Source organism: Ornithorhynchus anatinus, chromosome 16 (genome assembly GCF_004115215.2).
Source record: "Ornithorhynchus anatinus isolate Pmale09 chromosome 16, mOrnAna1.pri.v4, whole genome shotgun sequence".
Classification (NCBI taxonomy): Eukaryota; Metazoa; Chordata; class Mammalia; order Monotremata; family Ornithorhynchidae; genus Ornithorhynchus; species Ornithorhynchus anatinus.
This window is the reverse complement of record NC_041743.1, coordinates 25,385,608-25,529,786: the sequence shown is the minus strand read 5'-3', so window position 1 is coordinate 25,529,786 and position 144,179 is coordinate 25,385,608. Positions and strand designations below refer to the sequence as shown.

Sequence of the window (144,179 nt, the reverse complement as noted above, 5' to 3'; positions counted from 1 at the left end):
TCTTGATGGCCATGTGTTGAGCACATTTTTGCCTTTCTCTTTCTGCCTCCTCTCTTTCTCTTCCTCCCTCTCTCCTTTTTTTCTCAGCCTTCCTTTCCTGCCTTCTGGTTTTCTCACCCACTTCCTGCTCTCTCAGATGGTGAGTCCCAGTCCAAAGAAGCCCTGCCATCTCAAAACCCTGTCTTTTGTCTTCACTCTGCGGACTAGAGGAAATCTGTCCCCATCAGTTACTGGGAATATACGGGATATCCATAAAGAGGGCGATTGCTATGATGGAGACTCTTTCAATCACATTTATTGGGCATTCAATAATAATTGTGGTATTTGCTAAGCACTATGTGCAAGGGATTGCACTAAGCCCTGGGGCGGATACAAGCAAATCGGGACGGACACAGACCCCGTCCCACATGACATCTCAATCCCTATTTTACAGATGAGAAAACTGAGGCCCAGAGAGGTCAAGTGATCTGCCCAAGATCACACAACAGACAAGGGGTGGCAGATCCAGGATAAAAACCCAAGAACATCTGACTCCCAGGGCCGTGCTCTAACCACTAAGCCACGTTGCTTCCCCTGTGTGCAAAGCACTGTACTAAGCACTTGGGAGAGTACAATACAAAAAGCAAACAGATAACATTTTCTGCCCACAGTGAGCTCACAGTCTAGAGGGGGAGACATAAATTAATAAACATTAAATAACAGATCTATACATATGAAATATACAGATATAAATATACGAGACGCTACATTTGATGAATTTCAATTAGTAAAGAAGGCATAGGAGACTTAAAAATATAAATACCATTAGAGGGGCCGATCTTTCCCAACATCCTTCTATGCTGTCTCTGGCAGTGGCAACAGGATGCTAGGGAGAAACTGGATAATGGTTACCGCTTGAACACCTATTTTAAATGTTTTCCTCCACATTCTGAGCTTTCCATTTAGTAAAAGCTCATCCATGCATTGATCAGTTCCATCAGTTCCCCTTCCACCTGTTGGTATTTTCTTCCAGAATTCATTCAGTCGCATTTATCGATCGCTTTAATGCACAACTTTATAGCGGTAGCAACTTTCATCTGCTTCTAATCCGCCGAGTGAAGAAATGACTTTTGTTTGTTTGGCTGGTTGGTTGTTTTGACCCTACCATTTTCAAGCTTCAGTGGGTGGTCCCTTTGAATTTAGGGGGATTTGGTGAGAAACTATTTTGCCTTTGCCCTTTCCTCACCCTTTACGATTTGGGAGACTTCAGTGATATCCAATATCAGCTTACATCTTTTTGAGTTGATCCTCGTGTAGAAGCTGAATGCAGCATGGCCTAATGGAAAGAGCATGGACCTGAGTTTCAGAGGACCTGGGTTCTAATCCCAGCTTTGCCACATGTCTCCTGTGTGACCTTAGGCCAGTCACCCAACTTCTCTGAGCCCCAGTTACCTCATCTGTAAAATGGGGATTAAATCCTATTCCATCCTACTTAGACCATGAGCCTCATGTAGGACAGGGACTATGTCCAACCTGATTAACTTGTATCTACTCCAGTGCTTTGAAAATTGCTTGGCACATAGCAAGTGCTTAATTAGTAATATTATCATTTTTTTTAATAATAGTAATCATCTTCAGGGCCCTGATCATTTTAGTTGCTCTTCTCTGAATTCCCTCACACTCTGTTCTGCAAAAGTGCTTAATAATTACCTGTTTATTAATTCATTGAGTGACTCTTCGGTCTACTTTCTCAGATGGAACAGAATTCCAGGTTCTCACTTACCCGGGCGTATCTAGGACAAAATTATTTCTTTCATTTAGTTTTGTTTCCCTTCCCTGTTAGCCTCCACCTCTTGGTTGGCCTTATCCAAACAGTGACCAAAGATTTAAAAGGATAGTAAGAAATCTCTGAAATCTCTTCCTAAGTCTTTTCATGGACATTACCTTATCCTTGCTCATCAACCAGTTTTCAGTTTTACACTGGGAGTCGGATGAGATCTACCTACCTGCAATGTGTCAATCGATCTATGGAATTTATTGAGCTCTTACTATGTGCAGAGCGCTGTACTAAACATTTGGGATTCCCTTCAGCCTAACATTTTACACCCAGAAAATCTGTAAACTTGGTAGGTTCCCTGCACACACCCTCTTTATTTTGTGGAATTTAAATGCTTATTATATGCCAGGCACTGTATATAGGGAGGTGTTTTTTTCCTGTTACCAAAAGTGATCTAACACCTGCTCTTTGCTCTTCTTCACCATATAATTCATTCATTCATTCAATATAAAGTAACCATTTACCCCTACTCATTGTTTCCTATCTCTAAAATATTTTATTTTACATAGCAAAACATTCCTTCCAATTCCTGAATTATTCTTTTTATTTTTTTCAAGCCTACGGTGTGGAACCTAGTCAAAGCCCTTTGAAAACTGTATCAACTGGTTCCCCTCTATTTGCTTGCTTATTGATGACCCGTAGATTAATGAGGCATCATTTCCGCTCGCAGAAACCATGCCGTCTTGTGTATTTCAAAGTACTCATTAATTTTAAGCTTAATTATAGGCTCTATTAATTTGATGGCTATAGAAGTGAAATTTACAATTCTAAAATTTCCGGGACCACCTCTGAAACCCCTTTTATGGATGAGAGCTACAATGGGATCCATCAGTGTCCATTTATAATGGTTAGGTTATACGCTCTTGTCAGGAATTTTGAAACCTTGCTGCCAAATCCCCGCAGGTATGCCGATCGATTTAAACCTAGTTTATCAATTTGGCATAAAACACCTTGCTTGGCCTGTACAGTTTTATTCAGCTCCTCTAATCACTGTGTTGGACTACTGACGATGTGTAATATACGCTACGGACCAAAGAAAGATGGAGGTGTTGGAGTATGAGCTGAAGAGATCAAAATAGAATATGTTCATTAAAAACTTTTTCCAAGGCAATTTTCTACTTTTCTTGATCTTATATTAATGCGCCTCTCCCATTTAGGCTGATTATACAGTGCTTATTATGAATTCAAAGTCTCCATTTTGAAGGAGAGATATTTCCCATATGGCTGACATGCTGTTCAGGAGGTTCATAGATCCTGAGGAGTTTTGATTAAAACTGACAGAAAACCTTTTGAAAACATGTGGATGTATATACATCATGTCATTTTGAATAATATGGCACATTCTTCTCCAATTTTTCCTAATGAGTCGGCCACATTAAGAAATATGATGATACTTGGTTGATTTTTCTTTATGGGGAGAAAAAATAATAAAAATAAATTTTTGCAAGAGATCATCCAAACAGCAAATGATGTGTGTGGAAATGAAAACCGTGATCTCTTGAGTAAACCTTTCTATGCAACCAATTAGCAATTATAGGCGCATTCCTTGATGCCCGAGCCTCAGCACCTGAATATTGTGGTTCTGATCTTAGAATCACTGATTAGATGAGTGTTTTATTCCATTTGGTTTCCAAATTATTCTCATTAACTTTATGCCCTCTAGGACCCATATGTTTTTCCTCTCCAGCTTTCTACAGTTGCAGACTGACAATTATCTTTGGAACGCTGCCTGTATATGCCATCAACTTGTCCCTATTTCTGACACTCACAACCATGTTAAATGTTTTGACACTGGGCAAACTAAAGTATATTATGGAATGCCAGAAGCCAAGTTTTGGCTTCTGTCATGACAGCAGGAGGAGATTTGCGAAAAGTTTTTCTCATAATAACTTTCTGTTTTCCATAATGCTGAACCGTCTTATATACTTGTAACACATTGCAATATCACTATTCAGTGTCTGATCTGTAGCAGCATGGAGTTGTGGACAGGGCACGGGTCTGGGGGGGGTCAGAAGGTCATGGGTTCTAATTCTGGCTCCTCCACTGTCTACTGTGTGGCCTTCACTTCGCTTCCCTGTGCTTCAGTTCCCTCATCTGTAAAATGGGGATTAAGGCTGTGATCTCGGTGTGGGTCAAGGAGTTTGTCCGACCTGATTAACTTGTATTCATTCATTCAATAGTATTTATTGAGCGCTTACTATGTGCAGAGCACTGTACTAAGCGCTTGGAATGGACAATTCGGCGACAGGTAGAGACAATCCTCGCCCAACAACGGGCTCACAGTCTAATCGGGGGAATGTTGGTATTTGTTAAGCGCTTACTATGTGCAGAGCACTGTTCTAAGCGCTGGGGTAGACACAGGGTCATCAGGTTGTCCCACGTGAGGCTCACAGTCTTCATCCCCATTTTCCAGATGAGGTAAGTGAAGCCCAGAGAAGTTAAGTGACTTGCCCACAGTCACACAGCTGGCAAGGGGCAGAGCCGGGATTCGAACCCATGACCTCTGACTCCCAATTCCGTGCTCTTTCCACTGAGCCACGCTGCTTCCCTTAATCTTGTATCTACCCCGGTGCTTAGCTTGGCACATAGTAAGTGCTTAACGAGGACCATAATTATCATTATTACTACCTTCAAAGTCTTACTAAAATCGCATCTTCTCCAAGAAGCTTTCCCTAACTAAGCCCTTATTTATCCTACCCTCCATCCCTTCTATTTCACCTCGGCACTTGATTCTGTACCCTGCAAACATGTGATAACCACACCACCTTCAGCCCCAGAGCACCTAGGAACATATCTGTAATTTATTTTGTATCTATCTCCTCTGCTAGACCATAAGCCCCTCGTGGGCAGGGAATAGGCCTATCAATTCTGTTGTACTGAACCTCCCCAAGTGCTTTTTACAGTGTTGTACACACAGTAACTGCTCAATAAATTCCACCGATGGTTGCATTTTTAGATGGGAAAAGCAGCATGGCTTGGAAGCAGCAGCATGGCCTGGGTGTCCAAAGGACCTGGGTTCTAATCTCAGCTCTGCCAATTCTTGCTGTGTGACCTCGGCCAAGTCGCTTAACTTCTCGGTGTCTCAGTCCTCCTGTTCTCCCTCCTACTTGGACTGTGAGCTCCATGCGGGACAAGGGCTGTGTCCAAGCTAATTAACCTGTATCTGTCCCAGCACTTAGAACAGCGTTTGACACATAGTGAGCACTTAACAGATACAATTGTTTCTCTCTACCGGAGAGAAGGAACCTATCTTCTGAAGGTCGGCAGCTCTCCGCACCCTCTACCTAGGTAGAAACGCCTCCCCAGAGCAAGTATGCATTCTTGTGAAGCTGCGATAATACACTGGATCATCTTGACTCAGTTTTCCAGTCTGGTTAGGGGGAAGAGCGTAAGCTCCCTCTAGACTTTAAGCTCATTATGTTCAGGGAACACACCTACCAACTCTGTTATATTGTTGCATTGTAATTCTCCCAATAGCTTAGTACAGTGCTCCTCACATGGTAAGTGCTCAAAAACGACTGATTGAAAAATTTGGAACTGGGACTCAGGACACCTGGGTTCTAGTCCCAGCTTTGCCAAGAGGTCTTGCCATTAAGCCCTTTTTTTTTCCTCTTCTCACTCTCCCTTCTGTGTTGTCTATGTACTTGAATTTATGACCTTTGGACATTTGCTATTCAACCCACCCCCAAGACCACAATGCTTATGTACATATCTTTAAATGATATAGTATAAATTATTTGTATTAAAGTTTGCCTCCCTCTCAAGACTGGAAGTTCTTTATGGGCAGGGAATGTGTCTGCTAATTCTGTCGTATTTTACTCTCCCAGGTGCTTAGTACAGTTCTAAAAAATACCACTGCATGATTGAATGGCAGGGGTTTGCTGTGGGATCTTGTCCAAGTCACATAGCCTCACTCAAGGCCTCAGTTTTCCCATCTGTATCTTGTCCTCATAACAAGAAACACAGGTATCACTAGTCCCATTTTTACAGATGAGAAAAATGGGACTAATGATACCTGCCTCTCTTGTTATGAGGACAAAATGACATCGATGATGAGAAATCATTTTTTCACAATATAAAATTAAACAAATTTAAGGAATTACTATTATAATCTGTTTTAAACTAGAATATTAACCCAAGCCCTCTTTTTCTCTGTGTTACTTCTCCTTATTTTAACCCTGCAAGTGTTTCCACAAAAAAAACCTCATAGCGCTTTGAGAGGCAATTTGTACATATGCAGAAAGTTGTATTTCCCCAGTCTATATGAAGAGCGGGGAAAAGGAGCTAATGCATTATTCATTTCTGTGAAATTTAGAAGGTAACTAGAATCCTGACAAATAAATTATCCAATGCCTATTCCCTGAAGGTGGTTTGATTTTTGAGCAACGTTATTTGGCATTTGCACATCATTTTAAACTAGAGCTAATAGAGCTTAACTTGCTCAATGGACTTGTTTCTGAAACCCTCAGAGGGAAGGAGAACCTCTGTCTTGTTTTTATTCCCGAGTCTTTAGGCAAAATATTGATCTACTCCCAGTAGTTGGGAGGAATGGAATAGGTCAAACCAGATCTCACCAGTAGGTGTTTCATAAGTTAAATAGTGATAAAGAATTAAGTCACGCAAAAAAGCAAGCTAGAATTGGAAATGGATATATATTTTCATCTGGCAATGCCTAACAGGATATAAATTACAGAAGAAGCAGGATATAGTAGGTATACCCCAGAGTTTTAGGTGAATTTTCACATACCTGAACTATGGTGTTTGAAGTACAAGTTAATAAAAATCCAGAAGTAAATTAGAAAAACTCTGCATTTCAAGAGATTAATCCAAGAGAATTTCCAAAGAAAATATCCTCCACTCTTAGCTCTTTGAATAATATAGAATGGTTACATATTCTTCCAATACACCATAAGGCCAGAACAATCAGTTCCTCTGAAAAATTCTCATGGATAAGTGGATGATGAATGGATGGTAGAGAGATGGAGTCTGCTTTGCTAAAAGATAAAACACCATCCGTGGGGCTCAAAGAACGGGGGTTTTCCCAATATGGCAGAGCTGTTTTGATCTCACTGGCCTTGCATAGGCAAAAAACACCACTGGAGTGACAATAATGACTCCCAGAACAAAGCCTCCCAGATTTCTACAAAGTAAACTCCATGCTATGTCAACAAGGTGAAATGAAAAGTTCTGAAAATGATCAGGTAGCTCAGGTAAAAATTCTATTAAGGAGAAAAATGGTTTTCTGGGCCTGAATCATTAATATTGACTGCATAATTGACACTTGAAATGATACCACCCCCCCCCTCACATGTTAACTTTGCCTCATAGCCACATAGACAAGTGATTAAAAGATCCAGGGAAGCGGAGTCTCAGACAGAGCTAAAGGACTCCCGAGAGGGCCTGTAACGGGGGCAACCATCAGAAAACCCTCTTCAAGCAAAGGCTTCACGAGAGATTGGCAGGAGAAAGCATGGAAAACAGACACAGGCCCGGCATGGAACAAACACATTAACAAGGCAAGGATCTGCTGCTACATGCAAATAATATAGGCTCACCATCGGTTTTCTCAGCCACACTTCTCATGGGTAGGATCTCCCCCACCTAGAATGAGCTTTGAAATCGGACAGCTGTTTCGAACTACATAATGAAGATGTTGAGGAAGCTGAAGTCCTGAAGATTTCTAGAGTTCTCAGGATTCAGAGGAAAACATAAGATCAAGGGCCGATCAGGGAAACGGTGAATCTTTTCCTAGCACACTTGATTTTGCTAGAAATCTCTCCATCCCTTTTGCAAAATTCTCTTCTTTCATTTCGAAGGAGCGGGTACCGATAAGGCGAGCCAACCTAAAGAGAAGCAAAAGCCAGCAGTGTCCAATAAGTTTATAGCTATTCTAAGGTAACATTATTAAAAAGAATATTTTAAAGAAGAAAACTAAAGAGCAGCTGTTTTCCATTCAGGCCAAAGGCATGCTTAGTTTGGCGTTTGAGAGTAAAAGTTGTTTTAGATTTACTCAGTCCCCTAAAAATAACCTGACACCAATCTGCTGTGTCATAAATACATTCCCTTTAATAAAGAAGGTACTCTCCCTCTCCTCATCACCCCACTCAGCTCTTACTTCAAAAAATAGTGACAAGTAATAATGTTGGTATTTGTTAAGCGCTTACTGTGTGCCAAGCACTGTTCTAAGAAGATTTCCTATTCCCCTGCCCGCCCCCCCCCCCACCCCCCAACCAAATTAAGGGTTTAAGTGGTTAAGATTTTACAGTATTTCGGAGCCAGGACCATTTGGGAAGAGTGACACTTTGTCTAGCTCGTAGGGAAGCAGCGTGGCTTAGTGGATAGAGCTTAGGTCTGGGAGTCACAAGGACATGGGTTCTAATCCTGACTCCATCACAAGCCTGCTATGTCACCTGGGGCAAGTGCTTTAACTTCTCTGGGCTTCAGCTACCTCATCTGTAAAATGGGGATTAAGAGTGTGAACACCATGGAGGACAGGGACTAATTAATTTATATCTACCCCAATGCTTAAAGTAGTTCTTAGCACTTAATAAGTGCTTAAGTACCATTTTTATTATTTCTATTAGATGGTTAAGTAGGGACAGAATCAAATCTTCTGCCTGTAGTGTAACTTCCTCTCCACCATCCCACTGACCCATTGGAAAAAAAAAACTAATAATAATAATAATGTTGGTGTTTTTTAAGCGTTTACTATGTGCAGAGCACTGTTCTAAGCACTGGGGGAGATACAGGGTAATTAGGTTGTCCCACGTGAGGCTCACAGCTAATCCCCATTTTACAGATGAGGTAACTGAGGCACAAAGAAGTTAAGTGACTTGCCCACAGTCACACAGCTGACAAGTGGCAGAGCCGGGATTCGAACCCATGACCTCTGACTCCCAAGCCCAGGCTCTTTCCACTGAGTCATGATGGGGAAACGAAAGTTGGATCTGGTATCTTGTGGAGGGTTTTTTAAAACCCACTTCAAATAAATCAGAATGTAACCAGTTCCTTATAAAGGAAAAACTTTCTTTCCTGTAGACCAGACAACCCAATGTACTGGCAGCAAAGACATCAGAGGCATGGACTTTTGCATCACTATTATTTCCAACACAATAAGCCTGCAGATAATGCCTAGACTGGGCATCGGATGGCTGATTCCTCAGAAATCAACCCATTTCTCGTAGTCTTTCTTCTACTCCCAGATTTGAAATGTGTCTCTCAACTGAATTTTCTTCACTCCATAGCTGGTTCTGTTCAGTGCATTCTGTTGGCTGTTGATGATAATCCTATTTATTAAGGACTTACTCCGTGTCAAGCGCTGTTCTAAGTGCTGCGGTAGATACAAGCTCATCAGGTTGGACTTAGTCCATGTTCCACATGATGCTCACAACATTAATTTCTATTTTACAGATGCGATAACAGAGGCACAGAGAGGTGAAGTGATTTGCCAAGGTCACACAGCCACGTGGCAGAGCTGGGATTAGAACCCACATTCTTCTGCCTCCCAGGCCCATGCTCTATCCACTAGGCCACACTCAACTTGTTGAATAACTCCAATCTTCATTTCAAGTACAACACATTCAAAAAAACCCCGTGTTTAGTTTTTCCTTTCACTGTCCTCTAATCTATCTTTCCTTTTAATCTCCTTAGCCTTTAAGGCCATCCTCACCTTAACAGGTAGCCTACCTTTGGCTCCCGAAAGTCACTAAAATTTAGACCACTTGTCCGCGGGTGAGTCGAGAACCCTTATATAGAATGTTCAGAATAGACCCACGCTGGAACTTCAGTTATTTTCAAGTGCCAGCTAATCTTCCATGATAAATATTTAAGTGGATGATATGGATTCAAATCGGAAAGATGCATCGGGGCATCATTCTTCCATGCCCAAGATGGGTCCCTAGAGAAAACGATTAAGCCATTCTTGCTAACCGAAGTGTGGTATTCGTTAAGTGCTTGCTATGTGACGAGTACTGTAAGAAGCCTGAGATATATGCAAGATAATCAGGTGAAAGATAGTCCCTGCCCCACACGGGACTCACAGAGGTAGACTTTCTGTCTCTGGGAAACTGTTCTCACAGAAGAGTAACTCATTCTCTTCCCCTCTTCAAAGCCCTACTTAGAGCTCACCTCCTCCAAGAGGCCTTCCCAGATTGAGCTTCCCCTTTTCCCTCTGCTCCCTCTCCTGCCCCTCTACCACTTCCCTCACCTCCCCCCAGCTCAGCCCTCTTTTCCCCCCTTTTCCCTCTGCTCCTCCCCCTCTCCCTTCCCCTCAGCACTGTGCTCGTCCGCTCATTTGTATATATTTTTTATTACCCTATATATTTTGCTAATGAGATGTGTACATCGCCTTGATCCTATTTATTGCTATCGTTTTAATGAGATGTACATCCCCTCGATTCTATTTATTGCTATTGTTTCTGTCTGTCCGTCTCCCCCGATTAGACTGTAAGCCCATCGATGGGCAGGGACTGTGTCTGTTGCTGATTTGTCCATTCCAAGCGCTTAGTACGGTGCTCTGCACATAGTAAGCGCTCAGTAAATACTATTAAATGAATAAATACGTGGGAGACTTCTTTGGGGCAAGCCTAAGATAGCTATTGCTTTCAACTACTCAATCGTTAGGCCCTTCTTGCTCACTATTTTCCAACACTCCGAATGACATTAGAGCTCATCGTTACCACTCTCAGGACCACCCATTCTAGGCAGAGCACTGTACTAAGCACTTGGGAGAGTAGGAAATATTTAGAACCATAATTAAATATGGAATTTGTTAAGCAGGCTTGTGAAGCAGAGCAGTGAACTGGGGCGGAGACGGGATGGTCAAGATGGACACAGTCCCGGACCTACATGAGGCTCCCGGTCTTAAGTGAAGTAGAATTTAGTCTGCATTTTACAGATGAGGAAACTGAGGCACAGAGAACTTAAGTGATTTGCCCAAGGTTATGAAGCAGACAGATGGTTGGGCCAGGATTAGAATCCAGGAACTCTGATTCCCAGGCCCCTGCTCTTTCGCTACACTGCAGCCCATGTTTTCAAGCACAATCGCTGCTTTCAAGGATCTTTCAATCCGGAAGTGTGGTAGACAAATACATCACAGATGGGGGGTTGTAATAGAGTATATATATTCTAGTACTCATAAGTACCATAGGGGTTATGGAAACCTGAGGTCTTAGAGTAGAAGAGCAAGGCTGAATACACGCCTTCCCTCTCGTTCTGTTGTACCAAAGCACTGGCATTCATTTATTCAATCATATTTGAGTGCTTACTGTGCGCAAAGCACTGTACTAAGCTTCTGGGAGGGAACGATATAACGACAGACAGACACACGCATGCCCACGACAAGCTCACGGTCCAGAGCGGGAGACAGACGTTAATATAAATAAATTACAGATATATACATATGTGCTGTGGGGTTGGAAGGAGGATGAAGGAAGGAACAAGTAAGAGCTGCCCAGAGGGGACTGGGAAAAGAGGAGAGGAGGGCTTAGTCAGGGAAGGCTTTTTGGAGGAGATGTGCTTTCTATACTGGCCTTCTATAGAGAAGCAGCGGGGCTCAGTGGAAAGGGCAAGGGCTTGGGAGTCAGAGGTCAGGGGTTCGAATCCTGGCTCTGCCACCTGTCAGCTGTGTGACTGTGGGCAAGTCACTTGACTTCTCTGGGCCTCAGTTCCCTCATCTGTAAAATGGGGATTAACTGGGAGCCTCACGTGGGGCAACCTGATTACCCTGTATCTACCCCGGCGCTTAGAACGGTGCTCTGCACATAGTAAGCGCTTAACAAATAGCAACCATATATGGCACGCTCAGCTCATTTTTTGGGTTATTAATTTCCCTTTCCCTACATAGAGACACCAAAGCCTTTTGAGAGAGGGCAAAGACCGTTTTCCAATAACTCTCCCGAAGAGGCATACACAGTTTGTGGCCTACAACGCCGCTCCACTCAGAAATCTGCCACTTGGTAATACCCCTTGTGAATGCCTACCATAAACTGCTTTTACTATGGAAGATCGCCCCGTCCCGCTGAATATACACCCTAACGGTGTTAATCCCCTGTAAATAGAAAACCGCTGAAATTCATAATAATTGTAAACATAGCTCCTTTTGTCAACTTTTTGATTTAGCGGGAGTTGTTGTGGAGCTAGGCTTTATTATATTTGCTTTCGATATGACAGTAATCTTTTCCGAGGCTTTCACTTTATTTTGTTACATTTATCTAGCATGCCAGATTCACACTCCCACTGTAACCATATGGGGAAAAGCCACAAAAGCTGTTAAGTACATTTAATTACTGTTTTGATGAGCTCATATTTTAATTATGTTTATTGATTCTGTGTATATTTAGCATTTCCAGAAAAAAATGGAATCAATATGCTGTAATTACTGAGCATTTCATGATTTTGTGGGTGAATTAAAACTTTCATAAAATGTTTTTTAAAACATTTTTTTCCCCTAATCCCGAGGCTGTGATTAACTGTCTTTCCTACTGAGCTAAGGTAAGCTTTGGCTTTCATTTCATGTGGATGCAAATGTGGTTCAGAGAAAAATATGTTTGTAGTCAAATATTTCTGCCTTATAAAGTCTTCTGGGAAAAACAGCAGAAAGCACATATTTTACTTTACGCAATTTACTAAAACACCTCTAACAATGGAAAAAAAAAAATCAAAAGACGAATGTCCTGTGAATTCTATGGGACCAGTTCAAAGCTTTCTACAGCTGTTTGCAGTAGCTGAATGATTGATTTTTTTTTTGGGGGGGGGGGGGGAGGTTCCCGTACCAGCTCTTCTTTATTACAAATAATAATGATAATAATCGTTAAGCATTTACTGTGCACCAAGTACTGTGGTAAGTCTGGAGTAGATGGAGGATAATGAGTTGGAACACAATCCCTATCCCACATGGGACTCAGTCTAAGGGAGAGAGAGAACGAGCATATAATCCCCACTTCATAAATATACATCTGCAAAGTTACACTCATTCAATCGTAAAGATATATCCCCAATTAACACACACAAATAGATGCCCACGACATACTTGTATATGCATACTACTTTCAGCACACCTCCATCTACACACTTGCACAGATGCATCCATGAAACTTCCCCTGCGTATGAATTTGTATACGAATATGTATGTACATATATATGTATACACACACACACGTACACACTTTGCAATCGGTCAGTCCTCTATCCGGTATGGATAGAGCTGGCTAGAAGTTCAATAGTTTCATCTGAAGCCCAAAGGCCCCCTTCGCATGAACCACTGCAGCTTGGAAGCATCGCTCGTGTTTACGGGGACTCGGAAAGGGCATATAGTGGATCTTTCATTCATTCAGTCAGATTTATTGAGTGCCCGTGTGCAGTGCGCTGTTCTGAGCACTTGGGAGAGTACATTGTAACAAGGAACAGACACAGTCCCTGCTCAAGGAGAGCTTACACTCTTGAGGGGGAGACAGACATTAGGCTCTGGACCAAAGAAAGGATCGGAGAGAAACACTGGATGCACATGAAGTCATTCTGGAGAGATGGTCTAGGTCTGGGTAGCTCCATTCATTCATATTTATTGAGCGCTTACTCTGCGCAGAACCCTGCACTAAGCGCTTGGAAAGTACAATTCAGCAACAAACAGAGACAATCCCTGCCCACAACGGACTCGCGGTCTAGAAGGGGGGAGACAGACATCAAAACGAGCGAACGGGCAATATATATCGAATTATAGATACGTACACATCATTAATATAAACGAATAGAATTGAGTCAGAGCCACAAAATGGCACAGATGCAATCATTATACTATGCCGTTGGCCATGTGTAAGACCTGAAATCATCCTGGTATATGTGAGGATGACATACAATAACGTTGGTATTTCAGCGCTTACTACGTGCAGAGCACTGTACTAAGCGCTGGGGTAGATGAAGGGGAATCAGGTGGTCCCCCGTGAGGCTCACAGTCTTAATCCCCATTTTACAGATGAGGTAACTGAGGCACAGAGAAGTTAAGTGACTTGCCCACAGCCACACAGCTGACGATATGATCACCTTGCCTCTCCTCTACTTGTATAGATTAGTTGAGGAAAGCGCCGTGGAGGAGGTGGCTTTTTAGGAGGGCTTTGAAGGCGGGGAGAGGAATGATTTAGGGAATTTTAGGGCAGGGGCTCTAAGATCCGGGGCGGCCTAGTGTATAGGGTACAGACCTGGGAGTCAGAAGGACCTGGGTTCCAATCTCCGCTCCGCTACTTGTCTGCCGTGTGGCCTTGGGCAAATCACTTATCTTCTCTGTGCCTCAGTTACCTCATCTCGTAAAATGGAGATGAAGACTGTGAGCTCTACGTGGGACAGGGATTGTGCCAAACCTGATTAGCTTGTATGTACTCGGGGGCTCAGAACAGCGCTTGACACATAGTGAGCACTTAATAAATATGATTATTGTGAATGTAATAATGCTATGTCACTTCTTTCCCCCATTCATTCATTCAATAGTATTTATTGAGCGCTTACTATGTGCAGAGCACTGTACTAAGCGCTTGGAATGTAAACTTCGGCAACAGATAGAGACAGTCCCTGCCCAATGACGGGCTCACAGTCGAAATATGTTCTAAAGGTGCATACTAGGCTCTGTTATTGGGGAGGTAGAGATAACCTGGATGTCAATTTTGTTCAGAGGGCTCCAGAACTTGACAAGGTTCAAGCAGCTTTGTGTTTCCAGGCGGGGTTTGATTTAAGCTCAACACTAGGGCTCACAACTACCTAACTTCAGTCAGCCAGTCAATCCTACTGAGTGCTTACTTTGTGCAGAGCACTGTACTGAGCGCTCGGGCCAGTACACTATAACAGACACATTCCCTGCCTACAACAAAGCTTTCATCCTCATCACATTTCCAGGTCCCGATTAAGTCCAATAATAATAATGGTCTTTATTAAGCACTTACTATGTGCCAAGCACTGTTCTAAGCACTGGGGTAGATATAAGGTCATCAGGTTGGACACAGTTCCTGTCCCTCTTGGGGCTCACAGTCTTAATCTCCATTTTACAGGGTAGGTAACTGAGGCGCAGAGAAGTTAAGTGATTTGCCGAAGGCCGAACAGCACACAAGTGGTGGAGTCAGGATTAGAACCCAGGTTGTCCTGACTCTCAGGCCTATGCTTCATCCACTAGATCATTCTGCTTCTCCATTAAGCACTATGTGTTAATAATAATAATGGCATTTGTTTAGCACTGACTAGGGGCCAGGTACTGTACTAAGCACTGGGTGAATACAAGCAAATCCAGCTGGACACAGTCCCTGTCCCATGTGGGGCTCACAGCCTCAATCCCCATTTTACAGAGGAGGGAACTGAGACACAGAGAAGTAAAATGACTTGCCCAAGGTCACCCAGCAGACAAGTGGCAGAGCCAGGTTTAGAATCCGCGACCTTCTGACTCTCAAGTCCCTGCTCTATCCACTACACCAGTGCCGCTTTCCACTATCAAGCACTGTGCCAGGCAAAAACTATATAATCGGGCCCGACGCAGTCCCCGTATCACATGGGGCTCGGAATCTAGTAGGGGGAAGAACAGGTATCGAATCCCTCTTTTACTGTTGAGAACACAGGCACAGAGAAGTGAAATGAATTGTCCAAGATCACACAGCATGCAATTAGTGGAACTAGGGTTAGAATGCAGGTCCTCTGGCTCTCAGGCCCACACCCTTTCCTCCACGCCACACTGCTTCTCATTCCAGGCATTCTCTGTTAGCTCTGTGATTCCTTTCCCTGGGTGAGATTTCCCTGAATCCAGGGCGAGCATCCTTTCCATGGAAGACATGAATAAAGGGGACTGAGGGCCAAGGGGAGAGATTTCAGGATCAGTAAAATGTGAGGAAGGAGATTGGGTTTCTTCTCCCCGCTCAATCCCTCCCTCCTGATTATTACCAAGAAAACATGCTCTGCTGACCTTGAAAAATCCATCAGAGGAGAGATGCTTTAAAGTATTGACTTCATCAGACTATCCTTCATTCTGCAAACCTTCCTTTCTCCGGCCAGGAACGTTGATGTCAACTGCTGGGCTTCTTTCCTTGCCTTGGATTTTCTGAAGGTTTGTGGGCAATAGGAAGTCATTTATTTCAGGTGCCTGGATCATTAGGCATGTGATCTCTCAATCAACTGCAACATGCTCAGGCTGGTTTTCCATCTGATTAATTAAGTTGCCACTTCTGCATCTAACTTTCTTCTGGGGCAGGGGTGCCATAGCTGTTTTTCTGAACCAGCCTTTGAAGGATTTGAAAAAGACGTTCATAGAGACCATCCAAAAGGAAAAATCCAGACCCGCATAGATGATTTTCCCAGATAGTCTTCTTTGGCTCACAGATTTTCTACATTCTAATGATGGGTGGGAGTCCTCTTACTCGTATCAGTCAACACATTTCTTACCAAGAACCGTCTGGGCCCGACCAGCCTGAAATGAATTCCACCACAGAACTATGGTTTTCTTCTTGGTGATTTGAGATCCCCGTCCACGGCCAAGCGCCTGGTCCTGAAAGGGCATCTCCCAGTGGAATAAATCCAACTTCATAATCGTGAGCTCAGGAGTCATCCTGTGGGATTTCCCGGGAAGACTGGCTCGGGAAGGTAAAATGGTTAAGTTGGCCGGGTGTACCCTGGTCATTTGAGTTTTAGGAAATCACTGTATTTTGGTAGTAGCTTCTTTTCTCATTCCAACCCTGAACAGGGTAAACCAAGGGCACCGACTCCAGGGTAAGAGGGACCACCGCCCCCGAGAGTGAAGGTTATGGGGTTCAGGCCACCGCTTTGCCCACTCCACCCCTCATTATAAGGAAGGGACAGACTACTGAAGGGCTTCTGGCTGCAGCTCTCTCCCATCCCTGGCCTCAACAGTCATTCATTCATTCATTCATTCACTTGTACTTACTGAGCGCTGTGTGAAGGCACCGTGGTGTAGTGGATCGAGCATGGGCCTGGGAGTCAGACGGTCGTGGGTTCTAATCCCCGTTCCACCATTTATCTGCTGTAGGACCTCGGGCAAGTCACGTCACCTTGCCTTAGTCACCTCATCTGGAAATTGGGGATTCAGAGCGTGAGCCCCGTGTGGGACAGAGACTGTGTCCAACCTGACTACCTTGTATTTACCCTGGAACTTAGGCCAGTGTTTGGCACACAGTAAGCACTTAAACACCATAATAATAATAATAGCTATTAGTACTATTATTATTATTAATAAACTGGACCGCTCCATACTGGCTTGGAGCTCACATGTGTGATGGAATGGGCTTGCCGTGCCCAAGGTCAAGGCCTGGGGCTTGGGTTACAGTATGTCTTGCAGTCCACTGACCACCAGCAGCACTGACCATTCCCCCACAGAACCTGACATGATTAAAGAGTGACAGACAAAGAGAGAGGGAGTGTGTGATTTTCGCTGTCACCCATGAGCTCTGGGAAATGCTTCTCTTCACTGGCAAAAAATCGGAAGACATTGACAATCGAAGTCAACCGATCGTATCGATCCAAGGCAGGAGCCAGTGTATCGCAAAGAGACATCTCCTGGGGACCACTGATCTAAGGGGTGAAGAATTCAGACACTAAGGTAGTAGGGTTGCCTTTTCAGAGATCTGTCCAGACCACGGGGTGAGCCCCGCTGGGATCTAAGCCCTCCTTGACCCTCCCCCCCACGACCTCCGTACCCCAGGCCGGTAAGAGGGTCGGGGGCGGTGGGAGGCAATCCGACCCGGTGGCCATAGGAGACTCTGAATTTAATCCCAGCCCTGCCGTGGGCCTACACAGGTCACTTAACCTTTCAGCGTCTCAGCTCCTTCAACCAAGCAGTGAAATGGGGATATTAGTTCTGACCTCCCCTCCCGCCGTATTATGGGGATTAACTAAATTAAGTCTCTGAAGGGGCTTTTCCAAATCAGAAAGCACTATTTCATGACCGTGGAAGAAAGCCTCCTGAAGGAGACAGGCAGGCATTCCTCAGGTGGTGGAGACGCCCGCTGAAAACTGGCAGAAGAGTGAATCTGCCGACAACGCTAACTACAGCTTGTTTTGCTTTCATCGGAAAGGGAGGCGTACTGAAGTGGCCCGAGTCAAAGCTTAGCTTCTTTTCATGGTTAGACTACCAGTTACAGAAACGCAGAGGGCTGAGGTTTATCATTCAGACTCCTATAGTTTCACCAGTTCCCTCCCTCGCTGAATCTCGATGCCTCCTTCTATGGCGCCAGGAATGACAAAAATATAGATAACTACTTCGTCCACCTCCATGCATTATGGATGCCCTCACAGGTCACTGACCCGCTCTACTCTCCCGCCAACGTTTAGGTGACGGCGGAGGAAGATGGCGAGATTCATTTCTCCGGGATAAGGTGTTCTCTGTGCCTTATCTTTAGCAAACTTAAAGCAGGGGAAAATGGCATTTTTTAGAAAAAGATGACAGGTCTCGCAAGGGAGCTCAGGCTTCCCTATCCCCAGCCCACGCACGTCCACAGGAAATAAAAATCAGGTGGCGAAGAGCGGTGACGAAGCAGTTAAATACCTTTGTCTTCGGTGAATACCCCGTTAACAGACATGAATAACCATTTATATTTCCCGGAGGTCATTTTCTCCCCAGAAGCTCAGAGAGGGTCATTTAGGGGAAGGGGAAATAAGAGTGTTCACGGTGATAGGGAGAAATCAGAGAGGGGACGGGTTTCACTCAGCTTTAGATTAGTCTAAATGAAATGGAGTGGGCCGGTGAGGGGGTCTCCGTTTGGAAGGCAACCTGATAGTCCGAGTTAGAATCGCGGTCTATCTATGTACTAAATTGACGGGAATGAAAATAATCCTCCCCAGACACAAAAGTACACTTGTTTTCAGATTAATGCATCCTGAATGTGAGCTTTTCAGCCCCTCCGCTGAACGAGCCAACGTGCGCTCGCTTGCCCCCGGCCAGACATCGGCTTCCAGGATCATTATTCGAAAACTTATTTGCCGTCAGAGCACCTCGGCCCCACGGCTCCCGGACATTTGGGAGGAGGGTTTTTTCCGCCAGCCCCCAGTGGGGAGATTTTTCTGACCTCTCTCGGCGTGAAATCATGGCGAGCCCAGGTTTAGACTCTTCGAAATCGATGGGGCTGAGGGATATTTCGTCAGAGTACCTCATCGGGATATTATACGCTCACATCTTAGCGAACTCTCAAGGAATCATGGCCCATTCTACAGAAGAGCTCTGTTACGTACCATTAACTAGCCCTGTCTTATCTTTGTGTAACTAATGCCTACTGCTCTTTTCCAAAATTACCCGACAGGAACTCGCTGTATTGTTGTGAATTTTAAAGGGTTATTCTGTTTCTCAATTTTGAAGGTTCCTAGGTTCCTAGGAGCCTCCATTGTGACTCTCTCCCCTCTGGTCCTGTGAAGAGACTGGAAGCCATCATCACAGATACCTTGGAAAAACCATTAAGGCGTCGGAGGAATCTGGATGTGTCTCGGATACCAGGTTTGGAACAAGAAACAAAGGAATCCCTCTTTTTGCCCGTTGAAATACATTTTCAGGCATATATGATGGGATAAAGGAAAGCCTGTGTGGGTCTTATTTGGACCTGCAAATGTATCACCCTTCCTCGGCATTTAAGACATCTCTCGGGTTCTTTATTAAGGCCTCACTTGGCCCGGGTCCAACTTTCCACACATTAAGATGAAGAGTTATAAATTGATCTTTAAAAGGCCCGTTTAGCCTTGTGAACGTTAACTGAGTCCAGATGTGGCCGGCGGTGAAACTCACCTGAGGTCTATTTCTAGTCCGAAGAGCAATTCTCCATGGGTCATTATATAGCCTGAGTGACCAGCTTCAGAGGAGAATTGATTCTGTAAATTAAGCAAACCACCTGCTTAGTGATGCTGATGGGAATCACATCACACCGATTTTTTCAAAATTTTTTGTAAATGGAGCTGGGGAAGATGTGACATCATTTTAGCACTCCCGCATGATTCTCCTTAGATGAGGAGTACCGTGGTCTAGTGGAAAGAGCACGAGCCTGGATTCTAATCCTGACTTGGCCAGTTGTCTGTTGCATGACCTTAGATAAGTGACCTTAGAAGCAGCGTGGCTCAGTGGAAAGAGCCCCGGCTTGGGAGTCAGAGATCATGGGTTCGAATCCCAGGTCTGCCACTTGTCAGCTGGGTGACTGTGGGCAAGTCACTTCACTTCTCTGGGCCTCAGTGACCTCATCTGGAAAATGGGGATTAACTGTGAGCCTCACGTGGGACAACCTGATTACCCTGTATCTACCCCAGCGCTGAGAACAGTGCTCTGCACATAGTAAGTGCTTAACAAATACCGACATTCTTATTATTATTATAAGTCATTTAACTTCTCTGGGGCTCAATTTCCTCATCTGTAAAATGGGGGTTGAATTAGCCTAGTCTCCCTCCTACGTAGACTATGAGCCCTTTGTGGGATAGGGACCGTGCCTGACCTGATTAACTTGTATCTACCCCAGTGCTTAGAACAGTGCTCCGCACTTTGTAAGTGCTTAACGAATACCATAATAACAGCAGTCTTTTAAACAAATATTATTCCCTATGCTAAGAAATCCACGCCACAAACATACTCTTCTGTTTACTCCACATGAGTTCTAATGAATAGAATAAAGTACTTCTTCGTTTGACCCGGTAGTCATTCTGTGGCGATAGAACAGTGTTGTGTGATGGGGATAATAATTGGGGTGGTGGGCGATGCTGTGGGTCATCAGAGAAGCAGCAGGGTATACTGGATAGAGCATGGGCCGGGGAATCGGAAGCTCACGGGTTCTAATCCTGGCTCTATCACTTGTCAGCTGTGTGACTTTGGGCAAGTCACTTAACTTCTCTGTGCCTCAGTTACCTCATCTGTAAAATGGGGATTAAGACTGTGAGCCCCACGTGGGACGACCTGATTCCCTTGTGTCTGCCCCAAGCGCTTAGAACAGTGCTCTGCACATAGCAAGCGCTTAACAAATACCAACATTATTACCTCTCTGTGCCCCAGTTACCTCATCTCTAAAATGGGGATTGAGTTTGGGAGCCCCATGTGGGGCCAGGACTGTGTCCAACCCCATTTGCTTGCATCCACCCCGGTGCTTAGTGCATTGCCCGGCACAGAGTAAACGCGCAGCAAATATCACAATTATTATCCTAATTTTCTATTTTGAAATCACAGCATACTCTAGGCAAATTGATCAATCATTCTGAGGACTCAGTTATCTAATCTATAAAAAGGCTAATTCGGTATTAGAAATATTGATTAAGTGAAGCCTGTAGAGTCTAGATGGTTAAGGATAATATTCATTTCAAATTACAGAGACTACATTTCCTTTACCTGGCTTCTAGGTTCTCTGCTACGCCATGCACAACATGAATTCCCAATAATGGTATTAACGTTCAGGTGATAATATCGTGTCCGTGGACTTTCTTGGCTCTTGGACCCCAAGCCTGAGATTCCAAATATGACACACTCAGATCTGATCCTTCCGCAAAAGGTTATTATAGCTGTCTCTGTCCCCCCCATGGATGCAAGAATTCAATCCGATGATGGAGCGCGGTATTATTCTGTCATGCTTCAAATTCAAAAGATAGAATGCATGGGTTCTGGAGAGACTTGGATGAATATGCTTCTATTTAGCAATTAATTAGACCTGATGTGCCCATTTCCAGAAGTTCAAATGTAAAAGAACACCAGAAGAGATCAAACTTGGGCAGTAACAGGTAGAATCTGGCTTTTGTTGACTTTAGAAATTGCACATTAAAGTGAACAAGGTGTTTTGTAGGTGGAATGGATGGTACTGGTTTGTAAAGAACGGGATGTTATCTGACCAATAAAGACATGTTCTTTGACTTCGGGTCGGCGGCCATCCGGCAATTCGTGGAGTATAAAATCATTGGTCAGCCCTTGCTAGATTCTAGAGGCAAAGGATACTAGGAGGACAACGTGGCAACTCGCTCAGTCATAAAGGAACTTGTGGACACAGGTAAATCTGGCTTTCTCGGTGTCTGCTGTCTGCACAGGCACAACTGCGAATGGCTAAACCACGGGGCAAAGGCGTGGGAAAGAATTTCCCTTTGTTATCACCTCGGTAAACAGCCTGCACCCATCACCGGGGACACTGGAACCAGCAAATAAAAGCAACAGAGACAATTTCCACAGTCCACCAGCAATGCTGCATGGAAATGAAGATGGGCACACACCCCTTTGCTATCCTCTACTCCTTTTCCTCCAAGTTTCTGACGTCCGGCCAGGGTTTTAAATCAGCAGCACGGGAAGAGAAGAAGCTTTTCTCCTCCTCTTCCTCCCTCTTCTTCCTCCCTCTTCCGCTCTCTCCGTCCCTCTTTCTCTCTTCTTTCCCTCTTTCTCTCCTTTTTAAAATACTTCCTAAGCGCTTACTATGTGCTAAGTAGTGGGATAGATCCAAGCTGATCAGGTCGGACCCAGTTCATGTCCCACATGGGACTTACAGTCTTAAGTCGCATTTTACAGATGAGGTAACTGAGGCACAGAGAAATTCTCTTGAGTGCCCAAGGCCACGTAACAGACAAGTGGAGGAGCCAGGATTAGAACCCAGGCCTTTCTGACTGCCAGGCCCGTGCTCTGTCTACTCAGCCACGCTGTTTCTCATCTCCCCTTCCCTCCTCTTCTTTGGCTCTGTTTTCGAAGCTCCCCCTCCCCGCCATAATGTCCCCAAATCCCCATTGCTCTGCCCCTTAGTTCAGCCCATACTCAAAATGGAAAGTGAGCATTCGTGCTGGCGGGGACGAGAGAGCACAAGTGACCATGTGCCAACGTCTAGCACTAAAATTGACTCCTCTGCACGTTTTCTCTGTCCCGTCAGTCAGTCAGTCACGTTTATTGAGCGCTTACTGTGTGCAAAGCGCTGAACAAAAAGTTTGGGAGAGCCCAATATAACAATAAATAGACACAGTCTTGCCCACAATGAGTTTACAGTGTTGAGGAGAAGACAGACATTAGTATAAATAAATTAGAGATACGGACATAAGTGTTGTGGGGCTGGGAGGGGGGTGTTATTCTTTTCATTAGGAAGTCTCAGAACCAAAATTCTATTATTTCTGATGGGAGAGTCCATACATTTCCCCATATCCCCTGTCTAGTCTTAGCCTCTCATTTTCTGCTTCTTTTCTCTCCCTTCTCCCCTTTTCAGTTTAACACCTATGCCCTCGATCTGAGGACATTGTATTAAGTGTCTTTTTGGAACAGGGAGTTGGGTTGGGAGCTTGCTCTGTCCCCTCCACGCGTCGGCCTGGTACTGCAGTGCTTCCATGACGGGTTTTTTCCCCCCTCCCCCCTTCACCTCCCCTCAGCTAAGCCCCCTTTCCCTCTCCTCCTCCCCCTCTCCCTTCCCCTCCCCTCAGCACTGTGCTCATTTGGATATATTTTTATTACCCTATTTATTTTGTTAATGAGGTGTACATCCCCCTTGATTCTATTTATCGTGATTACGTTGTCTTGTTTTTGTCCCTCTCTCTCCCCCGATTAGACGGTGAGCCCGTCATTGGGCAGGGATTGTCTCTATCTGTTGCCCAATTGTACATTCCAAGCGCTTAGTACAGTGCTCTGCACATAGTAAGCACTCAATAAATACTATTGAATGAATGCTCTCCACTTTTCCCTTTCTCTTTGTTTCATCCTCTTCTCTTGTCCTTTATTACCTCTCTTTCCCCCCTTTGGCTCCTTCTCTTTTTTGTCCTTGTCTTCTCTTTCCCCTCCTTTTCCCCTTTCCCTTCTCCCTCTCCCCGACCCCTCTCTCTCCGAGTTCCTATATGAACTACATTTCACTTCATCTCCTGTGGACTTTTCACTTTGGCTATTTCATAATGAAGAGGATTTTTGCGTAGATGAAGACATAGAGCTGCCATGAGGTGCATTAGAGAGTACAGGTTCCTTTTAAGTCATCTTTTCACTTGATGGCGTTTAAGCTTCAGAACGATGATCCTCTAAACTTAATCTTTTAGATGGGGTTATAATTTATAGGATTTTTAAAGATCTGGGCAAGTTTGATACAAATAACCACTTTATTCTCTAAGCTATTTTAAAATATGAAAAAGAAGAAGCATTTTTCAAGAATGAATATAATAAATCATCTTAATAGCTATTGGACCGTGCTACTATCCATATAGGTACTACATTTCAATACTTTGTTTAAAGTCTATTTTTAGAAGGGATTCCCTGATTAAAATATGTATATATTACATTATACCCACCAGAGATAGACTTCACATTCTAGGAATGAAACTTGAAAATTTGGGAGCCTTAAATTCATGTGTTTGCTTCAAAAAAAAGAAAATGCTGCCAAAATGTAATTTTTTTTGCATTGCTGACGATTTGTACGCGATGATATTTTCCCCTAGTTATCGCTTAGCTTCCTACTCTGCATCATTTGATCTTTGGAGTGGACATTCTGAAGAGCAGATATGGAACAATAAATCTTCCCAAGGACTGCCAGAGGCATGTGGAGTGGCGATCCCTGATTGCGTTTTCATTCCAGACAAACTAAAACGTGGGTATTTTCCTTTAAGACCATCATGGCCAAGCCTCTAATGCTGGGAATAATGGGCCATTATATTTTGATGAGACACACAATTGCCTTGAACTTGTCAGGAGTTCAGGTGTGGGGAGATCGGTACCTGGAGCCGTGACTGGAATGCGATGCTCAGCCCTCTCTAACCCGTGCATCTGCCTGATTCGGCCCTTGTAGGGACGGGCTCCATTTCACCCGAATAACTCCGCTATTCATGAACAATGAGGTTCAAATTGTACTTTTCCTTAACACAACATTAACTCTCAAAGAGCTGGAAATTCGGTATTCTGTTCTCTGAGCTTAGATTGCAAATCAGTTACTGAGAACATTATATGAGCAGTAATCCCATTAAATATATCATCTTGCAAATATCTAAATCCAGTTAATTAACTTGTATTGCACAGGAGCTCCAGATAGAGTTTTCAGGGAGTCACCATACACATTCAGGGCTCTAATTATCCTGAAAGTAAATTTCAGAGTCCTTTTCGGAAATGGTTTCAACTGGAAACCCTCCTCGGGACAACCGTGGGCCGAACGCAACTCCCCGCCTCGTATTTGAACAGAGAATCTCTTCAAACAGCTCCAAAATCAACTTGAAATTTAGAGAGATGAGACACCGAAGGCAATTCAATTTAATTAAAAGTAGCAGCAACGTAATGTAATTTTCACGAGGTCAGAAAAACCGATCAGACGATTGTTGTTGACTTTGATTTGCCGGAGGTAAGCATCTGACATCGCTCTTGCTACCAACTCTCTCCACTTGTTCCGTAGTCCAAAGTGAAAAATCGGGGCTAGCTTGTAAAACTAGGCCAATGACGACGAGCTGACAGAAAACTGTGACTATTCCAGTGGTATTTTAAATACATCTGCCGCTTTTCCAGCACGCCGAATGTTCCTCTCCAACTCGATCTCTGCCGCTATAATCGTTCCGCCCCGACCTGGTCCGAGCTCAGGTTTTCAGGACTGGTGTTCGGTTAATCCTGCCAGCCCAATCAATAATAATAATGTTGGTATTTGTTAAGCGCTTCCTAGGTTCTAAGCGCTGGGGGAGATACAGGGGAATCAGGTCGTCCCACGTGAGGCTCGCCGTTAATCGCCATTTTACAGATGAGGTAACTGAGGCACAGAGAAGCGAAGTGACTCGCCCTCAGTCACACAGCTGACAAGCGGCAGAGCCGGGAGTCGAACTCATGACCTCAGACTCCGAAGCCCAGGCTCTTTCCACTGAGCCACGCTGCGGAATCAATTGTGTCTATTGAGTGCTTACTGGGTGCAAAGCACTGTACTAAGCGCGTGGGAGAGCACGCTATAACAACACACGGACACATTCCCTGCCCACAGCGAGCTCACACGAACGCCTTAGACTGTAAGCATCTTGTGGGCGGGGATCGTGCCTAACTCTGTTGTAGTGGACTAGCCCAAGTGCTTAGTACAACGCTCTGCACACAGTAGGCACTCAATAGATAGCACCCATTCATTGATTGATTGATTTACGAGATGGGACAGTGGAGGAAGAGGCAGCCAGACCCCGGGAAAATGCAGAATATCGGCCCCGGGCTAGAAATACAGCACAGAGCTTCCTTCCTGACCGAGGAAACTCTCCCTTCTTTGAAAATCGATTTTCCTCCCTCAGCAGTAATTCCACGTGCCTGTCCACTCTCGCCAGCTCTTCTCATTCTCCCGTCCCGCCACTACCAGCAACCCGTCAACCAATCGATCGATCAGCAGTATTTTATTGAGCGCGTACTGTGCACAATAGTAATAAAAATAGTAATGTTGGTATTTGTTAAGCGCTTACTATGTGCAGAGCTCTGTTCTAAGCGCTGGGGTAGATACAGGGTCATCAGGTTGTCCCTCGGGAGGCTCACAGCCTCAATCCCCATTTTCCAGATGAGGTGAACGAGGCCCAGAGAAGTGAAGTGACTCGCCCACAGTCACACAGCTGACGAGCGGCAGAGCCGGGATTCGAACCCATGACCCCTGACTCCCAAGCCCGGGCTCTTTCCACTGAGCCGCGCTGCTTCTCGTCGTTTCTCCTTCTTAACTCCCCATCACTTCCCTGCTCTCTCTGCACTTAACCAATCTATCAGTGGTATCTTTCAAGCGCTTTGTCCTCTACTAAGCAGCGTGGCTCAGTGGAAAGAGCCCGGGCTTCGGAGTCAGAGGTCATGGGTTCGACTCCCGGCTCGGCCGCTTGTCGGCTGTGGGACTGTGGGCGAGTCACTTCACTTCTCTGGGCCTCAGTGACCTCATCTGGAAAATGGGGATTAAAACTGTGAGCCCCACGTGGGCCGATCTGATCACCCTGCATCCCCCCCAGCGCTTAGAACGGTGCTCTGCACGTAGTAAGCGCTTAACAAATACCACCATCATTATTATTACTAAGCGCCTGGGTGGGTACAACACAACAGAATCGGTAGGCACAATCCTTGCCCTCGAGGAGCTTCTAATCTAGTGGTGGGGAAAGGCAGTAAAATAAATTAATAATGTTGGTATTTGTTAAGCGCTTACTATGTGCCGAGCACTGTTCTAAGCGCTGGGGTAGACACAGGGGAATCGGGTTGTCCCACGTGGGGCTCACGGTCTTCATCCCCATTTTACAGATGAGGGAACTGAGGCACAGAGAAGTGAAGTGACTTGCCCACAGTCACACAGCTGACAAGTGGCAGAGCTGGGATTCGAACTCACGAGCCCCGACTCCAAAGCCCGTGCTCTTTCCACTGCGCCACGCTGCTTCTCTTACAGGTAGAGGAATTACAGGTAGAGGAAACAGAAAACTACGACGGACACCTACGCGTGCTGCTGGGCATAAAGCAACCGAGTGCCTTTAGGGTCTCCAAAAGACTCAACTCACCCTAGACCCCCTCTCCCCCCGCACCACCTCCATTAATCTCTCAGCCGCCTTTTTCTGATGTATGGGAAATCTCAGAAGCTGGCCACCTACCTCCTCAGCTCCTTCCTCCTTTACCTCACCGCCTTCTCTCCCCTTTTCCTTCTGGGCCCAGCTCCCGTCTTTCCCAAAGCCAACCCTCCTACCCATCAATCCGTCGACGGTCAGTCACACTCTGGAAGTCACCGGTGGGACAATCAAAGCACTTGGCAGAGGTCCAGAGGACGACAACTGAATCTATATCAGATGTATCATCATCATATGTAGCTTATGCCTACATACCCATAGAATATCTACGTAAGCGACTGAAAATAAAAAGCTCAAAGATAGTCTGCCTCAGAACAAAGGAACACGAGCTTTTCAAGTGTGTGAATTGGATTTGCTTTGCTCCCACTGAAAACTGTCATCATCAAATGATATTTTAAAGTCGTCGCACCCACCGGTCAGGAAAGCAATTATGTTGCCGGGGAAAAAACAAAACAAACCCTAGATCATCTTTAAAGATAAGTTAATTCCCACCGTCCAAACGTTTCCAACCTCAGACAATAAGCAGATCTTTATGACTACGCGGCGTCTGAGAAGGTGTTCCACCACAGGGCTTCTGTGAGCTCTGCATTGCTAGGTTTTCCCCGGACTCGACTTGGGAAATTGTGTGTGCCAAAACTCTGGGGCTCTGGATCAGAGAAATCCGGCAAAACTGAGGCCATACGGGTGCCCCCGGCAGGCACGACGCAATCCTTACTACCTGACGACTACCTAAGAAATCTAGAGTTGAGGGGCACACTCTTGTTTTTACTCATTCTTAGAGAAGAGTCCAAGAGATCTGAGATAATAACGTTAATAATAATGTTGGTATTTGTTAAGCGCTTACTATGTGCGTAGCACCGTTCTAAGCGCTGGGGTAGATACAGGTTCATCAGGTCGTCCCACGTGAGGCTCACAGTGAATCCCCATTTTACAGATGAGGAAACTGAGGCCCAGAGAAGTGAAGTGACTCGCCCAAAGTCACCCAGCTGACAAGCGGCAGAGCTGGGATTCGAACCCATGACCTCGGACTCCCAAGCTGGGGCTCTCGTTCCACCGAGCCACGAAGGGATCTGTAAAACAAAGACCTTGATACAAGGTCTAAGGAATCTGAGTCACAAGGTGTAAGGATGTGAGATCAATCCCTCAATCGATAATATTTACTAAGCACTTACTGGGTGCAGGGAACTGTACTAAGCGCTTGGGAAAATACACTGTACCAGAATTGGTAGAGCTAAAGCATCTCAGACCTAAGGATCCCCAAGACAAGATGTACGAAGCGATCTGAGATCCAAAGACGGAGGGATCTCAGATACAGGATCGAAGACATCCGAGGTACACAGTTTTTTATTGTGGTTTAGCTGTTTTTTTAAAGGCTATCTGTTAAGTGTTTCCGATGCGCTAAGCACCGTACTAAGCACTGGAGTAGTTACAAGCTCATCAGGTTGGACACAGTCCAGCGCCCGCCCCGCATGGAGCTCAAAGTCTTAATCTCCATTTTAGAGGGGAATTAATTGGGCCTAGTGGACAGAGCACGGGCCTGGAAGTCAGAAGGACCTGGGTTCCAATCCCAGCTCCGCCACTTGTCTGCTGTGTGACCTGGGCAAGTCGCTTCACTTCTCTGGGTTTCAGTTACCTCATTTGTAAAATGGGGGTTGAGACTGTGAGCCCTATGTGGGTCAGGGACTGTATCCCACTCCATTATCTTGTATCTATCCCAGCACTCAGTACAGTGCCTGGCGCAGAGTAAGTGCTTAACAAATACCACAATTATTATTAGAGAAGTTGCAGTCACAGTCACAGAGCAGACAAGCGGCAGAGCCGGGATTAGAACCTTCTGACTCCCAGGCCCGTGTTTATCCACTGAGTCGAGCTGCTTCTCCGTGTCTTCATAACACGGTCAAAGAAATCGGCGATACGAAGACCACGCACGCAAGATACAAGGTCTGATCGGTCATCGATCCATCGATGGATGATATTTATTGAGTACTTACCCCCTTTGCCCACAGGAAGTTTATAGTCCGGAGGGATTTGAATGACTGCTGGGTAGCTTCCCTCTGCCCAGGCTTTCCAGAAGAACCACAAATCCAACCCCCGATGGTGCCTGGAGACAGAAACCTCTCTTAGAACCGTTAGAATTTTGGGATACGGCCATAGTTTATCATCCATCTCTGCTTAAAGTCACCGATTCTTGAATTTTTAAATGTTCCCACCTTAACGCGTCGTCTACGATTTATCGCCGTATTCCCTACGGCCCTCGTATTGCTCTTTTCCGACCTGGAACGGGAGCCGCCCTCTGAAACAAGGACTGGGTCTCACCTGCTTATTACATATTCACCCAGTGCTTAGCACAGTGCAGAATACGTGGTCGATAATAACAGTAACAATTACGGCGTTTAAGTGCTTTGTGTGCCAAGCACTGTTCTGTGCACTGGGATAGATACGAGGTAATCAGGCTGGCCCACGTGGGGCTCACAGTCTTAATCCAGGGAAGCGTGGCTCAGTGGGAAGAGCCCGGGCCTGGGAGTCAGAGGTCCTGAGTTCGAATCCCCGCTCTGCCCCTTGTCAGCTGTGTGACTGTGGGCAAGTCACTTAACTTCTCTGGTTCCCTCATCTGTAAAACGGGGATTAACCGTGAGCCTCGCGTGGGACAACCCGATTACCCTGTATCTACCCCAGCGCTTAGAACAGTGCTCTGCACATAGTAAGCGCTTAACAAATACCAACATTATGGAGAAGCAGCGTGGCTCAGTGGAAAGAGCCCGGGCTTTGGAGTCAGAGGTCATGGGTTCGAATCCCGGCTCGGCCACTTGTCAGCTGTGTGACTGTGGGCGAGTCACTTCACTTCCCTGGGCCTCGGTTCCCTCATCTGTAAAATGGGGATTAAGACTGTGAGCCCCACGGGGGACGACCTGATTCCCCTGTGTCTACTCCAGCGCTTAGAACAGTGCTCTGCACATTATTATTTTTAATCCCCAGTTTACATATGAGGTAACTGAGGCACAGAGAATTTAAGCGGCTTGCCCAAGGTCACACAGCAGGCAAGGTCTGGGATTAGAACCCACGTCCTCTGACTCCCAAACCCTTGCTCCTTCCACTAAGCCACGCTGCTTCTCAACGAATGCTATAACTGCAAAAAAACTCTGAGGAGCTGAGTAATAAAAACACTGAACTCTGAATACTAAGTCAAAATAACCAAATACGTTAGCTTGGTTCGGGTCATCCATTCCACGTCATTTTATTACTGACCCATTTTACGTGCATTTCATTCACGCATTCAATCGTACTGCTTGAGTGCTTACCGTGTGCACGACACTATATTAAACGCTTGGGAGAGAAGCAGCGGAAAGAGCCTGGGCTGGAGAGTCAGAGGTCATGGGTTTGAATGCCGGCACCGCTGCTTGTCCGCTGCGTGACGCTGGGCAAGTCACTTCACTTCTCCGTGCCTCAGTTCCCTCATCTGGAAAATGGGGATTAAGACTGTGAGCCTCCTGTGGGACAAGCTGACCACCCGGTATCTCCCCCGGCGCTTAGAACGGTGCTCTGCGCATAGTAAGCGCTAACAAATACCAACATCATCATTATTATTATTGCAATATAACAACAAGCAGACGCATTCCCTCCCCCGGTGAGCTTCCGGTCTACAGCCGAGCTTCCGGTCTGGAGCGCATTTGAAAATAACCGACTTCAGAATGAGACCACGAAAGTAAAGGCCGGGATTCTTTTTCGACGACTAAAGATGCATTGCCCGGGGAAAGAGTTAAATGCCTCCCGCTGGTTGCAAGCCCTCCCCGGTTTGGGGATCATGTGATTTAAGAACAGAGCTCCATGGACCATAGCAAGCTGCAGCAATCTCCTAATGACGGTATAATTAGAAGTATCATTGTGGTAATGATTCTTTTCATCTGGAGAAAAGGCTTCAACGGCAACGGTCTCTCATTCAGCTAATTTCGCCGCCGTGTCCCAGTGCCCCCAATATCCCTCATTCTCTAGGTCAACATCACAGAGTCCGGCCCGAGGACTTGACAAGTCCTCAAACTTGGTGCTCGTCAAACTAATTAAAGAGAAAGCAACCGAATTCTAGTGAATTATTTTACTTTTTAAAAATCCGGCCCATTCATCTTGTTTAAAGATTGACCCGGCTCAGTGTGTTTGATTAATCAACGGCACAATGGAGCTTTTGTCGGAGCAGCCTACAGTCACTTGGTTCAAGTTCACTAGCCCGAGAGAGCCTCGGCCCCCTCTAAATTTGGTCTTTTTCCCTCTTCCTTGAAAACCCAAAGGGTTGAAAGTTTCTGATTTTATCGGTCCAACAAGGCAAGAGAGGAAAAGTAAGACACGTCCCCAGAAACTTCACACGGCCATTATAGTTTTGTGTGGATGAGATTCGGGGGAGACAGCTCTCCCGGGCACTGCAAGGTACGAGGTACGTCCTGAATTTCAGCATTTTCGTATCTTTCGACTTTGGAGACGGACACGAGGGGATGCAATTTTTACGGCATCCGTTCGGCGTTTACTACTTCGCCAGACACCGTACTAAGCGCTGGGATAGATTCAAGTTGATCAGGTCGGACACAGTCCCCGTCCCACAGGGGGCTCGCAGATTTAATCCCCGTCGTACAGATGAAGGAACTGAGGCACGGAAAAGTGAAGTGACTTATCCAAGGTGGCAGAGCCGGGATTAGAGTCCAGGTCCTCCTAACTTCCCGGCCTGTGGTGCATCCACTAAGCTGTGCTGCTTCTTTAAAATAGCTCCTTGGCAGCTTTAGCTATGCGTAAATACTTCCCGGTGAGACTTTAATACTCTCTCCTCTCCGCTTCGCTTTCCATCAGGTTTCCACAAACGTTAGCTTCCCCCCCCCAACTAGGCCTCACTCCTCTCAGGGCAGGAATCCTATCTCTCAACTCTATTGTCGCGTACCTCCTTGAGCAGCAGTGTGGCCTAGTGGAAAGGACGTGTCCTTGGGAGTCGGAGGACCTGGGTTCTACTCCTGCCCCCGCCACGTGCCCGCTGTGTGACGTCGGGCAAATCACTTCACTTCTCTGGGCCTCAGTTACCTCGTCAGTAAAAGGCCGTGAGCCCCACGTGGGACAGCGACTGTGGATGACCCGATTATCTTGTGTCTACCCCAGCACTTCATATAGTGCCTAGCGCATAGTACGTGCTTAACGATTACCACAATTATTATGACTATTAATAATTTCCCAGGTGTACAATACTCCGTGTGTGCTCTACACACGGCAAGCTCTCAGTAAATACCACTGATCGGCTGTGAGCCTGGGGGTAGCCTACGATATAAAATTCCTAAATTCCAAGTTCTTGGAAGCTCAATTATTCGCCCCAGCTTCAAAGTCTTACTGAAGGCACATTTCCTCCAAAGGGCCTTCCCTCCCTAAGCCTTCTTACCCTCTCCTCCCACTCCTCCTGCGTCACCCTGACTTGCTCCTTTTACTCAGACCGGAAGCCCGTCAAGGGGCAGGGACCGTCTCTGTTACCGATTTGTCCATTCCAAGCGCTTAGTACGGTGCTCTGCACATAGTAAGCGCTCAGTAAATACTATTGAATGAATGCATGAACTCACCACCCCCAACCCCAGTCCCACAGACTTGTGTATATATCTGTAATTTCTTTATTTATATTAACGTCAGTCTCCCCGTCTAAATGGTAGCCTCAGTTATACTGATATGTTCTACTCTCCCCAAGCATTTAGTACACAGTGCCCCGCACACGGTAAGCGCCCAAAAAATACGACGAATTGATTGAATATCTCTTTGCGAATAGCAGGCTGGGGAAATTTCTTCCAAAGCTCCTCTCTATTTTCTCTTAAGCTCTCCTAGATGTCGACTCTTGTGGTGTTGTCTTGACATTTCTTAAGCGCTAGTGGTTTAGGAATGGCAATCTGGTATATTCCTACGGGAACCCAAAATTGCTGCTTTTCTCACCATTGCACAGAAAATAAAATAACTTCATTCACTGTGGGAGTTAACAGAATTATATGACTTCTTCAGTCGAGGCAAATTTTTCATTCATGTGGATAATGAGGCATTCAGCATCCATGTTAGAATGTAGGACTCGTTTCTCTGCCCTGGGCAAGATACGCCTGGCTCAGTGGAAAGAGCCCGGGCTTTGGAGTCGGGGGTCATGGGTTCGAATCCCGGCTCGGCCGCTTGTCAGCTGGGTGACTTTGGGCAAGTCACTTCACTTCTCGGTGCCTCAGTTACCTCATCTGGAAAATGAGGATTAAGACCGTGAGCCCCACGTGGGACAACCTGATTCCCCTGTGACTACCCCGGCGCTTAGAACAGTGCTCGGCACATAGTAAGCGCTTAACAAATACCAACATTATTATTATTAAAATCGATTTACCAAAACATTTGAAGAAAACAAATGAAAATTTGGGTGCAATCCGAAGAAGAACACATCAGCTCTGCTCCCCTGCTCCACTTTATCAATAGTGATGGCATTTATTGATCACCTTCCCGGTGTAATGCACTGCATGCTCAAGTCTGGGAGAGAGGCAGCGTGGCTCAGTGGAAAGAGCCCGGGCTTGGGAGTCAGAGATCATGGGTTCGAATCCCGGCTCTGCCGCCTGCTAGCTGTGTGACTTTGGGCGAGTCACTTCACTTCTCTGGGCCTCAGTGACCTCATCTGCAAAATGGGGATTAAAACCGTGAGCCCCACGTGGGACAATCTGATCACCCTGTATCCCCCCAGCGCTTAGAACAGTGCTTTGCACATAGTAATCGCTTGACACCATTATTATTATAAGCCATTCGAGTGAAGACACACGATTTATCCTTAAATCGTTACGCGTTAAAATCCTAAGGTCACAGACCTCCTCTAATGGGATCCGAATTCCAAATCTAAAATGCGCTAATATGCTTAATACCCAGAATCTGTATCCTTGGGCTGGAAAACAAATATGCATTTCTCAACATTCTGAGTCATTCTATAGCAATATGAACATCACTGACACATTAGCAAACTCATTTCAAATTAATGTTTAAAAGAGAGACATTTTCTTTCAGCGAGTTAGCCTCAAAAATTTGAGCCATATTTTCTTTAACTTAAATTCATTCCCGATTAGACCTGTTTAACAAAAAACACATGCCCCCCCCCCCCCCCCGCCCCTCCTTTGTGAGGACAAAAGGCAAATCCGGCTCTGTTAATGCCATTCCGTAGGCATTTTCTAACATGGCTTAGGTTGCGGAAAGTGGCCGAAACACGTGAAACCGAAGGTCAGATGTTTGCCTAGGATCGCACTAGGGCTTCCTCTTCAGCTAAACCTCTCACGGAGCTGACCGTCGGGACAGGTTGGTTTTCGTTTTTAATGCTACTTGGAGTTTTTTTGGTATTTATGGCTCAGTGGAAAGAGCACGGGCTTTGGGGTCATGGGTTCGAATCCCGGCTCTGCCACGGGTCAGCTGTGTGACTTAACTTCTCTGTGCCTCGGTTACCTCGTCTGTAAAATGGGGATTAAGACTGTGAGTCCCACGTGGGACAACCTGATGCCGCTGTGTCTACCCCAGCGCTTAGAACAGTGCTCTGCACATAGTAAGCGCTTAACCAACACCAACATTATTATTCTTACTACGTGCCGGGCTGTGAAATGCACTGGTCTATGAAATGCGCTGATGTAATAATTGCCACAGAAATACAGATCGTCAACTCTGTGGTGTTTCCAGTGGCAATGTAGCGATCTGAAAGCTGGACAGTGAAAAGACGGGAGAGAAAGAACGTCGATCCTTTCTGAAATGTGGTGTTGGAGAAGGCTCCGGTGAATACCATCGTCTGCCCGAAAAAGAAACGGATGGATTTTGGAGCAGATGAAACCGAAGTGGTCTTTGGAAGGCCAAATGACTCGACTTAGATTAGCGTATTTCGGACACATCATCAGGAGGACTGATTCTCTGGAGAAGACACTAATGCTAGGAAAAGTCCCAGGAAAACACGGAATAGTCAGACTGGCAGCTAGATGGATAGACACCGTAACAACGATAACGGAAGAACCATTAGGTCGCGGATCGTGGCGGAGGACAGGACGTTCTGGAGAAAGTATATCTAAGGAGTCTCTATGACTAGGCACTTAATAATAATAATAATAATGTAAGCACCGGGGTATATCCAAAATAATCGGGTTAGATCCAGTCCCTGTCCCACGTGGGGCTCACAGTCTTAACCCCCATTTTACAGACGAGGGAACTGAGACACCGAGAAGTGAAGCGACTTGCTCGAGATCACACAGCGAAGCGGCGGAGCCGGAAATAGAATCCGTTAAAAGCCACACTGCTTCTCAAAAGCTCTTCCCCCAAACAGGGACAGGCCCCTCAGATTAAAAGTCTGGTGACCTCCTGACTGAGCTGTCCGACTCAGGAGGCTTTCCCTCGTTGTTTTTCCTCCTCCTCCTCTCACTCACCCCTCCTAGCATCTCTGCCTTTTTGCAACACCTGAGCATTTGGGGCACTTCCAACCTCTCGTTTCACTTTTGTATGTGGGGTGGGAGTGTGCCCTAGTGGGAAGAGCATGGAACTGAGAACAGGATTCTAGTCTCATCTTCCCTACTTGGTCGCTGTGTGACCTCGCACCAGTTACTTACCTTCTCTGTTCCTCCGTTTCCCCCCCCCACCCCACTGTAAAATGGAGATAAAACACCGCTCTCTCTTCCTCTTAAACCATGAGCCTTGTGTGAAACGGACTGTGTGTTCGGCTTGATTATCTTGCATCTACGCACAGAATTTAGCCCAGTGCTTGATAGGTGGCAAGCACTTAATGCACTCCATTATCATTTTTAGTATGATTTTTGTACTCTCCTACCTGAATACTTCTTCTTTTTAATTGTAAATTACTTTATATCCATCTCCCCCTTAGACTGTAAACTCCTTCTGGGGGTCTACCTCTATCGTACTTTTAAGCATCTATCATAGTGTTCTGCGCCCAATGAATGACCCAGGGAAGCTCATTGTGCACGGGGAATGTGTCTGTTTATTGTTATATTGTATTCTCCCAAGTGCCTAATAATAATTATATTATCAGTATTTTCATTATTATTGTATTTGTTAAGCACTTGCTGTGTGCCAGGCTCCGTACTGAGCGGCTGGGTGGGATATAAGCAAATCAGGTTGGACACGGTTCCTGTCCCACATGGGGCTCTCAGTCTTCATCCCCATTTTACAGACGAGGTAATAATAATGTTGGTATTTAAGCGCTTACTGTGTGCAGAGCACTGCTCTAAGCGCCGGGGGAGATACAGGTTAGTCAGGTTGTCCCACGTGAGGCTCCCAGTTAATCCCCATTTGACAGATGAGGTCGCTGAGGCCCAGAGAAGTGAAGCGACTTGCCCACAGTCACACAGCTGCCAAGTGGCGGAGCCGGGATTCGAACCCATGACCTCTGACTCCCAAGCCTGGGCTCTTTCCACTGAGCCGCGCTGCGCTTTGTACACGGTAAGGGCTCAATGAATACAACTGAATGAATGTACTCTTAAACACTCAGTACAGTATTCTGCACCCAGTAGGGAGAAGCAGCGTGGCTCAGGGGAAGGAGCCTGGGCTTCGGAGTCAGAGGTCATGGGTTCGACTCCCGGCTCTGCCGCTTGGCAGCTGTGTGACTGTGGGCGAGTCACTTCACTGGGCCTCAGTGACCTCATCTGTAAAATGGGGATTAACTGGGAGCCTCCCGTGGGACAACCTGATGACCCTGTACCTACCCCAGCGCTTAGAACAGTGCTCTGCACATAGTAAGCGCTTAACAAATACCAACAGTATCATCAATAAATACGATCAGGAGTGCGGAGAAGAGCAATGTGTGTCAAGCTCAACAGTCTCGTTCCTCCTCCCAGCCCACCCTAGGCACTCAGGTCTCTCGGCCCGTCCGACGCTCGGAAGGGAGGGGAAATCGGATGTGCAGCCATAGCCCAAAAGCCCAATACGACCAGCTCCGTCAACTAATCAGTCACTTGTATTTATTAAGCTCTTACCCTGTGCACAATACAACGGAATTAGTAGGCTTACAGTCTCTTCAGGAAGGGACTCGCTGGAAACCGAGAAACCATACTTCTTGGGATGACTGGCTTCTGGGGCTGGGATAAAGCAGCCTGCCGTAAGCACAGTTGTACAGTTCAGCAAGGAGAGTAACAAAACAGTCAGTAGTATTTATTGAGCGCTCACTATGTGCACAGCACTGTACTAAGCGCTTGGAATGGACAAATCGGGCACAGATAGAGACAGTCCCCGCCCTTTGACGGGCTCACGGTCTAATCGGGGGATTGAATAACACGCTCCGTAACCTGCCCCAGGACGATGCCGGCTGAGTCCATGTAGATGGCGGGAAGTCGCCCGCCTTCATAACCGTCAATCAAGTCACCCCCTGATTCAGACCAGACGAGAAGCAGCTTGGCCTGGAGGAAAGAGCACGGGCTTGGGAGTCAGAGCACCTGTGACTTTGGGCAAGTCATTTCCCTTCTCAGAGCCTCAGTTACCTCATCTGTAAAATGGGGATGGCCTGTCAGCCCTGTGTGGGACGGAGACTGCGTCCGACCCGATCATCTCATAACCACCTCGGCGTTTAGTACAGTGCATGGCACATAGTAAGCGCTTAACAAAATACCGTAATTGTCATCGGTTAGATGACGAGAGTACAGACTACGAAAGTCGTCTCCCTTCTCTATATACATGCAGGATAGAGCCCATCTGTCGGGTCATATTTCAGTCTGAATTTACGTTCCCATTCCAGAAAGGCATGGGTGAGGTTTGTCGACCGCAAATCCGGAAACCTCACGGTCTGCATCTCTTCAACAGTATCAACATACCTTGAATATACGAAGTCTATTTGTATAGACTTTGGGAAAGACTTTGGGCAAGTTGGGAAGCAGCGTGGCTCAGGGGAAAGAGCCTGGGCTTCGGAGTCAGAGGTCACGGGTTCGACTCCCGGCTCTGCCGCTTGTCAGCTGTGTGACTGTGGGCGAGTCACTTCACTTCTCTGTGCCTCAGTTCCCTCATCTGCAAAATGGGGATTAACTGTGAGCCTCACGTGGGACAACCCGATGACCCTGTATCATCAGAACAGTGCTCAGCACATAGTAAGCGCTTAACAGATACCAACATCATTATTAATATTATTTATTCTCTTTAAGAGAATGACAACGTTTCTGACATCTACAGCATGCAACACTTCCTCAGGAAGCTTTTAGTTTAATGAACCTTAGAAGAGCAGAGAAGCTGTGTGGCCTAGTGGAAAGAGCACGGGCCGGGGAGTTGGAAGAATCTGGGTTCTAACCCCGGCTCTGCCACTTGTCTGCTGTGTGGCCTTGGGCAAGTCGCTTCACTCCTCTGCGCCTCAGTTACCTCATCTGTAAAATGGGATCTAAGATTGTATGCCCAATGTGGAATGGGAACTGTGTCCAATCCAGCTTGCCTGTAGCCCCCAGCGCTTAGAACAGTGCCTGGCGTAGAGTAAGTGCTTGACAAATATCACGACTATCATTATTAAGATCCTAGGTCTGCATTTGTTAATCTGAAGATCTGTTTTTCCAAAAAAATGGCTCCGTTTAGTAACATATAGAGAAAACACTTGTACAAGGTGTTATTAAAAATGGAAAGTTGATTACCACTGTATTTTGAGATCATCCTTCAATCCCTGTATTCCCCTCTTCCTTCCTCTCCCCCTCCCCGCTTTCAACCCTTTCTCCTTCTCTTTCCTCCATTCCCCTTCACGTCTCTGCCTGGTTGGCCAGTGTCACACGAAACCAAAGTGCTGTATTTTCTTCCAACGAATATTAGTGGATGATGACAGAAAAAAACGAAATTTTTTTTGTAGGATTTCCAGGAGGGAACTTCAGACATTTTATCTGGTTCTTAATTTAACCCTATTGCCACCGTTCTCGGATCTTCAAAAAATGGCCTTGCCCAATTCCCGCCCCTTGAAATGGACTTCTCTTGCACAAAAAGGTAGGCAAGAAAGTAGAACTTAGAATAAACCAGGTCGCTGAATATGTTTCTCATTTCCGTTTTATATGACGGTCACGCTGAAAGAAGTGAAAATGGATAATTACTGACTTTCCCCTTGGAACGAGCAGCATGAAAAGGATTTCCTAATCATATTTTAACTAGATAGTTTCGATTGAAATCATGGTGAATTCTCCTTATTATATTTACTCTCCACAACAAGGAATTTGAGAAGTTCAGCACAGTGAAAAATCCTGTGTCCTTGTAGTCGTCTCCTTTTTAACTAAAGAAGCAGTGTTCTGCACACCATAGGTGCTTAATAAAGATTTCTTTAAAAGAGGTATTTGCCAAGCGCATTTATTAAGCACTTTCTATGTGCCGGGCACTGTACTCAGCGCTGGGGTAGATACAAGCTAATCAAGTGGGACAGACTACTACTGTGACTAAAGAAGAGAATTTCAGATTGCGTGTTTATATACATTCGCATTAGATTCTGGAAGGGTTTAAGTACTTCCAGAAAAATAAAGCAGACATTAAACTCGTTTTTTTATCTTACCTAGATTTAAGGTTATGTTCAAGCTGCATTAAAAACCCATCATATCTTCGGTGCTCGCTTGTGCCTGTATGGAAACACTTGATTTTTCCGTAGAGGATACTTTCACCACAAGGAGAGAAAACAGCCAAACTATGAATTCAAAATGACAGATTTTGTGGGTTTTTCCTTTCAAAGATGATGTCATTTGTGGGGAATTGTTGGACAAACCGAAGGCTCTTTGCAGAAACCTGCAATTACCTCTCTGAATAAAGACATCAATGTCACGTTTCAAGAAATAATGGCTAATGATATGTCTCCCAAAAGGAAGTGGCGTTATTAATTACCTCACTGGGAACACACCATTTATAGACAGCTCAAAGGGCTATTCGTCCAATTAACTATAATGACTAAAGCTTCAGTAAGCCCATCTGTACCGTCTTCTAGATTAACAAGCCTGCAGCTTTGGAAGATGTGTGAGCCCGGTTTCTGTCCGAGGGGGCGAATCCCTGACAAGTCTCCGTCTCTTTGTGTTCTTCCCTAAGGAGAAAGCTTACCTTTCAAGCTCGGATCCGATACCGACGATATTTCCCTTCGTAATTCCATCGACCGCTTTGGCAGATCGACACCTGCTGGGAGGGTGAACCGAAAAGACCAGTCAGAGGAACTGGGTTCTAATCCCGGCTCCGCCACTCGTCCGCTGGGTGAACGTGGGCAGGTCACTTAGCTTCTCTGCGCCTCAGTTACCTCAATTGTAAAATGGGGATTAAGACTGTGAGCCCCTTGTGGGACAGGGACCGTGTCCCACCTGATTATCTCGTCTCCCCCAAAGCTTATTACAGTGCCTGGCACATAGTGAGTGCTTAAGGAAGAACATTAAAAAAAAGTTTGAGGATGCTGTTCTTGGAATCAGGTAAATTTCAAAGTCTCTCTGTCGGGAGGAAAAATCCAGCTGAAAATCCTGGCCGTCGTGTTACTCTGGAGCTCGACTCTTCTCAGAAAATCCTCTTTCTCATTCTTGAGGATTTGCAGTAGACTTCACAACCTCTCAGCACCCCAACTCCGAGGGCTGTAAAACCAACTTCATCGTTCCATCTGCCTGTGAGGCATTTCGTTCACCCTAGAGATAATACCACCACCAGCCCACAGGACTTTGTTCAGGATTTAAAAAATGAATCTACATCGGGTCCCTGGAAACCCTTCGAAACCAAGAACGTCTACATCTGAAGGGCTACTATAACTGCTCCATAACCGCAAAAATGGCTCTTAAATACTGGCTTGCTGCTACTTTGATCCAACCCCAAACTGAAAAATCAGTCGATCGCTCGATTCGTCAACGGAATTGGTTGAGGGCTCAGTGTAGGCAGAGCGTTGAACTGAGGTATTTGGGAGAGTAAAATAGAGTTGGTAGACACGATCCCTGCACTCGAGGAGCTTATGATCTAGTGTGAGAGTCTCATGCTGCCATACTAAAGGAAGAGAATCCTGAGGCAGGATTAGGAGGTCGTGGCACCCGCTACATGCGTTGTCTATTTCTGTGGCCGGACAGTCTAACACTAAGGTACCTGTACGGATTAAGATGTAACCCCACTGCTGGCTAAATCAGGCACTTGATAAAAAAAGAAAAGGCGGTTTCATTTTAAAGACCAAGTCATATCCTAGTCTGGGCACAGTAGAAATTGCTTCCTTTTGCTCAATCCTAACAGAAAAAGTTTGTTGCTCCTCATCATCTAACTTCTAGCTATTTAAGCAAGAGTGAAAATGCATCTGTCCCTTCCCCCGCAAGAGTAAGCACTCATCTTTTTCATCACTCATATAATATATAAGAAATAATAATAAATGTAGCATTTGTTAAGCACTTACTTTGCTCCAAACCCTGTACTAAGCCCTGGGATAGATACTCAGTCCCTCTCCGGGCAGGTAATGGCAGGGCTAGCGGAGAGAGCTCAGGCCTGGGAGTCAGAAGGACCTGGGTTCTAATTCTGACTCTGCCACTTGTCTGCTGGGTGGCTTTGGGCAAGTCACTGAACTTCTCCGGGCCTCAGTTATATCATCTGCGAAATGGGGATCAAGACCGTGAGCCTTCTGTGCTGCAGGGACTGTGCCCGGCCCGATTATCTTGTATCTACCCCGGTGCTTAAAACAGCACCTGGCACACAGTAAGCACTTAACAAATACCATAAAAAAAGACTGTTCATTATAAAACCAGAAAAGTGGCCACCCTGAGTGATGCACTTAGTTTGCTTGCGGTGTACTCTAGTAATAATTAATAATCATTGCAGTGTTTGCTAAGCCACGCTGCTTCTCAGCTGGTCTTTAATACCAGATTACCTGGATTTACATCAGAGAATCTGGTTTTGTATAGGACAGTCTGGATTTCAGCTTGTCTCCTGCCCGGTACTGTGGAGTGCGGCAAACGGGTAGCCAATATTCTTTTTTATTATTATTACTTGACACGTAGAAAGCATTCCGAATATTCTCATTATTATTCTACTGTTTTAAGCATTGTTCTGAGCACTGGGGAAGATACAAAATAATCGGGTAAGACCTAGTATCTGTCCCACCCAAGGCTCAAAGTCTCAATAGGAGGGCGAACAAGAACCGAATCCCCATTTTAAAGATGAGGGAACTGAGCCATAGAAAAGTTAAGCGATTAGCCCAAGGTCTCGCAGCAGGGACGTGACGGAGCCGGAATTAGAACCCGGGTTCTCTGGCTCCCGGGCCTGTGCTCTTTCCACTGGGCTAAACTCCTCCTCCAGTATGACTAGTGGACCTTCTATTCTCACTCTAGACCTTGAACCAGTACGGTAATATATTGCATACTGGTTCCCGTCTCTCAGCCCCATAGAAATGGCTCTTTCTGTGGACTTCTCAACCTGCCAAGGAGAGACACTCCATCTTGAAGAGAGCCTAGATGATCTAGAGTAGCCTCTCAACACTCGTTAGGCTCGGTCGGACAGTGGCCCTGGACACAGAACGGTCCCCGAGGCCTGGTGGTCTTATGGGACAGCTGAGATTTCTCCGTAACGTTCCCCAGAGATGGGTTCCGTCAGGAGGAACGGGAGTGAAACGGTGTGGAATCACAACGGCTCCAACAATTCCCATCTGTGTCACCTCAGATCCCACTACTGAAGGTTGATTCCCAGACTCCCACGCCGATTACGTTGCGAACCCCTGCAGCCCAGAGGGCCCAAACGGATATCATTTAGGAAGCACCGATCAATCACTCCATTCTAATCGATCGAGAATCCCCGGGCATTTCAGAGAAGGGACTTGCTTTCCTTCTCCATTTCGGGCCGCTAGGAATACAGCTAGGCTATCGATTCCATTTAGGAGAAAGCCGCCGTGCACCTCGGCTTTGAAGCCGGAACTTTAGTCCCACTTGATTTCCCCTGGGGTTTCTATTGAGCTCAGCTTTTATTATATTCAATGAGTTTCCCTTCTGGCGGGGTCCACAGTAGGCTCCGCAGGTGAGCACAACCCCTCAAGGAGGATGATTTGCACTGCTTGAGATCAGGTATTAAGAAGGGCGAGTTCTCTCTAAGCAAAGTCACATACAGACTTTGCCCTAGGACTAGAGAAACAGTGTGGTCTAATGGATAGGGCACGGGCCTGGCTGTCAGAAGGACTGCGATCTAATCCCGGCTCTGCCACCTGTTCACTGTGGGATTTGGGGCAAGTCACTTCACTTCTCTGTGCCTCATTTCCCCTGTCTGTAAAATGGGGATTCAATTTGTGAGCTCCACGTGAGGCCAGGACCGAATCTACCCCGGTGCTTAGTACAGTGCCTGGCACTTAGTAAATACTTAACAAATTCCACTGTGCACCTGGATCTGTACCCTTTAGGCCCTTGCTATTCACCCCACCCTCAGCCTCCTAGCACTTATGTCCGTATTTAAAATTCATTGTAAGGTCAGTCTCCCCGTCCAACCTGTAAATTCACTGTGGGCAGGGAGTATGTCTTCTAACTCCGCTGTATTGTAATCTATTAAAAACTTAGTTCAGCGCTTTACAAACGGTAAGTGCTCAATGAATAAGACTGTGAGCCCCTTGTGGGACAGGGATTACATCCAACCTGATTAACTTGTATCCATCCCAGCACTTACAACAGCGCCTGCCACACAGTAAGCACTTAACAAATACTATTATTACTGTTATTGTGAATTATCGTGATGATTGCAGTGTGCCTTTTGTAGTTATTATTATTATTGTGATTACTGTTGTTATTATTGTTATTGTGAATTATTGCGAATAACAATAATAATAATAACTACAACAGGCACACTGCAATTATCCCCACCCACCACAGTGGAAATCTCCCAGTGGCAGCCATGGGTTGTCCAAGTAGCATTCATCAATCCATCATCACTTAATAGTTTTGATTGAACGCTTACTATGTGAAGAGCACTGGGCTGAGTGCTTGGGTGAGTATAATCTAATAGAGTAGGTAGACACAATTCTTTTCTTTACTTTCCTCTGCCTTCCTTTACCTCCCACCACCCAGGATCTCACTGGCCTCCGCCTTTCCCTTTCACCCTCCAAGACAGGCCAACTCCCTCCCCTTCCTGGCCATTCATTCATTCAATCGTATTTATGAAGCGCTTACCGTGTGCAGGGCGCTGTACTAAGCGCTTGGAAAGTACAATTTAGCAACAAATAGAGACGATCCCTACCCAACCACGGGCTCACACCACATCTTCCTTCTCTTAATTCCGCCACGCTTCCCGTTCCACATAGAGTGATGTCCATTTTCAATCAATCGTATTTATCGAGCGCTTACTATGTGCAGAGCACTGTACTGAGCACTTGGGAGAGTACAACAGTATTAGTAGACACGTTCCCTGCCTAACATGTGGGGATCTCAACCCCCATTTTACAGATGAGGTAAGTGAGGCCCAGAGAAATGAAATGACTTGCCCAAGGTCACAGAGCAGATATGTGATGGAGCTGGGATCAGAAACCAGGTCCTTCTGACTCCCAGGCCCTTGCTCTATCCACTAAACCGTACCATACTCTACGTCACATTGTTTCTCTTAGACGCTTTGCCCTCCGTTAGCCGTAACCTCTCCAAATCCTTGTTCTCAAAGCAAAAATCTGCATCCCATGGCCTAGAGAAGCAGCGTAGCTCAGTGGAAAGAGCCCAGGCTTGGGAATCAGAGGTCATGGGTTCGAATCCAGGGTCTGCCACTTGTCAGCTGGGCGACTGGGGGCAAGTCATTTAACTTCTCTGTGCCTCGGTTACCTCATCTGGAAAATGGGGGTTAAGACTGTGAGCCCCACATGGGACAACCTGATGACCCTGTATCTCCCCCAGCGCTTAGAACGGTGCTCTGCACATAGTAAGCGCTTAACCGATACCAACATAATCGGAAAGAGCAGGGGGCCGAGAATCAGAGGACCAGGGTTCTAATCCCGGCTCCGTCATTTGCCTGCTCTGTGAACTTAACTTCTTTGCGTCTGAGGACCTTCATCTGTAAAAATGGGAATTCACAACCCGTTCTTTCTCCTACTTAGACTGTGAGCCCCCAGGGAGACCTCATTATCTTGTAGCTACCCCAGTACTCGACAAGTAGTAGGTGCTTAAGAAATACCACCATTATTTTATTATTACCGTGACAAAGGGAAACTCTTCTCTAATGCTTCGATGAACTCTGGAGCTGTGAAGATCGGAGAAAGCCCACGGTCTATGGCGCGTTCTTCAGGTTGCACTAATGACTCCGTGCCTACTGTCTCATCGTCATTATTATTATCGTTACTATTAGTAGTAATAGTAACTCCTCTCGGGGTGGCACCTGGAGAGTTTCCAGTACCCTACCAGTCTCGGCTACCGGAGGGAGAGTTAAGCAGAGGCCTACCCGTTCCATTCCTTGTTTGGGCAGTGGTCAGCTAGAGTCAAAACTCCCCTGTGCCGGGCAGCAGCCGCACGGGAGAGAGTCGAGGGCGGAGACTCAAGTCTACCGCATGGAAGGAGGCGACGGTAAGCCACCTCCGTATTTGGCCCAAGAAAACTCTCTGGATCCACTACCAGAACGATTGCGGACGGAGAGCGGGGCGTTCTGGGAGAGACGTGTCAACGGTGTCGCTACGGGACAGAAACGACTCGGCGGCATAAGACAGGTAGTGATAATAATAGTAGTGGTGTTGGTAATGTTGGTATCTGTTAAGCGCTTACTATGTGCCGAGCACTGTTCTAAGCGCCGGGGTAGACACAGGGGAATCAGGATGTCCCACGTGGGGCTCACAGTCTTAATCCCCATTTTCCAGATGAGGGAACTGAGGCCCCGAGAAGTGAAGTGACTTGCCCACAGTCACACAGCTGACAAGTGGCAGAGCTGGGATTCGAACTCATGACCTCTGACTCCAAAGCCCGTGCTCTTTCCACTGAGCCACGCTGCTTCTAGCATTATTAAGGTCACACCTTCTCCCAGAGGCCTTCCCTGATTAAGCCCTCTTTTCCCTGGCTCGCTCTCCCTTCCACATCACCTCTGCACTTTGATCTGTAACCTTTGGACATTGGATATTTGCCCCACCTCCACCCTCATAGCATCCGCTATCGACCACAGCAGATACTAGAGCAATATATATTTAAATTATTTACTATACATTACTTATTTTTTTCTTAGACTGCAAGCTCACTATGGGCAGGGAACGTGAGGGCTACTTCTGCTGCACTGTACTCTCCCAAGTGCTTAGTACAGTGCTCTGCGTGTAGTAAGTGCTCAGTAAATAGGATCGACTGACTGTGGTAATTGCAGTAACATCGTCATCATCATGGTATTCATTAACTCTATGCTACGTGTCAAGCACCGGGCTGAGCACCGGCACGGATACCCGCTAATCAGATTATTTGGAGTGTTGGTTAGTTATCAGAAACCAATGCAGAGGGCAGCTTCCTTAAGGGACAGCAGGGGGATTCCCAGAGAGACCCCAGAAAGGCAGCCTGCCACATCTCCATGCTCAGATCTTTCCCTCTGAGCTTCCACTTCTGCCCGAGTTCCCCTGTACTGTCTCCACGCCCCCTTACCAGCGGATAGAGCACGGGCCTAGGGGTCCGAAAGACCCGAGTTCTAAGCCTGGCTCTGTCACTTGTCTCCTCGGTGGCCTTGAGCAAATCACTTCACTTCTCCGGGCCCCAGTTATCTCATCTGAAAAAACGGGGATTAAGACCGTGAGCCCCGTGTGGGACAGGGACTGGGGCCAACCTGAATAGCTTGTATCTACCCCAGCGCTTAAAACAGTGCCTGACACATAAGAATCACATAACAGATATCATAAAACAAAAACAGAAAGAACTACAGCCTTGACTCCTGTGACTACGATTCCCCTCCTCTCACTTTTAACCACAGGTTCTCTTTTGGCACGCCAAACCTTGATGGTTCAGACAGTGTGCGTGAACTATGAAGAGAATAACTCCAAAGGGCCAAGAGCGATTCTTTCATTCATTCAATCATATTTATGAAGCGCATACCGCGAGCAGAGCACTGTACTAAGCGATGGGAAAGTACAACTCAGCAATAGAGAGAGACAATCCCTGTGCACACCAGGCTTACAGTCTGGAAGACCTACACTTCCATATCACAGGGCACTTGGAGAGAGAGAGAGCAGAATACTCGTTTTTGTTCTAAACATTTCCCCTCTGGGATAAGACCAAGCATGGATTGCACGGCCAAACTAGTAATAGCAGTAGTCATCGTGATAGCACTGTGATAGCAGAACACCGTTCTGAACACTGGGAAAAAGTAATGACAAGAAGCAGCGTATTTGTTAAGCACGTACTTTATGCCAAGCACTGCATTCAGTCACTGGGGTAGATCATCGGGTCCCACCCGGGGTTCACAACCTCAGTAGAAGAGATACCGCATCCCCCTTTTGCAGACGGGTGAGCTGAGGCACAGAGAATTTACGTGACATGTCCGAGGTCACACAGGAGGGACGTGGAAGAGCTGCCATCAGAATCCAGATCCTTCGATTCATTCATTCACTCACTAATATTTATTGAGCGCTTACTACGTGCAGAGCACTGGACTACGCGCTTGGAATGGACAGGTCGGTAACAGATAGAGACGGTCCCTGCCCTTTGACGGGTTTACAGTCTAATCAGGGGAGACGGACAGACGAGAACAGTAGCAATAAATAGGATCGAGGGGACTGAACATCTCAATAGCGAATAAATAGAATTTATTTACAAGTATTTATAAATAAATGTATTTATAAATAGAATCCCCAAGCCCATGCTTTTTCTACTTGGCCACGCTCCTTCTAAAGGTACAGGTAGTCACAGTTCCTGCACCTTCAGGGGCTCACATTCTAAAAATAGGGAGAAGGAGGGTTTGATGGTGGACAAAGCAGGAAAGGGGAAATAATATGACTATAGAAACAACATTAAACCAGTCACTCAATCAATAGTCCTTATTGATTCCTTACCGAGTGCCAAGCACTGTACTAAACACTTGGGAATAGAGTTGGTAGACGGATTCACTACACACAAGGCGCTCCCAGTCTAAAGACAACATAAATAAATAGAGTCCAACCGGTCTGGGCTCTAAAATCTGGCCTTCTAAAATCTGTAACGGCTGCTCACTGAAGACAGGAGAAAAGGAGCAGGTAAACTTTACGTTCTCCACAGCAGATACTACTTGAAGAGCACCCCCAGGAGCATACCTTTCCACCATGTTTTCTAGAATTACTTTCAGAACACCGACGGCGCTGCAGCGGTGGATACGTCGGTTGAATCTTTAGGACTGAAACATTGTTAAAATTGAATCATCTGTAACTGCCACTGCTGGGATGACTTCAGCACTTCTGTTTTCTCACCAACGTGGAAATATAAAATGCAATTTAAGGTAAGGAGGAGTCTTGAGGGAGCCATTAACCACGACACATAAAGGAAAGATCACAGAGCCAAGTGGGAGTGTTAAGGACGATAAGAAAAGCAAAGGGTCAGACTAAGAAAAACTGCCCAGAAGGTTAAGCTAAACAGTAAATTTTCCAAAGCAGAGGGGAGGAGAGGTCAGTCGTGAGCTACTAAGAGAAGGGAAAGATAATTTACTGTCAAAGGAGGTGCATAGAGTGATCACAAAAAAGTCGATTTGCTTACTTGTTTATAAAGGGAGTTGGGAGCAGATGTCAGATGATGATGAATTTCTCGGGAGCCAATTTTCCAAGTGGAGCGCTGTCAAAAAAATGTCATTTGTGGTCAAAAAATTAAAACAAAGAAAACACATGGAATGTTTTTGATGGGTTTAAAAGCCATGGCAAAAGAGAGGATGTTGTTTAGGTGGTGATATCCTTAATCTTATGGTACTTAGAAGTGCTTTCTACTTGCCAGGCACCGTACTAATCACTGGGATAGATACAAGCTAATCAGATTGGACACAGGCCATGCCCCACAGTCTTAATCCCCATTTTTCGGATGAGGTATCTGAAGCCCAGATAAATTAAGTGACTTGTCCAAGGTCACACAGCAAACGACAGGGGAGCCGGGATTAGAACCCAGGTCCTTCTGACTCCCAGGCCCACGCTCTGTCCGCTTGCCATGCAGCTTCTCTTGCCCGTACAACGGTTTTTCAGTGTCTTTGCATCGGCGAATCGACTTGATCATTGGGTTATGGAGGTTAAAACAGTTTGGAGGTTAAAATAGTTTTTCCCCTCAAAAGATGACCTCTCTTAACCTAAAATCAATCCCAGAATGAGGGAGTAGCCACTCAGTCCGATTCCTTCAAATTGGCACGGGGACTCAGACATTTTTTTACTGTGAGCCCCATGAGGGTCAGGGACTGTATCCAACCTGATCATCTTGTATCTACTCCAGTGCTTAGTACAGTGCTTGGCACGCAGTAACAAATTCCATTATCATTATGATATTCAGAACTTCCTGAAAGCAGTTAAGCAGAATGAAGCTACTTGACTTTCATTGTGTTTGAGAGTATCGATCCATCAGTGGTATTTACTGAGCTCTTCCTCTGTGCCGAGCACTGTGCTAAGTTCTGGGGAGAGCACGGCATGATAGAGTTGGTGGTCATCAACATCAGTATCAAAGCTATTTATTGAGCACTTACCGTGTGCAGAGCACCGTACTAAGTGCTTGGCAGCGTTCAATACTACAGAGTTGGTGGACGTGTTCCTGGTCCACAGTGAGCTTATAGTCTAGAGGGGGAGACGGATATTAATATAAATCATTTATAATCTACATACAAGTGCTGTAGGTTTGACAGTTTGGCAGACACCAAATACCCAAATGTCGCAGGTCCAAGTGCAATGGCTGAATTAGGCATTTTTTTTTTCTTTTTAAGAAAATTCATCAATGCACGAATACTCACACGCTCACGCTTAAGCCGGGATATGGGAACAAGATATTAATCTTTGTTCATTCCAGCATTGTACAAGGGTAATAGTTGGAAACACAATTATATGAGGACTCCTTTATGTCCTTAGACTCTAGCTTTCTATATTATTTCAAATTCCGTTCACAGTTGCTAAAATGCGAAAGATTTGATGCCGCGACGAAGACGATCCTTGCCTTCATTTTTCTCTCTGGTTGTCTGCCCGAGCCTCTCCTGGAAGACCAGCTGGGGAAAAGAGCTTCTTCTCCCCTTCCCGACTGTCATCTTCATCTGACCTCCTTCCTGGGCCCAGTGACTGGAAGGGAAATGCAGGTTGGGCAATGCCCGGAGGGCTGTGGGAAGCGGGAGGCTTTCGGGGAGCGGGAAGAACAACGATTCTACAACCGCGGAGAGCGGGTGAAGAGCAAGTCAGATGAATACCTCCCTTAACCGGGAAGGCTTCCTGGAATAGATGGGCTTTCAAGATGACACTGCAGAAGAAGGGAGCGGCAAACGCGAGGCCTTTAAGAGAGAGGAAGTTAGAGCGGGGTGGAGAGATTCATTCAATCATTCAATCGTATTTAATGAGCACTTGCTGGGTTCAGAGCACTTACTAAGCGCTTGGGAGAGTACAGTAGAACAATAGGCAGACACACTCCCTCCCCTCAATGAGTTTACAGTCTAGAGGGAATAAAAAACCTGAGATAATCTCTACCAGAGTCTCCCCCTGCCTCCTATCACTGGCCATTCTGGGCTGGAGACCATTAATAGTAATAATAATGTTGGTATTTGCTAAGCGCTTACTATATGCAGACCACTGTTCTAAGCGTTGGGGGAGATACAGGGTCATCAGGTCGTCCCACGTGAGGCTCACGGTCTTAATCCCCATTTTACAGGTGAGGTAACTGAGGCACAGAGAAGTGAAGTGACTTGCCCACAGTCACACAGCCGACAAGTGGCAGAGCTGGGATGAGGCTAATTCAGGTTTAGGCACCTCAACCTAGGACCTCTGGACAGTTGATATTCTCCCCACTCCCCACCCCACAGCATTATGCACATATCTTCGAATTATATATTATAAATTACTTATTCATATTAATGTCTGTCCAGCCCTCTAGACTGTATGGGCCGGGAACGCGTCTGCTAATTCCACTGTACCCTCCCAAGCGATTAGTACAGTGCTCCGCACACAGCAAGCACTCAATAAATACGATTGATTAGTCTTGGGGTGATTTTACACTCTTCATATATTTAGACAGAAAGAGAGCTTTCGAGGTTATAGTTTCTTTCTCGCTTGTGCCTTCCTTCTGCTTTCCCACTTACCCTGCTTTTTGGCCCAGAAATAAAAGCACGCACTTTGATTATCATTACCGTTATTATCATCGTGATTATGATAGCACTCGGTGCTCTTTTCAACATATTATTGGGCAGAGAAGTAAAATGAGGTTTAGGATGCTAAAACGAGAGGAAATTAGACCAAGATTTACTGGGTTTTCCCCTCTGAGATGAATTGTACTATAAAGAAATTTTTTAAAGTTTTTCATATTGCGATCTTTTTTCTGGTCCAGTTACAGCTGGTCCGTGCTAGGCACTGGGTCAGATGAAGCATTAACATCAGTTGGAAAAGGAAGGATTGATTTCCACATCCAGAGAAGACCAGCCCATAACGTGTTAGACAGGACAAACGTGGAGTAGCACTCATATTATGTTCACTAAGTGTCATCCAACGGTGGTATTTATCGAGTGCTTACTCTGGGCAAAGTGTTGTTCTGAAGAGCTACAGCATCGAGGGGGGATTTTTTAAAATCATAAAAATAATCCTGGTTATGTTGAGCGCTTGCTATGTGCCAAGACTGATGCTCACACTGGGGCAGACACAAAGTGATCGGGCACAGTTTCCGCCCTATATGGGGCTCACAGCCTAAGAGAAATCAAATATTCAATCCCCATTCTGAAGAGGGGGATACCGAGGCACAGAGATGCTAAGTGACTTGCCCAAGTTCATACAGCAGGCAAGTCTGGGAGAAGCGGGCTCTAGTGGAAAGAGCACAGGCCTGGGAGTCCGAGGATCTTGTCTCTAACTCTGGCTCTGCGACTTGCCTGCGGGGTGACCTTAGGGAAGTCATTTAACTCCTCCAGGCCTCAGGCACCTCATCTATAAAATGGGATTCAATGCCTGTTCTCCCTAATAATAATTGTGGTATTTGTTATTAATAATAATAATAACAATGTTGGTATTTGTTAAGTGCTTCCTATGTGCAGAGCACTGTTCTAAGCGCTGGGGGAGATACAGGATAATCAGGTTGTCCCACGTGAGGCTCACAGTTAATCCCCACTTTCCAGATGAGGTAACTGAGGCCCAGGGAAGTGAAGTGACTTGCCCACAATCACACAGCTGACAAGTGGCAGAGCCGGGATTCGAACCCATGACCTCCGCCTCCCAAGCCCGGGCTCTTTCCACTGAGCCACGCTGCTTCTCACGCTAAGGGCTTACTATGTACCAGGCACTATACTAAGTACTGGCAAACTGGGTTGGACACAGTCCCTGGACCTCACAGTTTTAATCCCCATTTGGCAGATGAGGTAACTGAGGCCCAGAAAAGTGAAGTGACTTGCTCAAAGTTACACAGCAGACAAGTGGTAGAGCCAGAATTAGAACCCAGGTCCTTCTGACTTTCAGGATCTATCCACTATCCACACTGCCTCCTGGGAATCTTCGTCTCTGATCCCCATGTGGGGCGGGGACTGAGTCTGACCTGATCAAGTTGTATCTACTCTAATAATAATGATAATAATGTTGGTATTTGTTAAGCGCTTATTCTGTGCAGAGCACTGTTCTAAGCGCTGGGGGAGATACAAGGTAATGAGGTTGTCCCACGTGAGGCTCCCAGTTAATCCCCATTTTACAGATGAGGGAACTGAGGCCCAGAGAAGTGAAGTGACTCGCCCACAGTCACCCAGCTGACAAGTGGCGGAGCCGGCATTCGAACCCATGACCTCTGGCTCCTAGGCCCGGGCTCTTTCCACAGAGCCACGCTGCTTTCTCACGCTGCTTCACTGTAATCTAGCAGTTAGTACAGTAATAATGTTGGTATTTGTTAAGCGCTTACTATGTGCAGAGCACTGTTCTAAGCGCTGGGGGAGATATGAGGTCATCAGGTCGTCCCACGTGAGGCTCCCAGTTAATCCCCATTTCACAGATGAGGTAACTGGGGCACCGAGAAGTGAAGTGACTTGCCCACAGTCACCCAGCTGACAAGTGGCAGAGCCGGGATTTGAGCCTATGACCTCTGACTCCAAAGCCCGTGCCTTTTCCACTGAGCCGTGCTGCTTGGTACATAGTAAGCACTGAACAAATACCATAAAAAACGGGGTAGAGCTGGGCCCTGTGTTCTGTCCAAATTACCAGTAATATAATAATAATGTTGGTATTTGTTAAGCGCTTCCTATGTGCAGAGCACTGTTCTAAGCGCTGGGGGAGACACTGGGGAATCAGGTTGTCCCACGTGGGGCTCACAGTCTTCATCCTCATTTTACAGATGAGGTAACTGAGGCACAGAGAAGTGAAGTGACTATCGGGGTTGGGAGAGGATCAGGGGGAGTAACTAAGTGCTTGGTGGGTGAACGTGGTATTAGAGAACTAGCTTCGAGCAGAATCTAGATGAGGCGGAGCAGATATTCCTATTCCGGGTACCTGAAGGGAACGGTTGTGTCACTAACTAGAGTCATTCCAGCAAGCTACTGCTGTTGTAGAAAGCAAGTGGAAAACTAGCATTTTTGTACTGAAAAAAAAAAAAAAAGCACAAAAAACCAAGGGAATGAAACTAAGTTGAGGCCACAGAATGGCAAAAGTAACAAGAAAAAGGTGTACAGGACGATGTCAGCTGTTCTCGTCTCTCGTAGTCTCCTTAGTGAGGTTGTGCTCCAGACAATCGATCATATTTATTGGGTGCTCATTGTGTGTTGGTACAACACAACCACGTAACAGACCCATTCCCTGCCCGCAGTGAACTTACAGTCTAGAAGGGGACAGACATTAATATAATTAGATTATGAATATGTACATAAATGCTGAGGGTGGTGGAGAATAAAGGGAGCGAGTCAGGGTGACGGAGAAAGGGGTGGGAAAAGAGGGGCTCTCCTCCAAGATGTGTTTTCAATAAAACTTGGAAGCTCTCTGAGGTCCCGGATCCTATCTTTTGCGCTCTGCCGAGTGCTTAGCACAGGGCTTTTACACGCTGAGAAGTGAATAAATACTATTACTTGTCAGCTGTGTGACTGTGAGCAGGTCATTTAACTTCTCTGTGCCTCAGTTACCTCATCTGTAAAATGGGGAATAAGCCCGTGAGCCTCATGTGGGATAACCTGCTTACTCTGTATTTACCTCAGCGCTTAGAACAGTGCTCTGCGCATAGTAAGCACTTAACAAATACCAACATTATTACTGATGAAGACTATCACCTCCACTACTTCTTCAGCTTCAAAAGTAGTGGAAAGAGCCCATTTTTGGGGGTTCTCATCCCAGCTCTGGTTTCACCTGCTGTGTGACAGTTGACTAGTCATTTAACCTCTCTGGCCCTCAGTTTCTTCATCTGTAGTGGAAAGAGCACAGGCTTGGGAGTCAGAGGTCGTGGGTTCTAATCCTGTCTCTGCCGCTTGGCAGCCGTGTGACCTTGGGCGAGTCACTGTGCCTTCTCTGTGCCTCAGTTACCTCATCTTTAAAATGGGGATGAAGCCCGTGAGTCCCACGTGGGACAACCCGATAACCTTGTACCTCCCCCAGCGCTTAGAACGGTGCTTGGCAATAGTAGGCGCTTAACGAATACCATCCTTACCATCATTATTATTATCATTTGTGAGCGCTACGTGACAATCTTGTATCTATTCCAATGTATAGCACACAGTGAGCACCTAATGTATGCCTTTAAAAAAAGAACAGCCAAAAAAACCCCCAACAAAACAATTTTCCCCTAAAGCAACATGAGCGATCATGGTTTAACCCTCCATAGCCATTTCCGTCCCTTCCTAGCGGGCCCGGCCTGGGGTCTCGAGAGAGAAATATTTCCAAAACTAACCTCGGGTTTGCTTTCATTTTAAAACTCTGGGCAACTGATTATTTGGTAAAATAATGAAAATCCTTTTACTTGAATGAATACATTTACGGAAAGGCTTCATAGATGTGATGGTTTTTACGAGCTATTTACTAGAAAAGATTGAGCTCTAAGAGGATCCAGCTGGAACTTGCCCAGAGAGTTGCACGAATTCCACGGCAGAACGGACAATTATTGTTTTGCTTGTGTCGTTAGAAATGATAGGCAATAGTCCTGTTTATCGGGGAGAAAACTTGTTCAAACACATTCAGATGGCTGCTCCTGTTTTTATTGAATATAATCCTCGCGTAAGTCTTGTTAAGAATGTTTAAATATAAACATAATCAAATCCGACCAATGGGACCTCACGACGGTGCAGCGAAACAGCTCACCTACAGTTCACATTGAAAATATAACCGGCTGAAGTTAGGAAACCACTCTAACTCCCATCACACCGACAAGCAGCTGGAAGGAACTTCATGTCTTCACGGTTACGGGCGGCAGCTGCAAAGGAAAGATTTTCCAAAAGTCACACGAGCACAGGCCGGAGCAAGGCTTTAGAGCATCTTCCGGCCGGATCTCCGAGCAAGGGTCCTCATCACGGGCTTGGGAGCCAGAGGTCATGATTTCGAATCCCGGCTCTGCCACTCGGCAGCTGTGTGACTGTGGGCAAGTCACTTCACTTCTCTGGGCCTCAGTGACCTCATCTGGAAAACGGGGATTAACCGTGAGCCTCACGTGGGACGACCCGATGACCCTGTGTCTCCCCCAGCGCTTAACAAATACCAACATTATTATTATCTACTTGCATTTTATTGGCTAGAGTCACTTCCCGGATTATCAGTTGTACTTTTTGATGGTACTGGTTAAACGTTTACTATATGACATTGAATATGATATTACTGAATTAAAGCAAGGGGCTGTGGAACGGAAGCTCAGGGGTTCCCAGGCTAAAAGGGCCCCCGGATGAATTTCTCATAGTGTAGCCCCCAGGTGCAGAAGCTCCAGCCACCAGCTGTATTTTGCCCTCCCAACCGCTTACTACAGTGCTCAATACATATCAAGGATCACCATATAGGACGAAGAATCAGACAGTGGTTTTGGTCCTTGCTCGTCGTATCCTTATGAGCATTAAATGAGTGCTTTCACAGTGCAGAGCACTGCAGGGAGGGTGGGGAGTAACACGTACAAACCCATTAAGACGAGCTAAAACAAGGGGCTGCTCATAAAAGTGGGAGTCAACACGAGCAGAAATGAGTGCAGAGAAGAAAGGATACAGTGCAAACCCAGTGGAAACACGAGGAAAAGTATCAAGAGAAAAAAGGGGGGCTGTGAACAGTGTTTGGAGGGTCAGCTCTCCATCTCCTCTCCACATTCAGGTTAACAGGCTTTGGTCACAAACTGCTGCATTTAAAAAATAATAATAATACTTGTTAAACACTTACCATGTGCCAAGTACTAAGCGCTGGGGTAGACGCCAGTTAGGTTGAATCCAGTCCCTGACCCACATGGGGCAAAACCCCATAATCCCCATTTTACAGATGAAGTAACTGAGGCCCAGAGAAGTTAAGTGTCTTTCCCAAGGTCACTCAGCAGACATGTGGTGGAGTCAGGATTAGAACCCAGGTCGTCCCGACTCCCAGGCCTGTGCTCTATTCGCTAAGCCGTGTTTTCTCGCGGTTCCAATAACTGTACTGGTTTGGCTCCCCCGGGGACAGGTACAAATGGGGGGGAAGCTGAACCAGGAAGAAAGCGACCCCCCCCCATATATGTTTGAGACGCCGTTGAGTTAGGGGTTCGAGATCACGTGACTCTGGGCTTCTACCCATTCTCTGCTCCTGCAGGGGTTTGATCCCTGCCCGCTACTGCTAGTCAGTCGTATTTACTGAGCACTTACTGTGTGCAGAGGACTGTACTAAGCGCGTGGGAGAGTACGCTCTAACAAAATAGCAGGCACGTTCCCTGCTCACGACGCGCCTCCGGTCGGGGGGTCGGGGGGGGAGGACAGATATGAACATTACGGCTATCTCAGAAAGAGGATTTCTGTATCTGAAATCTGCCCCTCAGTGCAGGAAACATCATGCCCCACCCTCCTGCCCCTGGGACTTCCCTCAAGCCCTGCTCCAGTCTGGAAAAACCTGGCGGCAGGCGGACTTCTCGACTCTTAGAATGCAGAAAAGATGACCACTGGACCCGAGGTGGCTGGCTCCGCCACTTGTCATCTGTGTGACTTTGGGCAAGTCACTTAACTTCATTCTGCCTCAGGTACCTCCGCGGTAAAATGGAGATTAAGACTGTGGGACAACCTGATTACCTTATATCTCCCCCACTGCTTAGAACAGCGCTTGGCACATGGTAAGCACTTAACGAATAATAATGTCGGTATTTGTTAAGCGCTTACTACGCGCAGGGCACTGTTCTAAGCGCTGGGGGAGATAACAGGGTAATCAGGTTGTCCCACGTGAGGCTCCCAGTTAATCCCCATTTTCCTGATGAGGGAACTGAGGCCCAGAGAAGTGAAGTGACTTGCCCACAGTCACACAGCTGCCCAGTGGCAGAGCCGGGATTCGAACCCATGACCTCTGACTCCAAAGTCCAGGCTCTTTCCGCTGAGCCACGCTGCTTCTCTTAACAAATACCATCATCATTATTATTATTATTATTATTATTTCTGGGTCTGCTATCTGAGCTGAGAGGAGCCCGAAATCCTACCGCTCTTCTTGTGTAGGTCACCTTTGTCTCTCGAACGTTTGTTTGCCTTGCCTTACAGTGACCGTCACCAACCATTTTTCTTAGATTCAGCGGCAATGGTAAACCATTTCCGTATTTCTACCAAGAAACCTCTACAGATACACTACCCAGAACAATCGCAGTTGGAGAACGGGGCCTTCTGGAGGAGACGCGTCGCACTGGGTCGGAAACGACTCGACGGCATAAGACAAGAAGCCTCACAGGAGTGGGAGACCATGTCTACACCTCAAGCATGTATTTCTTTCCCGACGCTTAGTACAGTGCTTTGCCCGTGCTTACTAAATACCTAGATTAGATATACCTTTTAGATAAATTCTTCTTGACAAGTAACGTGGCCTAGTGGAAAGAGCACAGGCCTGGGAGTCAGGAGGACCTGGGTTTTAATCCCAGCTCTGCCACTGGTCTGCTGTGTGATTGGGAAAGTCACTTCACTTCTCTGGGCCTCAGTGCCCTCATCTGTAAAATAAGGAATAAGACTGTGAGCCCCATGTGGGAAACGGACTGTGTCCAACCTCTATCTACCCCAGTGCTTAGAACAGCGCTGGACGCATAATAAGCACTTTATTATTATAACCCTTAAGTACGATCTTCGGTTCATCGCTATTTTTTAAGTGCAATCTTTTCAAGCACTTAGTAATAATCATAATAATGTTGGTATTTGTTAAGTGCTTACTATGTGCAGAGCACTGTTCTAAGCGCTGGGGTAGACACAGGCGAATCAGGTGGGGCTCACAGTCTTCATCCCCATTTTACAGATGAGGGAACTGAGGCCCAGAGAAGTTAAGTGACTTGCCCACAGTCACCCAGCTGACAAGTGGCAGAGCTGGGATTCGAACTCATGAAGCCTCTGACTCCGAAGCCCGTGCTCTTTCCACTGAGCCATGCTGCTTCTCTACAGTGCTCGGCACACAGTAAGTGCTCAATAGATATGGCTGAATGAATGAATTCCTTTCTAACCTAAATTACTGTCTTTCCGAAGCTTAAGGCAAAATATCCTTGGAAGGGGGGAAAATCCGTGAAGCCGATGAGGCTGGTCAAGGCGAACCTAACGTACTTAACCGTATCACAGTACAAAAGTAAACATGGGGCCGTCCTGCTAATTTGTTGAGATATTCACCGTCGGCAAATTACCCAAGACACCGGGATCATATTCTAACCAACAGAGGCGCAATCACACACGGCTCACATCCTTTTGAGACGATCCGAAGTTTTAAGCTCTCGCCTATTCGACAGCCACTCCCTGAAGTCTCGGCGTGGCTAGCTCAGCTTAAACCCGCTCTCCCCAATCTGTCTTGGCCAAAATCAACAGGTCCTCCGACAAGATTATATCAGCCTACCATCTGCGCAAGCGCCACGATACAGACACTCCCCAAAATGCACAGAGGTGACGTTCCCGGAAAACGCGGTCGCATCATGAATAGGGTGGACGTCGCGGGCCCCGTTTTACTATAAACTGACATGTGACCGTTAGAATCCGCTCCAAACCTCTGGAAAAATAATGTGCAATTCCTTTACAGGCTAAATACGGTAACGTTAAACAGCGCTCGGCCATTTCTTGATACTCGTTAAAGTAGTTCCAAGCACGGCATCCCCATACGAACTAAACGAGGAGGTGAAATATGATTATGAGGCTTTGTAGGAGGCTGCAGAAGTAGAAGCTTGTTTTGCTGACTGGGGTATTCATCCATTCAATAGTGTTTATTGAGCGCTTACTATGGGCAGAGCACTGTACTAAGCGCTTGGAATGGACAAATCGGCAACAGAGAGAGACGGTCCCTGTCCACTGACGGGCTTCAAGTCTAATGGGGGGAGACAGACACAAACAATAGCAATAAATAGAATCAAGGGGATGCATATCTCATTAAAACAATAGCAATAAATAGAATCAAGGTGATGTGCATCTCATTAACAAAATAAACAGGGTAATAAAAAATATATACAAATGAGCGGTCGAGCACAGAGCTGAGGGGAGGGGAAGGGAGAGGGGGAGGAGCAGAGGGAAAGGGGGGAAAGGGGGGTTTAGCTGAGCGGAGGTGAAGGGGGGTAGAGGGGGAGCAGAGGGAAAAGGGGTGGTGGTTTTGGAACTTTAGAGGAGAATCCGTCCCAATTATGTTGAACGGCACCCTTCTTTTTTATTTCAAAAGTTACCTTGTAGCAGATTAACTCCTAAAACCCTGGGTCCCTTCAAATTTAAGAATTCTACTCTGAATATGCTCCTGGAGTATGTAATACTTCCCCCCCCCCCCCCCCGCACGTTGGTGATAGACAACAACCGGAGGTTCTTGAGCAGACTGTACATTTTTGTAGAAAAATGATCCGGGCAGCAGAGTAAAGGGTGGACTGGAATGGGGAGAATCAGGAGGTGGGGAGATTAGCAAAGAGGCTAATTAAGTAATCAAGGCGGGATAGGATGAGGGCTTGGATTAACACGTTAGCGGTTTGGATGGAGAAGAAAGGGGGGATTTCGGCAATGTTGTGAATGTAGAATCAACAAGATTCAGTGATAGATTAAATAAGTGGGTTGAATGAGAGAGAGAGGAGACAAGGATAATGCCAAGGTTACGGGCTCGTGAGACAGGAAGGATAATAATAATAATGGTACTTGATAAGCACTTACTATGTGCCAAGCACTGTTCTAAGTGCTGGGATAGATGCAAGGTCATCAGGTTGTCCCACATAGGGCTCACAGTCTTAATCCCCATTTTACAGATGAGGGAACTGGGGCACAGAGAAGTGAAGTGGCTTGCCCAAAGTCACACAGCAGACAAGTGGCAGAGCCAGGATTAGAACCCACGACTGCGCCTCCCAAGCCCGTGCTCTTTCCAACCAAGCCACGCTACTTCTCTGGTGGGGCTGTCTTCAGTGACGGGAGAGTCGGGGAGGGATCGGTTTTGCGTGAGGAGATGAGGAGTTCTGTTTTGGACACGTTGAGTTTGAGGTGCCAGGAAGACATCCAAGGAGAGACGTCTTGAAGACGGGAGGAAATGTGAGACTGCAGAGGGGGAGACGGATCAGGGCTGGAGATGTAGACTTGAGAATCCTCTGCAAAGAGGTGGTTTTTGAGTCCATGGAGCGAATAAGTTCTCCAAGGAAGTGGGCATAGATAGCGAATAAAAAGGACCCAGAAGTGAACCCTGAGGGACAGGCAGAGTTAGAGGGTGGGAGACGGAAGAGGAGCTCGCAAAGGAGTCTGAGAAGGAGCGGCCAGAGATAGAGGAGGAGAACCAGAGAGGACGGTGTAAGTGAACCTGGCGTTGGATAGTGAAAGTTCAAAACTAATAGTAATGGTGCTATTTGTTAAGCCCTTACTATGGGCCAGGCACTGTACTAACCGCCGGGGTGGATACAAGCAACTCAGGTTGGACACAGTCCCTGTCCTATAGGGCTTACAGTCTCAATCCCCATTTTACAGATGAGGTGAGGCCCAGAGAAGTGAAGTGACTTGCCCAAGGTCACACAGCAGATAAGCGGTGGAGGTGGGATTTCCAAAGAGAAGGGGGTGGCCAAAAGAGTCGAAGGCAGCTGAGAGGTCAAGGGGGATTAGGATGGAGACGAGACCGTTGGATTTGGCAGAAAGGAGATCATTGATGACCTTTGAGAGGGTGGTTCCTGTGGAGAGGGTCAAGGAGAGAATTGGAGAGGAACTGAGTCAGCGGTCATAGAACACTTGCTCAGGGAATTTGGAGAGAAATGGTAGGAGGAAGATGGGGTGACAACTGGAGGGAGCTGCGGGGGTCAAGGTAGGGTTTTTCTAATTTGGGGAGACATTAGCACGATGGAAAACAGTGGGGAAGAAGCCACAAAATGAAAGCCCTTCGAGCCTCTTGCTATTTTCCGCTTTGAATACAAGCGGGAGTCAGCGAGGCATTCCCTGTCTTTTTTAATTAGAATCTAAAACCTGTCACTCACAATATTATCCCAACCAGGAGCCTTTGGAGAAGGCTCATTTCCCTTTCTTTCCTTATAAAGCCATTAATCGCCAAATGTGTTTGTTTTTTGTTTTTTTTTTAACACTCAGCATTTTGGTATTTGGTTTTCACTATGTAAAAATAACCCACATCTTGAGCGTGGCCTTGGAAGGTTCTTCAGCTTTTCCATTCTTTGCTGGACTCTATTTCTAACTTCAAGGAAGACCCCTTGGGGTGAATGCATCATTTGTATTTGGGACTTCTGGTATGAGCTGGAATGGATGCTTTTCTTTCTGCGCCATTTGTTCGCAGGCTGAGTGCAGAGCAGGACAGATCATCAAGTCGCATTTGGATCGACATAATTCTGTCTCCCTTCTGGCTACTGGCTGGCCGTCTTTCGAATTCCAGCTGGCCAGAACAGAAGGGGACCCCACTTTCCAAGTACCAGTTTCTCTTTCTAGTTACAAACTCAACAATCAATCAATCAACGGTAGGTCGTGAATGCTAACTTTGTGCAGAGCACTGCATTAAGCCCTCGGGGGAGTCCAACAGAGTTGTTAGACATGTTTCGACCCAACAGTAGCTTACTGTCTAGAGGGGATACGGATACATCAACAAAGAATAAAGGGCCTCCAAGAGGCCTTCCCTGGCTAAAGCCCTTCTTCTCTCTTCTTCCACTCCCGAGTCGTCCCGATTTGCTCCCTTCGTTCACCCCCCTCCCAGCCGCCCTAGCCAAAGATCACGCAAAACGTACCGTGAACTATTTCCAATGAGCATCACTCAGATCTTAAAATCATTCTCTGGCCTGTTTTTACTTCTGTTGGCCTCGAAGAGCTCAAAATTGTCTTTGAAAAATTTCAGTATTCCACCACCGGAGATCCCAGAAAAATCAAAATGTTATTCAATTTCAACTAATTGACATGATTCCAGACTGACATTTTGCAGTTTGGGATTAGTGATTTCACATATTTAATTATGAACTCAGACTCCTTGAAATATTTTGGGTGGGAGAAACTTTTAATGAGCCCTTCGATCCAAAAAAGCTTTAATTTTCGTCCCCAGAGATCCTTTATCTGTGTCTTCACCACCAAGATGAGTTTCAGAAATTCTGCAGAGAAACAAAGCCTACACAGCTCAGGGCCTACTCTGAAGTGTGTCTAGCGAAGCGTGTGGACCGGTTTCAAGGAGGAGCACATTAAGACGGCCTCTTTCTGGCATGTTCATTTCAAATATAAGCCCAAGAAGAAGGGTATGTCCTTTTTATGGTATTAGTTAAGCACTTCTTATGTGTCAAACACTGTTCTGGGCGCTGGGATAGGTAGAAGTGAATTAGGTTGGACACAGTCCGTGTCCCACATGGAGCTTATAGTCTAAGTAAGAGGGAGAACAAACAGGAATTGAATCCCCATTTTACAGTTGAGGAAATTGAAGCACAGAGAAGTTAAGTGACTTTCCCAAGGTCACACAGCAAGCAACTGGCAGAGTCAGCATTAGAACTCAGGTCCTTCTGACTCCAGGCCTGTGCTCTTTCTACTAGGCCATGCTGCTTCTCTTAACAATATATAGTGAATAGGGTGTATTTTTAAAAACTTTAAGTTCCTAGTACATTTTCCAGTACTTTAACACACGACTTGTGTTTTCTTGACCATGCCTTCTCTCAAGTGCAATGTAGATTTTACTTTTCCTTTCTATGGTACTTAAGTTCTTGCTCTGTCAAACACTGTACTTATCACTGGGGTCGGTACAAAATAATCAGGTTTGACCACTCCCTGTTGCAGATGAGGCTCACAATTTAAGGAAGAAGTAGGATTTAATCCCCATTTTACAGATGAGGAAACTGAGGTACAGAAATGTTAAATGACTTATCAAAGGTCACAAAGAAGATACATGGTGGAGCTGGAATTTGAACCCAGGTCCTCTGACTTCCAGGCCCACACTCTTTCCACCAGGCCATGCTGTTTCCCTATATTCATTCAATCGTATTTATTGAGCGCTTACTGTGTGCAGAGCACTGTACTAAACGCTTGGAATGTACAATTCGGCAACAGAGAGAGACAATCCCAGCCCAACAATGGGCTCACAGTCTGAATCTGATATGTGTGTATACATATGAACACAGACACCCACACAGTTCTAGCAAACTACTAACCAAGTTCCTAAAGTTAAGAAACAAACATCACCGTGCATAGGAGCGTGGCTCAGTGGAAAGAGCCCGGGCTTGGGAGTCAGAGTCTTGTGTTCGAATCCCGGATCTGGCACTTGTCAGCTGGGTGACTGTGGGCAAGTCACTTCACCTCTCTGTGCCTCAGTGACCTCATCTGTAAAATGGGGATTAACTGTGAGCCTCACGTGGGACAACCCGATTGCCCTGTATCTACCCCAGTGCTTAGAACAGTGCTCTGCACATAGTAAGCGCTTAACAAATACCAACATTTTAATTTTTATTATTCATTCTCCTCTCTTCCACTTTTCTGCATTCATTGTCCAAAAAGGGTGAATTTATTGTAACATGATACTTTTCTTAACGTTCTTAAAAGAAGTGCGTTGGCTGTGTTTCAATATTTGCGGAAATAATTGTGAATGTAATTGAAATCAAAAATATTCATACTGACATAGCATAATTCTTAGAATACTGTGGGCTGTGGAAAGAGCTCAGGCCTGAGATGAAAGACTTGGGTTCTAATCTCAGCCCCACCATTTGCCTGCTCTGTGACCTTGGCCAAGTCACTTTACTTTCACATGCCTCAATTCCTCATTTGCAAAATATGGATTAAAGTACCTGATCTCTTCCCGTCTTAGATTGTGAGCCCCATGAGGGACAACCTGATAACCTTGTATCTTCCCCAGCGCATAAAACAGCGCTTGGCACATAGTAAGTGCTTAACAAATACCATCGTGATCATCAACATCGAATGATTCTTTCCACATAGTAAATCATAAATACCCCAATTATTATTATTACGTATCTCAAAGTTGCCATTTTAGAATAACAATATATAAAATATATTCACCCAAATAATGACCTAAGGAATTTGACTACTTTTGATAGAATTTATAAATAATAATAATAATAATATTGATATTTGTTAAGCGCTCACTATGTGCAGAGCACTGTTCTAAGCACTGGGGTAGATACAAGGTAATCAGGTTGTCCCACGTGAGGCTCACAGTTAATCCCCATTTTACAGATGAGGGAACTGAGGCGCAGAGAAGTTAAGTGACTTGCCCACAGTCACCCAGCTGACAAATGGCAGAGCCGGGATAAACGTGTAGCAGAATTTTCTATTAAAATGCAAGCGGTAATATTCAAATTTTATAAGCTACAGATTTACAGATGAGGAAACTGAGTTTAATACACTTTAGTATAAAGGATTTTCTAGTTCAAGATTTAAAATACCTTGTGGCATCTTTAATTGTAGACAGAGTTATGCATATTACCCATATGTACCCACAGATGGTTTTAAAGGCACCATATTTTATAGATTTATAAGAAACAAGACTTGGTAAACAAATGAGTAAAGGATTAAAATATTTTACAGTTTGTGAAGCATAAATGTTATGCTCACTAACAGCATATTAATGGGGGAATATGAAACATAAATTTTACACCAATGAACTAAACATACTGCAGTTGGGTCAGCAGACAGCCGCTTGCGGTCCATCCACAGCTATTGCAATTTTTCTAATTCTGTGGTTTCCATAGTCAATTCACAGTTTTTCAGAGACTGTTTAAATGGCTATGGATTATCCAGGCTCCTTCCTACTCCTCCATGAAATGGTTAGGGATTATTCAGGATCTTTGCTACTCCTTCATGAAATGGTTATGGATTACATAATTTATATATAAGTATATAATTTTTGCATATATTTTTTATTACCCTATTTATTTTGTCAATGAGGTGTACATCCCCTTGCTTCCATTTATCGTGATAACTTGTTTTTGTTTCGTTCTGTTTCGCTCTGCCATCTGCCTTCCCCGATTAGACCGTGAGCCCGTCGTTGGGCAGGGATTGTCTCTATCTGTTGCCAAATCGTACATTCCAAGCGCTTAGTACAGTGCTCTGCACATAGTAAGCGCTCAATAAATACTATTGAATGAATACTATTATCCAGGCCCCTTCCTATGGCTCCATTAAAGCTCTTCCTAGTCCATCAAAACCTCCATTAGCAGAGGACAATTAGTTTCGAGGATGCTGACCAAAATGAGATTTGGGGACTTTCTTATATTCCAATTATCCCTGTTAACCCAGAAAATTGGACTCTACAGAGAATCTAAATCCTGAAAGGACTATAAGCTAATCAAAATACAGGTAGAGTGAAATGACCTTGTTTACTTGGTACACTCCAAGGAACAATGCTTGTCACACAGAATATGCTTAAAAAACCAAAGATACTGTAAATTCATAGATGCCAGAGATAAAGGTATTTCTGAGCAGTGGGTGCAAAGTAATGGGATAAGGGCTTGGGAGAAAATCACATAGAAAGTGCTTTCAAAATACCAAAATACTGTAAATACATTAATACTGGAGTCAGTGGCATTCCTGAGCACTGTGTGCAAAGTACTGGGATAAGGGCTTGCGAGAAAATCACATAGAAAGCGCTTAAAAATACCAAAAATGCTGTAAAGAAGCAGCGTGGCTCAGCTGGAAAGAGCCCGGGCTTGGGAGTCAGAGGTCATGGGTTCTAATGCCGGCTCTACCGCTTGCCAGCTGGGTGGCTTCGGGCAAGTCACCTAACTCCTCTGTGTCTCAGTTACCTCATCTGTAAAACGGGTATTAAAACTGTGAACCCCACGTGGGACATCCTAATCAGCTTGTATCCCCCCAGCGCTTAGAACAGTGCTTTGCACATAGTAAGCGCTGAACAAATGCCAACAGTTTTTTATCCCACTGTCTTCTGTTTTCCCTAACCCAAGTGGAAAATGGAGCTAGGGGGAAAAGCATGGGTCTAAAGGTCAGAGGAACCCGGGTTCTAATCCCAGCTCTGCTGTGTGCCTGTGTGACCTTGGGCAAATCACTTCACTTCTCTGTGCCTCAGTTTCCTCAACTGTAAAATGAGGATTCAATAACCTCACCTACTTAAACTGCGAGCCCCATATGGGACAGGGACCACTTCCAACCTGATTAACTTGGGTCTACCCAGAGTTCAGACTAGTGCTTGATACATAGTGAGCACTTAAACACCACAGGAAAAAAACAAAAACCAAAAATCCCAAACTTATCTCTGCCATTACATCATCTTTAAAATGGGGATTCAATATCTGTATTCCCTCTCATCTAGACCCCACATGGGACAGGGACTGTGCCCGGCCTGCTTAACTTGTATCTATCCCTGCACTTAGAACATTAATTGACATATAGTAGAGCACTTAAATACAGTAATAATACTGAAGTCCAACAGTGACGATGATGATGATCGTCATTATTATCATCATCACCACTGCTGGACTTCAATTACTACGACCAATGTGAAAAGAGAGAACACTACGGACGAGATCCCCGCGGTAATACTTTCAGCCATTGAGGTGAGGGACAGTCAGGGCTAGGCTGAGGACTTGATTGAAAGACATAGAACACCATGTGCTAAACCACGTGGCGGCCTCAAGGGAGGAGGGGGAGAGAAACAATCCAACAATGGTATTTATTGAGCGCTTACTCTGTGCAGAGAACCGAACTAATCGCTTTGGAGAGGAGAACGGAGCTCTTAGACACGTTCTGTGCCCGCAAGGAGCTTTGTACAGTGCTTAGCACATAATGAGCATTTAACAAATACCATAAAAAAGAGAAAAGCTACCAAAGAACACCCCACAATCCCTCAGGGCAGAGACCCAGGATATAGTCTAAAAGAACCCATATATTAAGATACAAAAATGAATCCATTCTAGCTTTCTTTTTACCTCAAATGTGGTTGAGAGGAAATAGTTACTACACTAAGACTTCTCTGGCTGCAATTCAGGTAGTCCAACGGGAAAACCCAATAGATTCATTTGTCTTTGCTCTGCTCTCCCTACTCCCCAGAGGGAGATGGAGGTTTTCCCTTATTGGCCTAAAAGCCAGAATTCTGCAAATAAATCTGGAAGAGCAGGGGATGGGGCTGTCCCTCGGGTCTGTCAGACCTTACGGATAAACTTTCCCCTTTTCATAGCTCCTTTGGAGTGCGACTGTTTTGTGAGCAGTAGCTTTCTTCTCTTGTTTTCTCCTTCCCTTATTTTGCACGACGATCAAATAAAGAGCATTAAACAGTTTCAAGTGCCTACCGCAATTGATCCTTCAGTTATAACTGAAGGCAACTGTAGATTCCCCTTTCACCCTGTAAGTCTCCCCAAACTCCTTGAAATTTTCAAGTTTAGCCATATGATAATCTATAAGGCTTCCTAACATCAGAAAATGAGCACAAATAATACAAAATATGATCTCTCCGGGGTTGGTCCAAGGATAAGAGCACCACTCTGGGAATCGGAGTTGTAATTGCAAATCATCATCATCATCACAGTCCTTGTTAAGCACTTACTATGTGTTAAGCACTGTTCTAAACTGTGGGGGAGATAGAAGTTAATGAGGTTGGACAGAGACCCTGGCCCACATTGGGCTCCCACTCTTAATCTCCATTTTCCAGGTGAGGTAATTGAGGTACAGAGAAGCTAAGTGACTTACCCAAGGTCACACAACAGACATGCGGTGGAGCCAGGGTTAGAACCCAGGTCCTTCTGGCTCCCAGGCCCAGCTGTGCCTGCTGGGTCAACGCCAACAGTGATAATTTTTGACTAAAGAACCAACTAGGGCATTCTGCGAGGTAGACAGGCCCAGCAAGAATCCCGAAATGTTCATTCAATTGTATTTCTTGTGGGAAGAGCACTGTACTAAGCACTTTGGAGAGTACAACAATAAACAGACACGTTCCCTGCCCACAGTGAAACATAGCTGGTGAACAAGGGTGCCAGCGCCTGCAGCAGTGACCCATTATAAAATCACGAGAGAGGTATTTGTTAAGCACTTACCATGCGCAAGCACTGTGTTATACCATGGCAATCATGCGGTGGGTCAAGGTGCCGGAGCCCATCGGGACCGCGCTTCAGTCGTTCCAGCAGCAAATAAAATAACCTTGATGGATACTCTTCAAAGTACCGAATCCCTCCCTGTCCCCCATGCTCTGTGAAATGGCGAGGAAGGAGAGAGGATGCACAGTGTTACACAAATCACAATCACTTCCCTTGTACCGGTCCTTGAGGCTGATGCTTTGGGTCAGACTCACTGTCCCCTCTGCCCGCTGGGAGACCTCACTTCTGCTGGCCAGAGTGAGAGTCGTTCACCCTCGGTGTCTTCGAATGCTCGGAAATGAACTGCGGGATGAGCAGCGCGATACGGTCGATTGTAAATGGGGAGAAAACAATTCCTTTTCCGTCTTTAGATTTAGTTTGGGAATTCTAATTTCAACTGGAAACCGAACAGATTCTTAACAAAATGGATTTAATAAATAGAAGGCAATCTAGGTAGTGAAAATAGAAATTCCCAATATGGGGGGGCTGAATGTTCATGTTCTATAATCTCCATCCCCATTTGACAGATGAGGTTTCCTGAAGCACAGAGAATAATAATAACTGTGGTATTCGGGCTTAACTTCTCTGTGCCTCAGTTATCTCATCTGTAAAATGGGGATTAAGACTGCGAGCCTCACGTGGGACAACCTGATTACCCTGTATCTATCCCAGCGCTTAGAACAGTGCTCTGCACATAGTAAGCGCTTAACAAATACCAACATTATTATTATAAGCAATCGACCTTTTTTTTTTTTTTACTGGCCTGGCTTAGCTCTAAAGGATGAGTGTACCATTATACACAATTCAGTACCTACTCTCTGAAATTTTTCGGAAAAACTGTATTCACACAGAAGCTTGCTTTTTATAAATTTTTCAGATCATGACAAATCACATGTCACCCAGGCATACATTCTGAAAGGCATCACGACATATATTTTGCCCAATTGTCAAGAAAGGGGATGCTGTAAAGGAATGCATTGTGGTGTTTTATTAAGGTTTTGGACATGCAATACTGGATAAGAAATTTAGATGCTGTATTTAGTACACATTTTATTCGACTATAAATCAGTAGTAAGACAGAATATAAAACTTTTGCTTTGCATGCATCTGAATACATAAATTAATGTCACAATACAATAGTTTCAATTTTCTACCATAAAAATGTGTACGGTTACCATTCATTTACTAAGACAAGTGTATTCTTCAAATATAAATAAAGATTAAATATACACATTTCTAGGATCTTCAGCAATACATCGAACCTCAAAATACAAACCATCTGGAAGTTTCCAGGACGGATAGAACCAAATGTATAATTTGTAACTGACTCCAATTCCACAATAAGAATAGTTTACTTGGCATTGAAAACAAACGAAATAAAATGCCAATTATCGTTTAACGCTTGAGGAGCTTCTGGGTTTCTTAGAAAAATACATCTGAAAATCCTTTATATGGAGATTAGTTAAGGTGCTATCTATTGCATATTAAATACTTCCGAGATTACATCTGGATTATTAAAGTTATAAATCCATAAAAGTAAGTGTTTCTAATGGATGTGCCGACAGACCCTTAAATCTAGCATCATGAACTAGCAGCACTATAATCCTTCACCTCACTTCAAAGTAAATAAATCAACATGCTCTACACTTCACCATTTAACACGCAAAATTTACACCTACCATATTTACAAGATGCTCGTGAACATGACTATCAAAAAGCTTCAGTTGAAGTTGCCCTAACCAAGTTAGGATATTTTTATTTACAAGCTAAAGTAGCCAATAAAATTTCCACTGCAGCATTTACTGTAGGTACATCAGAGATAGCAAATTAATTTATTATAACATTCTCCGAGTCAAACTCCTAGGACGGGCGAAGAAAGCAAGTCTGTCATTAATGAGCTCGGTTTTCTTTAGGTGACCGTTCACGAAACTCTGTCAAATGCAAGGCAACGTTTTCACAGCGGGGAAAATTACAACTAGTTCTTAATTCACCGCCAACAGCAATAGATGTACTTAAGCATAATCTAGGGATAATGCCGCATTCGTGGAGAGGTGGCAAAACCAAGATAAACAAAGAATACAGCAGCAAATACAAAACATTCTTCATGAACGGCATTAAGAACTCATTTTATTTACAACTCTGAAATACAGCCCTGATGTTCATTCTATAAATTAAAATTAAACGAGTTGCTCAGAGGACAGCCTTCCAGCACTTTCATCACAACGGCTGAATAGAGTTTAGAGGTGGATCGTGGATGTAGCAAAATATGGCATTTATAAACTAAGGGAAGGATTTGAAACAGGCTTTTTTTTTTTTAATAACAAATGCGTCTCATTGTCAAAGACAGAATCGGAATAGTGAATCCACTATCCTAGGATTCAAAGACGATTTTGTCTATGAAATAGTCTTCGACGTGTACATGTTCTGTAGCGTAGGTGCAAAAACCTTTTTTTTTTTTAAATCTCCTTACCATTTTTTGTTTGAGTGATCATATTTACTCATTCCAACTCTAAACCCTCTAAGTTGTGCAGAGCCAAATGTACACACTATTTAGACTACTTTGAATTTCTAAGTATTAAATTTTCTTCTCCTGCCAATACTTCTACACGAAGGCCTGGATGACATATTAAAACCTTCATGTGTTCACACTTCTACACAATCTTTTTTTGGCCATTAATTTACAGTGCTGACTATAAAAATATGAGGTAAAATCTACTCTAAATCAGATGTTCGATGCTTCACGAGAATATTTTAAATCATTGTAGGTGGTGCAAGTGTAATTAAAATTGAAAATGTGAATACAGTACTTTTTAGCCGGGAGAGGTGAAAACAATAGTTACATAATTAATAATTGGGATAGAACCTTATTTCCCAAATAACCTGTTTTCAAAAGTGAAGACCTGGCCCACACCCAATATGGCTTTTATGATTATACATAGCAGGATGTCCAACTATTTTTAAAACATTTTGAGGATCTTTTCGATAACACTGAAAAATACACACTTTGGAATGATTGATATGGCAAATGAGAATTTCAGTAGAGAAAAATAAAATTCTCCTAAAGAAATGTAACACTTCAAAACTCATCATCCTACAAATATTGATCACCAAATACGCAAACTGACAAAATACATTCTAAACTGTCTTATGAAGTTTTAGTGTGTTCCCAACAGATGATATGGCCAAAATGTTATTTCCTATAATTCAATAAAATAATCAACCCTCCCAATACCACTTTGGAAAATAACTAGTCATCACAAAGAAATGAGGAATACATCGTTCTTCTAAGTGAACTGAAAAATGTATTAACACTTTTGAGCTGTCATGCAAGATCCTATCCTGTCAGTAAGCTTGTTTTCCTAAGAAATCTGAACAAAAATATTTAACTTTCTGGAAACTGTATTAGTATTTCTCAAAAAAATAAAGTACTGTTCTCTTTCTTCTCAAAATTCTCAGGTATAACTAAGAACATCCACCCATATTTTTCATTTTACTTTTGGGAAAACCTTATTTTAGGTGTTGAAAATATGCTATAATACAGGAGGTGGGGGAAAATTTCACATTTTTGGCCTACAGATGAGAACTCCTTAGCCCCAAGAACAGTACAGAATTATCCAATAGGCTATTGTTACAGTAACAGACAATCTATGTCCTTCAATGAGGTACTCTCCAAAAATAAATACTGAACATATATTATATATTTTTTATGCACTCGGAATTTCCAGGTGAAGTCAACCATTACTTTTATATAAGCTTACAACGATATTTAACGATACCCTTTTGGAATTAAACATGCTTTGGGGGAAAAAATGCTATCCAACCTTTTGCTAAACAGACACATTCAATCTCTTGACATTAAACCTTTAGGAAAATAACACTGTTATACGACACACTCTCACATTGCCCTACCTATTCTGTTTTTGCCTCAGTGTTCAGAAGCTAGGGATAGCTTAATTCCTTCAACTTCCAGTGCTCTTAAAATTGGTCTACCACAGTATTCATTCTATATTCAGATCCAAACATACTGTTCTGGGCATTACAGAGGAAGCAACCTAACTTCTTTAACTTCTGGCTCCATCTTTTACCATTTTTCTTAGCTATTATTTTGACATCTTAAAAGGCATGCAGTAGCTTTACCAAAAGGATAGAACATAGTTATGGTCTAGTTGAAATTCAAAATTTAAGTTGTACAGTGAATGCATTCAGAGAATCATCACGAAGTGAACGGTGTGTCTAACTTTCTCATACAAGGCAGGTGTGAAATGGCACGCTCACAAAGCACTTCTGGCTCTCTACCTGCTAATAAACATCCAGAAAAGATATTTTCTGTAAAGTAAAAGTACCTAGCTCTCTCAAAAATAAGCACGTTACTAAGATTGTTTTGGCAATCTCTTAAATTGTAATACTGATAATAAATGACCTCTCGGCAACAATATTACTACACCCCTTCACTTTCAGATTTTGATAATAGCCTTGAAAATAATCAGGTGTAGAAAAAGTACAAACATTTTACGTGAGTTATTTTTAAGTGACGATTCTGAGGCAAAACAAACTCCCAAATGAACTGCTATTAAATTATTACCTCACCTCTCAGGGAACACTGCACTGCAGATATGGGATCGGCACTTTTGGAAACGCATTTGTGTTTTGAGAACGATAAAGTTCCTTTTAATAGGTTGCTTCAATATGCTTCTCCAAATGCCACCATACGCAGGGAATTATTTACATATAAAGATTCTAGGCCTGTATTTCTAATTTAATATTTTAAGGTATCTAGCCCATTTCATGTATCACTACTTTGGGCAGCCCCAGCTAATACTTCAAGTTAAAATCATTTCTCTCTCTCTCTCACACACACACCACATACATACACACACAAACACAGACACACTCACAAAACCTACAACAGGTAGTGCAAAGATCTTCCATTAGCATCCAGTATATAAAACCGACTAGGCAGTGTAATTTGCTTATTAATTTTTGGAAAATTTTCCAGCTTTTCTGGAAGGTTCGTATGGCACTCTGAGAATACTTGGAGTTTCTTCCATGACGCGGACAAGAAGATTGTCTATGTAGTCCTCTAGTTCACGGATATGAGTATCTTTCCTCTTAAGTAGCTCTTTATGCTTCACCAGTTCCTGCAGCACCTCTTCATAGGTCAGGCTGCGATATCCCGCAGTGGCATCGAAAGGATTGCTCTCCTAGGAGAGAACAAAAATTGGGCTTCTGTTAGCCGTTAGGGTGAAAAGTTTCTCCCCTAGAAAAAGCACTGCCAATTAAGGAAACAAGCAGAAGGAAATGAATAGTTTTAGCCTTAAAATGAAACGGGCTAAGGTTATAAGTAGCTCTTTTGCTCGCTGCATGTTATATTAGTCTAATGAAGCTGCTGTCATGTTACTCCGAGTATTTATCCTGTCCTACCTTGACTAGTTTATCAGCCTCTTCGCTGACTTCCCTGCCTCCAGTCTCTCCCCACTCCAGTCCATACTTCACTCTGCTGCACAGATCATTTTTCTACAAAAATGTTCAGTTCTCCACCCCTCAAGAACCGCCACTGGTTGCCCAACCACCTCCGCATCAAACAAAAACTCCTTATGACCGGTTTAATGCGAGCATCTCGGCTCGCTACTCTCCAATTAAAACCCAGCCCACATATTTCACTCCTCTCACGTCAACCTACCTCAACCTCGTCTACCTCGTCACTCATCTCTCACCTACATCCTGTTTCTGGTCTGGAACACCCGCCTGTTTTCGTATCGGACAATGACTCTCCCCACCTTCAAAGCCTTTAGTGAAGGCACATCTCCTCCAAGAGGCCTTCCCTAAGCCCTCATTTCTTCTTTTTCCACCCGCTTCTGCGTCGCCCTAACTTGCTCCCTTTATTCACATCACATCCCAGTCCCACAGCCCTCATGTACGTATCTGTAATTTAAGGGTTTGCGTCAATGTCTGTCTCCCCCTCTAGATTGTAAACTCATTGTGGGCAGGCAATGTGTCCGTTAAAATGTTTTGTTGTACTTTCAAGCGCTCAATACAATGCTCAGCACAGAGTTAAGACTCGTTAAATACGACTAATTGAGAAGATAAATATTTGATTCCCTCAGACCCTAATTCTCGCCCTTCTCTATTATAAATGCACCTAAAGGAAAATAAATCAAGAAAAGGATAAAATATGGGACAAACACAACCATAAAATTTTCTGATATTAGAAAAAGAAGGGAAAAATCATTCCGATATACTGATGCTTATGTGGCCGTTCCGATCTGAGACTGATGTTACTGGCAGTGTGATCCAGTGCAGGTACGGCTGAAAAAACTTTGCCAAATTGATATTCGATTTCATCCTGTGTGCTTGTAAAGATCACTCTTTGCCTCCCTGACACATTTACCACAGAGTCTGCTGAATCGGTTTCCTGGTCTTTTGGTCTTCCAAAAGTCTCTGCTTACGGAGAACCTTCTACAGAGGGTTCAGAGGGGAACAAACCTTCTACAAACCTTCTACTCTCCCATATCTGGGGTAAAAAGCAAAGTTAATATAAGTTAATATAAGTTATTTTGGTCAGGATCATGATTTGTGGGTGATTTCAGATGAAGTTCGATTTTCTAAGAGTTTCCTCAGACGTCGATTAGACTGTAAGCCCGTCAAACGGCAGGGACTGTCTCTATCTGTTGCCAACTTGTTCATCCCAAGCGCTTAGTACAGTGCTCTGCACATAGTAAGCGCTCAATAAATACTATTGAATGAACGTCCAAAGCCTGGGCCAACCATGTGATCTGGTCATTAGACTGACTTCTGGTTTGGCTGATGGTTGCAAACTTCCATGAGCTTCCTGAGAAGCAGCGTGGCTCAGTGGACAGAGCACGGGCTTGGGAGTCCGAGGTCATGGGTTCGAATCCCAGCTCTGCCGCTTGTCAGGTGTGTGACTGTGGGCAAGTCACTTCACTTCTCTGGGCCTCAGTTACCTCATCTGTAAATCGGGGATGAAGACTGTGAGCCTCATGTGGGCAAGCTGACTACCCTGTATCTACCTCAGCACTTAGAACAGTGCTCTGCACATAGTAAGCGCTTAACAAATACCAACATTATTATTATGAGTTGTAAAAAACCACCTGGCAAACCTCTTCTTCAGTAGTCTCTGTTGTGATCTTTCAATTTATTTTACTAATTAAATCCTAATATTAACTGTCCCTCGTTCTCAATTCCAGCCTCCATCCCTCGCTCAAGCACTTTCACCTGTCTCGACCTATCTCCTCCTTTACATCACAGCACTTAGGTACATATCTTTAAATTACATATTATAAATTACTCATTTATATTAACGTATCTCCCCCTCTCTGGTGAAAGCAAGTTACGGGCAGGGAATGTGTATGCTAATTCTGTTGTTCTCTACTCTCCCAAGCGTTTAGTATACAGCTTTGCACATGGTAAGCACTCACTAAATATCGTTGGTTGATTGACTGATAGATAGCTGCACTGTCTCTGCGTTCAAAGTCCTCCTAAAATCCCAATTTCCCCAAGAGGCGGCCCCAGATTGGTTTTTCTATTTCCAAATACCACCACACATTTCTGCATCCCTAATCCTTACCCTAATTTGTGTGAGCAAGGGAATGGAAAATGAGGGACAGTGATGTTAGCTTAGAAGGAACAATGAATGTGAGCTGGGGTACACTGAGAAGAGAGTTGATAAATTCAGAGGGAGAGAACTTGTGAACGATTAGTAATTTATACAGGCATTCTGTAACATTAGAATAAAACTCAATTCAGATGCCTATCGCTTGACTTCACCTTTTCTCACTCATAAAAAAATTAAACCCTCCACCTAGAGAAAGTGTCTTTTTCCAAAATGTAATAATGGAAAAATGATCCCAAACGCAGAATTGGAAAAAAAAATGGGTTTAAATTGCTGTAATAGATGTTGGCCTAAAGAAGACTCTGATGCTGCCACAAAAAATGAAGCCACTGTATTCAACACTCCTCGCAGAGGATCCCCTGGAAGCAGCATGGCCTAGTAGATAGAGCACAGGCCCGAGAGTCACAAAGACCTGGGTTCTAATCCCGGCTCCGCCACTTGCTGCTATATGACTTTGGGCAAGTCACTTCCTTCTCTGTAACTCAGTTACTTCATCTGTAAAATGGGGAATAAGACTCTGAGCCCCACATGGGACAGAGACTGTATCCAACCTGATAAGATAGTACCTACACTAGCGATTACTACAGTGCCTGGCATATAGTAAGCGCTCTAACAAATACCATTTTTTTTAAAAAAACAAAGAAAAGCTGATGGGTTTCCAGGACTGCCCTAGGGCTCCTCATAGCCCTGACTGGTCCCTATAATCCTCACCCTTGCCACGTCCTTGGAGAAGTCACAGAATCTCAGTTCTCAGACGTCTCCTAGAACAAGAAAATATCTTGGGCCATGCAAGTTCATTTTCGAGAGAGACAATTATGAACACTTTTGAACAGTCTTTCCCCTCCAAGATTACCATCGAGTCCCAACACTTGGGATTAAAATCACAACTTCGGCCTGAGGCCATCCCCGACCACGCTCCCGTTTCCACTAACCCCTCTCCCTTCCGCGATGCTACGCGCTTGGGATCCGTACCCTTTGAGAACTTGATATTCATCCCACCCTGGCCCCACGGCATTTATGTACATATCCGTAATTTATTTTCATGTCTGTCACCCCCTCTGGGCTGTACAGTCCTGGTGGGCGGGGAACAATATGCCTACCATCTCTGTTGAACTGTACTCTCCCCTGCAATTAGCACCGTGCTCGGCACACGATAAGCCCTCAACTTCCACTGATTGATCGCTAGCACTTAGTATCGCAGGGCGTTTAGTATAGCGAGTGGAATTTGCTATCAAATAGCCTATCACATAGACTATGTAAAGTTCCCAGTGAATACACACCTCCTACAAAGCACCAGGAAATGTACAGGTTTCGACACTGTACAAAATCCATGAAGCCAAACTTTCAATAAATGATTCTGTTTCTTTTCAAAATGCCAGATTTTCTTCTAGGAAAACAGAATAAAATGAATTTAATTTGGAAACTCCTCAAATAAAAATGACTGGCCCTTCCTGTTCACTTTAATACTACTAAAACAGATTGGAAAATATGGTGGATTAAAGAGTAGCAATGAAGGAAAGAGTCAAATATCCCAAACCTCTGATTGAAATTAATCAATTTTTGCAATTTAGATTAGATGAAGGTATTTATGGTAAAATATTTGGAAATTTGCTGAAGCAATTCATAAAGTTAATAATGTCTTGTTAATATAGGATTATACTCATATTATTACTGCAGTACAATTATTCCAGATGAGTAGGTTGAGACAAATTATCATGCTTATGGGTTAAGGAAATTAAATTAAACAAAATAAATTACAAGTAATTGGCTTCTCTATGTGCTTACTGTAAGGGAACCAGTATATTTGTCATTTGGCATCTACCTTACATTGGCATCGCTCATAAAATATTAACATGAGCTCTATTTTTCATGCTAATTGACAGCATATTACCAAAAATGAGTTCCAATACTACCAGAGCATATGTTATAGTATCTTTAAAACTCCATTTTTTTTTTAACAATAGACACATTTCAAATGAAAGGCTGAGAAGAGAGAATCAAAAGCAGTCTTGTCATAAATTTGACTACCGATAGATAGTAACGTTTAATTTTCGTTAACAATACCATTAACGTGGCGATCTGATTTGTCACTGTATTAATAAAAATGTTTCTGATCATTATTCCATTTTTCCCTTTGACGTTTCTGATTTGAAGGTTTTCTGAGAACCAATTGATATTTGACGTTATGTATTAATATGCTAGTAGATTTGCTTTCTAATGCTAATTAATATTTCCATTAGCTCCTTTCTCTGGCCCTTTCCTGTCTTTATGAGGATATTTTACCAAACTCCTTGAAAAAAAATCCTCATAAAGTTTCAGTATATGGAAACATCTTAGAAACACATGCAATGTATAATACATTCTGGGAAACAATCTATAATAATTAAAAACATGGTTGCATGCAAGTTCCAGATCTTTTTCCAGATTAGAAAACTCTGCGGACTCTATTTTTAACCAAATTTTTATACTTGCTTTTAGTTTACTGGGAAAAAATAAAGACCTGCAAAACCCAAGGTAACTTCCTTCTTGCTGTTAAAACTATAGATTTCATTTTATTTTAAAGAATAAAACTTTTAATGCATTCGTATAGTGTACAACAGCCCGATGTGATGGCCGCTACAACGCTTTGCCAGTTTTTCCAACGCAAAAAAAGTAGTTTGATGGTATTTTTAAAAGAGTAGATAGCAAATACGTTTTACGCTGCTAAACAGTTTGTAACAGTACCATTCTGAAAAAAAGATATAGAATCAGTAAAATTGCTGAACACGGCAGACCAGGAGGTAGACAATTATTCTATCACGTTTCCCACAGTTTATTGCCTTACACTTGTGTTTTTGAAAATCTTTACTTTCACTGAAATCCAACGCAAATCTTTCATGGTAAAATAGGTGAAGAAGAATATTCCCTTTATGAATATTTCGGGGGGGGGGTGGTTAAGAGGAAAGCCACTCATCGAGGTAGATTTTCAATTCTGAAATTGAAATGCTAATACGAATATACGTACAGCAAAAGGATTATAAACTAATCCATATTTTTGCTTCACACACACACACGTGTCTACACCTTCGGCCATGAAATGTATATCCTTTACAATACTTAAATTTAAACAAAAGCAAATGACTAGGTCTCAAAATAGCTAAAGATTTAAAGAAAGGTTGTCCTGGTAACCAAATATTGGTGGGGTACTAACTGACATCCAAGGCAACTGGAGGGGAGCGAAGTAAGATGTAGGCTTGGCATTCTCTGATCATCTCATTATTGTTCTAATGAGGAACTTTGCTCTGGGAATATCATCTCATCTACTTTCACATCTTTTGTCCTGCTCCCTTCATCTCCCTTTCAGTTCTTAATTAGGCCTTAAAGAGCTCACACTGCCCTTTCAACTGGCTACTGCTCCTGTTTAAACACTACGCTTTCAGAGACAGGTGTTGGCACCAGAATCGAAGACATACAAACTTAATTACAAAATACGACGTCTGGAGGGTGGGGGCAATACGGAGGTAGATGGCTATTACGGGAGAGCTTTATGTAAATTACTTGAAACAGTTTATGAAATAATCTTCGACATTAAAGTTTTTCCAATAGTTTTTCCTCAAAAAAACAAGGAGTTGACAGTCTTCTCTTAATTGTATCTTGCATTAAATTAACAACACCTAGTAATCCTTTAGCTGTCATTCAGGATAGTAGTGTTCCAAAGAAAAATAATAACACATCAAGGAATTCTTTTATCACCTTTAAACGTTTTAAATAACACAATTTTCACAACTCACTCTTTAAAGAATTTAAACAATGCTTTTAGCCTAAATAAATTAAAACAACTTGGGGAAGTACATTTACAAGCACGTGAAAATCGTAATTAAGGTTTTGTTACAGACAATAGCTGCCACGTTAAATCATTTTTTGATGTTGTGTTTTGTTTGAGATTATGTAACTGGCTGACAGAATTTGGTTTACTATCTGATCAAAGGCGGACTTCATATATCCTGACACCTCTCATCAGTTTCTGTATTATAGAAAACTTGGGTATTTATGCAACACCAGACTTTCCAAATCGAATTAGATCATCTAGCAAAAACAAACAATACAATAGCACGCTACTTCTAGCAATTTTTCGGAACGCACTGAAGGAGCTCAAAAGCTATCGTCTAATAAAAGAAATATTAAGGAACCTAGGTCGATTCTAGGAAAATCGCATGGTTAAAAATGCGATTGTTATCACTTTCAACATTCTTCGTACTATGCATCTGGACTGATCGTATTAAGGACAGATGGCTCTTCGAAACAATGTCAAGCCTCTTGGACCAAAGCCCCTGTTTGCTGTTATTCTTGAGAGGAACTTCAGTATTACATTTACAGCAAAAACCTGGTCACACTTGCCCACGTTTTCCTACAGCAACTCATCACTTGTTTAATGTTTTCAAAGCTGGCCACAGTACAAGGTGAGTCTGAATACAACCCAACCGCAAACACCAAAGGAACAGCTTAGCATGGAGGAGAGGATCGAACTTGGAAAAAATGAAATTAAATTTAGAAAATGAATGCAAACTCAATAGCAGGAAGTTTCCTGGCACAGAGATTTATTTGGCCTTTGGCTATTCCTCCAAGGAAACCATTAAGAATGTTATTCATCTGGGCACTAGCAAGTACATTACGGGAGACTGTCTTGGATTGGAGATGTTGGAAAAGGTAACTTAGATGCTTTTCCATCTGTGTTCACGGGTACTCTTCGGTGTTAACTTTGGCATATCCCTATTTTAGTGGCTTAAAACATGTCCTATTTGCCACCGTCACAAGCTGTACTTTCATACCTATATAATTTATCCCAAATATTATGTGTATAAAATTTGTGAGTATATGTTACATACACAATACATATACACCTCCACCTACGGAAGCACAAATCCTGTACTTTTTAAATTGGCTTCAGATGCTGAACATTTGGTAACATATCCTATCAACTGTTTTCTTTCTCATCAGTAAAAGTATATAAGGGGAAAATTATGGATAGATGAGAAAAAAATGGAAATTGATTAAATTTACGCCATTTTACTTCGTATACTGTACCAGGGATATGGGTTTTTCCTATCTGTTGATTATCTAGAGTTCTCTGTCACTCACCAGCATTTTCCTGAGGTCTTCAGTGCTCGTTGGCTTCATATGAAAACTGAATAATAAAATACAAATATAAATGATAAAAAAATGAGTATATCATACTGGGCACAAATTATGACATAAAAACTCAAGGTTTCTTCTTTTTTCCCCCAACATTAGAATGACTGCAATAGTATAAATGGCATGCCGAATACTGTACAATTCAGATTCAGTAATAAGGAAAACAAAGCCAATACTGCACAAATAAGAAAAATCTGCAATATGTTGCAGGGAAGAGATAAAGAGCAGAAATTAAGGATGATACAAGAGGATTTGTACCCACCATCCGCTATAATTCTAAGCATTTTATCTAAAAGAGGAAGGCAAAACTCGTAAATGTTGAAATATAATGTCAATGTGTCTACTGTACCAGAAGATACACAAATAACTATATTTCTAAAGGATAAACCTATGACGATATTAGGGAACGGAGAAGGTGAATTGACAACAATCAAGACAAAATTTATAAAGTGGCAGAACTAGCCTTCAAACATCATCCTTTTGATGACAATGATTATTGTTACTCTATCCCGAGCACAGGTCATTTTCATATAGTTTCCGATTTAATTTTTATCTAGAATATTTTTTAAAGGAACAGCGTAAAGGAGGAAATGCAGATAACAAGAATACTTTTCTTCCATCAAGGCTTTCCCATTAAAAAGTGCACTATGACCAACAACTTTTGAAGGACATCGATTTAAACTTATTATATAATTTTTAACTCCAAATTTAGAGATGAGCTCACATATCATATTCGAGGGTGCTGAAAGATAAATTTTATTCCAAAAACCGTTTCCATTTATGAACAGGTATTTAACATGCATTTAAAAAAACCCATATTGATAGTGGTTAAAACGCCGACATCTTTCGAGACTGTTTAAATCGGCTTCAGAAGCTATAATCTGATTTCTCATAAAAAATAGATGTGCTGTAATAGAAAAACAGCATACCCTAAACTTTTCTGATCGAAAAGGGACCAATTATTTACGGTAAGCAAGTCAACTGAAAGAGCAATGGACACAGACAGCTCTCCCCAATGTATTTCTTTGCAGGAATCCCTCAAATGATCAATTCCAATAGTGATCTTAAACATATTATGGTATAAACGCATCCTTTTCTCCCTATACTGGTGTGGAGAAATGCTATCAGATTTAAGGGACTTTGTCAAGGCAGGTTTGGAGAAAAACCATTTTCTATCTTCACAAGGGCTGTGATACTGCAACTATGAAACCTATCTCAGGGAATAAAAATCAAGGAATATAGATGTCCTCAGTATTCCAGTTCAACAAGAGCAAGAATAAAGTTTGGGAAGACCCTGAAACATCAGGTCCCAAATTCTTTGGGTTGCTAAGATTAAGTGTTATGTGCGGGAGAGAAGCAGCGCGGCTCAGTGGAAAGAGCACGGGCTTTGGAGTCAGAGGTCATGGGTTCGAATACCAGCTGTGACAATCTCTGCCACTTGTCAGCTGTGTGACTGTGGGTAAGTCACTTGACTTCTCTGTGCCTCAGTTACTTCATCTGTAAAATGGGGATTAAGACTGTGAGCCCCATGTGGGACAACCTGATTCCTCTGTGTCTACCCCAGCGCTTAGAACAGTGCTCTGCACACAGTAAGGCGCTTAACAAATACCAACATCATTATGAGCCACTCAGCGTGGCTCACTGAAGCAGCGTGGCTCACTGGAAAGAGCCCGGGCTTTGGAGTCAGAGGTCATGGGTTCGAACCCCGGCTCGGCCACTTGTCAGCTGTGTGACTTTGGGCAAGTCACTTAACTTCTCAGTGCCTCCGTTACCTCATCTGTAAAATGGGGATTAAGACTGTGAGCCCCACGTGGGACAACCTGATTCCCCTGTGTCTACCCCAGCGCTTAGAACAGTGCTTGGCACATAGTAAGCGCTTAACAAATACCAACAGCATCATCAAAAGTAAGGAGCAATAGACTCTAATTCCAGAATTGCCGCAATTCACTCTAGTGGACGTCTGCTTCTAAGATTCTGTACCAATTCTGGGTGGGACGGGCGGATTCTGGTAACGGCAATGATTTTAATGAACGCTTTCTTGAAAGCAGCTGGGCTTCTGAATTCTCTGTTCCCTACACCTGAACCCAATCCAATCATTTTGCCGATCGTTTTAATTTTGTTGATGATCAGAGGTCTTCAAGTGCCTACTTTGAACACAATGCTGTACTACCTTTTTGATTTGGAAGTCCATGAGGGGCAGGGAACGTGTCCCATCTGACTGTCCTGTGTACCTCAGAGGTTCGCAGCGCTCTTTGGAAACAACACTTAATACAGACCGCAATTATTAGGCTTTGGGCAGAGTTGCCGAAAAGAAAAATGACAGTCCCTACACTTCAAGAAGCTTACGTTCCTAATGGGGAAGATAGGGAAAAATTATAATTAGGCAATAATTATGGCCGAATCTTAAGACGTGCGAGTAGAAATTACAGAGATCTTCAGAGGACTGACAGCATTTATGCAGGCATACCTTGAGGGTGTATATGGACTATGCTCCTTGAAAATATGGGTGTAGTATGAACAGTGAACTGGGGGAATATATTTGCTCATAGACTTAACTGCAATTTATTAGGTTCCTGCCTTCTGACCTAGGCCTGAAATGACTAAATCTTTACAGGTAATCGAAAGGCACACTATAGATCGCTTCCTGTCACCCCATATTTTCATCCCTTTCCCTCCACATCACTAGGATCCTTCCTGATCTCCAACGTGAGCCAATTACGGCCCTCGTTCCCCTCAGTCCCACCCTCCTTATTTAGAATTTTATTCCCCCCGCTGGCGACCCATTAGGCTCCCACACCCACCACGTGCTGCCGCATTATTTCCGGCAGAAAGGGGACAAGGAGATGTTTGGACGCGCAGTGACGAGACGCCTAACCCCTGGCCCCGCCTCCTGGCCCCAAACGGTGGTGAGTCTCAGTGCGGCCTAAGAAACTGCAGCTTTCATCACTATGGAGACGGAGCATTACTTCAGCCAGGGGCATTTCTCGCTGCTCGGGAGCTGAAAGCTGTGATGACAGTGAAGTCTCCTGCCCCACCGAAAGCAGTTAATGAATGGGGAGCTTGGAGCGAGGCAGATGACACCTCTGGCTTCTCTCCGCTCTGATCCAAGGCAGCGCAGAAACGGGGCAGGAGTAAGGAGATCTTTGTCCCTTCCAGTCCTGCCCCATCTGTTCTACCTCCCTCCTGAGCTTCTCCCGAAGCGGAGGGCCCAACTTAGACAAGTCACTGGAAAGCAACCCGGTGAGGAGAGGGAGAGGTCGGAGGAACCCGACATTCCTGCGGCAGTTGGACGGAACGATAGGTGGGACTTACGGATCCCGGGCTACAGTGGCAGTTAACTCCAGATTTTTGGTATCGCGGTCGTCTCAAACCGGGGTTGCCTGAAGTTGTATGAAGGACTGATACGAGCGTGGGCCTGAGAGTCAGAGGACCTGGGTTTTAATGTTGGTATTTGTTAAGCGCTTACTATGTGCGGAGCACTGTTCTAAGCGCTGGGGGAGATACGGGGTAATCAGGTTGTCCGACGTGAGGCTCACAGTTACAGATGAGGTAACTGAGGCACCGAGTAGTGACTTGCCCACAGTCACCCAGCTGCCGTGGCAGATCCGGGATTCGAACCCATGCCCTCTGACTCCCAAGCCCGGGCTCTTTCCACCGAGCCACGCTGCTTCCCAGCTCTTCCCCAGACCTGCTGTGTGACCTTGCACAAGTCACTGCACTTCTCTGTGGCTCAGTTCCCTCATCTGTAAAATAGGGATTCTCCTTCCTACTTAGACTGTGCGCCCATGTGGGACCTGATCTTGTAACTACCCCAGCACCGAGCACAGTGCTTGGCACGTGATAAGCACTTAAATTCCACAGTAATAAGAATATCAGAGGGGGATGATACATCCGTTTTGACTGTTGAACCTGTTCAAGCATTGATTTTTTGCCTTTTTGTTAGGATTTTTTTTTTTTAATGTGACTTCTGAGATTCGGGGACACTGGACTGTAAACTAGACTGTAAACTTGTTCTCAAGGCCATAGGCTCATTATGGGCAAGGACTGTGTAAGCTAAGTCCACTGTACTGTATTCTTCCAAGTGCTTAGTACAGTGCTCTGCACAAAGTAAGCGCTCAATAATAACCAGTGATTGATTGGAAGGCTAGGACTATGTCGGATTCAACATCTGTGAATCCTCCCCGCAAATTAGTACAGTGCTATGCACCCTGGAAGGGTTTGATGTTATTTATTGATCAAAGGGTTTATGGATGGGGTCTTTCAGCGATTTTAAAGGAGGAAGCAATGTGGTTTGGCAGAGAGGATAAAAGGAGGTATTCCACGGAGGGCGAATGGAGTGTAGACGGAGGAAATAGTGTAATAGGGGCAGAATACCTAAAAGCTAAGGTCTCACCATAACTCTCGAGAAAAATCCCATGCGAATATCGCACAACTTCATACGCCTGATGTTGAAATTTGACTAATTTGTTCTACCGAAGATTAGAATGAATTTCCCACTGACATTCTAGGGACAAAAAAGCTATCATGTATTTGAATTGGAGCATTGATTTAAGCATGTTTTAACAACACAAACCCTTCTTCAGATTATCTTTCATGCTAATGTAAAAACGTAAAGCTACTTGCATCGGTTGATCACTGATTTTTAGAAAATTGTCTATTAGTAAGAAATCATGATATGCTTAGGTGGACCAAAAAAATTACAACTTTCTGTTTTAATAGTATATCAACTAATCACAGCTGTGATTTAGTAAGCACCCTGGTTCCTGTTGCTATGGGGAAAACTTCTGAGAATATAAAAGAATGGTAAGATTACAATAAGGTGACAACTGAGAGGAAAAAGTGCCCAGTGAATCAAGTCCTAGCTAATTCCCATTATACCTGTTTGTAACAGAGATCTGAGCCATTCTTTTCTGTTCACTATAGAACAGATCTGAATAAGGGGCTCCTTAATGGATATTGTCAAAAATCTCAAGGCAGGAACCTTCCCTCACGATTTGCTTTTTATTCTTAAACTGAAGTGTCAAACACATGATGAACTTATTCATCTCTTCCTTTTTGATCTGTCATTAAAGGAAAGAGGTTAACTGAACTAGAGTGGCTTAGCCTGGTGGAAAATACAAAATATCTCCATTTATTAAAGTCGGGCACCAATTTGTGATACCTTTCTTTTTTGGCTGCCGCTCTCCTGTCGGACGAGATATTGAATAATCCAACCTGACTGCTCACTGAGGTGCTGAAAAGTCAAGAAAGAATCGTTCTAAATCATGTGCAAAATTGGGAAATGAAAATATAAGTCTATTCTTATGTTTCATATTTTAGAATTAAAATTTTCGGCTATTTCTCGAAAAGAGCCATTCGAAGAATGAAAACTCCTTGTGGGCAGGAATCATTTCTACAGTAATAATGATGATGGCATTTGTTAAGCGCTAACCATGTGCCAAGCACTGTTCTAAGCACTGGAGTAGATATAAAGTAATCCGGTTGTGGGGCTCACAGTCTTAATCCCCATTTTTCAGATGAGGAAACGGAGGCACAGAGAAGTTAGGCGACTTGCCCAAAGTCACAGAGCTGATAAGTAGCGGATCTGGGATTAGAACCCACAACCTCTGACTCCCAAACCCATGCTCTCTCCATTAAGCCAGGCTACAACTCTACTATAGTCTCAAAAGTACTTAGTACAGTGCTCTGAATAGTAGCCACTCAATAAATGCCATTGATTGCCTGACTTTGACTTTGTTCTTAAATAAATTCACATTTAAAGCATTTAAAACATTCTGAGATTTTCAAGAGGAAGCTTAAATTTTCAATATCTGAAGGTTCTACATTTTTAGGATTGATTTCCTGAAAAAAAACTTTTTGGCACCATCGATATACAGCATTATATATTACCCTGGAAAACGTTCAAAATTACCCAAGAATAACTCAATACAATTACATATTCCTCTAGTACAGCTAAAAATAAAGGTTTGGCAATGAAGGTTGAATGGTGTATTTGTAAATAAGATCCTAAATTGCTCAAGTGACTTGTTAATTCTTTCATAATAATAATAATAATGTTGGTATTTGTTAAGCGCTTACTATGTGCAGAGCACTGTTCTAAGCACTGGGGCAGATACAGGGTCATCAGGTTGTCCCACGTGAGGCTCACAGTTAATCCCCAATTTACAGATGAGGTAACTGAGGCACAGAGAAGTTAAGTGACTTGCCCACAGTCACACAGCTGACATAAGGTACGGAGAGGATTTTCCATGAATACAGCCACACATCATACAATCATAGTGATAAGGGTGTCCATTTCTCCCAGTGTTACCATGACTATAGCACTGGAATAATTAGCCCATTAAGGAATTTGGGGGACTCAAAAATAACAGAGTTAATGTACCTGAATGAAGCTTAAAGAATACTGTCTGTGACAAAGTTGTATTAAAACAGTGAAATAACCACTTAAATAGAAAATTCAAATAAGGCACAGCAAATTGAGTGGGACTTATAACTACAATAAGACAACGTGCGAATGTGTTCTAAATTCTGGGTATATTTAGTACGATATACTTCAGATACCATCGTAACCAAATTCCGACGTGCTCTGCTGGATGAACCAAATCAAAGTCCAGAAGTAATATATTATAGAGCGTCTCTAATACGTGCACTTTTTCTTGAGTTTGTATCTAAAAATCAAAGCCCTCAAAGTTTTCCATCAGATATGTTTGGTGATGAATAGTTGCCTTTTTCAGGGAATTACACTTCGAAACGTGGGGGCGGAATGATCCGCCCCCACGTACAATCAGGAGGAAAGCTGAGAATTACTGTTCATAAACTACATTGTTCTAGCCCTAGTAACGACCTATAATTTTACAACAGGGTTGATCTTTAGTAAAACCGTTTGGAAAATGATACCGGTAGCTGAACCCCATAATGATTTCACGTTGATTACAATATTCAGAAATTCCGATCCATTGGCTTTGAGGCTCTCTCCTTGCAACTTATCCGTGTTGCTTCTCCCTCTATACTCTTGCTTGCAAGCTTCATTCTTCTCGAGCTAACTCCCGGTGTCCCACTCTCATCTTACCCACCATTGATCTGTTGCTCACCTCCTCCCTTCTACCTGGAACGTCCTCCCCACCCACATCCAACAGACCCCTGCTCTTCTCATATTTACTGTCTTTCTGAAACCACATCTCTTCTAGGAAGCCTTCCCTAATTAATTTCTAGTCTCCCTGGTTTCTTTCCCTGCCACTATCATTTCAACACTTCCCTAAAACCTAAGAATTTGGGGACTCACCCCTATAGAGTATAGAGACACGTACATAAATGCTATTACTTTCTTCTGTTTATTTCCTTTAGTGTCTGCCTCTCCCACTGAATTGTAAATTCTTTGAGGGCAGGGTTCAGGCCTACTAATTTTATTGGGCTCTCCCCAGGACTTATTACGGCGCTCAAGCGCTTAGTACAGCGCTCTACACACAGTAAGTGCTTAATAAATGATTGATGAAATACTTTTAATTCATTCAATTGTATTTCTTGAGCATTTACTTTGTGCAGAGCACTGTACTAAGCACTTGGAAAGTACAATTCAGCAATAAAGAGGGACAAACCCTGCCCACAACGGGCTCACAGTCTGCGGGGGAGTGGCATCTGTTAAGCACTTGCTATGTGCCAAGCACTGTACGAAGCGCTGGGGTGGATACAAGCGAATCGGGTCGGATCCAGTCCCGATCCCACGTGGGGCTCACAGTCTCAATCCTCGTTTTACAGATGAGGAAACTGAGACACAGAGAAGAGAAGTGACCTGGTTGAGATGTCAATGCAAAATTCACCAATATTATCAGGCCAAAAAGCATGTTGGGCACTCTGCAACAGCTTATTAAAGAGCTTTAATTTGGGAAGGGTGGCACGTTTGACACAAAACTTTTGCAGTAAGTGCATGGAGTACAGTTCTCCTAAAATCAAACAATTCTGTCAAATTAAATATCTCACATTTGTACCTGAGACTAATCTGATGATAAACAAGATTTGACTATTTGAAATATCCCATTTAAAGTGAAATGACAAAGGCCGTTACCATACAAAAAGTTGTTGAATTTACATAATACAGATACAGACAAAAATCTCACTAACTCCCACTGATGTTCTCATGGCGACCTATTTTTATAGGTTCAGGATTTGGCTATAATCTCATATTGATTATATTTCAGATGAAAATATATTTCGCTCTCCCATGTGTTTGTGTGTCAACACTAAAAAGGCCCTGGTAGAGCACATCTAAATTTATAGCATCATTTCCCATTTATTCCAAGGAGAATATAAACCAGTTATCTAGGCTAACTCTAAAAGTCTTAGAGACAACTGTGAAAAAGAAACACCAAAGGAGGTGTGAAGCACCGTGACCTAGTGGAAAAAGCACAGTCCCGGGAGCCTGGGGATCTGGGTTCTAATCTTACCTGCTGTGCAAACCTCGGGAAAGTCATTCCACTGCTCTGTGCCTCGGTTTCCTCATCTGAAAAATGGGGATTCAATACCTGTTCTTCCTTGTACTGTGATTCCTTCGTGGGGTCAGGGACCGTATCCAACCTGATTATCTTGTATCTACCCCGGTGCTTAGTACAGTGGCACATACTAAACGCTTAGCAAATACAATTACCAATAGTTGTATTAAGAGTTAAAACCATCATGAATGGGCTTAAATAGCAATAATGTCGACTGTGCCTGTAACAGAACAAATGCACAAAATGGGAAAGATCAAAAGACATTATTATTGTTACGGTACCTGCTGTGCACTTATTATGTGCCACACCCTGTTCTAAGCGCTAAAGTTAATCAAGTTAATCAGGTCGGATGTTTTCCCTGTCCTCACAAGGGGCTCACGGTCTAAGTCCACGTGAACAAGATTCTGAGCTAACAAGGCATCAGGATTCCGAGAGGGAATTAATGAAGGCATGTAGAGCAATTGGAGTGTCCAATTTTCTCTAGTGCTGTGATCCTTGGACCTCAAAAGGCACCATTTTTACGTGCAGAGCAATTCCAACATCACCACCAATGTGTAATATTGCAATACCTAACACCAGGGACTTGGCAGGACAGGATCCCAAACAATGAAATCTTGGAACTCAGTCAGACCACCGGCGCTGAAGCGATGCTTGTCACATGACACCTTTTACCGGGTAGAACAGGGAAGAAGAATGGATAGTAACAGGATCCCCAAATAGCTGCTTTTTCACTGAGCTGAAATGGGGGGGCAGAAGAAACGCTTTAAAACCACAATGAGGGAAAACCTCGATGTAGCATGATCAGCTCGTTGTGGGCAGGGAACGTGTCTAGTCTCCAAAGTGCTAGGTACAGTGTCGCGCACCCAGAAAGCACTCAAGAATACCGTCGACTGATTGATAATAGGGGATGCAGCACGGAAAATAGGCCAGCGCAGTGTAAAACAAAAAGAAATGAGGTAACTACCTGGAAGCACAGTCTTTGGCAGCTCAAAATACGAGGAAGGAGAACTCAAATCTGGTGCTAACAGGGCAGCCCGGGAAATCCTCAAGCGCACACCATGAGGAAATGGTCCATCTTTCCCAATTGCAAACACTCATACATTCAATACTATTTACTAAGCACCTACTCTGTGTACTGTAATAACAATAATTGTGGCATTTGTTAAACGCTTGCTATGTGCCCGGCACTGTACTAAGCACTTGGATGGATACAAGCAAATCAGGGTGGACACAGTCCCTGTCCTACGTGGGGCTCACAGTGTCAATCCCCATTTTACAGAGGAGGGAACAGAGGCCCAGAGAAGTGAAGTCCAAGGTCCCAGAGCAGACAAGTGGCAGAGCCGGGATTAGAACCCACAACCCTAGGACTTCCAGGCCCTTGGTCTGTCAGCTATGTGCCGAGCACTGTTTTAAGCGCTGGGGTAGATATAAGGTAGTCAGGTTGTCCCATATAGGACCCACAGTCTTAATCCCCATTTTACAGATGGGAGGTAACTGAGGCACAGAGAAGTGAAGTGACTTGCTCCAAGTCAAACAGCTGACAAGTGGTGGAGCAGATTCAGAAGCAGGATGGCTCAGTGGAAAGAGCCTGGGCTTGGGAGTCAGACGTCATAGGTTCGAATCCCAGCTCTGCCACTTGTCAGTGTGTGTGACTGTGGGCAAGTCACAACTTCTCTCTGCCTCAGTTCCCTCATCTGTAAAATAGGGAATAACTGTGAGCCTCATATGGGACAACCTGATTACCCGGTATCTACCCCAGTGCTTAGAACAGTGTTCTGCACAAAGTAAGTGCTTAAACAAATACCAACATTATTATTATCAGAACCCACGACCTCCAAACCCCAACCCCGTGCTCTTTCCACTACGCCACGCGGCTGCATTTCCTTACCAGTAGCGCACAGCCACCGGGGCTGAGGTAAATCATCAAACAATACTGACCATCTCCCGAGGTGGATGTATCACGAGGTGGTAACCATAACTGGAGTATCCGGATAGAAAATATCCTGTATCCCGATACCTAAGGAGCAGCTGATAATGACTCAGAGTTCCCCAGACAAATTCTCCAGTTTAGGATCTTAAATGACTGAATTCTATCCCTTTCAAAAAATCATCTTCTAACTGTAACAGAACCTAGAAAGTGCTGACAAGAGTTCGGCTCAATGTCAGTTTAAAATCCAAGCCTTTAGAACTTTCCAAAGTGATGAAATCTTACCCCGAATGTTTAGTAAAATTCCTCTCTTCCAGATCAACTACAAAAGAGTTAATTAAAACTTTATTCAAATATTCCAATAACACACAACCCCATCATATTTTCTTCATCCTACTACGTTCACTAGGGTGGCTGAAGGCAAGAACGACATCTATTTATAGCCACAAGTCCTGCAAAAATCACCTATTCTAAATTGAAAAGGATTAAGCTTTTTAAAGGGTCAGTGTACACGAGGTGCGGGATGTGAAACCAGAACACAGACGAGGCTTCTTCACTTGAGAGATCTGGGCATGAAATATATGAACATATCTGTTGCCGATTTGTACATTCCAAGCGCTTAGTACAGTCTCTGCACATAGTAAGTGCTCAATAAATATTATTGAATGAATGAATACTTAGACTATAAGTCCCACGTGGGTCAGGGACTGTCCCACCTGATTACCTTGTATCTCGCGCGCAATATAGTGCGCTTCACATATAATAGATGCTAAATGAACTCCATAATTATTATAAGGAGAGATTGGGTGGAGAAAATCAATAAGAAATTAAGGAAAACAGTGTAAAGAAAAATGTGGGCTATCGTATGAAGTACAGTAGTAAACTGACAATTTATCTTAGTTCTTCCAGGTGACTCTTCAGGAAAAGGAAGTTACCTCTCCCCTTTGTACAACCTCAGCGCTGATTTGCCTTTCTGATTTTTTCACTCCTCCTCAGGTGGGACAAGGAGATAATCCAACAGAGCAGTGGCCTGATAAATAACAATCACTCTCCACTGAGGTTCATTTCCAGACCCAATGGGGTGCTGAAACAATTTACTTCGGCTTCAGGCATTTCAGATGGCTTGTTCGTAACTCCTAGCGGTAGGGATCATGTCCTCCGACTCTACCGTATTGTACTCTCCCAAGCGGTTGGCACAGTGTTCTGCTTACAATGAGATTTCAATAAAGCACACATCTGCAATTTCTTAGAGATTTTTATACTCAAAAGATTGGGATTGGTTGAAAATGAGTAAACACAAAATTACAATACTCATTTACAATAGCCTTTCTATAGATTCGCCTCAAAATTTTTAATTTCCTTAACATTATCAATACGATTTTGCGCTATTTCAAAAGGACTATTATAGAAGATGTATCTCTGCAATAAATTAGAAAAACTTGCCCCATTTTTCTCTTGACCTATTAAAGTTCTTTATGGTCACTGCATAAATTGGGTACTTTTACTATCGGCTGAAATACTTAGACAAGGACTACGCCGTTTTATCTACCTTCGGTTGTGTAGCGAAATTAAATTTTACTACATCAGCGATGATTCTTTGTAATCAGTATCCTTATATGCATCCATAATGTGTTTCTAAGGGAAAAATAATATCACAGGCTCCTAGGTCTGGAAAGGACTGAAGAATTTATGTAGTCAACTATCTTGTCTTCTGACGAGACCACACTGAAATCAATCTAGGCAATTAAATATCAGTCCAATTACAAGAGATGAATTCAACCTCATAATTCAATTATAGTGCCAGTCACAACTGGACAATGAAATATTTCTATCCTTATGAAACTAAATTAATGTTTATTTATAGTAATTGTAGCCAATCAGTTTGAGAAGCTGTCTTAACGATGACCTTCAGAAGATCCACAGGATTCAGATTAAACTACTGGACCGGCTGGGACCTGTGAAAAATTAACGAGTCTTTTGGTGTGTTTCCCGTTCTCATCATCTTTCTCTTTCCTTATTTGCCCTTCTCTTATCCCTTAATTACCCTACATTTCTTCCTTATTTCTCTCTAATTATATCTGCTTCTTTTATTTCTTCCCATTAGTTCCCTGGTCTCTGGCCTACTTCCTCCATCTCCCATGTCTTCTTCCTCCATTTCTTCTTACACCTTCCCGTTTCTTCTATCACGCCTACTCCCTGACGAGTATCCTCACCCAGAAACTGCAATTTACAAGCAGAGATCCTTTAGCAGTGGTAATAGTAGAAATAGCAGCATCAGCGGCGATATTTGTAGCAGTTCATGGTGCTAGGCTCTTGATAAGTAAAGAAAAAAGCAGGAACGCATTCCCTGCCCATGAGGAGTTTACATTCTAACACGGAAAGAGGGCCCTGTGCTAGGGACGATGAGGTGCCAGGGAGGTCCTTCCTCTCTGCTTGTCTTTCTCCTCCACAAATGATCATCTGGCTCTGATTCTCCTATTGCCATCTTTAAGACCCCAAATCTTGGTCAAGTCAGTCTCCCAACTCTTGCTCCTCCTTCCGGCTTCTTTGCTCTGCTTCAGGGATCTTGCTACACATACGGAGCAGTCATCGCCAGACATTGATATAGATTCCTGGAAGCAATTTTCCACCAAGTATTGATGGCAAATGAAATCACCTAGTACTCTCGGAAAATACACTGGCCCTCAGACCTGGCCCTCAATCGTTGCTGAGGAGCAACTCTTATGTATATTCCACATTCATTTTTATAAATAATGGACTATTTTGGTTGCAGGTGAATTGTTCACCACAGCGATTCTGATGAGCGAGAGCACTAAACTGTTTTTTTCCAGGCCTGTGATGACCAGTTCACTGAAAATGCTTTGTATACCCTGGTACATACCTCTGAATGTGCATAACTGTGTGTGCATACACTATAGATGGATTGTTCACTGACGAAGGGTTGCACATAGGGGTTTGAGAGTAGGAAAACTCCCCTGTGGACCAAAAAAGCAGTGGGAATGACAGGAGCAAAAAGGCATGAAAACGGGATCATCAAATCATCACCACCACCAATGGCATTTGAGTGCTTATTGTGTGCAGGACACTGTACTAAGCGCTTGAGAAAGTACAATACAACAGAAATAGTAGACATGTTCCCTGCACACAGCAAGCTTACAGTCCAGAGGGATGAATGGGGGTCCCTGGATGAAGGAAAAATACAAAAAGACAGAGAAACAGGAGCAAACTGAGGAAAAATGTGAGCGTATAAGAAGAGTCAGACCAGGTCGGTCCAATAGGTCATCCAGTCTGTCATGTAGCTCTAACACTGGGAACAGGCCATCTGGGGAAACCCTCTGATATCACTGCTTTCCCTCCTTTGAAAATACAGGCCTGATAGTGACAAATTGCCTTAACCTTTTCCTCAGAAAGCAGACATCAATTGCTCAAGGCTTTTTCCTCCTTCGAACATCTCTAATTTTTGTCCTTTATGGACCGCTCATCTTATGAGCGTATCTAAATTGCCTTGAACGTATTATTTTCTGTCTCCATAACTTCCGGCGGAAAGGAATTCCCTATGTTTTCCCACAGTTTAAGATTTGCTTCCTTTCGTTTGGAACATAACACCTTCAAGCCTCAAAGGATGCCTCTACGATTCTAGTGTGAGGGATTTGATCAATAATTCTACGTTCACGTTGTACCCAGCTTCAAGATTTTGTAAACTTCAAAAAGCTTCCCTCTCTCATCCTTCATTGTTCCTCAATGAAGGGTACTAATCTTTTCAGATAATCCTTTTGCCGAAATTGCTCCACCCCCACCTCCAACCCCCGATCATTTTAGCTAACCTTCTTTGTACCTTTTCCAGCTGTTACGTCTTTCGTAAAATGTTTTGACTAGAACTGCAGGCGATATTCAGGTGCAGATGTACAGAGAGTGGGAAACGTACAGAGAGTGGGAAACGTGCAGAGTGGGACATGCTCAGCACTGATAGAGCAAAGAAATGAATAGAGAGGCAAAAACAAACAAAAGAAGGGATAAATATACATAAACAAAAATCCCCTCCTACTTGGGACTGTGAACCACATGTGGGACGGGGACCGGATCCAACCTAATTTTCTTGTATCTATCCCAGTGCTTTGTATGGTGGTTGGCACATAGTAAGCCCTTAACAAGTACCGTAATTATCATTAATTATTTCATGGATCTCAGCTAGTACAAATGTTTGACAGCACTAAGAGTATGGAATTAATTGATAATGCTTTTAACAGGCTCTGAGCTAAGGAATTAGCTATTGGACAGAATGCCTTCCAAGTAAGTTGTACTCAGAAGTACAATATCCTTCGTGCCAATGTAATGAGAGATTTTCACATTTTCATTAGGCCATAATTTTAAGAGGGCAATATACACAAACTAACTCCATGAGCAGTCTTCTTATTTGAAACATTAAAGTCAAAGACCAATGAATTCTTAAATTTTCTTTGGCGAATGAAGTTAAGCCTCACAATTTCACATAAGACCACGTTTTGTTTACAGCTTAAGTAAACCAGCACAAACAACATATCAGGCACTCAGCACAACATACAAAAACACTGTATAAAAGAGGCTTAGAATCTAAATTTGACAAAATTCAGGTAGGCAGGAGTGCCACCCCGAGAAAAAAAACAAAAACGTGAAACGCATAAGGAAAATAAGGTGCCCCAATATTGTTGATTTGTGGCTGCCATCTGCAGAGTAACTGGGACAACACAGAAATAAGAATGATTTGAACAAAGAAGATGTTTTTACAGACAAACTAAGAGAATTATTCAGTGAAGAGAGTGAAAATGAAAAGAAAAAAACTCATAGGTAACGGTGAAAGAAAAATCAAGGATGTAGGCTTAAACATAAAGAGAAGGATAAAAGATGATGAGGAAAGAGGTACATGCAGAATAATAGAGAAGCTTGATGAAAAGGACAAAAACATTTAAATCTGAAATCAATAGGAAGCCTCTTTACCTTCAAGGAATTACTTTTATTGAAGGTAAAATACTAAGGAAAGAATTTAAAGGGCTCTTTATCTAAAACATAAAACACATCAAGAGGGATAGCTACATTCTTGGACAAATGAAAGAACCAAAGTATGCGGGAACTTAGCTATAAAAACGCTTTATACTTGTTTTCCCTTTACGACTAACTTGCCCGACTCGAAAAACTGAAAATACTTAAATACTTGACAAAAAAATTTATAAGAAAAAATAACAATAATTCACAACATTTTGCTTAAGAGTGGGTTGTGCACACTTTCTGGATTACAATTTATTTGATTATATTTAGAATATATGAAATGTCAAAATTATAAAAAATAGGCTACAGTAAATCAAAAAGTGTCACTACGTAGAAAGCTTTAAAGACTCTGGGCCAGAGAAGCAAGTGTGCATGAGGGGAGAAAAGAGAGGAGGTAAGTTTCTGGCGGGCAGGAATCATGTCACCAAATTCTACTGTGCTCTCCCAAGTGCTTAGTACAGTCCTCTGCATAGTTAAGCATTCAATAAATATTACTGAATGCATGATTGAGATGTGGCAATTTTTCCTCCCCAACGTTTCAGCCACACTCCTCCTACTTCTATATTTTTAATAACACAATACAGGGCTTAGTAGAGTGCTCTGCACACAGTAAGCATTCAAACAGTGCAATGGATTAATAATATAAGCAGAATTACCAAATTTCCAACTTCAGTGCCTTCATGCCTTCACTTTCAGCCTACTGAATGATGAATTAGGTTGCCAACAACTTTTAGGGCTTTGTTTAGAGTGGTCTACACCAATTCTACCACATCCTCCCAAGCGTTTAGTACAGTGTTCTGCACAGAAGTCCTCAATAAATACTATTGACCGATCGATCATGAATGCAGTCCAGAAGAACATTCATTCAATCGTATTTAATGAGCACTTACTGTGTGCACAGCACCGTACTAAGCACTTGCACTGTACTAAGAACAGCTCGCACCTGGCAGCCAGAGGACCTGGATTCTAATCCTGACTCTCCCAGTTGCCTAGTATGTGACCCGGGCAAGTCACTTAACATGAGGACTGTATAAAATGGGGATTGATTCTGAGGCCTGTTCTCCCTCCTATGCTGTGAGTCCCATGCGAGATCTGAAAAAATAGAAAAGTGCTTAACGAATAGAATAATAATAATAATAAATGTATAAGTGGTCCAGCCAGAGTTTAGATTTGCCAATGCTAGTTTTATTTTATTATTGTTGCTGGGTTGCAGGGCTAAGTTAGATAAAAATGACCTTGGAAACTTTAATCGAGAAAATATTTCCCATTACATTCCATCTTGGACGAGTTTTTAGCATTTAACAAATGGACCTCAGGCTTCTTTATTATTCTCATGTTTTCATTTCTTTCTTTGTAAGAGTTACTTCTTTTACCCAGTTCCCAACCCTAAAACACTCCAACTGCTCAGAATTTCCAATTGCTTCTATAGTTTTCTCACTAATTGTATCCACTCCCACAGGAGACCTTTGTTGTTGCGAAACTTTCTTCTAGTTTTTCCCTTCTAACGGAGCAATTCATAAAGTGCCATTCTTAAACCTAAGATACCTCCTCCTTCCAATATTCTTTCACAACGAGTTCAAAGGGACAGAAGGGAAAACCTCTTTAAAATAATAGCTTTGAAGCAGTACCAGCCCTCACATCCTTATTATCCTTTATCCAACTAGTTCTTGTCGTCCCCCCTCCCGCAAGTCAATGGCAAACCATTCTGTTTTCTTTTTGAGTGTGCCACATGCACAAACTAACCCATTTTGTCGCTGGATCTGCCTAACCTGCTCTCTGGCTTTCCACACAGACCATTTCTGGTTTCCGAAGTTTCAGCTATCACGCAAAAAGCCCGCCCAGCACACCCAATTTACCCAACTTATTTTCACTTCAATATATAACTGGCATCACCACTTTGACAACTGCACCCTTCCTATTTTCTTCATTTTGCATGTGTTCTTGAAGTGAGACAGCAATAAAGTCACTCACTGCTCAGGGAGAAACAGCAATCTTCTCTTCCTCAGGAGGGGCTGTCTGTAGAACAATCCCCTCTATCAGTGATCAGTCACTCAAAGGAACACCATGTTAGAGTCTTCCACAGCATGTGTTTGCCCAATCTATTATAAATACAATGCTGTTACAGAATTAAGTACTTGTTTAGAATGAGCCCCATATCGGACAGGGACTGTGTCCAACCTGATTATCTTGTATCCACCTCACGGCTTAGTAAAGTGCTGGTCACACAGTCAGTCCTTAACAAGTACCATCATCATTATTATTATTATTATTATTATTGGGTTAAGGCATGTAGAGAGGTCAAAAGAAACAGTTGTACGTGATGGGAGTATTCTAAACTGAGTACACTTTAGGGGGTTCATAGAAAAGGTAACCCCATGATACACAAAGACTGAGTTTAAAAGACTGGGCAAATGGATTGAGTCATATTTTGGTACCGCCGGAGAGCAAATGTTGTATTGCACTCGCCCAAGGGCTTAGTCAAGAGTTCTGCACATAGTAAGTGCTCGATAAATTCCATTGATGATGATGATTTTGAAGTGCACCTGAGTCGAAGGCAGAAGGAAGACAGACACATAGTAAAAGTTTAAAAATCTGTCCTCTTGATGCGTGCATCTCTTCGATGCCTCTTCTCACCTACCACAACTCAATGGACATCATGACTGGGGCAGATCCGGTCAGATGAAACGGAGGTGAGGGGCTCTGAAAATGAGTAAATCTGGGGATGAGGCCACACAGCGCGAGAGGGCAGACGCCGGCAGCCCCAGCCCCCCGCCCAGGTGAAGACTAAATACTTTCAATCACACAATCTAAAGTCATAAACCCCCAAAGAATTTACCTTCTACACCTAGCATTTGATCATAATATCACAACCTGTTCGCGTTGACTATTAGGTACTTCATGTGTTATCCTGTGTCCAGTGCTTAAGAGCTCGTTAATTACCTAAACTATATCTCTATAGGTCTTGTTAATTACCCGTCTCCTGTCTCAGAGGACCTTGTTAATAACTCGTACAGTCGCTCTAAAGAGGTCCTAACAACACATTAAAATTAAAGATACTTTTCTTTTAGCACCTGTCAAGCGCTGTAAATTGAGAAATTTTCACATTGGTTTATTAACCTACAGTAGTTTTCGTACGGACTTTTGTTTTTTCTTTCTTAAAGCAAAATGCTTGACAGAGGTTTGCCTATTTTAAAGTAGAACTTTTTTTTTCAATTTTGAAGAACATAAATATCCATTTGTATCAGTGAGCTATCAAAAAGGTGGCATGGTTGGTGTCTGTGGGCAAATTAACCCCCAGGGAGATGCTCCAATTAATGGAGAGTCATTATTTTGGGATGACAAAGTGTAAAAGTTTCAAGAAGTGCCTGGGGAGACTTGTGTAAACTTCTGGTTATTATTTAGGGAGTTAATCACATACCACATTTATTTTCCAAGCCACTCTTTCATTGGTTACATTCTGTAAATCCCAGGGCACTAATGGATTAATGGATTTAAATTCTCTGATTTTTTTTAAAAAATGAGATTTCAATATTAAATAAGTGTGTTGCTAGACGTGTTCCTAGGAACCAGTATCACAGAATCAGGTTAAATCATTCATCATACATGGTTCAGCAGGTGTGAGAAAGTACAGTAATCCTATCTTTCAAAAACTCAAAGCAATATTTCATTAGGTTTTATAATGGGGTATGATAAAGGCTTAGAGACACAATTTCCTTGAAATAAGTAATCAAGCTGGTAAAGACTTTGGCCTTTGGGTTTCCTAGGAAGCGAATCAATGCTAAATAATCTCAACTGATAGCAAAGTGAGCCAAATTAACGATCCTCTACAGACGTGAACCCCAAGCACTTCATGAGATTTGTGTGCATTAGTTTCTACAGGTGCCCTTCATTTATGCTATTTAATCAATCAACTTTACCGAGTTCCCACTAGGTTAGGAACACTTTCCTAAGCACTTGGGAGAGTACTACGACAAAACAGAGTTGGTAGAGCCGCTGAACTCTGTAACCTTTTAGCGCTCATCCGCTAGCATAAGTGACTCGCCTAGGACACACAGGTTTCCCTTGGCAGTTTGAGAAAATAAACTTTAGAAATTATCTTTGACCTAACATTATCCTGGACATTATTCTGTTTTTTTAAAAATCTACAAAATTCTGTGGACATTGAGGAGGGGGGCAAAAAAGTAACGCGAAGGGGAATGGAAGGTAAGACAAGGCGGTGACTTTTCTTTTTCGCAGAAGCATCCTAAAACTTGGAACACCAAAGCTATAGCCGATTAACAGTGTTCAACACACTTCATTCTTAGGCCCACGTATCCATTTTTGGCATAGATGACTGAAGATCTCCTACGCTTAGAACCGAGCAATGTGCAGGTTTGAGAAGTTGCATATGCAGCTCGGGGGTCGGACTGTCGTCTTCACGCGCTAGCAGAGTGTTGTGTTTGAGGTCAGAGATGGGGATGGGGGCAATGTAGAGAAGCTGCAGCTGTTCCGGAGACAAGCAAATCAACCCTACGATCAAGGGTCTCCAGGCCAGGTGAGAGCTGCCGGGCCAGAGGGAAACAGCAGGGAGGGGAAGAACGGATACATTCAGGAGCTGTGCATAATTCATTTATTCAGTCCTATTTATTGAGCGCTTACTGTGTGCAGAGCACCGTGCTAAGTGCTTGAATCAGCAGTGACACTTCCAGATGGAGCTCAGGGAGTGGACTGCAGAAGTCACCGCTGTGGCATTTCTGGATCCTTCTCCTTGCCGTCAATTCAGAAAAAAAAAAAACCCTTTTAAAACTGTTTCCCTTTCAGCTCCATTCCTTCGCAAAAGCTGCCTGGGGATTGTGAACCAAACTTGCCGAGTGAAGAGAGTCTAAGAACTTTGAGGGTGGTAATAATAACTGTTTAGACTGTGCGCCCGTCACGGGGCAGGGACTGTCTCTATCTCTTGCCGTACTGTACATCCCAGGTGCTTAGTACAGTGCTCTGCACATAGTAAGCGCTCAATAAATACTATTGAATGGATGAACTGTGGTATTTGGTAAGCTCTACGTGCTAGGCACCTCACTGGGGTAGGTACAAGGTAACTGGGTTGGACACAGTCCCTTCCCCCACATAGCGCTCACAGTCCCCATTTTCCAGATGAAGTCACTGAGCCCCAGAGAGGTGAAGCAACTTGTCCAATGGCATGCCGCAGACATGGTGTAGACTGTCTTTCTATATCATCAGACTAGTCAATTGCATTTATTTAGCGCTTACTGTTTGCAGAGCACTGTACTAAGCGCTCGGGAGAGTACAACAGAATAAACAGGCACATTCTGTCCACAACGGGCCAGATCACCAGCAAAATCATTACCGTCCCAGCCACAGGTTAGGACTGAGAAGTTGGAGCAGAGTCACCGGCACCTTCGGAGAGCAGGTGCAAATCTGGTGGAACTCTGGCCCATCGGAAGCTATTGCTGAAGAGACAAATCCCGTGGCACAATCTCAAGGCGGCACTAGATTTTATCGGTAAGTTGTGCCAAGAGGACCGACGACAAAAATCACTACAATCCGGTTCTTCCAACATCTGCACTGCAGGAGTCACTGAAGAACAGGATTTAAAGACTCATTTCTTTGGGCTCACAAATTTTTAGTTCCTTAGGAACGGGGAACATGTCTGCTAATTCTGTTGTACTGCACTGTCCCAAGCGCCTAGTACAGTGTTCTGCACATATTAAGCGCTCAGTACCACTGATTGATTAATCCTTGATTACTGGTTAGAATGGCCCCCGACTTCTCCCTTCTCTTTATAATAATAATGTTGGTATTTGTTAAGCGCTTACTATGGGCAGAGCACTGTTCTAAGCGCTGGGGGAGATACAGGGTAATCAGGTTGTCCCACGTGAGGCTCACAGTCTTCATCCCCATTTTACAGATGGGGTAACTGAGGCACAGAGAAGTGAAGTGACTTGCCCACCGTCACCCCGCTGACAAGTGGCAGAGCGGGGATTCGAACCCGTGACCTCTGACTCCCAAGCCCGGGCTCTTCCCACTGAGCCACGCTGCTTCTATTCAATAGTAATTAATTATTCATTCAATTGTATTTTTGAGCGCTTACTATGTGCAGAGCACTGTTCTCTTTACTTCCTCGGAGCTAAGTACCTGACCTAGAACTCCCTAAATCCTAATAAAATCATCGGTGTCCGCTTTCACCTACCCTTTTCACACAAAGAGGAGCTGAGAGCCACTCGTAGACTAAAATGAATATAAATACTTAATCTGCAGAAGAAATCTACGCTCAGTCTTACACGATTTCAATTTACCAAATACTCTACCGCAAAATAATAAAATGTACCTGCGAGACGGCATCATGTTTGTAGTCCTGAAGTTTGTTGTAAACGGATTGGTGGAATCGTAATCAAAATAGTCCTGGCGATTTTCACCAAATGCATTAGGTGATTTCAAGTCACAGGAGCTGTCTGATCCCCAGTTGCTGAGTTTATCAGACCTCCTGTTATCTTTTTTCCCAGTCACTCTTTCAAAAAGGCTAACTTTCTCTCTCCTTTCTTTTTTAGTTTCTTTTCGGGTTTCTGATTTGGAAAATAAATTCAGGCTGCTATCCCAGGATTCACTACTTTCTTCAAATGGGTTTTTCTTTCTCGGCAGTGTGGCGAATTTTTGGGGTAATGAAGCAGTCACATTCGTAAATGGATCATTTTGCGCTACCACGGAAGATTCACCTTCATCAACTCTGCTGTCAGGTTGGTTCATTTTAGAAGTATCAGCACTTGAGGTTCTTCTGTGTGGTGATTTGAGATTTCCTGTGAATAAGTTGCAATTGAAACAAAGTCAAAAAGGCATCAAAACGTACTATTTGATACGTTCAATGTACACACTAGTTCTAGCAGAAGTCAATTAATTCTTATTTTGAGACCGCTTTACCGTGCTCTGAGCGCCTTAAGTCCTTTAGTAAATACTACTTACTACTAAAATTTAAACACAAAACATTCATTTCAAAAGCAAGGAATTGGTGGCCTGAGTATACGGCACAATAAAAGTGCCAACCTACCCTAATAATAGAAACAGGGTCAGAACTAGCATCATTTTTGGGGATGAGAAAATGGTGAACTAGTTTGAGAGTACATAGCATTTATTTAATAATTACTTTGGGATACAGAAGCCTAATTTTAAGAATTTCTAATCAAACTCTAATCATCACGAAATGCCACCGAGGAATATATAAAAGGCTTCAGAGCGCAACAAAATAATACTGGGGAGAACAAATGCTTTACAAGAATATCAAAAAATGAGTACATCTGGAATGATAAAGGCTGAGGAAAAAAAAAGCAATTACAAAGTCGGCAAGAGTTCACCAAATCACAAATAGCAGAATTGGGAAGGATCCACTAAAGGTTGGCGGCAATAGGGAACAAATTCACTACTAAAGGAAACTGGACAGGCAGAAAATATCACGAGGCTTTAACACGCGGCTCAGTGGAAAGAACCCGGGCTCGGGAGTCACATATCATGGGTTCGAATCCCAGGTCTGCCACTTGGCAGCTGGGTGACTGTGAGCAAGTCACTTCACTTCTCTGGGCCTCAGTTCCCTCATCTGTAAAATGGGGATGACGACCGTGAGCCTCACGTGGGACTACCTGATTACCCTGTACCTACCCCAGCGCTTAGAACAGTGCTCTGCACACAGTAAGCGCTTAACAAATACCAACATTATTATCATCATTTACCTAGATTCACGTTGGATATGATCCATAACGGAACATCGGAGGTCAAAATTGGAATGCTGGAAGGCTCAAGAAGGGATCGTGTTGAATTATTAGGGGAAAAACCTGGGGCTGTTAGGAGGTACATCTCTAACAATGAAATTGGATGATCAGGGAGGAATATCCAAAAATTCTTTTAGTGCCACTGTCAGAGGCAGAACAGTGGACAGAACCATTTGGCCTGACCCAATATAGTTCTTATCCCTTTAACTTGGATTTTCAAAGGACAATAAAAATCAGACTATTTAAAGAGAGATGCAGAACGACTGAGAGATGATCGCTCAACTTTGATAGAGGGAAAATAATCCAATGGACATTTTAAAAAATATTCTCATTTCTTTAGCGTTTAACCTAGATAAACTAGACATCCCAGACCTCTCCAACTGAAGAAAGATTAATGGCCGAAAAAGCAACAAACATTCCACTTACCATTTTCTTCAACAGAACCAAATGACTCTAACTGGCGCCTAAAAAGAAGTGAATGGCTAATGGCACCCGACTTCAATTTTTCTGCCGACACATGAGACCCAGTTAAATCGGACATAGAATGAGCTGAAGAAAGTCGCTGGGGTACCAAAAGGAAAGGCTTTTTCGGTTTGGATTTCATCTGTATTTCGCTACTCGAAAGTTCAGGGTTGGCATCAGGTATGTGAGTGCTCGGAATGATTGCCGAAGACGTATCGGAAAACGTCCCATCGTTCTTTCTCCCTTTCATTTTATCCTTCAGCTTGGCAAAAGGAGATCTGGTTTTGTCTTTCATGGATAAGTCAAACATACTCGCTGTCATATTGTTCCTCATAAACTGGATATTGATTTTGATTTCCCCTCTGTCTTTGGCTCTTTTGCCTTGTTTGGATTCCAAACTAAACCACCTTAAAAGAGAAAGAACAAAAAAACCCAACATATTAAGAAGAGAAGCTCAACTACATTAACATTTTTATTCTATCTGGAAAACTTAAGCAATACTTAAAACCAAAAAGAAAGGCCACAAAACGAGATGTTTATCTTTTTATTCAGTGAAAATATGTATTTCTTTACATACGGGTAGATTGATGGATTAGGAATCGCAGCATGATCTTCCAATCAATATTCTTCTAGAGCTTTTCGGACCGCAGGTTTCCTAAACAGCAGTTAGAAAAGGCAGGATTTTTTTTTTTTACGGTACCTGTTAAGGGCTTTCTACGTGCCAGGCACTATACTAAGCGCTGGGTGAGTTAACAAGACTGGCCCCGGTCCCACACAGACCTCACAGTCTTAATCCCCATTTTACAGATGAGGTAACTGAGGCACAGAGAAGTTAAATGACTTGTCTGAGGTCACCCAGCAGACATGGATATGGCTCCAACTGGTATTTTGCTCATCATTTAGATGTCTTTCTTTCCCTGAAAACCCCATCTGGTCAGGGACCGTGTCTACCAACTCTGTTGTATTATATATACATATATTACACATTACATACTTACATCATACATACAAACATTACCCATAATGTATTTACATACATACACAATACATGATACATATTATACATAGAGAAGCAGGGTGGTTTAGCGGAAAGAGTATGGGCTTGGGAGTCAGAAGCCGTGGGTTCTAATCCCGGTTCCGTCACTTATCAACTGTGTGCCTCTGGGCAAGTCACTTCACTTCCCTGTGCCTCAGTTACTTCATCTGTAAAATGGGGATGAAGACTGTGAACCCCATGTGGGACAACCTGATTACCTTGTATCTAGCCCAGCGCTTACCACACAGTAAGTGCTTAACAAATACCATCACTATTGATTATTCATTCCTAAACACATAGTACAGTGCTCTGAACACAAGTGCTTAATAAATACCATCGATTGATAGATATGAGGGTGTATCTGGAATTCAGGCAGATAGAGTTTTGAACCTGGTCTAAAATCAATCAATAGCATTTACTGAGCAGCTTCTGTGTGCCGAACACTAAATTAAGCACTTGGGAAAGTAGAAGAGGTGCATGAGGCATGATCCATGGCCCTTTCCCACCCCCCAACTCCCACCAAGCCTTTCTTATGGAGGAGACAGACACAATTTCCAGACAGGAGGAAGGAATACTTAAGTGGGAATGCGAATCACAACGTACCAAAGTGGGACAGGAGACCGTGAGTGCAAAAACTGCTGAGCTGAGAGTCAGCAGGGTCTAACTGGGAGGGAAGAAAAATTAATCGGGCAAAGCTTACTGGTGGAGGTGGGGCTGCAGAAGGGCTTTGAAAACAGGGAGAGGAGAGGTCCGGCAAGTTTGAATGGGGAAGGGGTTCTGGACAGGAGGAGGAGCATGAGCTAAGAATCAGAGGCTGAAGAGTCGGCAACACGGCATTTAGACACTAAATGCTGAGGTGTATTAGAAGAGTGATTGGGAAGTGGGAGCAATAATAACAATAATAATATTAATAACGATGGTATTTGTTATGTGCCAAGCACCATTCAAAGCACTGGGATAGATACAAGGGAATCAGAATGTCCCACGTAGAGCTCACGGTCTTAATCCCCATTCTACAGATGAGGTGACTGAGGTTCAGAGAAGTGAGGTGACCTGCCCGAAGTCATCCAGCTGCCAAGTGGCGGAGCCGGGATTAGAACCCACGACCTCTGACTCCCAAGCCTGGGCTCTTTCCACTACGCCGCTTCTCAGTAGCTGATAGAGTTCTTTAAAATTCAATGGCCAAGTGTTTCTGCTGGACGCAGAGGAGAAAAGCGACCAACGGTTTTTGATGAGAAGACATAGGTACGGGATGACGATCGGCAAAGCGGGGTGAAATATGAATTGGCGAGGAGAGGAGCTGGAGACCCGTGAGGAGGCCGATACGGTAGTCCAGCCAGGGTACGACGAGAGCCTGTCCGACGGACGTGGCCACCGAATGGAAAGAAAACGCTGCGGGAGGAAAGAAGAGCACGCTTCAGCACATAATGAACATTACTGTTGAAACAGAGCAAGGAGTCAAGGATAATGGCAGGACTGAAGGCTTCAGAGGCAAGAAAGACGGTGGTGTTGTCAACAGCGATGGGCAAGTTAGGTGGAGGAGGAGATTTTGGAGACGAGACGTGTGTAAATTAATGTCCGTCTCCCACTTTAGACTGTTAGGAGCAGGGAACACGCCTACCAACTCTGTCATATTATACTCTCCCAAGCCCTTAGCACAGCGTCCTGCGCGCAACGCTCAACACATCTGACTGTTTGTGGAGTTCAAATTCAGCTTGAGGTGTCGATTGGGGTTGGGGGAGGAGGGAGGGAGATGAAATTGCAGACGGGGAGAGAGGACGGGGCTTCCTCCCAGAGGAGAGAGGTGAAGTCGTAGAAGCAGATGAGCTCCGCAGAGGAGAATTAAGCGAGAAGAGTTGGGGAACTAGAACAGAGCCTTGAGCAGGGGGGCGGGAAAGGCAGAAAGGGAGTCGAAGTAGAATGAAAAAGAGATGTCCGAAGAACGGGGCGAAGCCCGGAGAGACCTCCGTTGGCGAAACCAAGATCAGATAGTATAACTGAAAAGTTACAGGGCTTCCAGTAAGGGCAGTGGCAAATAAATACCTCCCGAAAAGAAGTTCTCCAGGCAGAGCCTACGTAGAGAGTACTGTTCAGTCAGCGTACACATTTTAATTTAGGCAAATACCCCACACAAAACATTTTCTGATGGACTGAAACTTTCAAACTAAAGACACTGTCACACCACATAAATGCTCACTACAAGCTATAGATGGGGACTATTAATTGCCTTGAGAATGCTAAAAAAAAAAACAAAAAACTGGCAATCAAATAAAAATGTCATTCAATCAGGAAGTTTTAATATAATATTCACTTCATATTTTAGTGGTCAGTCATTCGGCACTCCGTGCAGAGCACTGCACTAGGCAGTTGCGTGGCTCAGTGGAAAGAGCCCGGGCTTGGGAGTCAGAGGTCATGGGTTCAAATCCCGGCTCTGCCACTTGTCAGTTGCGTGACTGTGGGCAAGTCACTTAACTTCTCTGTGCCCTCTGTTCCCTCATCTGTAAAATGGGGATTAACTGTGAGCCTCACGTGGGACAACCTGATCACCCTGCATCTACCCCAGCGCTTAGGACGGTGCTCTGCACAGAGTAAGCGCTTAACAAATACCAACATTATTATTATTACTTGGAAGAAGACAGCCGAATTAGTAAACGGGATGACAACGATGGTATTTATTAAGTGCTTACCATGACCCTCGCCCTCAAGGACCTTACCATCTACCAGGGAAAACAGATATGAAAATAAATTAAAAAGGAAGGAATTATAAAGGAAGGCATATAAAGATATGAACCTGAGATACGATATAAGGCATATAAGATATGAAGTTCTGTAGGATCGGGTGTCAACAGGCGGCACAGTGGTGCCAAAGTGGCATTTGAGATCTAGGGCGAAGGTACGAAAGATTAACCGGGGAAGCAGTGTGGCCTAGTGAACAGAGCATGGCCCCATAAATCAGAAGGAGGCGGCTTCTAATCCCAGCTCCACCACTTGCCTGCTGCGAGACCCTGGGCAAATCATTTAACTTCCCTGTGCCTCAGTTTCCTGTTCTGTAAAATGGGGATTGAGGCTGCCCTACTGAGACACAGACTGTGTCCGACCTGATCATCTTGTATCTAGCCCAGCACTGGGTACAAAACGCTTCACCATCAGTGGTGGCTTTTTGGAATACAAAGGAGAAATGCCCATACATGTATATAAATATGCGTTTATACCGATATAACAATATCATCCTCCTCATCTCTCGTGCCCATAATCTTCGCATTATCCTGTCCCTTCCTCTCTTTCAACACTCATTAATCTTTTTGGTTCTTCCTCCACAACACTTGTCTGCCGTGTGACCTTGGGCAAGTCACTTCACTTCTCCGTTCTCTCATCTATCAAATAGGGACTAAGACTCTGAGCCCCATGTGGGACGTGGACTGTGTCCACCCTGATTAGTTTGTAACTACCCCAGTGCTTAGAACAGTGCCTGGGACACAGTAAGCGCTTTACAAACACCGGTAACCAAAATAAAAACACCAAAACAACAAAAAACGTGACTGAAAACAATGCAGGACCCAAAATCTCAATTTCCCTCCCAATTTCCACCTGGGAGGTAGCATTGCCTGAGGCTTTGTTTTGCAGTGCCAATAAAAAAGTTTCCTCTAATTTCCCTGCCTTTGGTTTCCCAACTGTATCGTAAACTGCGATGGGAATATGAGATGGAGAGGAGAATTTGCGAGGGAAGAGGGAGAATTCAGTTTTGGACACACTGAGCTTGTTTGAGGTGTCATTAATAATAATAATAACGGTATTTGTTAAGCGCGTACTACGTGCCAACCACTGTACTAAGCGCTGGGGTAGACACAAGGTCATCAGGTTGTCTCACGTGGGGCTCACAGTCTTAATCCCCATTTTACAGATGGGGTAACTGAGGCACAGAGAAGTGAAGTGACTTGCCCAAGGTCACCCAGCAGACAAGCGGCAGAGCGGCGATTAGAACCCACGACCTCTGACTCCCAAGCCCGTGCTCTGGCCGCTAGGCCATGCTGCTTCCCAGTAGGACGTCCACGTAGAGATGTCGGTCAATCATATTTACTGAGCGCTTACTGTGTGCAGAGCACCGTACTAAACGCTTGAGAGAGTACGACCTGACAGTATAAGGGACACGCTCCCTGCCCACGAGGAGCTTCCGGCCTAGATGTCCCGGAGGCAAGGAAGAAATGCAAAATTGCAGGGAAGGCCAGAGGTCTGGGATTCAGAGCTGGTTGTTGGGAGTCATCCAAGGAGAGATGGTAGTTGAAGCCGTGGAGGCGGAAGAATTCCCCAGGGAAGTGAGTGTAATCTAGCCGCAGTTAAGGAGTGGGATGCAAAGGAAAAGCAGGCGAGAGAAGGTATTGTCCGGAAAGGTCAGAGGAGAACCGGGAGGGGATTGTTTCAAAAATCAAGACCACGCGAAGGGAATGACCTAAGTTGCCAAAAGCGGCCGAGAGGTGGAAGAGGATTGGGACGGAGTAGACAGAGTCCATCAGATCTGGCAAGGAGGAGGTCGCTAGTGACCTTGAAGAGAGTGGTCTCAATGGAGTGAAGGCGGTGAAAACTGAACTTTCAAGGGCCAAGAAGGGTGGACAGTTGCTTCCGTGATCTGGCGTAGGATACTGTGTTGTTTTACAATAAGACTTATTACGACAGAACGATTTAACTGTTGCGCCATCTTCTCTTTCACCGTTTTAAAGCGACTCTGAAAATTCTAATCGGCGACTGCTAATATGCTTCTTAAAGATGATCGGTGTCGCCAAAGGCCCAAGTACTTTTGCTGGACTGTTTCAATACCTTAAGGAGAAAAATCAGCATTGCATTTTTAGGGTCCCAACTGCAATGTAGAAAAACCAGGACTTGGTCAGGGGAACCAATTCTCCACAAACAGAAGACAAATCCTTCAACCCCACACTTGTTTCCTTGATAAGTTCACTTAACTCTTACTCCCTCACAAGAATTATTTCGGTAACCTTGGAGACCAGTTACGTTTCGGTAATAATGCAATTTCCACATGCTGCATCGCATATTATGGTGATATGAAAAATAGGCTCGAGACAAGATTTTCTTCTGTAGAAAATATGCAAACCGAAGTTCTTGCACAGTGATGAAAAGAATTAATAAATCAAAAAAGGGGTTTATTTTTAAAATCCCTAAGTTGTTCCTGCTAGGGTCCATTTGCTTTACACGCAGTAGCAAGTCAAGTCAAATAACTAGTGAGACCATTTGAACGTTTTTCAAATACGCATTCCGCTAGAGTACTGAAAAGCAAAGTTTATTTTAGCTTTCCTTAGCGTATTTTCAGCTATAAAAATTGCTCCGGTGATCAAAATGCCATGGGCGGTTGTTACAAACAGGAAAATAATAACAAACTACAAAACCAGAGAATGGAGGAACTTTTACCACACTCTTCATTTTACTTAATAATGAATCATAATATCCATTCTTGTAGTCAGGCTGTTTTTTAAATGCCTCTCCTACCAAGTCTGGAAAATTTTCAGAGCTTTAAAGTCTGGCTTGACCTAATTTTGCACTAATGCTTCCTCTCACTGTTAAAATCGCGACATACCAGATATAGCCTTCAGATATTAGTATATTCCAATTAGACCAACAGTTCCCAGACTCCTGCACTTGAAAGCACAAAAGAATCGCAGAGCTGTACTCCACATGCGTCTTAGGAAAGGGAATACAGAATTATTGGCCAACTGAAAGATCCTGCATTGATTTTAAACGGCACATGGGCCAGGCGGGATACAGGAGACCTCAACTATTTAAATAAAGCTTTTCAAATAACTCGGAAAAGATGAAAGCTCCACTTCTTCAAAAACTCCTACCTGAAGGAGAAACTTTGGTACTGTAGAACCGAGGTGGATTTTCATTTCGATACCACCGGGCAAGGTTTCCTAAACTATTAAAATCATGCTCCAGTTGTCACGGACATGGAAAAAAAAAAAAAGGTAATTTTTGACCTTTGAGAATCCATGCATACCGGGACCTAGGCAGTCCAGAAGGTCCGGACAGCAGGTAATTAAGACTTTGACAGAGCTGGCTTCGTATTAATGTCTGTCTCGCGCTCTAGACCGGAAGCTCTTCTAGGCAGGGAATGTGTCTGCTAATTCTGTTGTATTCTCCCATGTGCTTAGTACTTCGCACATAATAAGCGCTCATTGATTGATTAAATGATTCAGACAACAGACAATGATTCTCACTGAATAATGAGAACGATTCCGACAACCTCTCCGGGCACACTTTCAGGGGAGCGACGGTGGGGCAGCGACGCTGAGAAATCCGAACGGGCCTCGCCCATGTCGGAAACGTTACGTGATTTAACGGGATCCTGGGAGGAGAACACAATGGGTCTGGAGCAAGAGGGTAGCTCGGGGGTCCCCCTGGAGAGAGTCTCCAAGGTCAGGGCTTCCAACAGGCTTCCACGTGACATGATATCATGGCATCGTGCTGCACAGGCGCTAAGCATCCCATGACAACATACGCCATTCCGCGGCGTAAACATAGGGTCAGCATACAAAACGCTGCATGGACACGCACGGTAGCGTGACGATGAATAGATTGGAAAGGGGCAGTCGTTTCTTCCCTTGGTCCGGGGAGGTCAAATGTCTGACCGTGACCCGGGAGGTTCGAGCGTTCAGAACGAGGTCTCTGACATTTGGAAATGTTTCACGAGCGCACCCCGGCGAGCACCGGCCTAGAAAGCCAGGCTTCGTAAGTTACAAGATGGAGGTCGCCAAAGGCTTTACGAACGCCAACTGGTCCGACGGCTGAGTTCTGCACGGCCTCCGTGGATCCGGAGTTCATCATCATCTTTTAGATGTTCCTCTCCGAGTCCCCAAAATGTCTGGAAACTAGTCTTTGCTGTCTTAAGCACGTTTTTAAAACTACCATTCCGTTAAAATGATGGATTCTATGCAGGAGCTCTTTTTTTGCTTATCCATCTCGTCTTTTCATCACCATCCCCTCAACACGTTATCCAACCTTGGCTTCACTGACTCCGTCCGCTCCTCCTCTTATCTCTCTGGCCGTTCATTCTTAGTCTCTTTCGCGGGCTCCTCCTCCCCCTCCCATCCCCTAATCATAGGTCAGTTCTTGGTCCCCTTCTATTCTCCGGCTACACTCACTCCCTTGGTGACCTCATTCGCTCCCAAGACTTCGACTATCACCTCTACGCGGATGACACCCAAATCTCTATCTCCTCCCGTTCTCTCTCCACCCCTCCTGTCTTCAGGACATCTCTCCTTGGATGTCCGCCCGCCACCTATAACTCAACATTTCCAAGACAGAACTCCTTCCCTCCCAAACTCTGTCCCCTCCCTGCCTTTCCCGACACCTTGGACGGCACTACCATCCTTCCCGTCTCGCAAGCCCGCAACCTTGGTGTCGTCCTTGACTCTTCTCTCTCGCTCACCCTCCCCCCGACACATATCCAATCCGTCACCAAAGGCTGCCGGTCTCACCTTCACGACATCGCCAAGATCTGCCCTTTTCTCTCCACCCACATCGCCGCCACATTGGTACGATCTCTCATCCTATCCCGACTGGATGACTGCATCAGGTTCCTTTCTGACCTCTCAACCTCCTTCTCTCCCCACTTCGGTCTATCCTTCACTCCGCTGCCCGAATTACCTTCTGACAGAAACGCTCTGGGCCTGTCACCCCATCTCCTCAAAAATCTCCAGTGGTTGCCTATCAACCTCCGCATCAAGCAAAACCTCCTCACTATTGGCTTCGAGGCTCTCCATCCCCTTGCCCCCTCCTTCCTCACTTCTCTTCTCTCCTACTTCCCAGCCCACACACTCCACTCCTCTGGGACTAATCTTCCCGCTGTGCCTCGTTCTCTCCTGCTCCCCGTCAAGCCCAGCCCACATCCTACCTCTGGCCTGGAACCTCCTCCCTCCTCAAACCCGCCAATCACCTTCCCCCCCGCCCTTCAAAGCCCTACTGAAAGCTCACCTCCTCCAAGAGGCCTTCCCAGAACAAGCCCCCTTTTTCCTCAGCTCCTCCTCCCCTCCCCATCGCCCCGACCCGGGTCCTTTGCTCTACCCCCCGCCACACTTGTGTATGTGTAATAATATTTTATATTAACGCCTAGTTACTTGTTTTGATGTGCATATATCTATAATTCTATTTATATTGATGCTATTGATGCCTGTTGACTTGTTTTGATGTCTGTCTCCCCATTTCTAGACTGTAAGCCCACTGTGGGCATGGAATATCTCTGTTGCTGAACCGTACTTTCCAAGTGCTCAGTACAGTGCTCTGCACACAGTATGCGCTCAATAAGTGCGACTGAGTGAATGAATGAAGAATGTAGTTTGGAACGGTCCACTCAAAGTCTCTTTCCCCTTCTTGCCACAATAGGACATTGGTGACAACACTTCCCAAGCTTAACTTTGTAAACGAAAGAGAAGTAAATATTCAATCAGCTTGAAAATTTGGAGATTGAGCAATTATGGAGGTTTGGAGCCTTTCATCACTCCAGCTCTTGTTCACCATTGTCCACATCGACAGAAATTTCTCACCGAGTGAGAGAAATGTAATATTTTACTAGACATGAATAGCTGGCAAGCTAAATTTTTTAAGAAATGTATGCTTTCTGACAAACTACAGCTTCTGCTTTTTAGGACGATTAAGAGGTAAGAAATCTTGGAATGAAGGGAAAAGTGGATAGCTACATTTATTTCTCCTACAGTCCCGAGGTTAAGTTCTTGACGAACTCCACATTAAAGAAAACTCACTCTACAAGACCGACGCTGTGCATAGCAACACAGTCATTTTTTCTGATATCGCTTCACGTTCGATCCAAAATGTGTTGGGAAGATACTTGTTTCGGAAGGTCTATCTTACAATGGTCCTCGTTTCTCCAACGATCCAGAAAAATCCAACCTCTGGGAGGGCAAACCACTCCATTACCAAGTTGGGCTTTGGAAGTGAAAGGCAGTGATGCACGAGTTGCGTTAAGCTCATTGCCAAGAAGGTGAAATTGCCAAATGCTATCAGTTGCTCATAGCACCTATATTCCTGATCCCATCCTCGGGAAATGGAGACAGGCTGCTATAATCTCCCCCCGGGAAAAGGAGAAAAGCAATCTACCCTATCTCGTGAGCTGGAGATAGCTATTTCTTTCAAAAAAATTTCTCAAAATCGGGTCCCCCCCCTCCGCGAAGAACCACGCAGTGTACTTGACCCTACTGTGTTTTCGATTTCAGGAAGGCTCCAAACCTCTACTACAAGCATCTTGCACCACTCCAATTACTCCGGCACTCTTCACGAGCCCGGTGATACTGAGATTTACCAAAAAGGACGGAAATAACCTTCCCGGGCAGCTTGGATTACATTAAAATAAACGTGTTCAAATGAAGAAGTATTTTTACGGAGGGCGGTGGGTGACGCATAGTTCACCTGTATTTCTAAACTAAGGCAAATGATAAAATATGAAGAAAATAAATGTCAGCAAGGTTAAGAGAGCATTCTGTGTGACATCTGGAAGATTGGGTAGCAGAAAATTCAGCTAAGAATGACCTGAAGGGAGAACACAATGTGGTGTCACTAAACGTAAATGGACGGGACAACGTACTAGGTGAAAAAACAAAGATGCTGAATGGTTTCACTCATGGCACCGACAGCAATAAGGCCTAGTAATAGGACAAATCTAACAGATGATTCATCATATGGCTCACAAGAATGAAAAATGAATCTTTCAAGAGATGTGCTTTTTTTGTTTGTTTTAACTTTGACGCCGAGCCCCATGTGGAATCCGATTATCTCGTATCCCAGTGCTTAGTATAGAATTTGGCACATGGTAAGCGCTTACGTACCCCAATCTTATGACTCGGTTACGATTCATAAACCCGTCATTCAGTCCAAAGCACTTAAGAACTGAAATCGGAATCCTGGAGCACCAGTCTATGGAACGGAACAGATATTAACGCATCAAAGTACAAATTCAGGTAAAAAGTGCATACACATGGGATATTAGCCAAATCCTTTGACATACTGAAAGGTGAATACAACAGTCTATTTTTTATTGTTCCCAGTACATAAATTTTTGTCCTGAGATGATTTAGTACTGATGTACAATCTTACTTCCAAAGAGAATTAAACCCGGGATTGAACAGAGGTCACAACTTTTAAAAAAAATATATAAAAGAATGATGACTCCGGTTATTACTGTTAGTGACCAAGTTTTAGGGATGCCTGCCTTCTAAAACACCACTATGCTTCTGGAATGGAAAAAAAAACCCAACCGATTTTTTAACACGTTACAATGATCAAACTCTTTTATCCTCTTACCACCGAACCCAGAGAAGTGATGAAGTGTATTGATGGATGATGGCAATAGTAGTTAAAGAATAAAAATGATTATCTATGTTGCTTTAGTACTTTTTTAGAAGGATATAAAATGAAAGCCTTAATAAAGCCTCAAAGACTTCAAGACTCATCCCAAAAGTATTATGTATATATTCGGGGTGTTTTCTAGGTCTTCGTGAAGACAAGAAGACATATCGTTTGTGATAGAGGATCTGTTTTATCCTCTCTAAAATACTTGATTTTTTAAAAAATACGGCCTCAGGTCCATACCTTTTGTTCTAAATACTCAAGTGGGAAATGCCAATGAGCCACTGGGTTATCTGGACAGGAGGGGGAAAGACTGAGCTTATCCAAGATACAGGTGCATTAGTACAGCTATATAAAGGAGTTTTAAATCTGCCTGTACCATTCAATTTACTCAGGGACTCAAACCACTTTAACTAGCATAAAAAAACCCACCCCACGGTTGTAAAAAGCAATATAAATGGCATAACAGTGTCCAAGTTTACCATTCTGTTATATTAAACATTGTTTTATTTCCTCAAGCCCTTTACCAGCCTCAACCCAGACACCCATTAAAGTTTAAGATAGAGAACTTCTCTTTCCATAGCCTCGTTTATAAGTGCACTGGCTCAGATTAATTTTCTCCTAATTATTTCTTAACACGAAGTCAACGTCAAAACGATGTTTTTTTTAAAAAAATAAAATTACGATTTCATGTGGAAGTAGCAATCGACCTGTAAACTTACTTATGTTTGGGGGGTACCCCCCCAAGCTTCCACAACCTTTAATTTTCCTTGCAATTATAAATCAGCTGGTAGCCTTTACCAATCCTGCTGATTTTCTAAAAAGCACTTGGGAATTACTGACGAACTTCTGCGCTGGGCAGAATATTAAATATCTTTTTTGTAATACACCAGTGACTCAAGTCTGTCTCTCAGCACCATATGTACAGCTGTGCTGGAAAGAGGAAGCTATTAAATATATTAAAAAGTAGAAATGCTCCCAATAAAGACACTTCATCAAATAACTCGCTCCCAGTAATACCCAAACGAGAAACGTTAAAGGCTACGGTAACATTAAAAAAAAAGTTACTCTGGATACAATAACACTGCAAACCACATTAAACACATCTACAGGCAAAATTTTATTATTTCAAAAGGCACATCTGAAGTTTGGCACTTTAAAAGTAGGATGCTGGATTCATGGCAACTTTTACACGTTCAGATTAATCTACTGGAGGAGGAGGAAGATTCAGTTAAAAAAAGTGTTCTATTGGTTATTTCATCCTGAGCACCTGAAGTCACACGTGGGGGCTTTTCATTTTGAATATCTGCAATACATCTTCCATTAATAGTATCACACTTGTCATCCGCATACATCCATATTCAAAAGGAGCAGTTTCTTCAAACATTAACAGACAAGGGTGGCCTTCTAAAATACAATCTCAATACAACAGCTTTCTATTTTGGAGACCAAGTTAACAATTCTCTACATACAATTTTGAATTTGGCATCACAATGGCATCCAAAATGCTATTGAAAAAAACTAAGCACATTTCCTTAAACAATTAGCCAGAGTATGACCGAACCACTTACAGTTGGTTACCTTTTCACCCCTTCTCATTGAGTCATTTTCAACTAGTTAAGTAGTTTTTAAATATTTTATCACTCTTCGTCTCAAATTCTTGGTTTTCCCTATTTCTATATTTTTTTTATCTGCCACATATTAAGACTGGACTAAAATTCAAGGCTACGGACTACGGTGAAAACGAATCTTCCACGAGCAGAGGAGCAAGAGAAATGACTGTGTAAAAAGGCTATAAGGGGAGGCGCACTACAAATGAAAAAAGCTAAAAGTTCAGCAACGGGGAACGGCTTGCAAGTATGACAAACGCACGTTCAGGTTTTTTCACTGATTTCGTGCAGTCTCTAGAGTTGTCAACAGCTGGAACGCTTTTCCAAGTTGGGTTCATTTGAAGATCTCCCTATACTTATTAGCTAAAAAAGGTCCTAAGATTACTTATTAGGGTTTTTCCACCTCATGACAACAGTGGTTATAGATTGCAATCTCATTTTCTATTAGGGTTTCTATTCGCTCTGGTAAAATACTTTTGAAAACGTACTATAAATCAGGGTAAAAGAACCTATTAAAAGGACCATACTTCTAATGAACAGGGGTACGTTATTAAATCACTTCATCAGAGGAATTTAATCTCTCTACTTAATCTCAGAAGTATTTAGCCTGGTCCAAATACATTACCTTTGAAGAATTAATAAGTCGGGGTAGGCCTCATTCAAAAAAAAAAAGTCACTATAATACTCGGGGAACTGTTAGCCTGTTATTTCTACCAGCTAGTCAACACTTTTCTTCTGCTTTCAAAAGAAAAAAATCATTATTTCTTAAAAAACGAAAGGTTTGAAATGAAGTAAAAACTAGGCCCATCGGGTTGTAATCCTAAAAACGCCATAGGGGAACCAACTCTTTTTAAACATCTTCATTGAAATATTTTCGACGTGTGTCCTTTAAGTATCTAAAATTGTTCGACACGTGGAAAAGGATAAGTGGATGGAAGTTGGAAGGTACCTCCTGGGTTTCTGCGCTTTTATGACGAGCGCCGACGAATCACGGGAGGGGCCTGGCCGGGACTGGTTTTAAGGGAGATGGTTGAATTCCTCAATTAGTTATCTCTTTGGGGATGGGGATTCCTCACTTGGAGGAGTATGAAGACAGGGTGCTTGGGTCTTGGGGGACGAGAAGGGAACGGCACCTGCTTTTGACACCCACGCAGGTGTCCGCTGTAAAAGAACGGCGGGACACCGACCATTTCGGGGAAAATGGGCCTCCCTTCTCCTTCTGGTGTTTCGGATGGCTCCCCAAAGGGTCTTTTCGAGGCGGGATCCTTCCGCCCCCGGTTCCCGCTCCTCGACCCCCGGACGAAATCCAAGCGGCCGCCCCGCCCGCCCCCACCGAAATAAGTGCGAAAACTTACTCTGTTTTCCTTCTCTGTTTGTCCTCAAAGATGTCATTCAGATTGATGGCCACCTGGCCCAGAAACTTATCAAGCCCCACCAGTGACCTGTGCATCACTACCAGGAAGAGAAAGTATTTCTCCGGATTGCCCCGCATCAGTAATCCGGGGAGCTCGAAAGAGGCCTCTTCTTTCCAGACGGGATCCAGGGTTTTCTCGGCTACGGAGGTGGAGTATTTCTCCTTGCCCAGCTGAATGATGGTGTATGTGTCGTTGGTGCCACTTTTGCCCTTCGGCTTGAGATCTTTGGCTTGGAGGACCGTGACCTGCACGTGGGTGGGAAACCACTTCTGGGCTTGTTCCGACAACATCATTTCGCCTCCCCGGTTTCCTAAGGAAGTACACAGACACGACCGGTAACTAGACGGGACGGAAGCGGGGGGGGGGGTGACAGGTCGTGAGCGCATCACTTTGAAGGGGGTGGCCGGGGTGGGCCTCGACGCTCCCGGGCGGCGGAGGAGGATTGGGGGGGGGGAAAGGCCTCCGGGCGAACGGGTGGTCCCCCTTCCACCATCCCCCCCCCCGGCGACCTTTCAGTCCCCAAGGCGACCCCCGTGTGACCCCGCTGGCTGTGGGGGGGGCTCGGTGGGGAGGGGGTTTCTGCGGGGTGAGGCCTTTCGAGGGGATCCCCCCCATCACTCCCATCACGACAGGGCGGATGGGCTGCCAAAAGGGAGAGGGAGGGGATCCCCTCCCCGGCTGGGGGGGGGTCCCCCCCGCCCCGGCGGGGGCCTGGTGGCACCGGCCGCCGCCGCGCCCCCCGCTCCCTCCCCTCAGCCCGGCCTGCCGCCGCTCCTCCCTCCGATACGAACCAGCGGCCGGTCCCGGGGAGCCACCGCCGCCCCCGTCTGCCTCTTTCCGTCTCCCGCCCCCAACCCTGGCGGGGGCGGCGAGGGGCCCTCGGTCACCTGGTCACCTCTCCGGCCGCCGCCGCCCTCCCTCCACCCCCCCTCCCCTCCCCGGGGCTGGGGCAGCGGCCGCCGTTAAGGACAGGGAGGGAGATAAGATGGGGGAGGACGGGGGGGGAGGGGTGGTTACTGGTCTCTCGGACCAGAAGCCTCCTGGCACCGGTGAGGAGGAGGAGGAGGAGGCGGCGACGGGGGCCGTTGCGGGCGGGCCTCCTCCATGGCGCTGGAGGCGGCGGACGACGACGACGACGACGAAGACGAGGAGGAGGAGCGGTCCTGGCGCGCGCCGCCAGGGGGAGGGGTCAGAGGTCAGGCCCCGCCCCCTCCCGTTGCCGGGGCGACGCGGGCCCCGGCGCCGTTCTGCGCCTGCGCGGCCGCGCCCGACGGCGCCCCGCGGGCCCGCAGCGCTTTGACCGGGGCCCCCCCCCCCCCCCCCACGTTTACAGCCATAATAACGTTGACCTTGGTTAAGCGCTTACTATAATAATAATGTTGGTATTTGTTAAACCCTTACTCTGTGCAGAGCGCTGGGGGAGAGACTGTGAGCCCGTCAAAGGGCAGGGACTATCTGCTGCCGACTGGTTGATTCCAAGCGCTCAGTCCAGCGCTCTGCACAGAGTAAGCGCTCAATAAATACTATTGAATGAATGAATGAATCCAGGGGCAGCTGGGTGACTGTGGGCAAGTCACTTCTCTGGGCCTCAGTTCCCTCATCTGTTCTTGTCTGTCTCCCCGATTAGACCGTGAGCCCGTCAAAGGGCAGGGACCGTCTCTATCTGTTGCCGCCTTGTTCATTCCAAGCGCTTAGTACAGTGCTCTGCCCATAGTAAGCGCTCAATAAATACTTTCGAATGGATGAATGAATGAATGAATGGAAAATGGGCATCAACTGGGAGCCTCACGGGGGACAACCTGATGACCCTGTATCTCCCCCAGCGCTTACAACAGTGCTCTGCGCATAGTAAGCGTTTAACAAATACCAACTTCACTTCTAGCGTGGCTCAATGGACAGAGCCCGGGCTCGGGAGTCAGAGGTCGGGGGTTCGAATCCCGGCTCGGCCACTTGTCAGCTGGGTGACTGTGGGCAAGTCACTTCACTTCTCTGGGCCTCAGTGACCTCATCTGGAAAATGGGGATCAACAGTGAGCCCCACGGGGAGCAACCTGATGACCCTGTATCCAACCCAGCGCTTAGAACAGTGCTCTGCACAGAGTAAGCGCTTAACAAATACCCACATTATTATTCTCTGGGCCTCAGTTCCCTCATCTGGAAAACGGGGATGAAGACTGGGAGCCTCACGCGGGACAACCTCATTCCCCTGTATCCACCCCAGCGCTTAGAACGGTGCTCTGCACGTAGTAAACGCTTAACAAATACCAACATCATTATTGTCATTATTATGGTTATCAGCTTGTCCCACGTGAGGCTCACGGTCTTCATCCCCATTTGACAGATGAGGCCCAGAGAAGTGAAGTGACTTGCCCAGATCACCCAGGTGAGAAGGTGCAGAGCTGGGATTCGAACCCATGACCTCTGACTCCCAAGCCCGGGCTCTTTCCACTGAGCCAGCGATGACACCTCCTCCTCCCGCTTTGTTGGTTTTTTAATAATAATGCTGGTATTTGTTAAGCGCTTACTATCCCGGCTCTGCCACTTGGCAGCTGTGTGACCGTGGGCAGGTCACTTCACTTCTCTGGGCCTCACCTGTAAAATGGGGATGAAGCCTGTGAGCCTCACGTGGGACGACCTGATGACCCTGTATCTCCCCCAGCGCTTAGAACAGTGCTCTGCACATAGTGAGCGCTTAACAAATACCAACATTATTATTATTTATGTGCCAAGCGCTGGAGTAGATACCAGGTGATGAGGTGGTCCCCCGTGGGGCTCCCCGTCTTCGTCCCCATTTTCCAGATGAGGGAACTGAGGCCCAGAGAAGTGAAGTGACTTGCCCCCAGTCACCCAGATGCCAAGCAGCTCAGCTTCATGAGAGGTAGCGTGGCTCGGTGGAAAGAGCCCGGGCTGGGAAGTCAGAGGTCGTGGGTTCGAATGCCCACCCCACCACTTAGCAGCTGTGTGACTTTGGGCAAGTCACTCAACTTCTCTGTGCCTCAGTTACCTCATCTGTAAAATGGGGATTAAGACCGTGAGGCCCACCTGGGACAACCTGATTACCTGGTATCTACCCCAGCGCTTAGAACAGTGCTCGGTGCATAGTAAGCGCTTAACAAATGCCATCAGCATCATTATTATTAATAAATACGATTGCGTGAATGAATGTCTTTTCCAGCGTCCTTTTAGTTCCCATCGTCTTCCCGCTCTAGTTTCCCACCCGCCCCTTCCAACTGTAATTTCCTTTAAATGCTCCCACAAAAATGGAATGAAATGTACCTGAAGTGAGGTGAACCCGGGACCCAACCTCGCAATATATGTTGTGCGGCCCATTGGGTATCTAGAGCCCGGAAGACAAGGTCCGCAATGGAAAAGGAAGACCTTGAGAGGTTCAGATCAATGGGTCATACTTATTGAGCGCCGACTGGGTGCAGAGCATTGTACTGAGCGCTTGGGAGAGTACTTGCTTGGGCAAGTCACTTCCCTGCTCTGTAAATAATCACCTCATCTGTAAAATGGGGATTAAGGCTGTGAGCCCCACGTGGGACGACCTGATTTCCCGGTAATCGCTTAGAACAGTGCCTGGCACGTAGTAAGCGCTTAAATACCATTATAATAATGTTGGTATTTGTTAAGCTCTTACTATGTGCAGAGCACTGTTCTAAGCGCTGAGGGAGATACAAGGTAATCAGGTTGTCCCACGTGAGGCTCACAATTAATCCCCATTTTACAGATGAGGTAACTGAGACACAGAGAGGTTAAGTGACTTGCCCACGGTCACACAGCTGACAAGTGGCAGAGCCGGGAGTCGAACCCATGACCTCTGACTCCCAAGCCCGGACTCTTTCCACTGAGCCGCGCTGCTTCTCTGTTATATAGCATACACCATCTCTGCCCACGAGGAGTTTAAAGTCTAGAGTGCTTACTGGGTGCAGAGCACTGTACTAAGCTCTGAGGAGCGTGGCTCAGTGGAAAGAGCCCGGGCTTGGGAGTCAGCGGTCATGGGTTCGAATCCCGCCTCCGCCACTTAACTGTGGGACCGTGGGCAAGTCACTTAACTTCTCGGGGCCTCAGTTCCCTCATCTATAAAATGGGGATTAAGACTGTGAGCCTGACGTGGGACAACCTGATGACCCTGCGTCTCCCCCGGCGCTTAGAACAGTGCTCTGCACATAGTAAGCGCTTAACAAATACCAACATTATTATTATTATTAGGAGAGTACAGAGTAACACGGCTGGTAGACTCGTTTCCTGCCCGCAGTGAGTTTTAGTCTAGAGAGTTTTCTGTTTTATTTATACTTTATTGTATTTACTATGTGCCAACTACTCTCCTGAACACTGGGGAAAATATTAGCTAATCGGGTTGGACACAGTCCGTGTCTCCCGTGGTTCTCCAAATCTTAATCCCTATTTTACAGATGAGGTAACTAAGGCACAGAGAAGTAAGTAATGGTTAGGCTACTTGTTAAGCGCTTACTCTGTGCCAAGCGCTGCTCTAAGCGCTGGGCTAGGTACCAGTTAATCAGGATGGACACGGTCCCTGTCCCGCATGGGGCTCACACCCTTAACCCCCATTTTGCAGATGAGGTCACTGAGGCCCAGAGAAGTGGTCACACCGCAGACATGGGGCAGAGCGTGGCTCAGGGAAGCAGCGTGGTTCCGTGGAAGGAGCCCGGGCACGGGAGTCGGAGGATATGGGTTCTAATCCCGGCTCCGTCGCTTGTCAGCCGTGTCACCTTGGGCAAGTCGCTTCTCCGTGCCTCAATTACCTCATCGGGAAAATGGGGATTAAGACTGCGAGCCTACGTGGGACAACCTGATCACCCGGTGTCTACCCCAGCGCTTAAAACAGGGCTCGGCACATAGTAAGCGCTTGACAAATACCAGGATTATTATTATCATCATGACCTTCTGACTCACAAGCCTGAGCTCTATCCCCTAAGCCACGCCCAGGGTCCCGAAGCCAACGAGCAGCCGACGATAGAACCCGGGTCCTTCCGGACTCCTGGAGCCGTGCTCTATCCACTAGATCGCGTTGCTTCTCCTGTTGACCTTGTGATGGAGTTTTATCGGGAGACCCCGAGGCTCTTAATCTCCACTGCTCTATTCTGGTCTCACATCAGTCACGGAAAGCCACCCTTAAGGCTCTCCTAATGTTCCTCCTATGTATCAATTAAGAAATCTTGACTAAAGATTAACTGTTCATAATAGCGGGTGTGTTTCTAAAGGGCCCGTACTGCTCCGTAAGCTTTATTAACTGATTCTAAACATGTTTACAAGTATCATTTCAGTCATCTGTGAAATGCAGCCATCTCTAGGGTGGGAGTTGGCAGCCTCTGAACACTGCTCAGCAACAACAATAACATACGCCACCACAATTCAGGGCGCGCTCAAAGGCAAGAGCGAAGCACATTGAATCACTTCCCATAACACCTAGATTTTCCTTGGAGGCATCCCAAATACCGACCGGTCCAAAACCGCGTAGCTTTTTTCGATCTGGCAAGATCGGAGCCTTAGATTGTACGCCCGCTGACCAGGAAAACAGAGCACGGTCCGTTGCTGCCCATTTAAAGCACTGGCGTGCATAGAACCCGAAATTACATCAGGAAGGGGGCGGGAGGTGGCAATTTTGCAATTTCTCGGGGCAAAAAAGAATACATTCTTTTTCAAAGGCAGCCAAAATGTCACTCCGATGTCAGGTCAGATACATTATTGACTCATTGTAGTGCGAGCCGGAGGGTATTCTGTTAACATCTGGGAGCGACGTACTTCTGCCAAACCCTTTGCAGTTGCCCAATTCTCAAGGTCCCGTTCTCTTTTTGTCCAGATATACAGGGGAGATCATTTGAAAAGAGAATCGGCCAAATCAGTGGTGTGTATTGAGCACTGAGTGCAGAGAGTACTGTACTACTCTCTTGGGAAAATACAGTACAGTAGAATTGGTAGACAAGATCCCTGTCCACAGGGAGTTTAAACGGGGGAATAGATAGTCAAATAAATCACCCAAAGGAAAAATGGGAGAGTGGAAGGATATGAACATAAGGACTGTGAGACTGAAGGGAGGGTGATTATCAAGAGAAGCGGCGTGGCTCAGTGGAAAGAGCCCGGGCTTGGGAGTCCGAGGTCATGAGTTCGAATCCCGGCTCTGCCACGTGTCAGCTGTGTGACTGTGGGCAAGTCACTTCACTTCTCTGGGCCTCAGTTACCTCATCTGTAAAATGGGGATTAACTGTGAGCCTCCCGTGGGACGACCTGATTCCCCTGTATCTCCCCCAGCGCTTAGAACAGTGCTCGGCACATAGTAAGCGCTTAACAGATACCAACATTATTATCAAGTGCTTAAGGGGTACAGATCTCAGTGCACAGGCCATGTAGAAGGGAGAACCGGTAGGGAAAATGAGGGCTTGGTAGAGAGAAGGATAGTTGCATGCATAAATGCAAACTATCGGAAATAAAGAGTGGTTTATTGAATGATATCTCCCAGGAACGGGTTGGAAAACCTCAAAGTGACTCGGAAGACCTTACATTTGCCCATGAAAAAAAACCTTTCAAATTCTAAACTCCATCAAGTCCACTGAAATGAATAACGGTTGAAGTAAAGCGTTTTTGTTTTTTTAACCCAAAACTGATTTCGTAACTGAAAGTAAGGTTGCGTACCGAAGCACTCCAGGGTTTCTAAAACGATTATCACACTTCCTCATAGTTGTCGAATGCTCTACTTTTGTTCTAGAAGCCACCAAAAAACCCCAAACTCTTTCCTTCATAGGAATCACGTCAAGCACCAGTCCTGAAGTAGAACACGTTCCCTTAGAAATCATTAATTCTTCCACAGTCTGAAAATCTGATTTAGGAGCACAGCAATAATTCTCACTGACTATATATGTAGCCCATTCATCCAGGTATTAAATAGCTTCCACGCATTCAGTCTTCAGATAGAAAAATTGAGGCAGTGGGATATAAGAAACTTTGCTGAGATAATATTGACTAATTGGACTAAGTCTCTTGACTGGAGTCCAGTGGAACATCAACTAGACAATCATAGCTAACTGAAACTTCCTTGAGAGTTTAAGAAGGAAGAAATTTTATCTAAACTGAATTGGATCGAGAAGAAAAACAAATTACTCAAACCTTTCAAAAATGCAGAGTGAGAAGCAGTAATTACAAATGGTCAAGAACGGCAGGAGAAAGACATTCTGTAATATGTTTAAGTGATTTCCCAAACTAAATGACTGAGAGAAAATGACTATCGCTTTTGAAAACGAAGGTTTCAAAAGGTCATCATCAGGAGTTCAAGATTCAGAAAACACGATCACCGAAGCATACATAATATGAAAGTCAGAAAGTGCCGTGAATTTTACTTTAAATGGATACCCGTACTCCCTTTTAAAATAGCATTTTTAGATTTTTTTTTTAAGGAATATGGACTTTGAAGGGGAAAAGCTATTACATCAATTTTCCTTTATGTGATAGATAGAATTACTTATTAATCATATCGCATTATTAGTAATTAGTAGAGTCGGGCCCCCCTTTCCCCTGCTGAATACATTATGAAAAAGATGCTTTCGCTTCTAAAAGGTACTTATTCTGAGTGGTTTGTTTTTCTGGAATTTTTATCCTTTTACTCAGCTGAATAGAGTTACGTGAGAAACAGGGTAACTAGACATCTTGAATATATCTGGCCCGTTTTCACAGGAAAGCATCTTGGGAGAGATTGCATAATTGTCCTGAATTTGGGTGAGACATTTCCTTGAGTGGAATGTGGGTGAAACCAAAAGCAGATGATATCCAGAATCCTCAAATTTTAAATCTAACTAGTATTTTCCTAAGAATGGACCATTTGGATAACTTTATACGGAGCCCTAGCAGATATCTGTCCAACCCGATTATCGTGTATCTACCCCAGGGCTCAGAAAAGTGCCTGGCACATAGTAAGCACTTAACAAATACTATTAATATTAATATATATGTAAATATATACCGAATTTTCTTGTGCCATGTTAATAGAACTCTGATGGATTGTAACCTCCTTCTGAGCAGGGATCTCTTGTACTGTACGTTTTCAAAATGCTTAGTACAGTTCTCAGCACACAATAGGCACTCCGTAAATACCACTGATAGAATGAATGTTTTGAAAGTAATGTTTTAGCTGTTTGCAAAAATGTCATTTTTATCCATCTTTTTGCTCTGTAAAGCATACAGAGAAGCACTGTGGCCTAATGAATTGAGTACAGGCCTGGTAGTCAGAAGGCCCTAGGTTCTAATCCCAGCCCTGCCACTTGTCTGCTATGTGACTTTGGACAAGTCATGTCACCTCTCTGTGTCTCAGTTACCTCATCTGTAAAATGGGGACTAAGACTGTGAGCCCCATGTGGGACGGGGAATGTGACTGATCTGATTTGCCTGTATCCACCCCAGTGCTTAGTTTCAGTTCCTGACCCAGAGTAAGTGCTTAACGAATACCACAGTTAGCATTATTACATTTTATGATAGAATGCGATTAAGCAAAAAAAAGTGAAGCCTGAGAATCTTTAAGACAACTAAGGGTTCTGCATGCTGAAATGTAAGGAATTTATACGTTAATCTTGTGAGCAGTCGGAAGTAGCATGTGGAAATATTGTTCCTCTGTGAAGTAGAACACTCCTCTTTCTACTTGCTTCAGCTGTGTGGGCCATTTTCCAACATCCATTATATTCCACAGCTCTGGTATGGAGCCCAGAAAAAAAGTTGACCTTTCCGGGAAAAATGTAACTCCTTTCCCTCTAAAGTCAGATTTTAAAACCTTTCGCATCTCTTAAGTAGCTTAAAACTGGCTCGAACAAGATTTCATTCCTGATAAAAGACAATAATAAGAAACTAGAAACATTTCTGACTCAAATTCTATGTTTAGTTTCATAGCGATCACACATTAAGGGTCATTATTTCCACAAGAGCCACAAGAGCATTGGCCAACTTCATGTTAACTGTTATTTATTTAGGACTGAGTAATTGTAGAATATATTTTTAATTATTTATTATAGTTATGGCTGACCTATCTAGTCAAACGAAGCGGAATCGATTATCCGATTAATTTAGGAGAGGAAAAAATTTTCATAAATTATGATGGTCCTTAGTAAACAAGCAACTCTCTCCTTTAGCTGTTAACACCTGACTTTGGTGATAGCTACACATTTTGCGAACAGTAGAAATAGGTCACTAGAATCACATGATGTATACATGCAAATGAACAAATTCAAAAATATTCAGCGTACATTCCTCTACCCTTTATATATGTTTTGAAACTAGAAAATGTAAAGCAAATGTGTGCATTTTGAACCCTATTTAAGTTTGTGGATGACTTGGTCATCAAGCATCTGGGAAAATATTAAGGAATTATTTGTAAGATTGAACCTACTAGGACAAAATGATATGAATTATTCAAAATGATATGAATTAGCGTGGCATGAGTTTGGGAGTCAGAAAGACCTGAGTTCTAATGCCAGCTCTGACACATCTGCTGTGTGACCCTCTGGCATGTGTCTGCCGTGTGACCTTGGGCAAAAGTCTCTGAGTCTCGGTTACCTCATCTGGAAAATGGCGATTACGACTATGACTTTGTCCAACCTGATTAGTTTATCTCTACCTCAATGTTTGACACATAGTAAGCGCTTAACCAATACATCATTATTATCATTATTATTATTCCTAAGCTGAAGCAGGAGATTTTACTAGACTTACTCTTCACTTCAACTTGCCCGTGACTTGCAAGCATCCAAGACAGAAACCCTTTACAGACTTTGGCACTTGAGAAAATACTACCAGTTAGGCACGGGTTAAGCTTAAAGAGACTTGGCAATGAATTTTGACTTATCAGCTTGAGAGCCCTTAGGTGACTGGTCTGGTTGCAGTGATTTCTAGATCAGATCAATTAGTGGTACCTTTGAGAGACTTTCTGGAATGTTCTCTATGAGCTAGGAATGGTCTCCCTTTCACCCCCAAATTGGTAAGCATCCCTGGAATCTCTCCCTGAATAGTTTTCACTTGAATCTGACTGAAAAAGTGCCCATCTGTCCCATTTCCCGATGACAGACATTGTCAAAACAACCCCTAAGTCAGTATGATTTATTTTTTTTTAAATGGTTACCTGTTAAGTGCTTTATTCTGTGCCAGTCACCGTGTTAAACACTGGAGTAGATACAAGTTAATCAGGTTGGACACAGTTCCTGTCCCATGTGGGGCTCTCACAGAAAAGTTGACGCTTTCTCAGATTATCAGAATTATAAATTTCAAGCTGCCTTTGACAGTTGAGGTACAGTTGACAATGATTATTCTTGCCCTAATCCATGGGTCTTAAGTATGAGGAGACTGGAAAGAGGAAAATGGAATGGAAGTTTGGAATTAACCATTCTTTATCATGCAAAAATGAATTGCCTCATCAGACATGCTTAATCTGGTTTGTCTGAGAATAAATCTCCTGTGCAAAGTGAGTATTCTTAGAATAATATGGCTGGAAGAGTTATCGAAAGACAACCTGGTACCAAGAACCTGAAAGACGTCTAGGTGTTTATTCTTTTCTGGAAACTGTTTAGCTCTGGTGACTCCATTATGGCCTACTGGGGGGAAGAGTTGTTCAAAGCATCCCGATGGTCCTGTTGAAGGTTGGCAAGGTAAATGCAGGACGGAAAAGAAAAACTACACTTCCCAGGAAGCAAAGAGGTTGATTTATGAAGTCTTTCAACCACAGTAGGGAGTTGTCCTTGGGGAAAAAGCCAAGCCCCCCCGAAGTTCTCTCGATAGTGGGGAGAAAGATCTGGAGCCCCCTCTTGAGACTCCGGAAACTGATTGAGAGGTAGTCTCCCACAACTTCTGCAGAACTGGGTCCAAAAGAGTAAGCCTTTACCGCTTAATTAAGCTCACAGAAAAAGTAAGCTAAGAAAGCCAGGAATGGTCATCTGCCAGAGATTTTCCGCTGTAAATCAATTATGTAGTTTTACATCTTTGTTTGAATTTGCTTTCTTTCATTCTTTTCAATTGCGTCTCCAGTATAAAATATTACTTCTTAGGAAATACTTATAATCAGAGTTTTATGGTTCATCAAAATACTCAAGAAGACTTCCCATTTAGATTCAATGTCCAGAGTCCATAGCTCCTGTTTTCCATTTGAAAGCCTGGTCTGGTGAAGGACTACTAAAAGTTCACATTCAAAGTATCTCAGCAAGATACGTCTTCTCTAACGAGATTCCACAACCTCCCATGGTAGCCTTCCATGTTTTATCACCCTCAGAGTTAAGATACTCTTTTTTTATATCCAACTAGTCTGTCTTCGTTTAAGTCTAATTTCCTCTTATTTAGTCCTCAGTGGATATTAAAATCAAATAATCATTATCATCCAGATGACAACCCTGCACATATTTGAAGACACTCCTTAGCTTTTTCTCTTCTAGGCCAAGCAACTCAAATTCTTTTACTTTTTCCTAATAAACCCTATTCTACACCCCCTTAATCATTTTTATTGTTCTTCCCTGGGCCTTCTCCAGTTTCTCTATACAGGATGCTTTCTAAAGTGTGGTAGCCAAAACTTGATGCAATACTCTCAAAGATTCTTCTCAACTTTTGCATGTTTTGCACCTAAGTCCATCCAAGTTTTAGGGTGACTTTTTCTTGCTGGCATATATTCAGTTACTGATCTCATATTTTGACCCTTTGTCTTCTCTCCCATATCTAGCCGCATTTCTCCATTCTATAAATGTAGCGGTGTTTTTTCAACCCTAAATATACTACCTCGCCTTAACAAACTGCATCCTGTTTTTGCTTAGATTATTTTATTTTTAATTTCCATCTTCCAAAATGTCACAACCTCACCCAACTTCATATTTTCAGTACATGTATTTGATTGTATTTGTAAACATTGCTTTCCCGAGAAAGTGACGGGGAGGGGTATTTGAAGGAAGATCCTTTAGATGGTCCTAGAGATTCTTATGATCCTGGTTTTCCCTTGTGCCTTATGTCTGAGCTGCTCAACTTTGGGCTGGAATCTAACACTTCAGTGGCTATTTTAAACCAGATACCGCTGGCATGGATTCATTTCACATTGCCTTTTTTGACTGCATCTTCAGTAGAAGTGAGGGAAACATTATTCTTTATTTTCAGTACTTTAGCCTGAGTACAGAAGTAATTAAGTAGTGAGACTAAAGTTTCCTGAGCGTGTAGAAATTGAAGGAGAATTCCCTAGTTTGCCAATTTGGTTGCCAATGAGTTTACTTTGAGGACTTAATGCTATTTCTAGGTGGGGTATTAATGAGGAAAAGAGGAGGACATAGAGATTTAATGGTTATTGGGGGGAGAGTAATGGAAAGCTTCCAATATTTTTCCACTGTGATCAGGGTTCCTTTTCCAAATAAGTGTCATATCAAAATATGGATCATCCCAGGCAACATACCAAGCCTCAAACCTATTTCAGAAACAGCTCACAGGTGACTTGCCCCTTAGGATGAGAGACCTCAATCAAAGGCATTTATTGAGAGCTTGCTGTGTACTAAGCGCTTGAGACCTTATATAAAGATGCATCAAGGATAAATGTCCTCCCTGTTGGAAAACATTCTGTGACATCTTACAACAAAGTCAAGGTTTATGAATATGTGGAAAAAATTGGCATGCAGACTGGAAGCCGTGATTATAGGAAATTGCTTTATACTTCATGAACTTTAATATCAATCAAGGGCACTTATTGTGAGCTTATTTTGCGCAGAGCACTGTACTAAGCACTTAAGAGAGTACGACAGAATTAGTGGACGCATCCCCTGCCCTTAACGAGCTTACGAAGACTTGGGTGACCGTAGGAGAAGAGCTCAAGGTTTAAAGGAGACGCCCCGATATACTGTAGCCTTCATTCTGCTGTCATTTGAATTGTAGTCAAGAACAATATGAGAAAATCCAGTGCAATGATATTACTAGAAAGAATTTAAAAACCATCACTTTGGGCCTCTCTGCAGTTGCATTTAATAATAACTTCGTCTTCTTCACATCTGTGGCCAATGAACCACAATTATGGAGAGGGTACTCTACAAGTGACCTATTAAAGACTTGAAAAAAATGGTTTGTGGAATTAGCTACTAATCCAAGATATGCATGCCTTCATCAGTCTGCAGCGCGGCTCAGTGGAAAGAGCACGGGCTTGGGAGTCTGAGGTCACGAGTTCGAATCCTGACTCTGCCACTTGTCAGCTGTGTGACTGTGGGCAAGTCACTTCACTTCTCTGGGCCTCAGTTACCTCATCTGTAAAATGGGGATTAACTGTGAGCCTCACGTGGGACAACCTGATTACCCTGTATCTACCCCACTCCTTAGAACAGTGCTCGGCACATAGTAAGCGCTTAACAAATACCAACATTATTATTATTATTATTATCATTATTATCTACCTGTTCTCCCGCCTACTAAGACTGATGGAACCGATAATATTGTATCTATCCCAGTGCTTAGTACAAGGCTTGGCACAAAGTGTTCAACAAATAACACAATTATTACTACTGAATGTATTATCTGGGTGCTGCATTTATTCTTAGAATCCCTATTTCAGGTGAATAGCTAACAATGAAAAAAGCAGTGGTATAGTTTAAAAAATCAATCATATGTTTGAGCACTTTCTGTCTACGGAGCACTGTACTAAGTGCTTGGGAGAATACATTACATCAGAACGGATACCTACGTTCCCTTCGCACATCGAGCTTTCTGGTTGATCTTTAAAGCACATGTTGTGTAAGACTTCGTTCGAATTCCAGGGTTCTGGCTCAATTAATAGAGCAGAATATTCTATAGCTCTTAAATTTAATGAGATTAAAAAGGAAATATAGCAAGTTCAAAATTGCTGAAAGTCAGGCTCTTGGAAAATAATGTTATATGAAAGCCTAACATATTCCTTGAGACAGTCACTTCCATTTGCCAACTTAATGTTTCAACCTTCAGGTTTAAATTATCGAACCAGTTCACAAAATACGATTGCTAGTATTGTAGCTACACGGTCTGGAAACTTTCTATAGTGCAGGAAAATTCAAAGTTCACCTTCTAATGCTAATACTTATTAAAAAACAAAACAACACCGAGTTAGATTTGGAATTTCCTGCATTCTCCCGTTTGTCATGCAAATATTCAGTTCTGTTCTTTTTATGATAATGCAAAGTAAAGTAGTTTCTTATAGTAACATTGTAAATCATTTGCTTTCTATTACATGCAGCTGGTTTTGTTACAGTAATGATTCTGTATGAGTCATTTTGCAGAACTCACAGGAGGTAATGAAACATTCTTTTCCAAAGTTCACAAATAATTAGTAGTCACAGGAAAATGAGATAATGCCTAAATGGTATTTTAATATGCTTTATTACATAATTCTTTTCAAATCAGCTTACATATGTAGAAACTAATTCCTGTTTACAAAGTGACTTTTTTTTCTTTGCTCATGGAGGCAATTGTTTTTATCTCCCAGAAAATCCAGAATCAAAATCAAAACCAGCTGATATAGTTAAGAGGGTGCCTTCCTTTAGCTTATTCAAAGGAATACAGGATGAACGGTAAGAATTAAGTAGACCGCAAATGATTTTGTCGTGTCTGGTTTGTATTATAAATGAACGTTTCACTGCTGGTTGTTGTTTCAAAAATATTGCCAGTATTTTTAATATTCATCCCTGTGATCTAATATAAACTATGGCCTACTAGTTTAATCTATTGTTAGTCCATGATTAAATCTTTTTTATTATAGGCATATGCTAAAAAATATTTCTCACTGTTTCTTTGGCTCTCTCTCAAGGAGCAGTGCTGTTAAGTTGTGTCATGAAAGCAGAGTTTTTTTTAAAAAAAGCCTATCCCCTTTGCAGTTTTCACATACTAATTTCACACCTTGGAAAAAGCCTAACCACATCAAGTATGAAATATCTACCCTCAGCAAAGTGACTTGAAAAATGTTGCATGGAGATGGAAAAACAGTGTTGCGAAAAGTTAAAATTGTCTAGTTTTGTTTGATTAGTGCCTCAAAAATATTGTGTCAAGGAGACCTGAAGGAGTAAAATCTGCCGTCTAAAAGGTCATCAGAAGAATGAGCTAAGTTCTGTTGTTGGCTTGGAAGGGGCAGCCATCAGTCAGTCAGTCATTTGCATTTACTGAGCACTCACTTTGCGTAGAGCGCTGTACTAAGCGCTTGGGAGAGTACAATGTAACAATAAACAGACACATTCCCTGCCCACAACGAGCTTACAGTCTAGAGGCCAGGGAGTCCTGTGTTGGACACACAGCTTCCTCAGGGGAGTCATTAATGATATCTACGGGCCAGACTGAGCAAAAATATGTCAGAAAAAGCTAGATGGTGCCATGAATCGTTCAAACTGTAGAGTCCAATAACTTTTCAAAGGCTCTGAGGGACTCCTGAATCCTTCTACCAAAATATTAATAATGTTTGTATTTGTTAAGCGCTTACTGTGTGCAGAGCACTGTTCTAAGCACTGGGGTAGATACAGGGTGATCAGGTTGTCCCACGTGGGGCTCACAGTTTTAATCCCCATTTTACCGATGAGGTAACTGAGGCACAGAGAAGTGAAGTGACTCGCCCACAGTCACACAGCTGACGAGCGGCAGAGCCGGCATTCGAACCCATGACCTCTGACTCCCAAGCCCATGCTCTTTCCACTGAGCCACACTGCTTCCCATATTCTATCACGAGAAGCAGCGAAAGAGCCCGGGCCTGGGAGTCAGAGGAACTGAGTTCTAATCCTAGTCAGGCCACTTGTCTGCTGTGTGACCTTGGCCAATCACTTCACTTCTCTGGGCCTCGGTGTCCTCATCTTTAAAATGGGGATTCGGATTACGAACCCCGTAAAGGCTGTGGACTGTGTAACGACCTGATTAACTGGTGTCTGCCCAGCCCTTCCACTTACGGGACAAGGCCTGGCACACAGTAAGCGCATAACAAATACTACAAAAAAAAAGCAAAACTGGGAAACGGTATTACAAATTGGGTCAAGCCTGGCTAGGCGTCAGATCTCGTACTAAGTGCTGGGGGTGGGGGGGGCGTTCAAATATATATATATATAACCTCTCAGGTTCATATCTGGAGAGTTTTGAGTACTCTACCAGTCTCAGCTACAGGAGGGAGAGGCAAGCAGAGACAGACCCATTCCATTCCTAGCTTGGGCAGTGGCTAGCGAGTAGAAGGCAACCTGCCACAAGTCAAAATTCACAGCAGCGGCATGGGAGAAAGTCGAGGGCGGAGACTCAAGTTTACTGCACAGAAGAAATTTTTACCAAGAAAACGCTATGGATTCACCACCAGAACGATTCGATTGCAGGTGGAAATGGGGCGTTCCGGGAGAGACGTGTCCACGGAGTCGCTATGGGTCAGAGATGACTCGGCATAAGACAAGATGAGGTTATAGAGATCCATATATATATTATATATATATATGATTAGAGAGAGAGAGATAAGGGAGAGGTCTTTCGTATTCGAAAAGAGCACCACGGATGGTGTTCCAGAAATGAAACAAAGTTGTCTCCTTGCCGCTCCCAGCGTGCCTGGTGCCCACAGGGCTATGAGGGACAATAATAATAATAATAATTGTGGTATTCGTTAAGCACTCACTATGTGCCATGCACTGTACTAAAAGCTGGGGTGGATACAAACAAATTGGGTTGAACCCAGTCCCTGTCCCACATGGAGCTCACAGTTTCAATCGCCACTGTACAGCTGAGGTAACTAGGCCTGTGATTTGCCCGTGCTCACTCAGCGGACAACTGACAAAACCCGAATTAGAACCCATGACCTTCCGACTCCCAGGCCCGTGCTCTATCTACTACGCTGTGGAGAGAGGAAGGATGAACAATTAATTTAAAGCTGCCGGAGGAGAGAGTTAATGTTGAAATGCCCCCAGTGAGGGGAAATCCTCTTTCTAGGGGAACAAGCTCCCCAAGAGAGAAGCAGTGTGACTTAGTGGAAAGAGCACAGGCTTGGGGGTCGGAGGTCATGGGTTCTAATCCTGGCTCCGCCACTTATCAGCTGTGTGACTTTGGGTAAGCCACTTAACCTCTCTGTGCCTCAGTTCCCTCATCTGTAAAATGGGGATTAAGGCTGTGAGCCCCATGTGGGACAACCTGATTACCTTGTACTTACCCCAGTGCTTAGAACAGTGCTTGGCACGTAGTACGTGCTTAACAAATGCCATCATTATTGTTATTATTATCTGTAAAATGGGGATTTGGATTGTGAGCCCCATGGGGGACGTGGATTGTGTCCAACATGATTAGCTCGTATCCAACCCGGCGCTTAGTACAGTTCCTGGCACATAGTAAATGCTTAAAGAATACAGTAAAATGCCATAAGTTAATGGAAGGACTGTGGGTAAAGAGTGGAGCATATCTAGAAACAATACAGGGAAGATCAGCAGTGTGGCTCAGTGGAAAGAGCACGGGCTTTGGAGTCAGAGATCATGGGTTCGAATCCTGGCTCCGCCACTTGTCAGCTGTGTGACTTTGGGCAAGTCACTTAACTTCTCTGTGCCTCAGTTACCTCATCTGTAAAATGGGGATTAAGACTGTGAGCCCCACGTGGGACAACCTGATTCCCTGGTGTCTACCCCAGCGCTTAGACCAGTGCTCTGCACACAGTAAGCGCTTAACAAATACCAACATTATTATTATTACAGGGATAGACTTGCCGGTGCCAAGTGGAACCTCACTGAGAGGGAGGTGGAGTTGACCATTTGCGAACTCACTTGTGCTGTCCCCATATCGACCATTCATTCATTCATTCAATAGTATTTATTGAGCGCTTACTATGTGCAGACCACTGTACTAAGCGCTTGGAACGTGCAATTCGGCAACAGATAGAGACGATCCCTGCCCATTGACGGGCTTACAAGTTCGCAGCGGCGAGGAGGAAGGTTTTTACAGAGAAGAAACTCATCTGAATGGTCATGTCAAGCGTATATAACACATAAGTTCATACTCATCCATTGCAGTAGTTGGTGTGGACAGAGAAGGAGGTGACCAATATCTGGACACTGGACGGTCCTCATGTTAACCGTGGGGATAAAACGTGAGCCCGGGTGGAGAGTCCGGGTTCTGGGTTTCAGCTTCGGAAGGTGCCGGGTTCTTGTCACCTGAGTCTTAGGTCTCTTGGTCTTTGGGTCTGTCAGTAGAGTCAGTCAGTCAGTCAGTGCCTGCAGAGCACGGAACTAAGCGCTTGGGAGAGTCCAACAGAACAATATAACAGACACATTCCCCGCCCACCATGAGCCTGCAGTCTAGAGGGGGAGACAGGCATTAATATAAATAAATAAATTACGGATATGTAAATAAGTGCTGGGGGGCTAGGAGAGGGGATGGATAAAGGGAGCAAGTCAGGGAGATGCAGAAGGAAGTGGGAGAAGAGGAAAACAGGACTTAGCCAGGGAAGTCCTCTTGGAGGAGATGTGTCTTCGGTAAGAGAAGGTGTGTTGCCAGGTCTGTGGAAGAGCCAGGCAGTCAATTCAGGCAATTAATTCACCTTTAGTCACCAAACAGATGTTGCCAAATGCCGGATAAATTAGAGCCGACCCGGGCCAGTTCTTCACGACGCTACCTATATTGAATTTCTTTTCGAATCATCTAGACGGCCAAGTCCTCTTTGAAGACAGTTTTTCAGTAGAAAAACTCCTCCCTGAGTATGCACGGGCAAACCCGATGACCAGTGATAGAATTTTAGGCTTTTACATCCTCCATTTCGTCTCCTCGTGCCACTTTGATCTCTCCGGTTTGCAGCTACTCTCGACTCCAGGCCATCTTTGTGAAACCCAGGTATAATGTGGTCTTTTCTTTTAAGGTGAATTCCATCCCAAAATGCTAGCTGGTGGCTAGTTAGGTGTCTAGCAATGGAGCTCCGGTGGGAACCATGAAGAAATTGGCTGGCTCCGTGAACCTTTTTCAACCTGGCATTCAAGTTAGCTTCCTGCTACCTCCAAATTATTGCGGTATATTGTAGTACGATGGGCCAAGCACTGCACTTAACACTGGGGTAGAGACAAGATAACCAGGTCAGACACAGTCCTTGTCCCACCTGGGGCCTCACAGGCTAGGAGGAAGGGAGAACAGGTATGCAACCCCCTGAGAAAGTCAAATGACTCGACCAAGGTCATACAGCAGGCAAATAATGTTGGTATTTGTTAAGCGCTTACTATGTGCCAAGCACTGTTCTAAGCGCTGGGGTAGATACGGGGTAATCAGGTTGTCCCACGTGAGGCTCACAGTTAATCCCCATTTTAGAGATGAGGTCACGGAGGCCCAGAGAAGTGAAGTGACTCGCCCACAGTCACACAGCTGACGAGGGGCAGAGCCGGGAGTCGAACCCATGACCTCTGACTCCGAAGCCCAGGCTCTTTCCACTGAGCCACGCTGCTTCCCCATGTTGGGATAAGAACTCAGGTGCTCTGACCTCTAGGCTACTGTTTTTTCCACTAGGCCTAGCTGCTTCTATCTGTGTTTTTCTTGCATCCCGATTCTCTCCCATCTATAATATAATCAGTACACTTACTCTATGTGTACTGATAATTTCAGTACACTTCCTCTATGTGTACTGATAATTGGCCAACTTTTACACTATGCCCATTCTCCCACATGAATCCCACTAGCTCTTACTACGAGGGCCAGGACGAGGGCCAGGACCAAAGAGCAGAGAGGGAAGCTACAAATGAATGGCCATCGCCTTCTGATGCTCGACTCTCAGATGAACCGTAACAGAAAACAGGAACTCGGGCTTAACCACACCATCCTCCCTCACGGAACAGGAGTGTCACACGTTAAATATACGTAGGATGAAGCTTTGCCTTCGTTAACTTGCAAATAAGTAGGTATTCCTACTGCAAGAGCCTTTATTACCCAGTAAAATGCAATGTGATACGTTTATAGGAAAGAAGACCCAGAAGTTTCTAAACTTTTACTATGCCAGAAAGATGCGTTGTATTTCATGGATTCTGTGGAACAAGCTTACACAGATACGCTTTTACAAGGTGCTACATCCACCTAACATAATCAGAAAGTAAAAATGGGGACTGAGAAATAATGTCCAGATACATTTAACGTATCTAGGCAATCAAAAGACAAAGCTATTCAATTTGAAACATTTTTTTTTCCTGGGGGAAGTTCCTCAATTTGTTTTGGATGTGAGATGATTATAAGTTTATTTTTAAAATGTCGCTAGCTGGATTCAACACAGCTAGTAAAGCCCGGGGCAGCATTTCGGTTCTTCTAATGCAATAACAAATAATCATAGAGACATTGGAATTACACGATAGCATTACGGTTTTTTAAAGGGAACGACATAAATAGGAATTAAACAGCAAACAGCTGGCATTTTGTTATCCTGGTGTTGGGCAGTGTTAGCTACTGCAAGCTTTCTTAGGGAGAGGCTTTTCGATGCCAGGTACTCTGGAGTTCTGAACTACTGCTGAAATAAGATCCTCCCATTGCACCCAGATATTTACATTTTGAAAACTAAGCTGTCTTCTTGTAAAAAATATACAGAATTTGATCCTAAATATACAGAAACAAATCGTAGGAGGACAGATCTCTTAGGTATCTCTTTATGCCAAGCAGCTGACATCACTTTCGACCACTTTTCGATGTGGAAAAATGTATCTGGTTTTCTCTGATTCTTTCACAATCAAGAAAAATAACTGTTGACAGAAACGGACACATAATCAGGTGGATACGATGTTGAAAAGAAATAAAATGAATCAGCACTGCAGCTTAAGAACCATCGCCGCATATAAACTTTCTAAAACATAATCTTGAAGCATATACAAGAAGTCCTCGATTTAAGATGGTTCCAGTTACGATAAATGGTGCTTACAGCACTTCAAAATTTACATCCTATTTCAGCTTTACAACACATCAGTTTCGACTTTATTGCGCTAGCTTGGTTTATGATCCTAGCTCCCGGGGTGTGGGCCATGGGGAGGGGAAATAAAATATCCTGCAAGGGAGCTGTGGGGAGATGGGGAAAGAGTGAAAGAAAAATTGTGATAGGGAAATGAAGATAGGGAAAGGATTATTTGTACTCAGGTGGAGTCACCAGAGAAATCGGGAAAATCCGTTTTATTTCCAATGAAGTAGAAATCGGCTACCCAAGCCAGGACCCTCTTGGACACTTCATTCAATCATATTTGTTGAGTGCTCACTGTGTGAAAAGCTCTGTACTAAGCGGTTGACACAGTATACATGTTGTAATTTAACTTTACTTTTCAGCTATTATAGATTATGGAGGTAGTCACCTAATTTTGGTAAAAATCAGCTATCCAATTTATATCTTCCATTTATAAAATTGTTCCTCTGATTAAAGTGACTCTAATCAGAAAGTTTTGACATGATCCAGTTTTCAGGAACAAATTGTGTCTTAAGTTTAGGACCGCTTGAACGCTATTCTGAAGTCTACCTAGTAAAAGATTCCTCTAAAATCAGCATTTAAATGTGTTTCCAAGCTGATCAAGAAGTTTCTGATTTTTTTTTTGATAAATTAAATTTTTCTCACCTTATAATGAATGCCACCTTTTCCATTTAAAATGATTTCAAAATTTTAAAAGGATCTGAAACCTGTAAACTTTGTTTTTGAATTCCCCACTGAAACATGTCCTTGACCAAATCTTTGGATTTCTAAAGAACACAGAATTTGAATGATTGATTTTTTGGGAACTGTGTACTCTATTAGAAACATCTGTAACATAGTGATGTGTTTCATAATAGTTAAATTGTTGTGGTGCATTTAATGTAGCTACTATGATGATGTTTGATCTCTCTTTACTGTTCTGGAATCATATTAATTGGATATGGCAAGGAACTGGAAGTTAGAAAGAACCAAGTCAGCACTTTAGTTTCCTAAACATCCTCGGTAATAAAATGCCGCATATCCACAATTGCTGCCATTTCACCTGTTTTGAAATTGGATATCACCACTGTAGTCGTTCAAACTGAGAGCTATTTATATATATATTTTTTAAGTTTCTTGCCTTCAAACAATGCCTTCTTTCCTCCATCTTATCCAGTGATGATAAGATCTCATCTACCTCAACAAATTATTGGGATAAAATTCAGGTTAAATTGCACTCTTCAGGATGTATCAACTCTGAATATGGTTTGAAAATTATTATTATTATTATTATATATTGTGTTTACTATGTTGTCAGGCACTGTTGTATGCACCGAGGTAGATACAAGTTTTTGGGGATGGATGCAATCCCTGTTCCACTTGGGACTCCCAGTCTAAGTAAGAGGAGGAACCGAGATTGAATTCCCATTTTACAGATGAGGAAACTGAGGCGCAGAGATGATAAGGGACTTGTCCAAAGTCACACAACAGGCAACTGCAGAGCCAGGATTAGAACCCAAATCCTCTGACTCCCAGCCCCGAGTTCTTTCCAACTAGATCACGCTGCTTCTCATTGCTCTTTATGCACCAACCTTTCCAAGATCATCTGTCTATTCGTTAGGTAGTATTTATTGAGTTGCTTACTATGTGCAGCGCGCTGTACTGAGCGCTTGGAATGTACAATTGGGCAAGAGATGGAGACAATCCCTGCCCATTGATGGGCTCACAGTCTAAACGGTCTAGATAATTCAAGGCAAAAGCAGTTTCATCTGAAATATCCAGTAAATATAAGTTAAAATTTAGTAGCTGGCCTGGGGTAGCTACCTGTTGTGCTCCTTGAAGACAGGAGTAGCGTGTTTGGCTTCTGCTATGCTTTCCCAAGCCTTTAGCACAATGCTCTGCACTCAGTAAGAGCTCGATCAATAAATACACTGCTGACAGTACATTCATTTTCGAGTTTAGATGTTGATCTGGGATACCTTCTTTTTATAATTCATGAAGTTCAACTCTTTTTCCTTCCATTCGACCTTCTTTCATGGGGTCGTAAATTTAAGCTGCTCTTGTTGATACGCGTTTCTTAATATGTGTTAAAAAGTGCAAGGATTCCTGCTTTCTGTCTACTTCCCTAAAAAAAAAAATAAGGCCGAGTTACGCCTGGAAGAGAAAATGGCGTGTTCCACATTTCCAAAGTTTCCATTAGAGATAACTACATTTTCCTTGTCCCATAGAATAGTCCACTTGCTGTTTCTTAATCTATTAATCTCCCCTTCTAGACTGTAAATTCGTTGAGGGCAGGGAATGTGGCTGTTAACTTGAACTCTCCCAAGTGCTTAGTACAGGGCTGAGCACACAGTAAGCGCTTAATAAAAATGATGGATTGATAAATGAAATGAGCAGTTGCTAAGGGCTTGCTGCAGTCAAGGTCCACTCCTGATTTCTCTTGTTATGGGATGGGAATGTTTCTGCTAATTCTGTTTTACTGAACTCCCCCAAGAGCACAGTGCTCCACACATAGTAAGCACTCAAAAATTATGATTGATTGATTGGATTTCTCAGCCTAAGCGCCGAACAGGAGGCAGCATGAAATGTACCAACCTTTTTCTTTCTTTTAGCTTGGAATGAAGAATGGGTGCCCATGAGCTCAAGGTGGAGAGAGATGTTAATACAATTGGTAATCGATCAATCGGTCAATCATATTCATTCATTCATTCAATCGTATTTATTGAGCGCTTACTGTGTGCAGAGCACTGTACTAAGCGCTTGAAAAGGACCATTTAGCAACAGATAGAGACAATCCCTGCCCAACAACGGGCTCACAGTCTAGAAGGGGGGGCAGACAGACATCAAAACAAGTAAACAGGCATCAATAGCATCAATATAAATAAACAAAATTATAGATATAGGCACACTATTAAGATAAAGAGAATTATAAATATGTACATACATACACAAGTGTTGTGGGTCAGGGAGTGGAGTAGAACAAAGGGAGCGCGTCGGGGTGAAGGGGGGAGCAGAGGAAAAGGGGGGCTTAGTCTGGGAAGGCCTCCTGGAGGAGGTGAGCCTTCAGTAGGGCTCTGAACGGGGGGAAGTGTGATGGTGATTTACTGAGCGTTTACTGACACTTTCCCAGCCCTCAACAAGCTTAAAGTCTAGAGGGAGAGACAGCTATCAATAGAAATGAATAAATTATGGATATGCACCTAAGTGCCGTGGGGCTGAAGGTGGGTGAATGAAGGGTGCCAATCCACGTGCGAGGCTGACACAGAAGGGAGCGGGAGAAGAGGAAATAAAGAGCAATAGTAGACAATACAGAGTTGGGAATTATACACAATCTCTGTCCTTCCGTTAGCCCGCGATCGAAGGGGGGCTCACAGGCTAAGAGGCTCAGAATCTAACAATCGGTACTGGTACATCTCCTCCCCAGGACTCCTCCGATACCAACGGCTCTCTCTCCCCTTTACCGCCATGCGGCCCAAATATAGGGCTGCCTGTCAATCAATCAGTCAATCAGTTGGTGATATTTTTTGAGTGCTTCCTGTGTCCAGAGCACCGTACTTAGTGCTTGGGAGAATTCCAGTAGAACGGAGATGGTAGACACGTTCC

At 44.1% G+C, this 144,179-nt stretch overlaps 1 protein-coding gene, 2 long non-coding RNA genes and 1 other non-coding gene across 7 annotated transcripts; 1 reads left to right on the top strand and 3 right to left on the bottom strand.

Moving 5' to 3' along the window:
- Positions 1 to 6,449: 6,449 nt before the first annotated feature.
- On the bottom strand, positions 6,450 to 15,937 carry LOC114817434. Its single transcript, XR_003765291.2, has 2 exons — positions 15,747 to 15,937; positions 6,450 to 7,659 (listed from the first exon to the last, which is right to left on the bottom strand). It is a non-coding gene; the product is annotated as an uncharacterized LOC114817434 (long non-coding RNA).
- A 9,040-nt stretch (positions 15,938 to 24,977) lies between these two features.
- LOC114817206 lies at positions 24,978 to 30,608 on the bottom strand. Its single transcript, XR_003765044.2, has 3 exons — positions 30,568 to 30,608; positions 29,260 to 29,369; positions 24,978 to 25,331 (listed from the first exon to the last, which is right to left on the bottom strand). It is a non-coding gene; the product is annotated as an uncharacterized LOC114817206 (long non-coding RNA).
- Positions 30,609 to 69,817: 39,209 nt separating this feature from the next.
- On the bottom strand, positions 69,818 to 120,880 carry RAB11FIP2 (RAB11 family interacting protein 2). Of its 4 annotated transcripts, none has more exons than XM_029080622.2 (7): positions 120,757 to 120,880; positions 119,667 to 120,036; positions 105,265 to 105,707; positions 103,410 to 103,875; positions 86,811 to 86,882; positions 81,596 to 81,641; positions 69,818 to 74,048 (listed from the first exon to the last, which is right to left on the bottom strand). In XM_029080622.2, the coding sequence occupies exons 1-7, from the start codon at positions 120,830 to 120,832 to the stop codon at positions 73,821 to 73,823; spliced, it is 1,701 nt and encodes a 566-aa protein (XP_028936455.1). In that variant the 5' UTR covers positions 120,833 to 120,880; the 3' UTR covers positions 69,818 to 73,820. The 4 variants fall into 4 exon arrangements, with proteins under 4 accessions (XP_028936455.1, XP_028936457.1, XP_028936459.1 ...); XM_029080624.2 differs by lacking the exon at positions 120,757 to 120,880 and adding an exon at positions 120,518 to 120,591; XM_029080623.2 differs by lacking the exon at positions 86,811 to 86,882 and having other exon boundaries at positions 73,821 to 74,048.
- Positions 120,881 to 135,776: 14,896 nt separating this feature from the next.
- LOC114817540 lies at positions 135,777 to 135,914 on the top strand. Its single transcript, XR_003765403.1, has one exon. It is a non-coding gene; the product is annotated as a small nucleolar RNA SNORA7 (small nucleolar RNA).
- The last annotated feature ends 8,265 nt before the right edge of the window (positions 135,915 to 144,179 follow it).

Excerpts from the sequence above, each read along its gene's own strand:
- RAB11FIP2 (XM_029080622.2), bottom strand. The coding sequence starts at position 120,832 with ATGGAGGAGGCCCGCCCGCAACGGCCCCCGTCGCCGCCTCCTCCTCCT. Across the intron at positions 105,708-119,666 it reads AAACAGAGAAGGAAAACAGA|GTGGTTTAGTTTGGAATCCA; the intron begins GTAAGTTTTCGC and ends TTCTCTTTTAAG. Across the intron at positions 86,883-103,409 it reads AACATGATGCCGTCTCGCAG|CACCTCAGTGAGCAGTCAGG; the intron begins GTACATTTTATT and ends TTGACTTTTCAG.